Below are 144,179 nucleotides of genomic sequence, written 5' to 3' on the forward strand. Positions count from 1 at the left end.
TGAGTATACGCAGATATTTTAGTGCTGATCCATAATCAGTACTGAAATAGAAAAAAATGTTAATTACATACTGAATGAGAATGTTTTTTCAGGGCTATTGTTAGTGACTGAGGTAATCGGTGGGAAGATGATGCCTCGCATGAAATTTGCCGAGTGGTGAGGTATGAATCGTGGAGACTAACGTTGATGGGACCAGTTGTGGAGCGATGAATTACGTCAGAAGCTGGTGGCAGATGTTTTTGTTGAGCAAGATGTGCTACTGATAGCTGGATCATATCTGGTAAGGCAAGTAGTTATTAGGTAGTTTAAGTTCGGCATGGTAATAATTGAATACGATACCCTACTTAAATAGTTAATATTGGTTATTTGAAGTTTAAAAGATTAAAGTGGACGAGCACATACTATTAACAACTTCAATCTTAATACATAATTTTGTATGTGGTGATAGGGCGGGGCAACCCACAGATAATGTGTCAAACCAGTTGAGTATCGAGTTGGGATATATGCGTTTAAGAGTTGCATTTTAAATGAGGTACATCAGAGAAAATAGTTTACCGAAGGGAAGTAGACGTGTCAAAGGTATGGTATAGGGATGATTGAATGATTTATATTGGTAGCATCCAGTAACTGTTGCCTTGTTGCAGGTAATACCGGATAGATTGGCCGGATCCCTGGGCTGTGGAAGAGGACAGAGATGCGTCAACTTCACTGTTCGTGAGTTCCACCTGAGCAGCCGTAGGGTGAAGACGTGTCGTCTGAACACTCCGGCAGTTTGGGGAGGTTGCAGTTTTTTCGCCGGCAGGGGGTGTGGGGGTCTCTTACCCTCCCTGTCCAGTGTTGCCTGCCTGGCTGCGTGCTGACGTGGCCGTTTTGACATGGGGGGGCCTGGCTATGCCTCCTGTGTTGCGGGTAAATTCCGTGGGACTGGAATTCACGTGTAAGGCTGGTTATCCGGCCGTTGAGTTGTGTGTGACATGCTTCGTGTCCCGGTGGAAGCTGTGTATGGCGTTGAGCTTGTTACGGCCCACCGGGTGATTGTCAAGTTCGTGGGGGAAGAGGAGTATCGGGACTTCCTCCGGCGGAACGAGGGGCGTTCATTGCAGTTGCCGGATGGCGCCGGCTCCGTTACGATCTCGGACCGAAGTGGTGCCCTGACATATGTCAGTGTGCACGGTGCGCCCCTGGAGTTCCCTGAAAACCTTCTCCGGCGCTTCTTCGGGAGGTATGGTGTAGTCATCAGTGTGCGGGTGAACAAGCTGTCCTCGGGGAAGTATGCTGGGAAGCAGACGAACGTCCGTACATTAGGTATGCGCCTGCGGTCGGATATCCCATCTTCTGTCCGGCTGCTGGGCTACTACGTTCTGGTATACTATGCCAGGCAGCCCCATACTTGTTTCCGGTGTGGCCAGTTGGGGCATCAGGCTGCCGGGTGCTCTGAGACACCTGCTGCGCCCGTTAACTTATTCCGGGAGGAGGATTTCCCGCCGCTCCCTCAGGGCGTAGATTCCGGAGATGAAGTGGAGCAGGTCCCAGTCGCTGCTGATGCGGCCCCTCCTGCGTCACCCGACGTGCCCCCGGTGCTTGTTGCCCCTCAGCCGAGTGCGTCTGCGTCTTCCTCGACTCCTGCTGCTGTGCCTGGTCCTGCACCCTCGCCAGGTGTTCCGGCTGTGTTGGGTGTTGGGGGTGCTGCGGAGCATCCTGTTGTGTGCGGCCCGGTTCCCCATGTGGTTGAGGCTGCTGAAGTACTGCGACGGGCGTTGGTTCGCCCGGTTCGTGAGGGCCGTGGTTCTGGGTCCGCCTCCGGCTGTGAGGATGTGCGGCCAGTGCCCAAGCGTTCTAGGCGCTCTTCTACTGCTTGGGCTGATATGAAGGACTACGACGCGGGTGGAGCCTCGGGAGATGGTGTGGCGATTCCGGGTGCCTCGTGCTCTACGACGCTGGTGGTGGCTGATGTCCATGTGTCAGCTGTTGACGATGATTGTGCGTCTAATTTACCTCCTGTTCTTTCTCCTGCAGAAGGTTCTCCGCAGTGGGAGGTGGTTGCTCCTACGGGCGTGGATCCTGGTACGAGCCGAGGCATCAAGCTGGTGCTGAAAAAGGATGCCAAGCGTGGGGGGTCCCAGCAGGTGCAACGTTCAGTGGTTGCCGAGGAGCCCTGTGAGGCAGCTGAGGAGGCTCCCAGTGTGCTGCCCATTGCCCGGCCTCTTGGGAAGGAGCCTCTCCCTCTCATCTTGGCCTCCGGAGTGGCGATGGATGCCGACGACCATCCGTTGAATTTTGAAATTGTTGACCGTGTACGTCCTGCTCCGTGGTGCCCTTCTACCATCTGGATTCGTCGGGCTAAGTGTTTTATTGTGGGTGTGCCAGAGTTAATGCCCGATCCTCGTACGCTCAATAGTGACCATGTTTCGGAGGACATTATGTTACTTTGGGAAGCGTACTGTATTCGCTTCCCGGCGGAAGAGTGGCCGGACAAGTATGAGATCTTTTTGTAGTCTGTGTGCTTGCTGTGTGTTTTATTTGTTTTGTTTTCTTGTGTTTTTGGCCCTTCAGGCCGGTGTTTAGTGACTTGTGTTCCTGCCTGATTTTTTATTGTACTTGGCCTCGCCTTTTGTTACGGGGCGTTAATGTATTGATTTTCTGTTGCTTTACCTGTTGCCTCTTGTTGTATGTTTTGTTTTTTGGAGGTGTTGTTTTGTACTGTGATTGCTGGATTGCCATTGTATTCTGTTTTGTGCTTTGATGTATGCTGTATTTTTCATGTTTTTCTTGTGTATGTGTTTTGTTGTGCTCTGCTGTCGGCCCTTCTGGCCGGTGGTCTATTGTTTTCCTTTATGTATTCTGTATTCTTATTGTATTTAATTTGCATGCTCTGCATGTAAAAAAAAATAAAAAAAAAAAAAAAAAAAAACTTCACTGTTCGTGAAGACTTTGCAGTAAGTGTCTGAATCGTGTTTGGTCTAATTGTCGTAGATAGGTGGGTGGGGCTAGGTTGTAAGTTCGGCCACGTTACTAGAGACTAAAGGAGTGTTAATTTTGTCTGGTTTGAATATCGTATTAGGGGCCGAGAGTAGTTATGATAAGTTTGTCAACGATGATGTTAAATTGGTTAAGGTGTAAATATTTAGCGAGTGTCGCATGTTGCAGGTAGAAGTGGGTACAATAACAAAGTAGGAATTAATAGGACTCGTAAACGGTTAATTGAATAGACAGGATGAGTAGGCAATATAAGATGGCATATAAAGACTTGGAAAACCTCATAACGTTGTTCCATTAATTGTTGAACCGTACCTTACATAGGTGTAAAGCAAGTAGTTAATAATGTTGCCACTAAGGCAAGTTTACCGGGAGTAACGCAGTAGTGTATATTGAATTTGGACCCACTCTATAGGTCCATGTAAGAAAATGTACGTGATGAGGATAGGCCGTGGTGGACGGGATTTACTCCCAAATCGATGTAAAAAAAAGAAATGTAAAATAAAGGATGACGGCAGTAGATTGGCGGCATTGAATAGATAAGTGTCGCTGGGTTCTTGAATAGAGTAGTTTGCGGGTAATGGTGTGAAGTTGACAGAGGTGGTTAAATACTCCAGTGGCAGTTTGACCACTACTACAGCCATATCAGGTCTCATCGCGAGTGGTTTAATTGCAAACAATACAGCCTTAGTGTTAAAGTTTTAAGTGTTAGCATTTTGTGATTTAGACAAATTAGTTTGGCTGGAGGATGCAGTTGTTTGTTGACAGTGCTTAAGTCTACTGAATAAGTGTCGATAGGCTTTGGGCTGAGAAATCGCGCGGCGTGTCTTTAAAATGTGTTAGTGCCGCAATCATTGAATGGGCACTTTAAAGTGTTGTGGTTACCAGAGTACATAATTTTACATTTGAGAGGGGTGGGACGCTTGTAAATGTATGGGGTTGCTGTCCTCGTGGAGTGCCGTAGACAAATCTGTCTACGGCGTTTGACGTAGAGCTGCTACTACCAATAACCATTATAGTAGGATTAAAATTTTCCCGCCGCTGGCGGCCAAGAACCGCGCGATTTTCGCCGCTGGCGGCCAAGAACCGCGCGATTTTCGCCGCTGGCGGCCAAGAACCGCGCGATTTTCGCCGCTGGCGGCCAAGAACCGCGCGATTTTCGCCGCTGGCGGCCAAGAACCGCGCGATTTTCGCCGCTGGCGGCCAAGAACCGCGCGATTTTCGCCGCTGGCGGCCAAGAACCGCGCGATTTTCGCCGCTGGCGGCCAAGAACCGCGCGATTTTCGCCGCTGGCGGCCAAGAACCGCGCGATTTTCGCCGCTGGCGGCCAAGAACCGCGCGATTTTCGCCGCTGGCGGCCAAGAACCGCGCGATTTTCGCCGCTGGCGGCCAAGAACCGCGCGATTTTCGCCGCTGGCGGCCAAGAACCGCGCGATTTTCGCCGCTGGCGGCCAAGAACCGCGCGATTTTCGCCGCTGGCGGCCAAGAACCGCGCGATTTTCGCCGCTGGCGGCCAAGAACCGCGCGATTTTCGCCGCTGGCGGCCAAGAACCGCGCGATTTTCGCCGCTGGCGGCCAAGAACCGCGCGATTTTCGCCGCTGGCGGCCAAGAACCGCGCGATTTTCGCCGCTGGCGGCCAAGAACCGCGCGATTTTCGCCGCTGGCGGCCAAGAACCGCGCGATTTTCGCCGCTGGCGGCCAAGAACCGCGCGATTTTCGCCGCTGGCGGCCAAGAACCGCGCGATTTTCGCCGCTGGCGGCCAAGAACCGCGCGATTTTCGCCGCTGGCGGCCAAGAACCGCGCGATTTTCGCCGCTGGCGGCCAAGAACCGCGCGATTTTCGCCGCTGGCGGCCAAGAACCGCGCGATTTTCGCCGCTGGCGGCCAAGAACCGCGCGATTTTCGCCGCTGGCGGCCAAGAACCGCGCGATTTTCGCCGCTGGCGGCCAAGAACCGCGCGATTTTCGCCGCTGGCGGCCAAGAACCGCGCGATTTTCGCCGCTGGCGGCCAAGAACCGCGCGATTTTCGCCGCTGGCGGCCAAGAACCGCGCGATTTTCGCCGCTGGCGGCCAAGAACCGCGCGATTTTCGCCGCTGGCGGCCAAGAACCGCGCGATTTTCGCCGCTGGCGGCCAAGAACCGCGCGATTTTCGCCGCTGGCGGCCAAGAACCGCGCGATTTTCGCCGCTGGCGGCCAAGAACCGCGCGATTTTCGCCGCTGGCGGCCAAGAACCGCGCGATTTTCGCCGCTACCGGCCAAGAACCGCGCGATTTTCGCCGCTACCGGCCAAGAACCGCGCGATTTTCGCCGCTACCGGCCAAGAACCGCGCGATTTTCGCCGCTACCGGCCAAGAACCGCGCGATTTTCGCCGCTACCGGCCAAGAACCGCGCGATTTTCGCCGCTAGCGGCCAAGAACCGCGCGATTTTCGCCGCTAGCGGCCAAAAACCGCGCGATTTTCGCCGCTAGCGGCCAAAAACCGCGCGATTTACGCCGCTAGCGGCCAAAAACCGCGCGATTTTCGCCGCTAGCGGCCAAAAACCGCGCGATTTTCGCCGCTAGCGGCCAAAAACAATGCGATTTTCGCAGCTGGTTGGCAAAAATCGCGATTATCGCCGCTACCGGCCAAAAATTGCGTGATTTTCGCCGCTAGCGGCCAAAAACCGTGCGATTTTCACAGCTGGCGGGCAAAAATCGCGCGATTTAAGCCGCTAGCGGCTAAAAATCGTGCGAATTTCGCCGCTAACGGCCAAAAACCATGCGATTTTTGCAGCTGGCGGGCAAAAATCGCGCGCATTTAGCCCCTACCTGCCAAAAATCGACCGATTTTCGCCGCTAGCGGCCAAAAAAGGGGCTATTTTCCCCGCTAGCGGCCAAAAACCGTGCGATTTTCGCTGCTAGCGGCCAAAAATCGGGCGATTTTCGCCGCTACCGGCCAAAAATAGCGCTATTTTCGCCGCTACCGGCCAAGAACCGCGCGATTTTCGCCGCTGGCGGCCAAGAACCGCGCGATTTTCGCCGCTGGCGGCCAAGAACCGCGCGATTTTCGCCGCTGGCGGCCAAGAACCGCGCGATTTTCGCCGCTGGCGGCCAAGAACCGCGCGATTTTCGCCGCTGGCGGCCAAGAACCGCGCGATTTTCGCCGCTGGCGGCCAAGAACCGCGCGATTTTCGCCGCTGGCGGCCAAGAACCGCGCGATTTTCGCCGCTGGCGGCCAAGAACCGCGCGATTTTCGCCGCTGGCGGCCAAGAACCGCGCGATTTTCGCCGCTGGCGGCCAAGAACCGCGCGATTTTCGCCGCTGGTTGGCAAAAATCGCGCGATTTTCGCCGCTGGTTGGCAAAAATCGCGCGATTTTCGCAGCTGGTTGGCAAAAATCGCGATTATCGCCGCTACCGGCCAAAAATTGCGTGATTTTCGCCGCTGGCGGCCAAAAACCGTGCGATTTTAGCCGCTAGCGGCTAAAAATCGTGCGAATTTCGCCGCTAACGGCCAAAAACCATGCGATTTTTGCAGCTGGCGGGCAAAAATCGCGCGCATTTAGCCCCTACCTGCCAAAAATCGACCGATTTTCGCCGCTAGCGGCCAAAAAAGGGGCTATTTTCCCCGCTAGCGGCCAAAAACCGTGCGATTTTCGCTGCTAGCGGCCAAAAACCGTGCGATTTTCGCTGCTAGCGGCCAAAAATCGGGCGATTTTTGCCGCTACCGGCCAAGAACCGCGCGATTTTCGCCGCTACCGGCCAAGAACCGCGCGATTTTCGCCGCTACCGGCCAAGAACCGCGCGATTTTCGCCGCTACCGGCCAAGAACCGCGCGATTTTCGCCGCTACCGGCCAAGAACCGCGCGATTTTCGCCGCTACCGGCCAAGAACCGCGCGATTTTCGCCGCTACCGGCCAAGAACCGCGCGATTTTCGCCGCTACCGGCCAAGAACCGCGCGATTTTCGCCGCTACCGGCCAAGAACCGCGCGATTTTCGCCGCTACCGGCCAAGAACCGCGCGATTTTCGCCGCTACCGGCCAAGAACCGCGCGATTTTCGCCGCTACCGGCCAAGAACCGCGCGATTTTCGCCGCTACCGGCCAAGAACCGCGCGATTTTCGCCGCTACCGGCCAAGAACCGCGCGATTTTCGCCGCTACCGGCCAAGAACCGCGCGATTTTCGCCGCTACCGGCCAAGAACCGCGCGATTTTCGCCGCTAGCGGCCAAGAACCGCGCGATTTTCGCCGCTAGCGGCCAAAAACCGCGCGATTTTCGCCGCTAGCGGCCAAAAACCGCGCGATTTACGCCGCTAGCGGCCAAAAACCGCGCGATTTTCGCCGCTAGCGGCCAAAAACCGCGCGATTTTCGCCGCTAGCGGCCAAAAACAATGCGATTTTCGCAGCTGGTTGGCAAAAATCGCGATTATCGCCGCTACCGGCCAAAAATTGCGTGATTTTCCCCGCTAGCGGCCAAAAACCGTGCGATTTTCGCTGCTAGCGGCCAAAAATCGGGCGATTTTCGCCGCTACCGGCCAAAAATAGCGCTATTTTCGCCGCTACCGGCCAAAAACCGCGCGATTTTCGCCACTAGCGGCCCAAAACTATGCGGTTTTCGCAGCGGGCAAAAATTGCGATTTTCGCCGCTACCGGCCAAAAATAGCGCGATTTTCGCCAATAGCGGCCAAAAATCGGGCGATTTTTGCCGCTACCGGCCGAAAACCGCGCTATTTTGCGCAAAAATAATGCGATTTTCGCAGCTGGCGGGAAAAAATAGCGTGATTTTCGCCGCTATTGGCCAAAAACCATGCGATTTTCGCAGCTGGCGGGCAAAAATCGCGATTTTCGCCGCTACCGGGCAAAAATAGCGCGATTTTCGCCGCTACCGGGCAAAAATAGCGCGATTTTCGCCGCTAGCTGCCAACAACCATGCGATTTTTGCAGCTGGCTGGCAAAAATAGCGCTATTTTCGCCGCTACCGGCCAAAAACCGCGCTATTTTCGCTGCTAGCGGCCAAAAACTATGCGGTTTTCACAGCTGGCGGGCAAAAATCGCAATTTTCGCCGTTACCGGCCAAAAATAGCGCGATTTTCGCCAATAGCGGCCAAAAACCATGCGATTTTCGCAGCTGGCGGGCAAAAATCGCAATTTTCGCCGTTACCGGCCAAAAATAGCGCGATTTTTGCCGCTAGCGGCCAAAAACCGTGCGATTTTCGCAGCTGGCGGGCAAATATAGCGCTATTTTCGCCGCTAGCGGCCGAAAACCGTGCGATTTTCTCCGCTAGTGGCCAAAAATCCGGCGATTTTTTGCCGCTAACGGCCGAAAACCGCGCTATTTTGCGCAAAAAAATGCAATTTTCGCCGCTACTTTTGGGGCTACCTTCGCTACTTTTTAGCCCAAAATTAGGCTTTTTTCGCTACTTTTTAGCTCAAAATTTCGCTACTTTTTAGTCCAAAATTTCGCTACTTTCGCTTCTATTTTGGCCAAAATTTCGCTACTTTTTAGCCCAAAATTTCGCTACTTTTAGCCCAAAATTGGGCTACTTTTAGCCAAAAATTTCGCTAGTTTCGCTACTTTTTAGCCCAAAATTGGGCTACTTTGTGCCCAAAATTAGTTTTTTTTCGCTACTTTTTAGCCCAAAATTTAGCCTAAAAGTAGCCCAATTTTGGGCTAAAAGTAGCGAAATTTTGGGCTAAAAAGTAGCGAAAGTAGCCCAATTTTTGGGCTGAAAGTAGCCCAATTTTGGGCTAAAAAGTAGCGAAATTTTGGGCTAAAAAGTAGCGAAATTTTGGGCGAAAATAGCCCAATTTTGGGCTAAAAAGTAGCGAAAGTAGCCCAATTTTGGGCTGAAAGTAGCCCAATTTTGGGCTAAAAAGTAGCGAAATTTTGGGCTAAAAAGTAGCGAAAGTAGCCCAATTTTTGGGCTAGAAAGTAGCGAAATTTTGGGCAAAAAAAGTAGCGAAATTTTGGGCGAAAATAGCCCAATTTTGGGCTAAAAAGTAGCGAAAGTAGCCCAATTTTGGGCTGAAAGTAGCCCAATTTTGGGCTAAAAAGTAGCGAAATTTTGGGCTAAAATAGCCCAATTTTGGGCTAAAAAGTAGCGAAATTTTGGGCTAAAAAGTAACGAAAGTAGCCCAATTTTTGGGCTAGAAAGTAGCGAAATTTTGGGCAAAAAGTAGCGAAAATAGCCCAATTTTGGGCTAAAAAGTAACAAAAGTAGCGAAATTTTGGACAAAAAGTAGCGAAAGTAGCCCAATTTTGGGCTAAAAAGTAGCGAAATTTTGGGCAGAAAGTAGCCCAATTTTGGGCTAAAAAGTAGCGAAATTTTGGGCAAAAAGTAGCGAAAATAGCCCAATTTTGGGCTAAAAAGTAACAAAAGTAGCGAAATTTTGGACAAAAAGTAGCGAAAGTAGCCCAATTTTGGGCTAAAAAGTAGCAAAAGTAGCGAAATTTTGGGAAAAAGTAGCGAAAGTAGCCCAATTTTTGGGCTAGAAAGTAGCGAAATTTTGGGCAAAAAGTAGCAAAAATAGCCCAATTTTGGGCTAAAAAGTAGCGAAATTTTGGACAAAAAGTAGCGAAAGTAGCCCAATTTTGGGCTAAAAAGTAGCGAAATTTTGGAAAAAAGTAGCGAAAGTAGCCCAATTTTGGGCTAGAAAGTAGCGAAATTTTGGGCAAAAAGTAGCGAAATTTTGGGAAAAAGTAGCGAAAGTAGCCCAATTTTTGGGCTAGAAAGTAGCGAAATTTTGGGCAAAAAGTAGCAAAAATAGCCCAATTTTGGGCTAAAAGTAGCGAAATTTTGGGCTAAAAAGTAGCGAAAGTAGCCCAATTTTGGGCTGAAAATAGCCCAATTTTGGGCTAAAAAGTAGCGAAATTGTGGGCTAAAAAGTAGCGAAATTTTGGGCAAAAAGTAGCGAAAATAGCCCAATTTTGGGCTAAAAAGTAGCAAAAGTAGCGAAATTTTGGGCTAAAAAGTAGCGAAAGTAGGCTAATTTTGGGCTAAAAAGTAGCGAAATTTTGGGAAAAAGTAGCGAAAGTAGCCCAATTTTTGGGCTAGAAAGTAGCGAAATTTTGGGCAAAAAGTAGCGAAAATAGTCCAATTTTGGGCTAAAAAGTAGCGAAATTTTGGGCAAAAAGTAGCGAAAATAACCCAATTTTGGACTAAAAAGTAGCGAAATTTTGGGCAAAAAGTAGCGAAAGTAGCCCAATTTTGGGCTAAAAAGTAGCGAAATTTTGGGAAAAAGTAGCGAAAGTAGCCCAATTTTAGGCTAAAAAGTAGCGAAATTTTGGGCAAAAGTAGCGAAAGTAGCCCAATTTTGGGCTAAAAAGTAGCAAAAGTAGCGAAATTTTGGACAAAAAGTAGCGAAAATAGCCCAATTTTGGGCTAAAAAGTAGCGAAATTTTGGGCAAAAAGTAGCGAAAATAGCCCAATTTTGGGCTAAAAAGTAGCAAAAGTAGCGAAATTTTGGACAAAAAGTAGCGAAAGTAGCCCAATTTTTCGGCTAGAAAGTAGCGAAATTTTGGGCAAAAAGTAGCGAAAATAGCCCAATTTTGGGCTAAAAAGTAGCGAAATTTTGGGCAAAAAGTAGCGAAAATAGCCCAATTTTGGGCTAAAAAGTAGCGAAATTGGGGGCAAAAAGTAGCGAAAGTAGCTCAATTTTGGGCTAAAAAGTAGCAAAAGTAGCGAAATTTTGGGAAAAAGTAGCGAAAGTATCCCAATTTTGGGCTAAAAAGTAGCGAAATTTTGGGAAAAAGTAGCGAAAGTAGCCCAATTTTGGGCTAAAAAGTAGCGAAATTTTGGGCAAAAGTAGCGAAAATAGCCCAATTTTGGGCTAAAAAGTAGCGAAATTTTGGGCAAAAAGTAGCGAAAGTAGCCCAATTTTGGGCTAAAAAGTAGCAAAAGTAGCGAAATTTTGGGCTAAAAAGTACCGAAAGTAGCCCAATTTTGGGCTAAAAAGTAGCAAAAGTAGCGAAATTTTGGGCTAAAAAGTAGCGAAAGTAGCCCAATTTTGGGCTAAAAAGTAGCAAAATTTTGGGATAAAAAGTAGCGAAAGTAACCCAATTTTGGGCTAAAAAGTAGCAAAATTTTGAGAAAAAAGTAGCGAAAGTAGCCCAATTTTCGGCTAAAAAGTAGCAAAAGTAGCCCAATTTTGGGCTAAAAAGTAGCAAAAGTAGCGAAATTTTGGGCAAAAAGTAGCGAAAATAGCCCAATTTTGGGCTAAAAAGTAGCGAAATTTGGGGCAAAAAGTAGCGAAAGTAGCCCAATTTTGGGCTAAAAAGTAGCAAAAGTAGCGAAATTTGGGGCAAAAAGTAGCGAAAATAGCCCAATTTTGGGCTAAAAAGTAGCGAAATTTGGGGCAAAAAGTAGCGAAAGTAGCCCAATTTTGGGCTAAAAAGTAGCGAAATTTTGGGCAAAAAGTAGCGAAAGTAGCCCAATTTTAGGCTAAAAAGTAGCGAAATTTTGGGCTAAAAAGTAGCAAAAGTAGCGAAATTTTGGGCAAAAAGTAGCGAAAGTAGCCCAATTTTGGGCTAAAAAGTAGCAAAAGTAGCGAAATTTTGGGCAAAAAGTAGCGAAAGTAGCCCAATTTTGGACTAAAAAGTAGCAAAAGTAGCGAAATTTTGGGCAAAAAGTAGCGAAAGTAGCCCAATTTTGGGCTAAAAAGTAGCGAAATTTTGGGAAAAAGTAGCGAAAGTAGCCCAATTTTAGGCTAAAAAGTAGCAAAATTTTGGGCAAAAGTAGCAAAAATAGCCCAATTTTGGGCTAAAAAGTAGCAAAAGTAGCGAAATTTTGGGCAAAAAGTAGCGAAAGTAGCCCAATTTTGGGCTAAAAAGTAGCGAAATTTTGGGCAAAAAGTAGCGAAAGTAGCCCAATTTTGGGCTAAAAAGTAGCAAAAGTAGCGAAATTTTGGGCAAAAAGTAGCGAAAGTAGCCCAATTTTGGACTAAAATGTAGCAAAAGTAGCGAAATTTTGGGCAAAAAGTAGCGAAAGTAGCCCAATTTTGGGCTAAAAAGTAGCGAAATTTTGGGAAAAAGTAGCGAAAGTAGCCCAATTTTTGGGCTAGAAAGTAGCGAAATTTTGGGCAAAAAGTAGCGAAAATAGCCCAATTTTGGTCTAAAAAGTAGCGAAATTTTGGGCAAAAAGTAGCGAAAGTAGCCCAATTTTGGGCTAAAAAGTAGCGAAATTTTGGGCAAAAGTAGCAAAAATAGCCCAATTTTGGGCTAAAAAGTAGCAAAAGTAGCGAAATTTTGGGCAAAAAGTAGCGAAAGTAGCCCAATTTTGGGCTAAAAAGTAGCAAAAGTAGCGAAATTTTGGGCAAAAAGTAGCGAAAGTAGCCCAATTTTGGGCTAAAAAGTAGCAAAAGTAGCGAAATTTTGGGCAAAAAGTAGTGAAAGTAGCCCAATTTTGGACTAAAAAGTAGCAAAAGTAGCGAAATTTTAGGCAAAAAGTAGCGAAAGTAGCCCAATTTTGGGCTAAAAAGTAGCGAAATTTTGGGAAAAAGTAGCGAAAGTAGCCCAATTTTTGGGCTAGAAAGTAGCGAAATTTTGGGCAAAAAGTAGCGAAAATAGCCCAATTTTGGGCTAAAAAGTAGCGAAATTTTGGGCAAAAAGTAGCGAAAATAGCCCAATTTTGGGCTAAAAAGTAGGAAAAGTAGCGAAATTTTGGACAAAAAGTAGCGAAAGTAGCCCAATTTTGGGCTAAAAAGTAGCGAAATTTTGGGCAAAAAGTAGCGAAAATAGCCCAATTTTGGGCTAAAAAGTAGCGAAATTTTGGGCAAAAAGTAGCGAAAATAGCCCAATTTTGGGCTAAAAAGTAGCAAAAGTAGCGAAATTTTGGACAAAAAGTAGCGAAAGTAGCCCAATTTTGGGCTAAAAAGTAGCAAAAGTAGCGAAATTTTGGGAAAAAGTAGCGAAAGTAGCCCAATTTTGGACTAAAAAGTAGCAAAAGTAGCGAAATTTTGGGCAAAAAGTAGCGAAAGTAGCCCAATTTTGGGCTAAAAAGTAGCGAAATTTTGGGAAAAAGTAGCGAAAGTAGCCCAATTTTTGGGCTAGAAAGTAGCGAAATTTTGGGCAAAAAGTAGCGAAAATAGCCCAATTTTGGGCTAAAAAGTAGCGAAATTTTGGGCAAAAAGTAGCGAAAATAGCCCAATTTTGGGCTAAAAAGTAGGAAAAGTAGCGAAATTTTGGACAAAAAGTAGCGAAAGTAGCCCAATTTTGGGCTAAAAAGTAGCGAAATTTTGGGCAAAAAGTAGCGAAAATAGCCCAATTTTGGGCTAAAAAGTAGCGAAATTTTGGGCAAAAAGTAGCGAAAATAGCCCAATTTTGGGCTAAAAAGTAGCAAAAGTAGCGAAATTTTGGACAAAAAGTAGCGAAAGTAGCCCAATTTTGGGCTAAAAAGTAGCAAAAGTAGCGAAATTTTGGGAAAAAGTAGCGAAAGTAGCCCAATTTTGGGGCTAGAAAGTAGCGAAATTTTGGGCAAAAAGTAGCGAAAGTAGCCCAATTTTGGGCTAAAAAGTAGCAAAAGTAGCGAAATTTTGGGCAAAAAGTAGCGAAAGTAGCCCAATTTTGGACTAAAAAGTAGCAAAAGTAGCGAAATTTTAGGCAAAAAGTAGCGAAAGTAGCCCAATTTTGGGCTAAAAAGTAGCGAAATTTTGGGAAAAAGTAGCGAAAGTAGCCCAATTTTTGGGCTAGAAAGTAGCGAAATTTTGGGCAAAAAGTAGCGAAAATAGCCCAATTTTGGGCTAAAAAGTAGCGAAATTTTGGGCAAAAAGTAGCGAAAATAGCCCAATTTTATGCTAAAAAGTAGCAAAAGTAGCGAAATTTTGGACAAAAAGTAGCGAAAGTAGCCCAATTTTGGGCTAAAAAGTAGCAAAAGTAGCGAAATTTTGGGAAAAAGTAGCGAAAGTAGCCCAATTTTGGACTAAAAAGTAGCAAAAGTAGCGAAATTTTGGGCAAAAAGTAGCGAAAATAGTCCAATTTTGGGCTAAAAAGTAGCGAAATTTTGGGCAAAAAGTAGCGAAAATAACCCAATTTTGGACTAAAAAGTAGCGAAATTTTGGGCAAAAAGTAGCGAAAGTAGCCCAATTTTGGGCTCAAAAGTAGCGAAATTTTGGGAAAAAGTAGCGAAAGTAGCCCAATTTTTGGGCTAGAAAGTAGCGAAATTTTGGGCAAAAAGTAGCGAAAATAGTCCAATTTTGGGCTAAAAAGTAGCAAAAGTAGCGAAATTTGGGGCAAAAAGTAGCGAAAGTAGCCCAATTTTGGGCTAAAAAGTAGCGAAATTTTGGGCAAAAAGTAGCGAAAGTAGCCCAATTTTGGGCTAAAAAGTAGCGAAATTTTGGGAAAAAGTAGCGAAAGTAGCCCAATTTTAGGCTAAAAAGTAGCGAAATTTTGGGCAAAAGTAGCGAAAATAGCCCAATTTTGGGCTAAAAAGTAGCAAAAGTAGCGAAATCTTGGGCAAAAAGTAGCGAAAGTAGCCCAATTTTGGGCTAAAAAGTAGCAAAAGTAGCGAAATTTTGGACAAAAAGTAGCGAAAATAGCCCAATTTTGGGCTAAAAAGTAGCGAAATTTTGGGCAAAAAGTAGCGAAAATAGCCCAATTTTGGGCTAAAAAGTAGCAAAAGTAGCGAAATTTTGGACAAAAAGTAGCGAAAGTAGCCCAATTTTTCGGCTAGAAAGTAGCGAAATTTTGGGCAAAAAGTAGCGAAAATAGCCCAATTTTGGGCTAAAAAGTAGCGAAATTTTGGGCAAAAAGTAGCGAAAATAGCCCAATTTTGGGCTAAAAAGTAGCGAAATTGGGGGCAAAAAGTAGCGAAAGTAGCTCAATTTTGGGCTAAAAAGTAGCAAAAGTAGCGAAATTTTGGGAAAAAGTAGCGAAAGTATCCCAATTTTGGGCTAAAAAGTAGCGAAATTTTGGGAAAAAGTAGCGAAAGTAGCCCAATTTTGGGCTAAAAAGTAGCGAAATTTTGGGCAAAAGTAGCGAAAATAGCCCAATTTTGGGCTAAAAAGTAGCGAAATTTTGGGCAAAAAGTAGCGAAAGTAGCCCAATTTTGGGCTAAAAAGTAGCGAAATTTTGGGCTAAAAAGTACCGAAAGTAGCCCAATTTTGGGCTAAAAAGTAGCAAAAGTAGCGAAATTTTGGGCTAAAAAGTAGCGAAAGTAGCCCAATTTTGGGCTAAAAAGTAGCAAAATTTTGGGATAAAAAGTAGCGAAAGTAACCCAATTTTGGGCTAAAAAGTAGCAAAATTTTGAGAAAAAAGTAGCGAAAGTAGCCCAATTTTCGGCTAAAAAGTAGCAAAAGTAGCCCAATTTTGGGCTAAAAAGTAGCAAAAGTAGCGAAATTTTGGGCAAAAAGTAGCGAAAATAGCCCAATTTTGGGCTAAAAAGTAGCGAAATTTGGGGCAAAAAGTAGCGAAAGTAGCCCAATTTTGGGCTAAAAAGTAGCAAAAGTAGCGAAATTTGGGGCAAAAAGTAGCGAAAATAGCCCAATTTTGGGCTAAAAAGTAGCGAAATTTGGGGCAAAAAGTAGCGAAAGTAGCCCAATTTTGGGCTAAAAAGTAGCGAAATTTTGGGCAAAAAGTAGCGAAAGTAGCCCAATTTTAGGCTAAAAAGTAGCGAAATTTTGGGCTAAAAAGTAGCAAAAGTAGCGAAATTTTGGGCAAAAAGTAGCGAAAGTAGCCCAATTTTGGGCTAAAAAGTAGCAAAAGTAGCGAAATTTTGGGCAAAAAGTAGCGAAAGTAGCCCAATTTTAGACTAAAAAGTAGCAAAAGTAGCGAAATTTTGGGCAAAAAGTAGCGAAAGTAGCCCAATTTTGGGCTAAAAAGTAGCGAAATTTTGGGAAAAAGTAGCGAAAGTAGCCCAATTTTAGGCTAAAAAGTAGCGAAATTTTGGGCAAAAGTAGCAAAAATAGCCCAATTTTGGGCTAAAAAGTAGCAAAAGTAGCGAAATTTTGGGCAAAAAGTAGCGAAAGTAGCCCAATTTTGGGCTAAAAAGTAGCGAAATTTTGGGCAAAAAGTAGTGAAAGTAGCCCAATTTTGGACTAAAAAGTAGCAAAAGTAGCGAAATTTTAGGCAAAAAGTAGCGAAAGTAGCCCAATTTTGGGCTAAAAAGTAGCGAAATTTTGGGAAAAAGTAGCGAAAGTAGCCCAGTTTTTGGGCTAGAAAGTAGCGAAATTTTGGGCAAAAAGTAGCGAAAATAGCCCAATTTTGGGCTAAAAAGTAGCGAAATTTTGGGCAAAAAGTAGCGAAAATAGCCCAATTTTGGGCTAAAAAGTAGGAAAAGTAGCGAAATTTTGGACAAAAAGTAGCGAAAGTAGCCCAATTTTGGGCTAAAAAGTAGCGAAATTTTGGGCAAAAAGTAGCGAAAATAGCCCAATTTTGGGCTAAAAAGCAGCGAAATTTTGGGCAAAAAGTAGCGAAAATAGCCCAATTTTGGGCTAAAAAGTAGCAAAAGTAGCGAAATTTTGGACAAAAAGTAGCGAAAGTAGCCCAATTTTGGGCTAAAAAGTAGCAAAAGTAGCGAAATTTTGGGAAAAAGTAGCGAAAGTAGCCCAATTTTGGACTAAAAAGTAGCAAAAGTAGCGAAATTTTGGGCAAAAAGTAGCGAAAGTAGCCCAATTTTGGGCTAAAAAGTAGCGAAATTTTGGGAAAAAGTAGCGAAAGTAGCCCAATTTTTGGGCTAGAAAGTAGCGAAATTTTGGGCAAAAAGTAGCGAAAATAGCCCAATTTTGGGCTAAAAAGTAGCGAAATTTTGGGCAAAAAGTAGCGAAAATAGCCCAATTTTGGGCTAAAAAGTAGGAAAAGTAGCGAAATTTTGGACAAAAAGTAGCGAAAGTAGCCCAATTTTGGGCTAAAAAGTAGCGAAATTTTGGGCAAAAAGTAGCGAAAATAGCCCAATTTTGGGCTAAAAAGTAGCGAAATTTTGGGCAAAAAGTAGCGAAAATAGCCCAATTTTGGGCTAAAAAGTAGCGAAATTTTGGACAAAAAGTAGCGAAAGTAGCCCAATTTTGGGCTAAAAAGTAGCAAAAGTAGCGAAATTTTGGGAAAAAGTAGCGAAAGTAGCCCAATTTTGGGGCTAGAAAGTAGCGAAATTTTGGGCAAAAAGTAGCGAAAGTAGCCCAATTTTGGGCTAAAAAGTAGCAAAAGTAGCGAAATTTTGGGCAAAAAGTAGCGAAAGTAGCCCAATTTTGGACTAAAAAGTAGCAAAAGTAGCGAAATTTTAGGCAAAAAGTAGCGAAAGTAGCCCAATTTTGGGCTAAAAAGTAGCGAAATTTTGGGAAAAAGTAGCGAAAGTAGCCCAATTTTTGGGCTAGAAAGTAGCGAAATTTTGGGCAAAAAGTAGCGAAAATAGCCCAATTTTGGGCTAAAAAGTAGCGAAATTTTGGGCAAAAAGTAGCGAAAATAGCCCAATTTTGGGCTAAAAAGTAGGAAAAGTAGCGAAATTTTGGACAAAAAGTAGCGAAAGTAGCCCAATTTTGGGCTAAAAAGTAGCGAAATTTTGGGCAAAAAGTAGCGAAAATAGCCCAATTTTGGGCTAAAAAGTAGCGAAATTTTGGGCAAAAAGTAGCGAAAATAGCCCAATTTTGGGCTAAAAAGTAGCAAAAGTAGCGAAATTTTGGACAAAAAGTAGCGAAAGTAGCCCAATTTTGGGCTAAAAAGTAGCAAAAGTAGCGAAATTTTGGGGAAAAGTAGCGAAAGTAGCCCAATTTTGGACTAAAAAGTAGCAAAAGTAGCGAAATTTTGGGCAAAAAGTAGCGAAAGTAGCCCAATTTTTGGGCTAGAAAGTAGCGAAATTTTGGGCAAAAAGTAGCGAAAATAGCCCAATTTTGGGCTAAAAAGTAGCGAAATTTTGGGCAAAAAGTAGCGAAAATAGCCCAATTTTGGGCTAGAAAGTAGCGAAATTTTGGGCAAAAAGTAGCGAAAGTAGCCCAATTTTGGGCTAAAAAGTAGCGAAATTTTGGGAAAAAGTAGCGAAAGTAGCCCAATTTTGGGCTAAAAAGTAGCGAAATTTTGGGAAAAAGTAGCGAAAGTAGCCCAATTTTGGGCTAAAAAGTAGCGAAATTTTGGGCAAAAGTAGCGAAAATAGCCCAATTTTGGGCTAAAAAGTAGCAAAAGTAGCGAAATTTTGGGCAAAAAGTAGCGAAAGTAGCCCAATTTTGGGCAAAAAAGTAGCAAAAGTAGCGAAATTTTGAACAAAAAGTAGCGAAAGTAGCCCAATTTTGGGCTCAAAAGTAGCGAAATTTTGGGAAAAAGTAGCGAAAGTAGCCCAATTTTTTGGGCTAAAAAGTAGCGAAATTTTGGGCAAAAAGTAGCGAAAATAGCCCAATTTTGGGCTAAAAAGTAGCGAAATTTTGGGCAAAAAGTATCGAAAATAGCCCAATTTTGGGCTAAAAAGTAGCAAAAGTAGCGAAATTTTGGACAAAAAGTAGCGAAAGTAGCCCAATTTTGGGCTAAAAAGTAGCAAAAGTAGCGAAATTTTGGGAAAAAGTAGCGAAAGTAGCCCAATTTTGGGGCTAGAAAGTAGCGAAATTTTGGGCAAAAAGTAGCGAAAAAAGCCCAATTTTGGGCTAAAAAGTAACGAAATTTTGGGCAAAAAGTAGCGAAAATAGCCCAATTTTGGGCTAAAAAGTAGGAAAAGTAGCGAAATTTTGGGCAAAAAGTAGCGAAAGTAGCCCAATTTTGGGCTAAAAAGTAGCAAAAGTAGCGAAATTTTGGGCAAAAAGTAGCGAAAGTAGCCCAATTTTGGGCTCAAAAGTAGCGAAATTTTGGGAAAAAGTAGCGAAAGTAGCCCAATTTTTGGGCTAGAAAGTAGCGAAATTTTAGGCAAAAAGTAGCGAAAATAGCCCAAAATTGGGCTAAAAAGTAGCGAAAGTAGCCCAATTTTGGGCTAAAAAGTAGCGAAATTTTGGCAAAAAGTAGCGAAAATAGCCCAATTTTGGACTAAAAAGTAGCAAAATTTTGGGCAAAAAGTAGCGAAAGTAGCCCAATTTTGGGCTAAAAAGTAGCGAAATTTTGGGAAAAAGTAGCGAAAGTAGCCCAATTTTTCGGCTAGAAAGTAGCGAAATTTTGGGCAAAAAGTAGCGAAAATAGCCCAATTTTGGGCTAAAAAGTAGCAAAAGTAGCGAAATTTGGGGCAAAAAGTAGCGAAAGTAGCTCAATTTTGGGCTAAAAAGTAGCAAAAGTAGCGAAATTTTGGGCAAAAAGTAGCGAAAGTAGCCCAATTTTGGGCTAAAAAGTAGCGAAATTTTGGGAAAAAGTAGCGAAAGTAGCCCAATTTTGGGCTAAAAAGTAGCGAAATTTTGGGAAAAAGTAGCGAAAGTAGCCCAATTTTAGGCTAAAAAGTAGCGAAATTTTGGGCAAAAGTAGCGAAAATAGCCCAATTTTGGGCTAAAAAGTAGCAAAAGTAGCGAAATTTTGGGCAAAAAGTAGCGAAAGTAGCCCAATTTTGGGCTAAAAAGTAGCAAAAGTAGCGAAATTTTGGGCAAAAAGTAGCGAAAGTAGCCCAATTTTTGGGCTAGAAAGTAGCGAAATTTTGGGCAAAAAGTAGCGAAAATAGCCCAGTTTTGGGCTAAAAAGTAGCAAAAGTAGCGAAATTTTGGACAAAAAGTAGCGAAAGTAGCCCAATTTTGGGCTAAAAAGTAGCAAAAGTAGCGAAATTTTGGGAAAAAGTAGCGAAAGTAGCCCAATTTTTGGGCTAGAAAGTAGCGAAATTTTGGGCAAAAAGTAGCGAAAATAGCCCAATTTTGGGCTAAAAAGTAGCGAAATTTTGGGCAAAAAGTAGCGAAAATAGCCCAATTTTGGGCTAAAAATGTAGCAAAAGTAGCGAAATTTGGGGCAAAAAGTAGCGAAAGTAGCCCAATTTTGGGCTAAAAAGTAGCAAAAGTAGCGAAATTTTGGGAAAAAGTAGCGAAAGTATCCCAATTTTGGGCTAAAAAGTAGCGAAATTTTGGGAAAAAGTAGCGAAAGTAGCCCAATTTTGGGCTAAAAAGTAGCGAAATTTTGGGCAAAAGTAGCGAAAATAGCCCAATTTTGGGCTAAAAAGTAGCAAAAGTAGCGAAATTTTGGGCAAAAAGTAGCGAAAGTAGCCCAATTTTGGGCTAAAAAGTAGCGAAATTTTGGGAAAAAGTAGCGAAAGTAGCCCAATTTTGGGCTAAAAAGTAGCAAAAGTAGCGAAATTTTGGGAAAAAGTAGCGAAAGTAGCCCAATTTTTGGGCTAGAAAGTAGCGAAATTTTGGGCAAAAAGTAGCGAAAATAGCCCAATTTTGGGCTAAAAAGTAGCAAAAGTAGCGAAATTTTGGGCAAAAAGTAGCGAAAATAGCCCAAAATTCGGCTAAAAAGTAGCGAAAGTAGCCCGATTTTGGGCTAAAAAGTAGCGAAATTTTGGGAAAAAGTAGTGAAAGTAGCCCAATTTTTGGGCTAGAAAGTAGCGAAATTTTGGGCAAAAAGTAGCGAAAGTAGCCCAATTTTGGGCTAAAAAGTAGCGAAATTTTGGGAAAAAGTAGCGAAAGTAGCCCAATTTTTGGGATAGAAAGTAGCGAAATTTTGGGCAAAAAGTAGCGAAAATAGCCCAATTTTGGGCTAAAAAGTAGCGAAATTTTGGGCAAAAAGTAGCGAAAATAGCCCAATTTTGGGCTCAAAAGTAGCGAAATTTTGGGCAAAAAGTAGCGAAAGTAGCCCAATTTTGGGCTAAAAAGTAGCGAAATTTTGGGAAAAAGTAGCGAAAGTAGCCCAATTTTGGGCTAAAAAGTAGCGAAATTTTGGGAAAAAGTAGCGAAAGTAGCCCAATTTTGGGCTAAAAAGTAGCGAAATTTTGGGCAAAAGTAGCGAAAATAGCCCAATTTTGGGCTAAAAAGTAGCAAAAGTAGCGAAATTTTGGGCAAAAAGTAGCGAAAGTAGCCCAATTTTTGGCTAAAAAGTAGCAAAAGTAGCGAAATTTTGGGCAAAAAGTAGCCCAATTTTGGGCTAAAAAGTAGCAAAAGTAGCGAAATTTTGGGCTAAAAAGTAGCGAAAGTAGCCCAATTTTGGGCTAAAAAGTAGCGAAGTTTTGGGAAAAAGTAGCGAAAGTAGCCCAATTTTTTGGGCTAGAAAGTAGCGAAATTTTGGGCAAAAGTAGCGAAAATAGCCCAATTTTGGGCTAAAAAGTAGCAAAAGTAGCGAAATTTTGGGCAAAAAGTAGCGAAAGTAGCCCAATTTTGGGCTAAAAAGTAGCGAAATTTTGGGCAAAAAGTAGCGAAAGTAGCCCAATTTTTAGGCTAGAAAGTAGCGAAATTTTGGGCAAAAAGTAGCGAAAATAGCCCAATTTTGGGCTAAAAAGTAGCGAAATTTTGGGCAAAAAGTAGCGAAAATAGCCCAATTTTGGGCTAAAAAGTAGCAAAAGTAGCGAAATTTTGGACAAAAAGTAGCGAAAGTAGCCCAATTTTGGGCTAAAAAGTAGCAAAAGTAGCGAAATTTTGGGAAAAAGTAGCGAAAGTAGCCCAATTTTTGGGCTAGAAAGTAGCGAAATTTTGGGCAAAAAGTAGCGAAAATAGCCCAATTTTGGGCTAAAAAGTAGCGAAATTTTGGGCAAAAAGTAGCGAAAATAGCCCAATTTTGGGCTAAAAATGTAGCAAAAGTAGCGAAATTTGGGGCAAAAAGTAGCGAAAGTAGCCCAATTTTGGGCTAAAAAGTAGCAAAAGTAGCGAAATTTTGGGAAAAAGTAGCGAAAGTATCCCAATTTTGGGCTAAAAAGTAGCGAAATTTTGGGAAAAAGTAGCGAAAGTAGCCCAATTTTGGGCTAAAAAGTAGCGAAATTTTGGGCAAAAGTAGCGAAAATAGCCCAATTTTGGGCTAAAAAGTAGCAAAAGTAGCGAAATTTTGGGCAAAAAGTAGCGAAAGTAGCCCAATTTTGGGCTAAAAAGTAGCAAAAGTACCGAAATTTTGGGCTAAAAAGTACCGAAAGTAGCCCAATTTTTGGCTAAAAAGTAGCAAAAGTAGCGAAATTTTGGGCTAAAAAGTAGCGAAAGTAGCCAAATTTTGGGCTAAAAAGTAGCAAAAGTAGCGAAATTTTGGGCTAAAAAGTAGCGAAAGTAGCCCAATTTTGGGCTAAAAAGTAGTGAAATTTTGGGAAAAAGTAGCGAAAGTAGCCCAATTTTGGGCTAAAAAGTAGCGAAATTTTGGGCAAAAAGTAGCGAAAATAGCCCAATTTTGGGCTAAAAAGTAGCGAAATTTTGGGCAAAAAGTAGCGAAAGTAGCCCAATTTTGGGCTAAAAAGTAGCGAAATTTTGGGCAAAAAGTAGCGAAAGTAGCCCAATTTTGGGCTAAAAAGTAGCAAAAGTAGCGAAATTTTGGGCAAAAAGTAGCGAAAGTAGCCCAATTTTGGGCTAAAAAGTAGCAAAAGTAGCGAAATTTTGGGCAAAAAGTAGCGAAAGTAGCCCAATTTTGGGCTAAAAAGTAGCGAAATTTTGGGCAAAAGTAGCGAAAATAGCCCAATTTTGGGCTAAAAAGTAGCAAAAGTAGCCCAATTTTGGGCTAAAAAGTAGCAAAGTAGTGAAATTTGGGGAAAAAGTAGCGAAAGTAGCCCAATTTTGGGCTAAAAAGTAGCGAAATTTTGGGAAAAAGTAGCGAAAGTAGCCCAATTTTTGGGCTAGAAAGTAGCGAAATTTTGGGCAAAAAGTAGCGAAAATAGCCCAATTTTGGGCTAAAAAGTAGCAAAAGTAGCGAAATTTTGGGCAAAAAGTAGCGAAAATAGCCCAATTTTGGGCTAAAAAGTAGCGAAATTTTGGGAAAAAGTAGCGAAAGTAGCCCAATTTTGGGCTAAAAAGTAGCGAAATTTTGGGAAAAAGTAGCGAAAGTAGCCCAATTTTGGGCTAAATAGCGAAATTTTGGGCAAAAGTAGCGAAAATAGCCCAATTTTGGGCTAAAAAGTAGCAAAAGTAGCGAAATTTTGGGCAAAAAGTAGCGAAAGTAGCCCAATTTTGGGCTAAAAAGTAGCAAAAGTAGCGAAATTTTGGGCAAAAAGTAGCGAAAGTAGCCCAATTTGGGCTAAAAAGTAGCGAAATTTTGGGAAAAAGTAGCGAAAGTAGCCCAATTTTTGGGCTAGAAAGTAGCGAAATTTTGGGCAAAAAGTAGCGAAAATAGCCCAATTTTGGGCTAAAAAGTAGCAAAAGTACGAAATTTTGGGCAAAAAGTAGCGAAAGTAGCCCAATTTTGGGCTAAAAAGTAGCGAAATTTTGGGAAAAAGTAGCGAAAGTAGCCCAATTTTGGGCTAAAAAGTAGCGAAATTTTGGGAAAAAGTAGCGAAAGTAGCCCAATTTTGGGGCTAGAAAGTAGCGAAATTTTGGGCAAAAAGTAGCGAAAGTAGCCCAATTTTAGGCTAAAAAGTAGCGAAATTTTGGGCAAAAGTAGCGAAAATAGCCCAATTTTGGGCTAAAAAGTAGCAAAAGTAGCGAAATTTTGGGCAAAAAGTAGCGAAAGTAGCCCAATTTTGGGCTAAAAAGTAGCAAAAGTAGCGAAATTTTGGGCAAAAAGTAGCGAAAGTAGCCCAATTTTGGGCTAAAAAGTAGCAAAAGTAGCGAAATTTTGGGCAAAAAGTAGCGAAAGTAGCCCAATTTTGGGCTAAAAAGTAGCGAAATTTTGGGAAAAAGTAGCGAAAGTAGCCCAATTTTAGGCTAAAAAGTAGCGAAATTTTGGGCAAAAGTAGCGAAAATAGCCCAATTTTGGGCTAAAAAGTAGCAAAAGTAGCCCAATTTTGGGCTAAAAAGTAGCAAAGTAGTGAAATTTGGGGAAAAAGTAGCGAAAGTAGCCCAATTTTGGGCTAAAAAGTAGCGAAATTTTGGGAAAAAGTAGCGAAAGTAGCCCAATTTTTGGGCTAGAAAGTAGCGAAATTTTGGGCAAAAAGTAGCGAAAATAGCCCAATTTTGGGCTAAAAAGTAGCAAAAGTAGCGAAATTTTGGGCAAAAAGTAGCGAAAATAGCCCAATTTTGGGCTAAAAAGTAGCGAAATTTTGGGAAAAAGTAGCGAAAGTAGCCCAATTTTGGGCTAAAAAGTAGCGAAATTTTGGGAAAAAGTAGCCCAATTTTGGGCTAAAAAGTAGCGAAATTTTGGGCAAAAGTAGCGAAAATAGCCCAATTTTGGGCTAAAAAGTAGCAAAAGTAGCGAAATTTTGGGCAAAAAGTAGCGAAAGTAGCCCAATTTTGGGCTAAAAAGTAGCGAAATTTTGGGCAAAAAGTAGCGAAAGTAGCCCAGTTTTGGGCTAAAAAGTAGCGAAATTTTGGGAAAAAGTAGCGAAAGTAGCCCAATTTTTGGGCTAGAAAGTAGCGAAATTTTGGGCAAAAAGTAGCGAAAATAGCCCAATTTTGGGCTAAAAAGTAGCAAAAGTACGAAATTTTGGGCAAAAAGTAGCGAAAGTAGCCCAATTTTGGGCTAAAAAGTAGCGAAATTTTGGGAAAAAGTAGCGAAAGTAGCCCAATTTTGGGCTAAAAAGTAGCGAAATTTTGGGAAAAAGTAGCGAAAGTAGCCCAATTTTGGGGCTAGAAAGTAGCGAAATTTTGGGCAAAAAGTAGTGAAAGTAGCCCAATTTTAGGCTAAAAAGTAGCGAAATTTTGGGCAAAAGTAGCGAAAATAGCCCAATTTTGGGCTAAAAAGTAGCAAAAGTAGCGAAATTTTGGGCAAAAAGTAGCGAAAGTAGCCCAATTTTGGGCTAAAAAGTAGCAAAAGTAGCGAAATTTTGGGCAAAAAGTAGCGAAAGTAGCCCAATTTTGGGCTAAAAAGTAGCGAAATTTTGGGAAAAAGTAGCGAAAGTAGCCCAATTTTGGGCTAAAAAGTAGCGAAATTTTGGGAAAAAGTAGCGAAAGTAGCCCAATTTTAGGCTAAAAAGTAGCGAAATTTTTGGCAAAAGTAGCGAAAATAGCCCAATTTTGGGCTAAAAAGTAGCAAAAGTAGCGAAATTTTGGGCAAAAAGTAGCGAAAGTAGCCCAATTTTGGGCTAAAAAGTAGCGAAATTTTGGGCAAAAAGTAGCGAAAGTAGCCCAATTTTGGGCTAAAAAGTAGCGAAATTTTGGGCAAAAAGTAGCGAAAGTAGCCCAATTTTGGGCTAAAAAGTAGCGAAATTTTGGGAAAAAGTAGCGAAAGTAGCCCAATTTTTGGGCTAGAAAGTAGCGAAATTTTGGGCAAAAAGTAGCGAAAGTAGCCCAATTTTGGGCTAAAAAGTAGCAAAAGTAGCGAAATTTTGGGCTAAAAAGTAGCCCAATTTTGGGCTGAAAGTAGCGAAATTTTGGGTTAAAAAAGCGAGAGTAACGAAATTTTGGGCTAAAAAGTAGCAAAAGTAGCCCAATTTTGGGCAAAAAGTAGCGAAAGTAGCCCAATTTTGGCCTAAAAAGTAGCGAAAGTAGCGAAATTTTGGGCTAAAAAGTAGCGAAATTTTGGGCTAAAAAAGTAGCAAAAGTAGCCCAATTTTAGAGAAAAAGAAGCGAAAGTAACGAAATTTTGGGATAAAAAGTAGCGAAAGTAGCGAAATTTTGGCTCAAAAGTAGCCAAATTTTGGCCAAAAAGTAGCGAAAGTAGCCCATTTTTGGGCAAAAAGTAGCGAAAGTAGCCCAATTTTGGGCTAAAAAGTAGCGAAAATAGCCCAATTTTGGGCTAAAAAGTAGCGAAAGTAGCCCAATTTTGGGCTAAAAAGTAGCGAAAATAGCCCAATTTTGGGCTAAAAAGTAGCGAAATTTTGGGCTAAAAAGTTGCGAAATTTTGGGCTAAAAGTAGCGAAAGTAGCGAAATTTTGGCCTAAAAAGTAGCGAAAGTAGCCCAATTTTGGCTAAAAAGTAGCGAAAGTAGCCCAATTTTGGCTAAAAAGTAGCGAAAGTAGCCCAATTTTGGGCTAAAAGTAGCGAAATTTTGGGCTAAAAAGTAGCGAAATTTTGGGCTAAAAGTAGCGAAAGTAGCGAAATTTTGGCCTAAAAAGTAGCGAAAGTAGCCCAATTTTGGCTAAAAAGTAGCGAAAGTAGCCCAATTTTGGCTAAAAAGTAGGGAAAGTAGCCCAATTTTGGGCTAAAAGTAGCGAAATTTTGCGCAAAAAGTAGCGAAAGTAGCCCAATTTTTGGCTAAAAAGTAGCGAAAGTAGCAAATTTTCGGGCTAAAAGTAGCGATATTTGGGGCTAAAAAGTAGCAAAAGTAGCGAAATTTTGGGCAAAAAGTAGCGAAAGTAGCCCAATTTTGAGCTAAAAGTAGCGAAAGTAGCCCAATTTTGGGCTAAAAGTAGCGAAATTTTGGGCTAAAAAGTAGCGAAATTTTGGGCTAAAAGTAGCGAAATTTTGGGGTAAAAAGTAGCGAAATTTTTGGCTAAAAAGTAGCGAAATTTTGGGGTAAAAAGTAGCGAAATTTTTGGCTAAAAAGTAGCGAAAGTAGCCCAATTTTGGGCTAAAAAGTAGCGAAATTTTGGGCAAAAAGTAGCGAACGTAGCCCAATTATGGGCAAAAAGTAGCGAAATTTTGGGCTAAAAAGTAGCGAAAGTAGCTTAATTTTGGGCAAAAAGTAGCAAAATTTTAGGCAAAAGTAGCGAAAGTAGCGAAATTTTGGCCAAAAAGTAGCGAAAGTAGCCCAATTTTGGCCTAAAAAGTAGCGAAAGTAGCGAAATTTTGGGCTAAAAAGTAGCGAAATTTTGGGCTAAAAGTAGCGAAATTTTGGGTTAAAAAGTAGCGAAATTTTGGGCTAAAAGTAGCGAAATTTTGGGCTAAAAAGTAGAGAAATTTGGGGCTAAAAGTAGCGAAATTTTGGGCTAAAAAGTAGCGAAAGTAGCTAAATTTTGGGCTAAAAGTAGCAAAAGTAGCCCAATTTTGGGCTAAAAAGTAGCGAAATTTTGAGCTAAAAAGTAGCGAAATTTTGGGCTAAAAGTAGCGAAAGTAGCCCAATTTTGGGCTAAAAAGTAGCGAAATTTTGGGCTAAAAGTAGCGAAAGTAGCCCAATTTTGGGCTAAAAAGTAGCGAAATTTTGGGCTAAAAGTAGCGAAAGTAGCCCAATTTTGGGCTAAATAGTGAAAGTAGCGAAATTTAGGCTAAAAAGTAGCGAAAGTATCGAAATTTTGGGCTAAATAGTGAAAGTAGCGAAATTTAGGCTAAAAAGTAGCGAAAGTAGCGAAATTTTGGGCTAAAAAGTAGCGAAAGTATCGAAATTTTGGGCAAAAAAAGTAGCGAAAGTAGCGAAATTTTGGGGTGAAAGTAGCCCAATTTTGGGCTAAAAAGTAGCAAAAGTAGCCCAATTTTGGGCTAAAAAGTAGCAAAATTTTGGGCTAAAAGTAGCCCAATTTTGGGCTAAAAAGTAGCGAAATTTTGGGCTAAAAGTAGCGAAAGTTGCCCAATTTTGGGCTAAAAAGTAGCAAAATTTTGGGCTAAAAAGTAGCAAAAGTTGCCCAATTTTGGGCTAAAAAGTAGCAAAATTTTGGGCTAAAAAGTAGCAAAATTTTGGGCTAAAAAGAAGCGAAATTTTGGGCTAAAAGTAGCCCAATTTCGGGCTAAAAAGTAGCGAAATTTTGGGCTGAAAGTAGCCCAATTTTGGGCTAAAAAGTAGCGAAATATTGGACTAAAAAGTAGCGAAATTTTGGGCTAAAAGTAGCAAAAGTAGCCCAATTTCAGGCTAAAAAGTAGCGAAATTTTGGGCTAAAAAGCAGCGAAATTTTGGGCTAAAAGTAGCGAAAGTAGCCCAATTTTGGCCTAAAAAGTAGCGAAATTTTGGGCTAAAAAGTAGCGAAATTTTGGGCTAAAGTAGCCCAATTTCGGGCTAAAAAGTAGCAAAATTTTGGGCTAAAAGTAGCGAAAGTAGCCCAATTTTGGGCTAAAAAGTAGCAAAATTTTGGGCTAAAAGTAGCGAAAGTAGCCCAATTTTGGGGTAAAAAGTAGCAAAATTTTGGGCTAAAAGTAGCGAAAGTAGCCCAATTTCGGGCTAAAAAGTAGCGAAATTTTGGGCTAAAAAGTAGCGAAATTTTGGGCTAAAAGTAGCGAAAGTAGCCCAATTTTGGGCTAAAAAGTAGCGAAATATTGGGCTAGAAAGTAGCGAAATTTTGGGCTAAAAGTAGCGAAAGTAGCCCAATTTCGGGCTAAAAAGTAGCGAATATTTGGGCTAAAAAGTAGCGAAATTTTGGGCTTTGGGAAAAAGCTTTATCTTTTGCTACCCAGTCTCCCAATCTTTATGTACCCAATCTGAACAGCTTTACCATTGTGATCATTGCTGTCTTATATGTGCTGTCAATCTCCTGTATGGTGTCTATTAATCTTGTTTTAATTTACTAATCAAGCTGTCAATGTAATCAATCAGAGCTTTAATATAACAATGTGCTTTAATATACTTACTAAGCTCTCTCATCCAATTTTTCTCTTGCAATGTATCTTTATCATTTATCAATTCTGATAGAAATTACCTACTTAAAATTATCTGCTAGATTAAGGACCTGCCCGAAACGCTGCGCGTACTAGTGGCTTTACAAGAATCTAAATACTGTACTACCCAATGTACCTTCTTGTATATATATAAATACATAGCGAACTATATATAGCACACTATACATAGCTACCGATACATACCACACTCACACTACCCATAGTTACCTAACTATACACAGCACACTACCCATACCTACCTACCTATACACATCACACTACCCATAGCTACCTACCTATACACAACATTACAGTACACTTTGTCAAGGTAACGATTAATAATGGAACCGCGAAAATGAATTGTGACCATCCACTTAGGCAGTCGCGGATTGAACACCTACCTGCATGAACATACACACCTGCATGGACGGTACAGCACCGGTCTACCCCCCAGAGACGGCACCACTCACGTGCCAGGTAAGTCCACTACGGGCTCTCCATAGCCCGTCCGACTTGCCCCGCTCCTCTGCCAGGTAAGTTACCGCCTCACCATAGCCCGTGCTACTTGGAACCTGTTCCGAGTAACTGATTCTATAACAACAGCCGGTCTACCGGCGCTCTACCCTCCAAAGTGATTGAACGAACCACATATTTTAAAGCTTTCAGTGTCGTCAAGGATGCACTTTAGACATCCTGCCCAATATGCTCAAGAATCTGTACACAAGTCTATTGACAATCTAGAGGGGGGACCAAGGAGCCCAACCTCAACAAACGTATCTAGCAGAGTACAAATTCGTGAGGCCTGACCTGCTCACCCACAGTGTAGGTCCTGTGGAAGACTGCCGCCTTCCAAGAACGACAAGCAAGTATTTAACCAGGCAACTTCAATGTAATTGAAGTTTAACCAGAAACCCCAAAGCCTCTGCAGTTCAGCCTCATGTTTTCTGCGGACCTGTGCAACTTTTTACAATTTGCCGGCTTCTACACCTAGTAAATAATAATTAAAATAAGGCACCAAGCCTGGAAGGCTATGTAGCAACATCAAACGTCCGGAATAGTCAGAGGGCGCGAAATATCAGCAAGGATGCCAATAACAGACCACAAGCGCCACTTTTCGAACTAATGGGTCATTCTATAGCCTTTTTTTTTTTTTCCAAAGGGATACGTTAACTCGGTAGTATGGCTGTCGTATCGAGGGACTACACACCTCGTACTGTCAAGTCTTACGAAGTGTTTACCAACACTACTTACCAACCACAATGCCATATGCTTCAATGCCATTTCTAAATGCAAGATACGACAAAGGCGTTGCATGCAAATCAGTCTCATTTGGAACTCTAGTCTTGGGTATATTCATTTTTTTTGCCCCCGAACGCGGTTAGTTTATTGTCCATCCCATACTCATCCTTTGAGCGGTACCGCAAAAATTCATTACACAGCGAACAACAGGTTTTTATCAGACCTCATCTTAGATTATTACATCAACTATTTCATCTATCATTCACAATTTATATTTACAATATTAGCTAGTTACAGAGTGTTCCATTTCACGACCTATATATTTACACAAAGTCATACATTATTACGTCTTATCCTTAATACACAGTTGTTTGAGGAACGGACATACTATACCCAATAAGAACATAAGAACAAAGGTAACTGCAGAAGGCCTATTGGCCCATACGAGGCAGCTCCTATTCTATAACCACCCAATCCCACTCATATACTTGTCCAACCCGCGCTTGAAACAATCGAGGGACACCACGTTACGCGCCAATTGGTTCCACAAATCAACAACCCTGTTACTGAACCAGTTTTTACCCAAGTCTTTCCTAAATCTAAACTTATCCAATTTATACCCATTGTTTCGTGTTCTGTCTTGTCTTGATATTTTTAATACCCTATTAATATCCCCCCTGTTATGTCCATTCATCCACTTGTAAACCTCTATCATGTCACCCCTAACTCTTCACCTTTCCAGTGAATGCAACTTAAGCTTGGTTAATCTTTCTTCATATGAAATATTTATAATTTGCGGATTTAACTTTTAGTCATCCTACGTTGGACACGTTCAAGTGAATTTATATCCATTCTATAATACGGCGACCAAAACTGACCTGCATAATCTAAATGGGGCCTAACCAGAGCAAGATATAGCTTAAGAACCACACCAGGTGTCTTGTTACTAACGCTTCGATTAATAAATCCTAGTGTCCTATTCGCCTTATTACAAACATTCATGCATTGATCCTTTTGTTTTAAATTCTTACTAATCATAACTCCCAGATCCCTTTCGCAATCTGACTTCGCAATCTCAACACCATTTACCTCGTATCTTGTAACTCTATCATCATTACCTAGCCTCAGAACTTTACATTTATCAGCATTAAACTGCATTTGCCAATCATTTGACCATTTCAAAACCCTATCTAGATCAACTTGAAGTGATAGTGAGTCCTCCTCCGAATTAATTTCCCTACCGATTTTCGTATCATCGGCAAATTTGCAAATCTTGCTACTCAAACCTGAATCTAAATCATTTATATATATTTTAAACAACAGAGGTCCCAGGACAGAGCCCTGAGATACTCCACTAACATTATCCCACTCTGACTTAACCCCATTTATACTAACTCTCTGTTTCCTTTGGAATAGCCATGCCCTAATCCAACTTAATATAGCACCCCCAATACCATGAGCTTCGATTTTCTTAGTCTTTCATGTGGCACTGTATCAAAAGCTTTGCTAAAGTCAAGGTACACAACATCACAATCCTTACCACTATCAACTGCCTCAACTATGCTGGAATAAAAAGTTAGCACATTTGTTAAGCATGAACGGCCATTTGTAAAACCATGTTGCGACTCATTTATTAATTTATGTTTTTCAAGATGGAGACATTGTATTTGCAATTATTGATTCAAATAACTTCCCCACAATAGACGTTACGCTAATTGGCCAATAGTTTGACGCAAGTCATCTATCTCCTTTCTTAAAAATTGGTACCACATTACCTACCTTCCATGACTCTGGCACTCTGCCAGAGTCAGAGTCAAATAACCCCAGTTGTGGGTTCACTTGCCATTTTATGCAAAAAATGGGACCTGGGAGTCGACCCCAACCAACCTATGACCATCTCCAAGCAACTACCACTCACCTTGTAAGGTTTGTGAGGCTAACCCAAAGTTGAGGCTTTCAACCACAAATGCATACTCTTATATGACTTTCTTGCATGATGGTATGATACTTGTAAAACCTGGTATAAATTTACATTAAGAGATTGATAGTTTTGCTAAAGCTCTGGACATAGTTTAATTTGCATTTAATCCATCTAAAGTTATAATTGACTCGTTAAAAGCATATACTGTACTGTACTTTAGTTAACTTATACATGTATCCTGATTTTAGTGTTTAATAGATGGAATCCTTGTGAAGCAGACAGATTCTATTTGTTTTTGTTTTTTTAAAGTATAATTTTGTATGTGTACCTAGCTGCACATTCAAACATGCCACAATCATACATTTTAAAAACTTATTCAAAGACTGTAACATTAACTTGAAATATTTTTAAACTAATTATAGGTACTGTACAGTATATTAAATAGGTTTAACAAATAGTATCACTTATGAATACAGTACATATATTAAGTTGTGGTTAAGTTGTTCATTCATATATATTAAGTTGTGGCATATTAAGTTATTGTATTCACCATACAATACTATATTTGCATATTGATCATACATGAATAATCTGTACATAAGTTGTACTGTAATTCTCAAATGTTTTAGACTCGTGTTCCCGGTAAAATGTTTTTCCTCATGCAATTTCAGTTTTCGACTCCTCACAGTAAATACATGGAATGTCTATTACCTTTCTTCAGTTAATATTTGAGAGAGAGAGACTGCATTAAAGAAAAATGTAGCCACTGTCAATAGTATATATAAATAGACAGGAATTATTAGCATAAACTTTATACACATAATATTCATAAAGTAACATTAAACATAATATAAACGGTGAAGATTTATTTGTAATGCTGCAAAATACAGTAATGTATCAAAGTATATCATGTTATTTACACTTGAGGTCTGTGTAGGTTCCCATACAATTATTTTCCTATTTCTTTATGTACTGTACAATATTATATGATGGGTAATTAATATAATAACATCTCATTTTACAATTCAATATGTATAAAAATCTTATTAATATTTTAACAACATTTCCATATCCTGTACAGTACTACAAATTGATTAGCAATATCACCACAAGTGTCACCTTCGGCAGTCAGTCTTCAAGTCCCAGGCACGGTGAAACATTTTGGTGTGTTGCCGTGAACCAGGTGCTTATGCCACCGAGCACTAAACCAGTACACTCTACGTAGAACTTAGTTGACTGGTGTTTGTCTCATCCTGCAACCCGGTCTCCCACTTTCGCATAGTCAATATTGACTTATTAAATACGTGCATAAGTGACATACACTGTACTAGTTTACCTTGAAAAGCTTCATAGAAAACACAAACCTTACCTAACCTTCTTAGTATGTTAAGATAAGCATCTAATTGATTCGTAATTACAATTATTACTTAACCTATACCTATAATAGGTTCAGTAATAATTGTAATTACGAATAATACGATGCTTATCTTAACATACTAAGAGGGTTAGGTAAGGTTGGTGTTTTCTATGAAGCTTTTCAAGGTAAACTAGTATGTTTAGTATGTCACATATGCACGTATTTAATAAGTCAATATTGACTGTAGGAAAGTGAGAGAACAGGTTGCATCCTGAGAAGACAGGGACTTCATTAACCCTAAGATAACCCCTTTTGACACGCATATTCCCCATTTCTCTCCAGTACAATACTTAACAAACAGCTAATGCAACAAAAATGATATAGAACATTTAAGAAATTATAAAGTATTAACAATGTGTCATATTTACAAGTAATGAGCATTAATTTGTACGATCTGGTTCAAAACACAAGAAAGTCAACTTAACTACATTACATAACAACCACCACCATAGCACTTGCTTGGCCTGCAGCTGTGAGCTGCCACTCTGGTATCTGGCCATTGCAAATAATTACTGTACATCACTTTTAAGATATTATTGAAGGATCTACATTATTCAGTTGTTCATAAAAATCTGCTGTAAAAATACTCTTATAAAATGTATATACTGTATATATATATTCAGGTCTTTATATAATAATTTTTTGTACATGCTTTTATACAGCAATATAACTGTGTATCTTTTAAGATATCCTGAGTAAACAGAGTACAATATTGTACAATATTATAGTGTAAAAGGAAATTTAAAAAGGAATGTGTTCACTTGTTATGAGATGACGACTTGCCTTCACAAAAATGATCATACTGTTGTGATACATACAAACAATACTAATGTAAAATTAACATACTGAGCTTCAGCTAATTAAATTTCTAAATATCATAAAATAATTCATGTCATACCTGCAGCACATTATTTTCAATGATATTTGCCGTTTTTAAATTGAATGGGGTGGGAAGAAGCTGCTGATAAGAGAGCAGCGTACGAATGTGTATTAGTAATTTTTTACAATGCCAGTATTGACATCACATTCATTCACCACCACAAAATACCATATATTCCTTTAGATACCAATGTCATGACTTCTCGTATAATTAATGTCCTTTATAATCATTGTACTGTATCTCACTTGGGTCTCATTAATGATTCCTTCACTCTCAATGCTCATTAAATCTTTCATTATGCTTATTAAGTACTGTATTTCATATACTGTACTGTACTGTTCTTTAAAACCCAACATACTTTTTCTGTTCTGTAAAGTACCAGCCATTTTTCACAATGGCTGGTAAAGCAAGCTTAGTCCTCACATTTATTTTCCCCATGAGGGACCCAGTAGGACAGAAATGGTTTGGCACATATCCTATCACCTAATGCCCCTGTCCACCTAGCAATAAATAGATGCCCAGGAATTAGTCAGCTTGTTGTGGGGTTGCATCCTGGGGAGGGGACCTCGATATAAGCCCAACATGTGATGGATGTGCAGACGAGGAGTCACAATAACGTGGCTGAAATATGTTGACCAAACCACACACTAGAAAGTGAAGGGACGACGACGTTTCGGTCCGTCCTGGACCATTCTCAAGTCGATTGTGAGAATCTTGACTTGAGAATGGTTCAGGAAGGACTGAAATGTCATTGTCCCTTCACTTTCTAGTGTGTGGTTTGCTCAACATGTGATGTACAGTATGTATAATCTGCCTGCCTGTCCCCCTGACACAATGAATTATTATTTCCTTCCATTATTCTTTTACGGTACTTAACAAAAGAAAATGTTTACAAAATTCTCTCAAAACTAGTTACACCCATCCAGTCATTCATATGTTAAACTCAAAGCCTCTAGCATATAGTATTTAAGGTAAAAACTCACTTTACAGACAGACGACCTTCACCTGCCAATGAAATCATTCATGAGGAAGGATTAAATCTGAATTGCCTCCCAATAAGGGCATATTTGTTACTAATATACACCCATAATTAAGTGCTACTTGCTGCATTTATTCATATATTAAGTGCCCCTTTCAATCATTGCAATTTTTCCTGTCAATTTAAATATGACCCTTTCACACACACATGTTTTATGCTACTTCGTTGCATAGTTGCTGATTAACCATCATACTCTTAGGCATTCTCAGATTTGTGTCAATACAAATGATGATTTGAGTTCATTTGTAAATTATCAAAACCAGCAGTATTAATTCTATTAATAGATTTCTCAGGCAGTGTCAAATGGCTTCCAACAATTGTTACATCACAGACACTAGCTAGTAATAGTGAAAATGGGACAGAAGACAAAGGGGTTGCATTTTCATTATTGTCACTTATTCAAAGGATATATTTAAAAAGTTTATATAGGTATAGGTAAGAAATCTTCTAATTTTTTTACTATATTATATTAAATGTGGTTGATTTCTGTATTTAATGTGACACGGTGCTTTTGTGTTCGGGCATGACTAACTTCATTCAGAGGAATTCAAAAGAATTCTTCCGATTCAAAAGAAACAGAGGGTCAGCATACATCCAGAGTTGAATGTAATGAAACGCCTCTTTCTGGTGGGTCCAGTGATAGCCCATCCTCATTAAGAGCCAAATGTTCATTCCATGCAAGGGCCAAACCCCATTTATGAATTAAACACAATTTACACATGACTCACAACTGATGACGTCTGAACATTTCTTGAACGTTGCTGAAGAACTCTTCAAATTGTAACCGTAAATGCCTCGCCCATATTCAGTACTATAAGTACAAATAAATGCCAACAGAACCTAAACACATAACTTGTGCCTAAATATGCATAATATGCTAATACAGGATATAATAATATTAAATTATATTTGAGAAAATTGATATTTTGAATGAGCAAAATGTTAAAATGCATTTTTGGGGTGCATTTTAATGCATTTTTAATGCATGAATGCATTTTTGGGGTGGGCTGCTGGATGGAGTGAACATACTCTGAAGACGGGCTGCCCTCAGGGGCTTCCAAACCTACTCCGAGTGGGGAAACTATCATAAATGAAGTGATACTGACTGTGCATTGGCACATAACAAATTTGCTGATGACACTAAAACAGGGGCAAGAAATAACTCAGACAAGATCTCAAAAGTTTTACAAGAAAACTTAAGACTATATAAATCTTAAAAAGAGTGGCATATGCTGCTCACTACTGACAAATGTAGATTTTACCAGAGCTTATAGAAATAATGTTACCAACATCAGCCAAAATGCTGACAGTACCAAATCTGAATGTGAAAACAATCTGGATCTTAAGCCATGAAATCAATACCGTATTTAAACGTTTGAAATAAAATAAATACAATACTGGGATTCATATCTGGAAACATTAATAAGCCATTTAATATTTATTTTTGCATTATCATGTTGTTTTTAAGCCCATTTCGATTACAGTTTATTTTTGGATGGCACACTAAAGAAAGAGCATAACTCGCCTAAAATGTAAACAGACAAGAATAACAAGTTATATATTCACATGATTATGTGAATTAGGAGCTCCTATACAACAAGATTGGGAAACTGATTTTATATTCTCAATAAAGGCCAAGGATAAGAAGTGGGGAGGATGGGGGAGACATGATTTACGTAAATAATATCAACATAACATAATGGATACGTGTAGATTATACATATACAAATGAGTGTAGATATAAATAAGAGTTCCCTCTCATGGACCCATATGTCATCTGCAGTTTCCTCCCCAAGAGAAGTAGACGTTAACTCTATATCAACCACGCTACTGAACAGTCACAATAAGGAAAAATTCCAAAAGCATCTAATGAGATGTTATAATATACGTTTACTGTGGTTGATAATTTATATGGCTGGAGCGTGGATAACTTGATTCCTCTGTGCCTGAGTGGCACTCCAGCGAAGGCTTAAAGTTCCAGTTGGGCAAAACTTAGGCGTTTCTGGAATCCTTCCTTGTTGTGGCTGTTCAGTGGCGACGCCAAGAGATACCTTCTTCCACTCTTGGGGTTGGTGGTTTGAGGCTCCCAGGGCCAAAGTAAATAAAATGTTACTATCCATGTGTACTGCGGTTAACAATAAACATGGATAACAGATTTACAGTATCTATATGCTTTGGAATTTTATTAACACTGACATTGAGGTCTGCTAGTGGTACCCCCTAAAGCAAACAGATGTGTGTGCCAGCAGTTTACTGTTCACAAATGCTTATAAATCATTTTAGGTATTTGTTCAGCTGTTTATTTTATCTTCGCATATAAATATTTGCAAATTATTGGTCTATTGTGTAAAACCAAAAATAATAATAAAAATATGCATGACACTTACCATTTCAGTACTCACCACTCTTAGAAGTAGACTAGGTTGAAGGGGACAAGTAGACTAATGTAGCACTTGTATCTTTATAATAATGTTACGTTTATTCAGCTATTATTTTTTTAGCAATGACTTAATTTTGCTCCTTGATGGGATATACACAATATCAATTAAGCTGTAGCACAAAATATTACTAAGATTTCTAGAGAAGTCACTACAAACTCCTAACCTACTCCTGACGTATGTGATTTGAACGGACCATCACATTAAAATGTATATTTCCTGTCTATCCTCTTGTAATGCACATTACAGCATTGGAGCATAATTTTATTGGATAAAAATATATTGTCATTGAAATGTGAGTGGTGTTAGTTTGTGCTAATGCAGTAGTTGAAGAGTTTATTGAATACATGTTCATTTGCAAATGAAATATTGCAATTAAATTTTATTTCAAAGCTGCTGTGATAGTGAACAAATCCACAAGGGTCGTGATGAGGATTCGAACCTGCGTCCGGGAGCATCCCAGACACTGCCTTAATCGATTACGGCAGTCTCTGGGATGCTACCAGACGCAGGTTCGAATCCTCGTCACGGCCCTTGTGGATTTGTTCATTTGATGCATCACGTTAGTGTGATCTCTGTGTGTGCTGCTGTGATAGTTTTAATCCTGTAACACCCAGCAGTATAATAATAGCTACTTACACTAGCCATTTAATAATACATTTGAACTTATTTTGTATTGGGAATTGTACAAAGGTATAATAAACTGCAATTTAATGACGATATTAATCTTCAATATTAAATGGCCATTAAATATTCCAATTACGCTTTTATGAGCAAGAGCTGTGTACACATTTCGGCGTTACATTGAGCGAGCATCAGCAGTGGCTTCAGGAACTTGCACAGTCATGCCGTTCAGTTTTTTGGTCAAGCACACCTGACAACCCAAACGTGACCTGAAACAAGAAAATAAACAGATATACATAGTTACAAGATAGGCAGACATAGCATAATAACCTGACACACACTATATATTGTACATGTTATCTTTTGAAAGAAATCAGTACTGTACTGTAGTCTGCAATATTTAACAGAACATCACTATGGAATGATGCACTCACTCAAAACAAAGAAATGCACAAAGTTAATAATTTTTAATTTGCAGACGTGATGGAAAAAAAGCAACAATTTATACATTCTTCTTACTTTGACTTACTCCTATTCATCCTTTGTTTACAACTTTTCTTCTTGTCCTACATATTTTTGTGTACAATCATCATTCCTATCACCTGTGTTTCCTTTCTTTCCCACCACTGACCTGCCGTCTGCAAACTGCGAATGTTGTAAACCATATTCTTCCCGACAGTACTTCATCATAATACAGTCCTACTGTATGTCATTTATCATGCTCCACATTTGATATTTATTTTGCATGTTCAATTTCCCCATTTTTCTTATTGAAACCTATTATTATTATTGTAGCTCAGAACATATTGATCGTGTGAGTTGTAGCTTAGGGATATACTGATCTGGAGGGTTGTAGATCAGAACATATTGATCAGGTGGGGGGTGTAGATCAAGACATGTTCTGATCTATAATCCACCAGATCAACATGTTTGGATCTACAATCAACCTGATCAATATGTTCTTGCTGAAAAGAACAGAGTAACCTAGTAATGTTCTACATACTTCTTCAGGAAGCAAGAAGCTGTATCATGAATGTTACTCTGCCAACCCTCTCCACGCTCAACACAATTACAAACAAACACTAGTACACAGTATTTGGTTTAAAACAAAAATCAATTGCAATGATAATTTTCTATTTTTCAAGTTGAATACAAGGAATATTCACAAAGTAATTTGTACAAATAGAAAGTTAGCAAATGTAGTACAGTACATTAATTACATAACATACAGCATTATTAAAAATGTAAATTTCTTACATTATGAAGAATAAACCACATTTGAAAGGGGGAGGGGATTTCTAAAATATTTTCAACCCTCTTGGGGATTTTCTCAAATAGCAGATAGGGAAGGAAGAGAGTGTAGAGTGGTCATGTACTCCCCGTATCGTGAGAACCAGAAGTCAGGAAGGAGAGGGTGAAAGAGCAGCCCGATCAAAGGGGAAGCCCGGGCCAGACAATCCCACAAAGACACTGAGAGGAACACAAGATTAAGAGATAAGGCAAAAAGGGAGGCAGGAAGGAAGAAACAGTACAGGTATGCCAAGGAAAAACTTGGTTTATAACAACACAAGGGAAGAAATTTAAAGGTTATCCCTGTAAAAAGCCCATTTATACTTTTATATAGAAAACACTGTATTTACCATTCTTGGTACACTGAAACGTATTTCTCTCCATTCTAGACTGTCATAGGTGCAAGCAGTCAAAATACTTAAATTAATTTTACCTCACAGCTATTCCACAAGATTTTTCAATTTGTGAGAAAACCCATATACATTTCATGGTTGGTTTTTAAATTTCAAAAGTGCATTAAAGTATCTGCCAGAGCCTACACTCAAGACTTAATATAGGAACATAAGAGGACCTATTGGCTCATACGAGGCAACTCGTATTTACATCCACCCAAACTCATTCATATACAGTACAATATACAGTATGTCTAACCTATGAAATAATCAAGCAACTCCACATGATATGTTGAAGTTGTGCAATTTTAATACACTAATTCTTAAAGTATTAAATTTGTTACAGTCATGTGATGCAAACTAATGTAGAGAGAAACATAATATACACGGTAGACACCAGTTATGGCAACTTATTCTTCAATCAAGAATCCTCTTGTGATACAGATAATCATGATTTGATACAGATAATCATGATTTGATATAGATAAACATGATTTTGTTTTTATTTCAGATTCACATCCAATCTTATACATATGTACACTAAGCAGTAATGCTGCAAGGTATACCAAGCACCTCTTAGTTCGTGGTTTTTTACTTCATATTTCGAGTTTTGGGCCTTGTGCCGTTCTAAAATATGGAGACCTTTTCAAATCTTTGTACTACCACCAACAATTTAAACTCACTATTCACACTACAGATATTAAATTGTCATTACTTTAAACTAATGTACCAATATGAGGATAGGTAAGATTAGATCTACATTAACTATTCTTAACTTTAATTCATTATTAACTGGTTTGGGAAAAACACTTAACAATATAATAAATACTAGAGTATATTAATAGGTGCCTAATATACACAAATTAGCATTTATAAATATTTACACTGAAATACATAAAATATACAGTATGGACATTATACTTAGAATATAACAGATAATTACAGTTATGTAAAAAGATAATTTTGAGACCAAACAATATTTAGTTTACTGTATACATACATTAAATGTTACCCAAGTACCTGTATGTTGGTTTCTTTAGAAAATGTTGGTAACACACTAGAATGATGTGGTAATATTGACAAGTATCTGCAGTCACGTGACAAAGTGAGAGTGCGTGCCTCACACACACACACACACACACACACACACACACACACACACACACACACACACACACACACACACACACACACACACACACACACACACACACACTATACTGTACTCATCCATATGGCAGTGATATTTGCTAACATAGTAAATAGCTATCAATAACTAGGGCATTCTTATTGAATAAAAAATATCTTCTGCAGTACACAAAATTCCTGAGGAAATTGTTGTAGTGTTTTCTAAGTCATCCTTTTTTTTCTAAGTTTCAAGAATTCTTTTTTAAATATCATGTGGTAGTACTGTATTATATATGAATCTATATTTAAAACCACATTTCCCACTAACCCGCAAGCTGGTAGGTGCATTCTTCTCCAAGCACTCCTATCCTTAGACGATGCTCTATACTGAACCTTCACAATATTTTTGTTTGGCCCTTATACTTCTTGGTTTATGCCATACATATAACACATTTTGGCAACCTGTGGTCATCAATTTCCTTTACATGCCCAAACTATGAATAGCACTTCATATTTAATTTTGTTTTCTAAAAATCACCTTTCCATATATGTACAGTATCTCTTACGCTCGCATTTCTCACAATGTCGGCTAATATCACTCAACAGTCGTCTTCAAAAAACATATTTCACCAATTTGTGCTTTTCTTGGTAATCTTAATATATTCATGGAAGACCTTAATTAAGGTCTTAACTAAGACCTCCCGTGAATATTGATGAAAGATATTCCCTTAATTAACAGACTTAACCATACTTCCAAATTCACACCCTGACCCAACATCACAATATGGCACCTACAAATAAAAATATTTGTGATGGATTTATAGATAGAGCTAGTACATACAATGCCTAAACCCACTATTACGCAAAGCGTTTCGGGCAGGTGTTTACCTGCTCTCTATCTTCCCAGATCTCCCAGATTATATGCCATCCCATCCTCCAGCCTCATTACAACTGTTTGTTAAAGGCTCAAAATTCTGTACTCTCTCCACCCATCTAAATTTCAGTCTCCCAGGAGCCGGTCGGCCGAGCGGACAGCAAGCTGGACTTGTGATCCTGTGGTCCTGGGTTTGATCCCAGGCGCTGCCGAGAAACAATGGGCAGAGTTTCTTCCACCCTATGCCCCTGTTACCTAGCAGTAAAATAGGTACCCGAGTGCTAATCAGCTGTCACGGGCTGCTTCCTGGGAGTGGAGGCCTGGTCGAGGACCGGGCCGCGGGGACACTAAAAAAGCCCCAAAATCATCTCAAGATAACCTCAAGATAGATAACCTCCCATCTTCCTAAACCATCACCTTTTCTCAAATTTGCACTAATCTTTAACTTCTTGCTAAGTTTCTATTGTTTAATTGATATAGTTTTCACAATAACTTGCAATTCCTCTACTGATTTATCCTTTTCAGCCAACTTATCAACATCTAACGATCTGCCTTCCATTTAAAAAAGATTAAGACATTCCACAGAACATCTCTTAACTCTGTTATACTGAATATGTAAATGATCAAGATTAAAGCTTCCAAAAGTGATTGCTCTAACACTATTAAGCTACAAAGATGCTACACAAGGTTCACATTACTGAATCATCGGGGCTAGCATATTACATACAAATTTTCAAGTGGTTTGATGTACAAAAATTGGTATATACAGTACTACAACATACATCTATTATGATTTGAATTATCTGCAGATGAAGCAGCCAAACACTCCAAAAGTGTACCAACATATAGCTACATCTATGTATAAACTAATATACATACTATTACCAAACATATTTTCTTGGGTTCAACACATTCAGATCTGCAGCCGATTCCAAATGGTCTGCATGAAACTCAAAGATACTACAGTATATTCAAATTCTACAGTGCAGTACATTATATAATTCAACACTGTAAACACTATACTGTACTTGGTTAGGGACCACTGCTACCTTGTGATGGTAAACTCATTATGATCGTGGGGCTTGCCTTACCAGCATCCAATGTACAGTAACCCCAGATTACTGATAAAGTATTAAATAGCATTGCAAAGTACTCTGAGCACTCAAACTGCTCACTAGTTCTACAGAACAAAAATAAATTAAAATTCCCCTAAAACTAATCCAGCATCCTACTACAGTATTGTGGTTATTTGCACTTATAAATTATACTAACTGTTTAAGGAAATGTAGTACATTGTAGTACAAATTTTGCTTCTGTACATAATATTTTGCCCATATGTGTACTATAATACTTTACAAGCTTGTATGCAAACAACCCAAGAAACATTAAATGAAAATGTTTTAACAGTTGTCAATGTCACACCTGCTTACCCTACCTAAAGAATGAGCGTTTCCTTTGTAAAAAGTAGTAAGCATCTCTATATCCCATGACATACAAGTCCTCTAAGACCTCTGCTGGTGGGGGTAACAAAGAGTGAATAAGTCTCGCTACATTGGCAAATGTTACAGCCATATGCTCATTACCAATCTTTACATACAGGGGTTCCTTTGAAGGATTTCTTGGACAAATATCAGCCAAGCTTTCAAATGGGCTTATGGTAATAGTTGGCTGCTGTACCACAGGAAGATTATTAGTGAAGCATCCATCTATGAATTTAGTTCCACGAAAGAGTGGAAATTTATGACCAGAAAACAGAGGGATAAAGCAGGAACATACAAGACATTGGATGAGTTCCTCTCTTGACTCCCAGTTGGATACCAATATATTTTCTTTACTGGTAACCTTGGTGAGGGATACAGTCAGTCTCCCACTGGCCCTAATATGAGCATCAGGAGGTAAAGCTTCTAATCCCACTCTTAAGTAGTCTTCAATACTGAAGTTAGGGCTAAAGGGGCCCATTGTCCATTTCTGAGCTTCAGCTGCTGTTTCGAAAAAGCCTGACTTGATTCTCTCTACTGGCACATTGCATACCAAAGAAGCTGCCAGAAGAGCACCAGCTGATGCCCCAGCCATATTTGCCTTTTTAAAAAGTTCTGGCCAATGGTGATCCAGGCATTCAATAGCACCAATTTCGTAAATGCCCAAGAAGCCGGCACCAGACAGCGACACGCAAGCTACCCTAAAATATACCAATAGCCTTAAATTTAAGAGATTTTTGTTTTATTTTTGCTTTCAGTGCTTTAACTATTTGTCAATAGTTATTTACAATGCTGTATGCCATAAAAAAAAATAACATTTGACTGTCTACATTATTTGAATAATGCTAGAGCCAGTAAAAAACCAAAAGCAAATTATTATAAATAAATAAATAAATTCAATATGCAACAACAATCAAGAAACACTGATGTGAGTGTGCAGGAAAAACCACATTGAAAAATGAAAGAAAAACTAATGTTTTCAGGAATTAAGCTGGCCTTCTTTAGCAGTTAGGCTAGTCTAACTGCTGAAGGCAGCCAGTTTAATGATTTTAACACATTAGTTTTAATTAAATTTTTCAATGTGATACTGTATTCCTGCACACTTAGATCAGTGTTTCATGATTGTTGTTGCATATAAATAGATATATATTATATATATACCAGTACATGTATATTGTATATAGATACACTGTAATATTCTTGTGTACATGCATTTTAACATTATTTACTCTTACATAGGAATAGTGATCTGGAAGCTAAACAAAATAAAACTTCGGATTTTAAATTTAACCGTTTGCAAAGCATTGAATGAACACATTTAAAGCTGCATGACAACGCCCCATCAATGGAAAAAGTGAGGAAATATACAGACACTGTTGACTGCTTGAGCAAATGTTACATGCAATCCACAATCAAGAATTTAAAACAAACTTACAAAGTCATCATATAGCATTCATCTCTGTTTGCACTTCCTATTAATCCTAAGAAACTGAAAAGCATCTTCATATCCATAATGATAATAATGATTTAATATATATGGAGGTGGTGGCATCAGAGTTCTATACAGACGTAGTACATTAGCATATGAGATATTCATACCATAGTTTGCCCACTTTAACTGACCCAATCCTTCATTTTCTTTAGGAGATATATCTGCACATCCACTGTACGGACTAACGGTAACAGTATTGGGACCCAATTCTGGTTGCTTGTTGGTGTAGCCACCATCCATGTATTTTACACCATGTAATATGGGAGGGTACAGTCCAGAGAAACCCAAAATGAAACAGGAACAACGCAGAGTCTGAATGAGATCTTCTCGCGACTCCCACTCAGAAAATATCACATTAGTCATGTCATGCACCCGAGTTACCGACACATAAAGTCTTCCACTTGCTTTGATATGAGCATCTGGTGGTAATGCATCTAGTCCTGCACTCAAATAATTTTCAAATTTAAATCCGGGAGTAAAGACACCCATTTTCCACTTCCTGGCCTCGATCGCAGTGCGGAGAAATCCATCTCTGACACCATTAAGAGGTACATCACAAACAATTGATGCTCCAAGCAAAGCACCTGCTGAGGCTCCAGCTATGGTAGCACTGTCTAAGAATCTTGGAGAATGTCGTTTCAGACAGTCCAGTGCTCCCATTATGTACACTCCTAAGAATCCACATCCCGACAGCGATACACATCGATTCCTAAAATACGATGTATTTTGTACCAATTGTGTAAAAATGTATAAACAACTGAACTTATTTTGTTGTAACAAATTAACCAAGATAATTGAACTGCCTGAAACTGAATGTATTTAAGTCACTTAAAAGCAATCATGACATGTATATCTGGGTTGGCTTATCTCCAGATATAGATAGGGCGGTGGAGAGTATAAGAGGGAAATAATGAGCATATTGTCTAACAGGTACAAACGGGTGTAATGAGCACGGGCAGGTGTAATGAGCACGGGCAGGTGTAATGAGCACGGGCAGGTGTAATGAGCACAGGCAGGTGTAATAAGCAACAGGCAGGTGTAATAAGCAACAGGCAGGTGTAATAAGCAACAGGCAGGTGTAATGAGCAGCGGGCAGGTGTAATAAGCAGCAGGCAGGTGTAATAAGCAGCAGGCAGGTGTAATAAGCAACAGGCAGGTGTAATAAGCAACAAGCAGGTGTAATAAGCATAGCAAATGTAGTGTGTGTGTCCATAATTTTGGTTGTGGTGGATTTTGTTCTTGTTATTTCAGTTGTGGCTGTTGTAGTGATGGCTGTAGTTATCTACAGCTATGGTTAACCACTGCACTGCTCTGCATTAAAATATGACACCCATGGGTGGTGTGCCAAAAAAGTTTAAAAAAAAAAAAAAATATTTTCTCTTTTTATACTGTATTGTTAAAGTGCGGTCTCTGATCACGGGAAACTAAAAAAAAAATTGTGAGACATACTTTAGCCGCAATGGAGCTGGGAAGTTGAGCATATGGGCGCTAAGCGATGGAGCGCTCAAGGTAGGCCCCACCACCCCATGGGGCGACAGTTGCCGCAAAAATAATGTTTCACAATTATTTTGAAGTTTCTTATTCGTTCCTTCTCTGGTTTTTTGTTGTAATATTATTCAAAAGTGTGTAACTTGTGGAATTTACATAGTTCAATGTGTGGAACATCGCTATGCTCAAAATTATGGGGCTCATATGTGTGGCCTGTATATTATATTCTACAATCAATTAAACAGTGTTTTGCTGTTATTACACTATATATACACACATTGTATATACCTATCTACACATGTGTTCACCATGACAAACCACTAAGTTGGTACAGTGAGCCCAAAACAACAAGAGTGGCTGTGACACAGCAGCCCGCAGACTGCTGGCTGGCTGGCTGACTCTCCTTCAAACTCCCCCTCCCCCCTCTTCACCAACTTCACCAACATTTCATCTCCCACCATACTGTTATTGTTTTTATTACACTATTTACACATGTTATATATATAAGTATTTACATGCTTTATTAAACATAACTGTACAATTAAACTGGTAAGTCCAAACAGCATAGTGGCCACTGCATGACAAGTCACACAGCAGATGACAGCCTCCCTCACTCCCCCCCTCATATAAATGGCTCCCAACATAAGCCTTTTTCCGTTATTACACTCTATACACACATTATATATAAGTACAGTATCTACATTTGTGTTCACCATAGCGAACCACTAAGCTGGTATGTGGTTCCAGACAATAACATGTTGCCACACACCACCCAGCAGCCGACACCACCTCTTCTTCCCTCCCTCACAAACAATACTCCTCCCACCGGTAATTCTCACCACAATCCTGCTAATATCAGAATCCTGGTCACTAAATCATGTAAATTAATTATTTTCTACACGTTTATTTTGTAAAGGAACATGTGAAATCATTTGAAGAATTTTATATAGACAAAATAATTGCAGTGTGCTTTGGCTAGCACTGTGAACATCTTGAACAGCATTTATTCACTGATATCTGAACATCATACACAGTTTTTAACAGAGTTTCAGCCCTTGGATCTTGCATCTTGAGTTTCAATCGAGTGGTGTGTGTAGGTTCTCGACCTATTGGGCTCTGTCATGTGTACATTAGAAAATGTGTGTGTAGAGTCTGACTCCTCCACCTCATTACTTGTTACATTTAATTTATTCACTACTTGGATACTTAGGTTCTTTCTAATGTGTTAGTGACTATTTTTGGGTATTTAATTTCCACCTGTTTCCACTTATTCTTATGCCACCCATGCCCTATTTCCTTCCCTGTCAATTCCCATATAAACTGGATGTGGTTATCATGTATCTTTTGACTTTACTTTTTTCCAGTAACATGTTTAATTCTTTCCTAAAGTCTTTTCTTTTAACTCGTAATTCTCAGATCTGGTAATGATCTTGGTGGAATATCTCTAAAATTTCTCTACGTATGTTTTGCGTTTAATGAGATAAAGACCGTGTTGGCACAGAATATGACAGAATTTGTTGACCATACGGTAGGTAGAGTTCTCAATAACTACAAAAGATTTTCAAATACACTTATGTTGGCCAAATCTACATATGCAGCTGATGTGTCTGTGTGCTCCAGAAGATGGATTTCATGTGATATGAACCCTCCCCCCCACAAGTTTTTTTTTCCCCCTCCACCCAATTACAGGAGTGTTTCTTCTCTCATTTGTTATCTTGTGTTTAGTCTCCTATTTACAGCACCTGGCTTCATTACTCTGCACGTGATGGAGTTTAACTCTAGTAACTATTTGTTGGGCCATATTTTAATCCTTACACTTCATACATCAGCCTCAGATGTTCAATCCATGGTGTGCATACATCCCGAGAACCTTTCAGGTATCCCATAACATTTGAAACTTCCACAGGTGCATAGGGTTCCCACTCTGGTAGTATAGTATTTACACGAATGTCACTTACATATGATGAAATTACTGTAATGTCTAACTAGATGCATATGAGCCTGTAAAAAACTTTGATGATTCTAATAGTAACCCAGCTAGGGTCACTATTCATCATTCACTACACCTAAATTACATGACATGACTTTTGTTGCATTTTCCTATGTTCAGGGAATGGATTTTTATTAACACTTTCGCGCTCTCCGCAAAGGTCACTCAGCCAACCGAATGTGCGCGCTGCGTTTTTATCGCTTAAGCGTAAAAACAAAAATGTGTATACTCTTTTTACTCTTCTGACCTTAGTTCTCATGCTACGTATTTCATTTTGATACCAACGTGTTCGCAATAAAATTCTCTAGAAGAACATCAGTAAAATAAGTCACGAAACATATAGGGATACCAGCACCAAATAAATAACTACGTAGATGACTCGCCGTGAGCGCCCATCAGCAACAAAATGTTTTTACTCTTGGGATTGTAATCACCTCCACACTTGTTCTACAGCGTTAATTTTGGTATAAATGGACTCGCAATGAAATTCCCAACACGGTGATATGAATATAAGCGTAGAATAATGATGCAGCCCGCCCGCAAGAGTGTGGGAAGTGGTGAAATTGTTACCCGGTATCGGTGACGGGACGACGCACGGCGCTTTGAAAGTTTATACTTATTTCACTCTCATGACATTAATTTTCTATGTACGTCATTCATTTTTATGTCAATGTGTTCGCAATAGAATGTTCTATGTGCCCATAGGTAAAAAATTTCAACAAAGCGTAAGTTAGAATAGCGACAAATATAAAACAACGCTGGAACATATCAGTGAGCGTCAAACACACACGAAATATTTTTACTTTTGTTATGTTTGTCAAGTTTATACTTGTTGCACACAGTTATTTTTGGTTGTATATTGATCGGAATAAAATTCCCTAAACAGACATATGCATATAATACATGATATGGGGGAAGAATTACCAGTATAAACGGCTAAAGTCACCCACCTGCAACCCGTTTGGGACAAAATACCATTTGATCAAAGTTATCCACACCTTTCATGAACTTATTGTACCATGCAGCCTAGTGGTGAGAAAGAGAGCCTCATAGCGCGCAGTTTGAAACAAACCCAAAGTAAATCGGATACAGTGGAACCTCTATTAACGAGTTTAATCCGTTCTGGCACCGAGCTCGTTACCTGGAAAACTCGTCTTTGGAAACAAATTTCCCCATTTAAAATAAAGGAAATAAATTTAATCCGTTCCACTCCCAAAAACATCCATACTTGTATGACTTTTTTTTATGTAAATATAATATTGCACATGTAAATATAAATGTTTTGTTGTAGTGTTTTAATATTTACTTTACCTTATGAAGAGTAGTTGCTGGCTTGAGGGAGACGATGGAGAGGTGGGAAGGAGGAGAGGGATTATGGTGTGGAAGGAGAATCCACCTCTGAGTCAGGCGGACTCTCTCTTCTTGGGAATTTCACCCAAATTTCCTTTCAAATGTCACACAAGGATGCGTTAGACCAGCACCAAATAAAAAAACTGCGATGATTACACTCGTTGTGTCAACAATATAATAGTCTTACCACGAAGATACAATACAATGCCGTTTTCTCAAATAGGCAATGTGGTTATTAAAGAAAACGGAAATTTCATGGCAAACATGTATACAATCCCCAAGTCGATCGGATAAGAATTGGATTTTATAGAAATATTTGCTCAAATGACGCTTGAGCGCGGTGTTTGGGTGCATTCAAGAGAAAAAAAGTGTGTTACGTTCAAGCGACATATACCTGCGAAAGTGATAACACTTTCATAAAGTGTTATCACAGTGATAAATTAATTAAACATTTTCACACACCGGGTTGTCACTGCTTTATCAGGGCAGCTTTTCCAAGAATGCGTTCACCTTTTCAAACATTCCAAACACTTCCCTGATCTCAGTGGAAGAGGCAGCATCCTCCCTTACCTCCTCATTCCCTTACTAATGGTGTAAATTGTTGATGAGGACCTGCCATACTTCCTTGTGAGATCAATCACACAGACACCACACAAATGCTTTGCTATAATTCCCTTCTTTAAATCCACAGTAATTGTGTCTTTCTTCTTCTTGACAACACTATCTTTAGCAAGCAGCTTCTTTGGAGACATCGTGTGTTACAAATTGTAGTCGCAAAACCACTAAAAACCCAAAGAAAAGCTCAAATAAATCCAGAGGGATGCTTGTCGTGTGAGATACAACAACAACACTAGCGTCGGAGGCGTCTGAGAATTTGCGAGAACCCGCGAGACGCTAGGAAGCGCCATGTGGTTTCACTCGTTAATAGAGGCGAGCTCGTCAATAGAGACAAATTTGCTGCGAGTGGCTTGCTCGTTACTGGAAAAACTCGTTAATAGAGCCACTCGTTAATAGAGGTTCCACTGTAATTGAATTTTATACAAATATTTTAAAAGTAGACATAACTTTATGTCCACTATGCGTTTACGTTAGACGAAACCGAACGCGCCGGCGCGTCCAGATAGCGCGAAAGTGTTAACACTTTCGCGCTAACACAGTTTTTAACACTGCAAAACTTTTTTTTTGTGCATACAGATAGTGCCTCGGGTAACTTGAACAGTTCAGTGGTCAAATTTGTATGTCATCCTGCAGTGTTTTGCAGCATTCAATGTATTAATCTTCATAATTTTTGTCATCAACAATGAGAGAGAGTATTCACTTATAAGACAGTACTGACTTTTGTGGGACTCTGCTGGTACCCTCATGTCTCTCTCCTCACTGTGACACTGTCTTTTTCTTATATGCCTTCCTTATCCTCCAGAGCACCTTTGTCACTTCTTTGTTTCTTCAACTTGTAACTACACTTAGGTAATTACAGGATGAGAGCTATGCTTGTGGTGTCCCGTCTTCCCAGCACTCTGTCCTATTAACGTTTTGAAACTACTGACGGTTTTGGCCTCCTCCACCTTCTCACTTGGCTTGTTCCAACCGTCTACCACTCTGTTTGTGAAAGTGGATTTTCTTGTACAGTATTTCTTTGACAGCTTTGTTTAGTTATTTTAAATCTATGATATTTTGTTCTTGAAGTTCCAGGTTTCAGAAATTCTTCCCTATCAATTTTGTCGATTACAGTTACAGTACTATTTTGTACGTAATGATCATATCTCGTTTTTTTTCTATCTTCTAGTTTTTGCATATTTAATGCCTCTATCCTCTCCCTGTAGCTCTTGTCTTTCAGTTGTAGGAGTCATTTAGTTGCATGTCTTTGTACCTTTTTCCAGTTTTTTGATGTGCTTCTGAAGATATGGGCACCATACAGCTGCTGCATATTCCAGCTTTGGTCTCAAAAAGGTCATGAACAATTTCTTTAGCATTTCACCATCCATGTACAATATTTAAAAGCAATTCTGAAATTGGAAAATGTAGCATAGGCTCCTCGCACAATGTTCTTTATGTGGTCCTCAGATGACAGTGTTCTATTTAGAACCACCCCTAGATATTTCTTTATCAGAATTTGTTAAAGCTTTTTCACATATTTTGTAGTTTGTGTGGTCTATTTTCTCCTATTCCACTTTCTATAACATGGCATTTATTCACATTAAATTCCATTTGCCAAGTGGTGCTCCATACACTTATTTTTGGCCAGGTCTTCTGAATAGCATGACAATTGTCTAAGTTATTTTACCTCAATAAACTTATTTCAATTTCAATTCTCTAAGTTTCTTATCTTCCCTAGTATCATAGTATCATCAACAAACATGTTCATATAATTGTGTATTCATTCTCATAGACTGTTTATGTAGACAATAAACATTACCAGTGCAAGAACTGAACCCTGTGGTACTCCACTCATGACATTTCTCCAGTTTGATACATTCCCTCTGATTACTTCCCTCATTCTTCTGTCAAATTTTTTTTTTTTACACTAGTGTCACATTGGACACTGTACAGAGAGCTTTCTGACAGTCCAAAAGAATGCAGTTTTCTGATGCATTCTTTTCTGATCTGTCAACTGGTCAAAGAATATTACTGTATCACGTTTATGAAGTACTGTACTGTAGTGTAGTATTTGTCATCCCTGGCCTCCTGGCATTGCATAATAAGGGCCATTTTCTCTATATATTCTACTCCAGACATTGCAGTGGTGGTTGTAGTGGTCATATTGCTTGCAGCACTAGTTTTCTTTGTAGTACTGTAGTGGTTATGTAGTTTTCTAATGTTTATAGTGGTGGTTATTGTGGGTGGTGGGGGCAAAAACATGAGAGATCAAAAAGCAAATTCAAATATTGGTGGAGGGGAAAGGGGGGGCTAAGAGGAAAGGTATACTGAACATCTATATATATTGTATGATGCAACAGCAATCTTGAAAACACCGATTTGGAAAAACTACATTGAAAAATAAGAGATTGCAGAACACATTTTTGCCCAGTCTAGGCCTTCCTCAGAGCAAGATAGAATATGAGTAACTACCACTCATATTCGAGTAGCTAATGTGGATTAGCTACTCGTATTCTATCTTGTTCTGAGGAAGGCCTACACTGGCTGAAAATGCATTCAGCAATCTCTTATTTTTCAATGTGGTTTTTCCACATATTGTATGATATTATAGTACCGTACTGTATACAGAAAAACACAAAATTGAAAGTAGAATTTACTGGCGAAGACATTCTACCAATAAGGTACACAGGGTTTGCTGCTTATACAGAAACTAAATCCAGGATTGAATGTAATGAAATGCCTATGGTGGATATTCTCAGTGGCTCCCTAAGCTAAATGCCTGGTTTCTGCCACACCAAGCCCTTGAAAGTAATAAATGCCTGAACCAGACAGAAGTTTGTCCATTCAATAGAGATGATGGGAGTCTAAATCATTCTAAATCAACCTAAGCAATAAGGAAAAACTACCAGAAAGGTGAAATAGCACATTGGCAACCCTGTCAATTAGGTACACACACATTAGCTCATTGCTACAGATAAATTGTACCTAATCACCACCTGATGGAAACCCTAGCAGCTTCCATCTGGTGGTGATCCTAGCAGCTAGCTCACCACCTCAAAACATGAGCAGCCCAAGGAATAAACCTCCCCCCCCCCCCCAAGTCCTGTGAAGTGAAGAACAGGAACAGTGAGCCACTGAGGGGGACCCCCCCCCCTTTCAATAGGAGGATGTGTTTACCTATCAGGGACTTTGTGGGGAAGGGAGATCTAGCTCTTCATTAGCTCCACCTCCTAGCTGTTTATATACCAGGCATGCTAATTCTCTCTCTCTCTACATTAATGTTTTCATCATATTTTTAAAGTTGTGGATGGAACTTGCTTCAACAACCTCTTCTCCCAATACATTCCACGTGCTGACCCCCCGTACAGGGAATGAGAGCTTCCTAACACCTCTTTGAATCAATTTCAGGTCCAGCTTCTTCTGATGTCCCCTCATCCTATCTCTCTTTAAATTTAAATATGCCTCCTTTATCCACTTTATTCCAATCCCATCAAGATCTTATATGTAGTTATCATATTCCTTTTGTTTGTTCTCTTCTCCTAAGGTTGTGAGGGTGAGTTTTCTTGACCCATCCCCATACCCGAGGCCTCTCAATTCCGGTACTAATCTAGTTTCAAATCTCTGATCTTTCTCATACAGTATTTCTGTTTATGCTTCACAAGGTATGGTTCCATGCTAGAGTTGCATACTCAAGTGCAACTCCAGCTGCATATTCAAGGCTTGCGTAGGCAGTGTATGTACATGAAAGCCTCCTTATTCAGATTCTTAAATGATGTTCTTATGTTTGCCACCTTTCTATATGCTGCTGATGTTATTCTGTTCACATGAACCTTTTGTGTTGGGATTATGTCTACACCCAGGTCTTTTTCTCTTCGTTTCTTGTAATTGCCTTTCCTAATGGTATAATTAAGTACAGGTCTCTTAGCTCCCTTACCCATTTCATTATACTTGTTTGGATTGAATTTCAGCAGCTATTCATCTGCCCACTCCTAAAGTTTGTCAAGGACTTACTTCATGACAATACCTTACAGTACTTTAGTTCTTACTTTCCTCATTAATTTGTTACCATCTGCAAATGTCAACATGTATGAGCTCATTTCCTTAGCGAGGTCATTTACATAAATTAAAGAGAGCAATGGTATTAGGAAACAGTCCTGTGGAATGCCACTTTCCACTCCTCTCCAGCCTGATGTATCCTCTCTATGACCCTTTGTTTCCTGTCCAGCAAATACTCCCATACCCAGTCCAGTGCCTCTCCTGTTATCTCTGCTTGTCTCTCCATCTTTTGAAAGCACAAAAATCCAAGTAAAACATCTTTACCTCTAGTGGTTCAGGTGTCGTGGCCCAGAGAAGATGTGTTTTTCGGTAGAAATGAGGTATGCTACTATATGGGAATTTGTCAATTTATTTTCATTATTTCTCTATCCATTTAGTTTTTCATGCTAACAAGTTGTATTGATGTCATCAATACAATTCATTCTGGTCAAAGTATGACATATACCATTTTTTTATTATTTTTGTTTTCTTTCCCATGATCTGCAAACACATTTTCCCAATATTAAGTGAAACAAAATTGGGAATAATTTTTTTTCCCGCACCACCGACATATAAAATAAATTTTTTGGGCAGCTCAGTGGTTAAAGAATTCCGATAAAGAGAGATCTAGGGGTGGTTCAACCGTTTTGAATTTTTCTTATACCAACAACTGAAAATATTTCATGTATATTTACACACAAAATTACATAAACAATCTGCAAAAGGTGAATATGCTCTCCACTACCCCCCCATGGTATGGGTATGAGGTGAATAACAAATCAACGAAGTCCAAAGCAAGGGTTACTTAGTACAGTACGTAGTTCATTTCAGTTTAATTTCCATTTATTTCAGTTTTTAAGTCTATTAGAATATATTCTAATTTTACAAATTTACTTTATCTTCTGTACTTGATTCACATATATTTTGTATAAAATTTATAAAGTACTGTTTAAGACACTAGTGCTCTCTAGGGTGAAATATTGTTGCGCAATAACAGCCCCATTCAAAGCTGGAGATATTGCTGACCTTAAGAGCATGGAAAGATCTTTTACTGCTATAATCCACTCAATAAAACATCTAAATCATTCGGAGCATTTAAAAATGTAAAATCTGTATTACCTAGAGTGTAGGCTGTAGAGATTATATTTTATTAAATATATATATTATATAACAATTTACATGTGGGAAAATACCAGGAGGACTAGTTCCAAATTTGCACACAGAAATAACACATGAGACCAGAAGGCATGGCAGGATGTACAAAACAGCCCTGGTGAAAAGGAAGAGGTGCAACAGGCATGCTGAGAGAGAACTCAATCAACATTAGAGGCTCAAGATTTTTCAGCACTCTCCCTCTACACACATGGGGTATAACTGGCTGTCCTCTGCAGTGTTTAAAAGAGAACGTGATAAACTCCTTTAACAGATACCTGATCAACCAGAGTGTGACTCGTACGTCAGGCTGCCACATCAAACAGCCTGACTGACCAGACCAGCAACCAGGAGGCTTGGTCAACGACCAGGTCGCAGAGACGTTGATCCTCGGAATCTTTGACAGGTATAATGTACGGTATAGGCATAAACACACAGTATTTCAGCTAATTATCTGGTAGCTGGAAGATCTCTTTACTGTATCTAGAGGGCAACATCAACTGCACTGCTAGCCATACTAGCAGTGCTTATGTCTAGCTTGCACTAGGAACTGATGTCAGGTGATAATAATGAGTACTATAAAATGGCATCTTTCTGTGGTGAGAGGACTGTGTACACCGACAATCCTCTATAAAGCCTCTCTTCTAAACAATGGAGAAAGGACCAAGTGTGCTCCATCTTCTAGGAATATGCCAAGTTACCCTTTTTGAAACAATTTGGACCCTTCGTAGCATAAGTTTGACGAACAAAATGCCAACAATCCAAATCAATCAAAACAATGATGATTAAAAGGCACAAAGTTCTGTCCTATTTATCTTTATTAATGATATGCATAATGACCATATTCTAAATGAATGAAATACAACAAGAGTACATAGACATACTAGCAAGCAAAACATAACATATCCACTACTGCTGGCCAATAATGAATGTGTAAATCATGCTGTGAAAACTAAACACTTGGACTGTAATGTGCTTCCTACAAAAAATATGTACAGTATTCAAGAAGAAAATTACTAAATTTTAGGATAAATTTTCTTTCACACTGCTTCTCTAGCACCTCCATGCTTTTTATCAAATATGTAATCATTCCTTTCACACAAAATATACAAATTTCAATACCAAAATTCTTTTATTTTATGGAATAAAATATAGTGAACTTATTCCGTTGTACAGTACTGTATATGACAGAATTATTGTATCATATGAGGACTATTATATTGCGTCTCATAATACTGTACACTGTTAACACTTTCGCGTTCCACAGACTTAATAAGTCGTCACTCTTTTTTCTACTGAATGTGTTCCAGTGACGCATTTTAGCGTCACTCGATATAAAAATTTGTAAAAAAAAAAGTTTCTATGCGATCTTCAATTTTTTTTTTTAGAAATGAGCGCCATTGTTTTCCCACAATCCTCCGTAGGCCGCATGGGATTCTGGGTCACGCCATGCGGTCGGCCTAGTCCTTTGTTTACGTCTCTCGTGACCGGACTACCGCGCTCCCGCGTCCAGAACCTGTGCCACTCTCTGCCCTGTGTAGCAGTGTTTATTCGTTCCTGTCTCCTTACAACGCATTATTACTTGCAAACATGGATCGTGGTAAAGGACAGAGCACCTCTACCCCCAAGAAGGATAGTGAAATGACCAAGGAAGATAAGTTGAGTGAGCTGTACAAAAGGTTCAGCAATGTGAAGCTTACCCCTAGTAAAATTCCTGATTTGTTGGATCGTTTGTCAGATGTGGAGGCAGATGCTGAAGGGGAAGAGCGTCAGAGTGATTTCAGTAGTGATAATGAGGGGACAGCGTCGTCTGATGAGTTTGATTCATCATCGAGTGAGGAGAGTAGCGAGGGGATTGAGGATGAGTCAGCGGATGTGGGCCGCCCCAAGGCACCTGTAAGGAGGCGTGCAGGACGTCTTCAACAGCCTAATCCCGATGCTGCCTGGTCAACTGACAATACACCACCTATTGTAGGCAGTTTCAGTGCCACACCAGGCATAACTGTCCCAGTGCCAATTACCCCCCTGCAATTTATTCAATTATTTCTGACCCGTGCCCTAATTGAGTTCATCACAGTGGAAACTAACAGGTATGCCAGGCAGTTTATTCAGAATGCTTCCAGGCGCACTATGAGGTTGTGGAAGGAGGTATCTGCGAAGGAAATGGCAAGGTATTTGGCTTTATCAATCTTGATGGGTATTGCACGACTCCCAACAATGCGCATGTACTGGCAAACAAGCCGGTTGTGGCATATGAGGACCTTCAATGTGTTCATGACTGCAAAACGATTCCAACATATTGCCCAGTTTTTTCATACTTATAACCAGTTTGCAATTCCACCCAACAACAAGAACCGCATGATAAAACTCAGCACCATCATTACCTATTTGACCAACAAATTTGGCTCTTACTACGTCCCCAATCAAGCACTCAGTTTGGATGAAGGTACAATGTCGTGGCGTGGTCGTCTATCCTTCAAGGTTTACAACCCCAATAAGCCTGATAAGTATGGGGTAAAGTTGTACATGCTTGCTGAGGCAGGGACTGGTTATATTATTGATTTCGAGGTTTATTCTGGAGTGGGCAAGACAACAGTTGAGACAGTGATGGGCCTTATGCGACCCTTGTTGAACAAAGGTTATCATCTTTATATGGACAATTATTATAACTCTGTCCATCTCACAGAATTGCTAAGGGAAAATGGGGTGTACACTTGTGGAACACTCAGATTGCAGCGTGGTGCCCCTAAAGAGCTGCAAAAACTTGCCAAAGGTAAATTCGCTGTTGATCAGACTATTTTCAGGCGCAAGGATAACACTTTTGTTATCCTTTGGAAAGACAAGAGAGTGGTGTCAGTGATCACAAACTGCCATAATGCTGACACACAGGAAGTACAGAGAAGGAAGAGAGTGAAGAAACGTGACGGAACATCATCTGTTCAGATTGTAACTGTAAACAAACCAACAGCCATTTGCGACTACAACAACAACATGAAGGGAGTTGATCACTTCGACCAAATGGTCAAATATTACAGGTTCACCAGGAAGTCGCATAAGTGGACTAAGAAGATCACATTTTACTTCCTTCAGATGGCTTTACACAATGCCTATGTGTTGTACAAGATGTACACAACTGATGCCAAGAAACTGACCCTACTCCAGTTTCATGAAGTAGCAATATGGGCCCTGTTGGGGTGGGACATGGATGAGTGGCCTGCTACTGAAAGCCCTCTCCCACATGCTGATGATTACCAGGATCCTTCTCATGATTTGGCAACACCTGGCCCATCTGGAGCGAGGCGTCCTTTATTTCATCGTCTTCCACGCCAACCACATGCCTCATCCTCATCAGACACTGAACCTGAAACTGAAACGCCTGCACCTCAAGCTGAAGCTACTCCTCCACCTGTGAAAAACCCCCGCATTGTTGATTCAGAGGACAGGCTAAACAGGAAGTTGACTCATGCATTAGTGAAAATTGCTAAACGGAAACGGTGCCGAGTTTGTATCAAGTCGGGAATTAGAAAAGACTGTATGTATCAGTGCAGGACATGTGGAGTTGCTCTATGTGCCACACCATGCTACTCAAAATATCACCGCAAGAGGATATTTTGGAAAGCAAAGAAATAACTCCTCTGCAAGCTTCCACTCCACCTAACGTAACATCTGTTGAGCAACTTCAGGGACATTTTCCTGAAGCCGGTGGAGTGGATAATCAAATGCTCAACTTGTTGACCTTCCTTCATCACATCGTGGGTAAGTACACATAATTTATATTACACATTTTGAGGTTATTACTTCTTCATACTTTGCTGTGGGTAGCTCTATATATATTCCAGTTCTTAGTGCTCAGATTGGTATGTCTACATAGTGCATCTTCTTGCGAGTATTTTGACACCAAAATGAACAATGTAGCACAAAAACTTCCATTGGAACAATATTTTTGTTTGTCGGGTGTATTGGGTGTACCGGGCGTGGAAACGGGTGTTTGGGCGGGTGAGGCATCGACGTGTTTGGGGGTGTTTGGGGGTGAGGCGCGCACGTGTAACCCACTTTTATGCATATGTCTGTGTAGGCAATTTTATTGCGATCACCGTGATACCAAACAAAACCATATGCAACAAGTTTTGACTTGATAAACACAATCAGAGTAGCAACATATAGGGAGAGTTTAGCGGAGTTTTGCGTGAGCGCGAAACAAAGCACGCAGTTCTTTGGTTGCTGGTCGCCTAATGTTAGCTTTGGTGAAATGTTATACATATGTTCTTATAGTACATTTCATTAGCTACACAGTGATACCAAAAAAAAACACGTACATCGAAAATGAGGGACACAGACATGAGGAGAGTATAAACTTTTCAGTTGTGGTTGAGCGCATGTGCAGCTGGGCGCGCTCCGGCGGGTAACCCTAAGCCAACTTCCCACATTCCTGTGGGTGGGGCGACACCATTATTTATTGTGTATATTTATATGTCCGTGTAGGGAATTTTATTGCGGTCACAATGATACCAAAATAAACCACGAATAATAATTCTGGGGTTCGCAAACATAAAAACATCGTAAACATTGATGCCCGGTTTTACGCTCACAGCTAACGACCGCCACAGTTTGTTATTCGGTGTGGTTCTCATGTTGTCTTTGGTGACATTTTATATATATATTCCTCTAGAGCATTCTCTCGCGAACACAATGATACCAAATTTAAATACATGCCGCCAAAATTAAGCTCCCCACCCCGAAAAGATTATAAACATTTTAGTGCTGACGCGCAGTACGCCGACACGAACGGCCCACTTAGGGCTTACCGTCAGCCTATTCCCAGGGAGCGCGAAAGTGTTAAAAGGCTCCATAGTTTCAACAAGTAAAACTAGTTAACTCAGCAGTTCTGAAAGTGATAAGTTTAATCTTATCTTCTATTGCCTAACTTTTTGACTGCAATACTCTAATACCATATCTAGCTGTAATTAAAAATCTGCAATACCTTTCTATAAAATTAATTTATTTTAAAGGCATCTCATAATTAAAACCTTGAATAATTATATGTAGGAAAACAGGTGCACTATGTTTAAAAAAAAAATATACATTGGACAACAATATTTTACAAATCAAAACCCACAACTAAACAGTTACAATTTCATAATTCATGTGCATACAGAATGAAAAAAAACTAACAACGATAAGCGTAGATGAAATGCACCTTTCTGATCCGGGCACTTCGTCACTTCTTTAGGCACAAAGAAGTGCCTAAAGTGCACTTTCTCGGGAATATTGTAAACGGAAGCCAGTGCCAGTATGACTTTCCATCACCTGACACAGTGGGCATCTTTTCTAAAAGTTGCTAAGTTATACCAGGATGAAAGGAGACACTAGAAATCTCAAAGCATTTTACCCACACCATGTTTTAAGTAGAGCTGCATACAGGAAAGAAACTTTAAATCAGCAACAAGATGCTGTGCAAAGTAAGGGAACTAGATGTGGAGCTACCAAGAAGCTGTCCCAAGAAAGGATAAGAGAACACAGAGCACAGAAGATAATCAGAAGAATCCCCTCAAAAACCACACAGAAGACAAGGAAACCTTCCAATCAAGCACTAGGAACCTGCAAAAGCCATCTTGACTTCACCACAGAAAACAAGACTGACTACCACGGGTGAGAGGGAACATGATACGAGGTACCACAAACAGGAATTGGAACAAGAACCAAAGAAAATAATACTGGATAAAGTTCCAAATCACAGGTCTCATTCTCTGTCATATGAAAGTTAAGTGAGAAGACCGTGCAGGCCAAAACCATCAGTACTTAGTTTCAAAGCATCATATGACAAAGAGAATTGGGAAGATAGGACACCACAAGCATAGCTCTCATCCTGTAACTACACCTGGATAATTACACACACAGAATTATCTAGAAGTCAATATTACAATGAACCTGTTTCCTGAAGCCCACATCAAAAGGCAGGTATGATTACTACGGGCAAAATTCTCAGGGAAATTAATCGGGTAAGAAAGACAAACTAAATAATTATTAGCACAGGTGACAGTCGCACAAAGGGGGACAGGTGGTAACCGAGTCACCTGAGCCACCGAGACAAAGAATTTTGAATATCAGAATAGTTAAATAGAATTCACTAGACAGTGATGTGGTGGAGGCAGACTCCATACACGGTTTCAAATGTAGGTATGATAGAGCCCAATAGGCTCAGAAACCTGTCCGCCAGCTGACTGACAGTTCAGGGTGGGATCAAAGAACCAAAATTCATCCCCTGCAAGCACAATTAGACAGGTACTTGAATTGTGAATACTTGATCCTGGATGATTACCCAAGATCATCCAGATTTAACATTAAAATTCCACTGTTTATGTACGCATGAGTTAATACACATAATCAATGTTTCATACAATGAAAGTAAGCCAAGTTAAATGTGAATTGGTCCTTGGCCTAGTAAAATATCCATGAACAGTCATGATTCATGTGAGGAAGTCTGGGTGTTGGAACCTTAAGGTGTAAATAGTGCTGCCACCTGGTGGTGAAGATGCAGGTTACCAGGAGGGAGGAAATTATCGAGGGAAAGTGCCAAGCCATTACGACTATATAGCACTTGAAAGGGATCAGGATGAGGATTTGGGATGGGACGGGGTGAAGGAACCACTTTGATGGTCGGGAACTGAACACTGACCTGCACGAACGTGAGACCAACATATGTCCATTCCATACCTTTTATGGAATACACATCTGTTGGCCATTCTGGGTTTGAATGAATACCCCCTAACACCTTATATAACAATTCCCTGTACATAGCATTGGTGCCAGAATGTCATCCTGTCTGATTCATGATCCTAGTCAACAAACACAGTGGCTCTTACCTCAGGAGGAAACAGAATGCAATAGCTCAATAATAGTGAAATACTGTAATATCTTAAATCATCCAGATCTCTGGGTATAACAGATGGAATTCAGTTCTAAACGATTTTAAAAATCAGAAGACCATTGCTAAGTCGAATACTGTACAACAAACACTATTTCCATTGGTCCTTTCTCTTCCAACAAAAAAAATTATATAAAATAAAAATATTAGAAAAGCATATTCAATTTGCAATGCACACTTACGTATCTGTGAGTCCATAGGCAAGATCTAGCATATCCAGTTCTTCATCAGTACATGGCTCTTCTATTAAATCAAAGTCCTCCTTTTTGAAGATCAGATGACATGTAGAACAAGCCAGAGTACCCTCACAAGCACCTGCAGTGTATTAAACAATTATTTAGAAATCATGTTTTTCACATATCCTATTCCCAGATTATTTTCATTCATTCCAAACAACACACGACAAAAAGAATTACATCTTGCTAAAAATATTGAATGAAAAACATTTTTCTAATGCCTTTTGTATATTCCAAAAGTCCTTCCTATCTTTAAAACTTTGTCGAGAGCCAAACTGTATTATAATGCTACACTAAGCTGCCATTTCTTTTGCTCCCAAGTGCCTATAATCATAATAACCTTGGCAAGTTTATTTTAAAAAACATAATCTTCTCTTACACACGTTTTACATTCTGCATAGAGTGCCCTGTTGTCTATGGGCTATGCACTTGGCTTTCTGCCACCTGGTGGCAGATGCATCATGGTTTGGATGTCTACCCTGTGGCAATGATGGTTTACCAAGTTGCCTCTGGGCACCTAATTTTCTCCAAGCTCCCCTTGATGCATAGAGATGGCCAGATTCTGCTTCTGGCTTCCTGTGAGCAAGTTTGAAGCTTAGAAGCCTGGTGCATGGCTATACTGTACCAGCAATTATACCAGGAATGGCTATACCAGCAATTAGCTTGGGGAGCTACTGAGGGCCCACTATAAAATACATTCAACATTTGACTTTTGTAAAAATACATAAAGAATTATCATTTACAACTTCTTTATGATCTTATGTTATCAGAAAGTAACAGTCTTACTGACTATACCCAGAATATGATATTACTACAAGTTATTCAATGAATATCAAGGACATCTCCGATAAGTCTCACATCCACACAGATTAAAGTTATCTTATCTGCTTCAAACTGATTCTCTAAGGCTCACTAAATAATGTATCTACACCAGAAAAATAAATTTATAGTTTGAAAGGATGCAAAGTTTATAGAACCTTTCCTAAACTTCTTTCAAAGTCTTGTTTTAATAACATTATATCTACTGTATAGCACTGTACAGTATGTATAAAACATGAATAATGTATCCTTCATCTATTCATAAAATATCATGGGTAAGTTTAATTATATTGTACTAACCGACACTAGTATACCTAAAGTTTTGTGTCTTGCTGACAAGCAAACTAAGACAAGTATTGCTTGTAACAAATATTGCTCCCTAAGCTCAAGATCTGCCTAGTCATACGACCAAATATCATCTGCAGCCAGACAAGATATACCAGCACTAGCACTAGAGAAAGGAATTATCAGGGGAAAGTGTCAAGCCATTACTACTATATATCACTTGGAAGGGGTCAGGATAAGGATTTGGGTTGGGAGATGGGGGGGGGAGGGGGGTGGAAGGAATGGTGCCCAACAACTTTGACGGCCGGGGATTGAACACCGACCTATATGAAGTGAGACTGGCGCTCTACCATCCACCCCAAGTGGTTGGCCACCAGCACCAGCAAGCCCTTTTCAAAATGTGCTTTCTGGATGGTAATTAACAAAAAGGTCAAAAAAATAACAATCTTTTCAGCCCGGCCCCAAGGCCAGGCTTCACTTGTTAGAGCTTATCTTGAGGTTATCTTGAGATGATTTCGGGGCTTTAGTGTCCCCGCGGCCCGGTCCTCGACCAGGCCTCCACCCCCAGGAAGCAGCCCGTGACAGCTGACTAACACCTAGGTACCTATTTACTGCTAGGTAACAGGGGCACAGGGTGAAAGAAACTCTGCCCATTGTTTCTCGCCGGCGCCCGGGATCGAACCCGGGACCACAGGATCACAAGTCCAGCGTGCTGTCCGCTCGGCCGACCGGCTCCCTGTTTATTCCAACAGGGAGTTGGTCCCTGTTTATTCCAACAGGGAGTTGGTCCCTGTTGGTCGACAAGCTTGGTCCAACAGGCCCACACATTCAGCACTTCTTGGAGAAAACTAGATAGTTTTCTCTTGAAGATCTCCATGGTTATTCCGGCAATATTTCTTATACTCACTGGGAGGATGTTGAACAACCGTGGACCTCTGATGTTTATAATGTTAGATTGTGCTTATGGCACCCCATGGGATTGTCTCCCAGAAATTCTGAGCAGTATGTTTTAAGTGTAGAAGACATTTATAAATTCTAGAGGATGTATTTTATGAAAATGATGTATGATGTAGCGGTAGCTCGAAACAACAATGAAACCCACACAGTGTAGCAAGGCATGCAGTTCATGCACTCAAGATCATTTAGTAAGAGTACTGTATCTGTCACGAGAGAGCAGAATAAACAGGGAAAACTTGAAGAAAATATTAACAATCCTAATTAGAGTCCAGGCAGACTTTAACAGAGCTTGAGAAAGGACATGTTAATACATGGTAAAGGATGACTAGACACGTTGATGCAGACATCTTACTGGAGTGGCATTTCCAGCCAATATGATGCAATTGTATTAAGCTTAGACATCAACTTCACGTCCTTAACAATTTTAGTCCTGCTGGCCAAACGCTAGAGAGTGCTGTATCACTGCGTAGCTACCTCTTATCGACACTGAGATGATGTCGAAAGAGAGTGAATACAACATTCTCTCACCTGCCTTTTGTAAGGAAAGCCAAAGAAATATCTTAATAAAAATAAACCTACAAAAATAGCCATGAAGCCAAGTGTGGGTTTTAATAATGCCAACAGCTGATCTAGTAAGAAGAGAGTGTAGGGAGTGATGACTAATATTTTTAAATTATTAGGGGAAAGTGCCAAGCCATTACAACTTTATAGCACTTGGAAGGGGTCAGGATAAGGATTTGGGACGGGACGGGGGAAAGATGAAGACTAAACCACACACCAGAAGATGAGGAGACGGTGACGTTTCGGTCCGTCCTGGACCATTATCAAGTCGATTAATCTTCAGCCACGTTTTTGTGACTCATCGTCTGTGTAGGGAGTGATACTATAGGATACAGTACTGCAATAAGGTAATTGCTGTAGCTATTTCTTAACATTAATGTACCTTTAAATAACATGTTTCACAACTATTTCATTTCAGCTCTATTTTTTGTATAAAGTACAGTTTTTGCATAGACCAAGTCAGACTCTGGAATATCTAAATGATAATTAGTGTGAACATCAATGGGTACATGATACAGTATCCTTGTAGAAAGTATTTCAAGCCTTTGTTAGCATTGCAGTAGTTATAGTTTTGTATAAGTAAAGAGCACATATGATTCTTGCTAGGTGATATTAGGTCTGAGGTAGTTAGTGGTGTTTGAACCCCTTGCACTGATACCATATGTCAGATATGGATAGAGGAATGAGATACTGTAGTTTGAGAAGGGCTGATTGAGGGACTTATTATGTTTAGTTAGGGCAATATGCTGTATGCAAATTTTATTTATTATTGCGAGTGCCATCACCTGCTTACACAGCATAACTACAAGTGCTAACTCAACAATTTGCATAGTACTCACCATAGCCTTCAAGGTCCAAGTCATTATTTACAGCAATGTCCAGAAGATTGTCGCCTTCCTTCCCTTTCACAGTGAATTTTGTCCCATCTACTTTCTGGTATGATACCTCGTACCTGGTGCAGTTTTAAAAGCAGCCATTATTATTATTATTATTATTATTATTATTTATAAGGCAATTTCAACTTCAAATACAGTACATACTGTATATTTTTTTAGGTTTAGTAAAATCCATTTCTTTTTTTCCTTTTTGTTTTTAGTGAATTTGCGAATGATGGAGTTAATGAGTAAAAGAGTATGTGCATGAGTGAAAATGTGCTTATCTATTAGTATGTATGAGAGTGCCATTTAAATTTTGGGTCCTACCTCATAAGAAACTTTCAATTTCTTAGTTTTGTTTGGCATATGTGCTCTTTTAAGTTTCAAATGGAGATTACTGCCACCAACACTTTTCCAGTGTATTAAACTTGTGTGGATTATACAAGAGTGAATGAGCAAATACTCGTCTAAACTTGCTAGAAAAATTCAGCTCTAGTTCCTCAGCAATAGTGAATGTGAGTGTGGGATGGACATGAAGCATCATGTATCCTCTGAAAATCTAGTGAATTTTCAGTGTGGCTGTAGAATAAAGTTTCAGCCTTTTCCACCACTGGCTGTCTAATGCATCGAGTCTCATTTTCCATCTGCAGTATGCATAGTCTAACCAAAGTCTTTCTCATCCCTATTAATTATGTCTCTAGCATTGCTATACTCTTGTTCTATTGATTATTTTGGTATTTTGCCACTGGAGACAGGAAGGCTGTAGGTTTAACAAGGTTTCCCTAGCAAACAATGAAGCTGTTTGCATATTAACTTAACCAGTTTCTGAATACACACACAACTTTGCTAGGGCCAGATTTTTTTTAACATTTGTTTTTGTACCATATAATTCATCTGCTGGTACTTGGTGTATTTAAGCTTCAGTACTTTGGTCCTGCCTCTGAACTTAGGTAATTATGCCTAAGTGTAATTACCCAAGTGTACTTACAGGATGAGAGCTACTCTCACGGAGTCCTATCTTTCCAGCACTGTCATATAATACTTTAAACTACAGTACTGACAGTTTTGGCCTCCACCACTTTTTCACTCTGTCTACCACTACAGTATTTATGAAAGTGAATTTTCTCATATTTTTTCGGCAGGTTTGTTTAGTTATTTTAAATATATGACCTCTTGTTCTTGAAGTTCAGCAGTCCCCGTGGTGTAGTGGTTAAGACACTCGCCTGGTGTTTCACGAGTGCTTTGTCCTGGGTTCGTATCCTGGCCGTTGAGGATTTACTGGGTGTCAATCATTAACTGTAGCCTCTGTTTACCCAACAGTAAAATGGGTACCTGGTTGTTAAACGATTTGGCAGGGTCATATTCCAGGGAACATAGGATTAAGGACTTGCCCGAAATGCTATGCATGCTAGTGGCTGTACAAGAATGTAAGAACTCTTGTATATTTAAATAAAATAAAATGTTCCAGGTCTCAGGAAGTCTTCCCCTATCAATTTTGTCAATTCCCATTACTAATTTGTACTTAGTGATCATATTGCCTCTTTTCTTCTATCTTCTAGTTTTGGTATATTTAATGCCTCTAACCTTTCCTTGTAGCTCTTGTCTTTCAGTTCCAGGAGACATTTAGTTGTATGTCTGCACCTTTTCATATTTGTTGATGTGCTTCTAAAGACATGGGCCCCATGCAAAAACTGCATATTCCAGCTTTGGTCATAAAGGTTGTAATTTTTTTTTTTTTAGTACACTATCCATGTACTGTATAGTATTTAAAAGCTATTCTGAAATTGGAAAGCGTAGCATAGGCTCCTTGCACAATGTTTTTTATGTGATCCTTAGGCAATATTTTTCTATCTAGAATCACCCCTAGATCTCTTTCTTTATCAGAATTTTTTGAAGATTTTTCACATATTTTGTACGTTGAGGGGTCTATTTTCTCCTATTCCACTTTCCATAACATGGCATTTATTCACATTAAATTTAATTTGCCAAGTAGTGCTCCATACACTTATTTTTGGCCAGGTCTTCATGAAGGGCATGACAATTGTCTAAGTTTCTTATCTTCCCTAGTATTATAGCATCAACAAACATGTTCATATAATTGTGTATTCCTTCTGATAGGTTGTTTACATAGACAATGAACATTATGTACCTACAGTGTGTATGACTGTGTGTCTGTATGTAATTACCTAAGTGTAATTACAGGATGAGATGTGGTGTCCCATCTTCCCAGCACTTGTACTGTGTTGTGTGTGTGTGTGTGTGTGTGTATCTGCGTGTCTTTTGACTGAATTGTCAGTCTTTGAGTATGTGTTACATGACACTGTATTCATTGGTTTAGCGGTGGGCTTATAAAGGCCTAAGAATTGCAATTATTATTATATAATATTACCACAATAGCCAACATACCATTCATCACGTATACATTTATACAACCATTAATACTTCACTATGTAGGACCGAGAACAGGGGATGCTTTTTCACCCACAGAATTAGCCCATGGAACTGCCTACCCGCCGAAGCCGTAACTACCAAAACTCTGCTGAATTTCAAAATATAACTGCAAAAGATCATCATGGCAAATGGGGAGGGGGAAGGACATTCGACAAGCTGCCGGCTTCCTGTACTCGCCGAGGCTACTAAAGTTAGTGGGTCTCGGGTAAACAATATAAGGCATCACAATTTACACGAACAACACATCGAAATCACAATACCGTGATGCATCAAATGAACAAATCAACAAGGGCTGTGACGAGGATTCGAACCTGCGTCCTCTGATTTCTGGCTGCAATTCTTATGCCATGTCATAGCTCAGTCGATTAAGCCAGCGTCTGGGATGCTCTCGGACGAAAGTTCGAATCCTCGTCACGGCTCTTGTGGATTTGTTCATTTTACACAAGCAACAGTAGGCAGGGATCCAAAGAGGCGCACCAATCGAGCCATTCACCCTTCTGCAGGTATTTCCTGACGTCACTGATGAATGTCAGTGTTGCTTAAGCACAGTATAAGACCAGAAACACAAGGCTCAAAACTCTCACCATTCTTTCTTGGCCTGAGCGAGGCCCGGTGAATATGATAGGTGACGTACAGGCACGGCCAACGCCGCCCCTCTCAGCTTGCCATGGAGCCCCAGGAGCCTGGCGGTCCTGGTCACCAGCAGGAGAGACGAGGGTGCAGCAGCCATGGTGGTGAGGGCGAGAGTTGTGCTGAGTAAGGGTGATGAGACGCAGGGTGGGCAGCAACAGTAAGGGTGAGGGATGAGGCAACCTCCCCCGTATCCCCCCCCTGCCTTCTTGGATCTGTAATATGAAGCGCTCGTTATCCCTCTCAACTTGTTCTAATCTCTTATTGCCAAGTGATGTCTATGATATATTCTTGTGTTGTGCAGGTTTTTATTGTCGTTTGTTGCGATATCTTGTTAAATTTGTCATGTTCTGGCGTGTTTAATTTGTCGTGGGGATTCTGTTGGAGGTTTTTATTTATTGGTAATTTCGTATTCTGCAGTGGTGTTAGGGAATCGGACCAAAACTGTTTAGCCTTGAATTATTAAGCAAGAATTATTTGTGCATTGTAAAAATTTATTTTTTATTTATTTAATTATACAAGAACGTTCATTGGGTTTATGAGAGTACATATCATTGATATTTTTACATTCTTGCAAAGGCAGTAAAACAAAGCCACTGAGTATTAATATACAAATATATCCTTATATATATTTTTAAAAGTGAAGAATTTGAAGCAAATATTACCCACGTGACTGAACTTTACCTGAAAATTGTATTGCTTCCGTAGCCTCGGCTCACTAGAGATAAACACGGCCGATCGAAGATGTCAACAAATACTGAGAAAGTGAGTTAAAAATGGATAAATTACCACGTGCAGCGTATGTATGTAAGCAGACAGTTAACTGGTAAATCTTTCGGAACAAGCTGCAGAAGTTTTCAGTCTCTTGCTAATTGGTTATCATTAGTTTGAGGTGTTTATTGAGCAGGGATCGTGTAGTTCCCTCCTATGTGAGAGGTGCTCCATTGAATGTTAATTGCTTCTCTGATCTTAACACTGATTGTTTGGACATTACTTTTCCGTCCAGCACACGGGCCTTCTACTTAATTTGTGTATATATGAGCTAAATAATGTTGCCCTGTTGTTGCAGAATGTTTTTCTTGCAAGCCTAACTGGCATTTTATTAATTTTATGTTAATTATGAAGAAACCATTAACAAGGCTGCACGGAATTAGCTTGATTTTGAAAGGACTTTCTAGCTTCAATCCATTATTGATATCTTTCCAATTACATTCGCTTGCTGTTGTCCTAAAGACCTCACATTTAAAAAATTTTTATGTTTCTCAAAAATGTTGGGATTTCTTTTAATGTTTAGAAGGTATTGCAGATGATCTATGTTACCTCAGCTCTTAAGTGCCTCATTCTTACTTGCCTTAAGTACCACTGTCAAAGCTAGGAAAACTGTTCACATCCTAGATAGTTTTCTTCATGAAGTGCCTGACCAACCCGGCTGTGGTGGATATATGGGCCTGCGGGCTGCTCAGAGCAACAGCCTGTTACACTAAGCTCTCACAAGTCAAGCCTGGCCTTGGGTCAGGCTTGAGGAGTAGGAGAACTCCCAGAACCCCATAAAGCTATTATCAAGCTTATGAATAAATCCACAAGGGCCGTGACGAGGATTCAAACCTGCGTCCAAGAGCATCCCAGATGCTGCCTTAATCGACTGAATCCTCGTCACGGCCTTTGTGGATTTGTTCATTTGATGCATCACGCAATTGTGATTTCTGTGTGTTACCAAGCTTACCTGACATTCTTAAATGATTAGTCTCCTAACTCAGAGTTCTATCTCTACTCCTTATCCTGCCACCTCCATGGCTGCTGCTTTCTGAAGGTTGTGAGTTGTGTACATGAGTATGACCTCATGGGCTTAAGGCTAACAAAACTATAATGGGTAAAAATTTTCCCATGCAATGATTACACTAGAGACCTTTTGCAGAACAAGCAACATTCTCATTAATAAATATTAATACTGTATTATATAGTTTGAAAGAGCAAAAAGTTAACTTTCAATAGAATTGTGTAACTAGAGCCCATCTAACCCAATCTAACTAAAGGGTTGTGATTGCAATGGATATAGACTATAAAATCATATTCCAACATAAATTATCAATGGTGGTTATTGATGTAAATGAGTTTACCCACTCTGCGCAACAAAAGAGCATCTTACAGATACAGTAGTGTCTGTTGCTAATTTATTAATATTTACAGAGAAATTTCACTTGCATATATTGTAGATAGGGGGATGCTGGATAGTATCATGAGTAGGATAGACTTCTACATAAATGAGTTTGGTTTGTTATAAATTGAAGCTGCCTTTCCCAGATCAATTGACCTTTCCCATATTCCTATGTTCTTACGATATTACTATATTACTACTGTATGTATATTGATTTATAGGTGACCGAATTACGTGAAAGAGGAAATGAGTGTGTTCGTGCTGGCAATTATGCAGAGGCCATAATACATTATTCACATGCCATCAAGATTGAAAGTTCCTCTCCGCAGCTCTACAGTAATCGTTCCTATGCCTTCCTCAAACTTCAGCAGTACTACCATGCACTTGAAGATGCCAATGAAGCTATTCGACTTGATCCTGGGTGGGCAAAGGTTTGTAACTTTCAGATATGGTAGATTTGCTGTCAAAATTTTGGTGACAAAAAATTCTAAATTTTTTATTTATTTATCAATCAATTAAACCGAGCCAAATTACACTGTCATCCACAAGAACACGTTGAAATATACAATATACTGCTCTGGCTAAAATACAAACATGAAGATTGTAAGCTGCAGTGGTCCTATTAGTCAATAATTTCCGTGTTTCACCTTCACCTCATCCCCAGCTATATATTTGGAAGCACAAAAACTTGTAACCTTCACGACCAAAGTTCACATTCGCTCCAAATATCTACCACCTTTGGGCTACTCATGCCTGTGACACCTCTTGGATGTCTTAATCTTCATCAATCAATCGGTCACCTGAGAGAGCCATGCTCTCTTAACCAGGCCTCCTGTCAGGGAGGCCTGTGTATGAGATTGAGTTACTCTTTTACCATATAATTTTATTTTAAACAGTACTGTACCAACATGTGATCAAACCAACCTCCAGACATTCCTTTCAATGGTTTCTTACCATATCCAGAAAAAAAAATAGGTTTTTTAACATACAGTATGTACTTCTCTTAAAAGCACATAGACACTTTTCAACAATTTCATCATTTATATGGAACCATGTATGTTTTATGTATGATATATCTTTATTTAAAATATACATTAGTGATACTGTACAGTACATAACTACAGTACAGTATCTTTTATTTCATACAATAAAACTTAATTTACAGCCATTGACATTTATTCCTGGAATCAAAGTCCCCGTGGCCCAATCTTTGATCAGGCCTCCTGGTTGGTGGTCTGGTCAACCAGGCTTCATTATTATTAATAATAAATATGAAACAACTGTAATTCTTGAACAAACTAGAACAACTTTTGTTTAGATATCTTAATCCATATTTCTTTCATTTTACAGGGATATTTTCGTCGGGGAGAGGTTGAGTTTGCTACTAGTCACTTTGCGCAGGCATTGGAGTCTTACCGTCGTGCTTCCCAGTTGCAGAACGACCCTACCTTACTGGAGTGTGTGTTGCGAGCTAACAGAGAAATGACTCGCCAACAAAAGGTAAGAAAGGGAACATACAACGGAATTCAAACAGCAATAGACCTGTTTGCCAAATTATCAGTCCCCGTGGCGCAGTGGTAAAACTCGTCTGGTGCTTCGTGAGCGGTTTGGCCTGGGTTCGTATCCTGGCCTGGGAGGATTGACTAAATGCCAATCCTTAACTGTAGCCACTGTTCATCCAGCAGTGAATGGGTACCTGGTGGTTAAACGAAGTGGCAGGTCATATTGCGGGAAAAATTACGATTAAGGACCTGCCTGAAATGCAATGCGTGCTAGTGGCTTTAGAAGAATGACGTAAGAACTCTTGTAAGTATATATAAATAAAAAAAAAAGATGCAAACTGAATTTATTTATACAGGATTATTAACTAGTTTTGGCAAACAGAATAACAGTTTTAACACTTTTGCTGGCCCAGCGGGTGACCTTCCGCACACCGCAAGGTCGGCCGAGCATTGCCCGTGAGCACACACCCTCACTCCAATGTTTACACTCTTCTTCAGCTTTCTCACTTCAATTTTCATACTATGTCATTCAATTTGGTATCAAATTTTTCACAATAGAATGCTAAACAGGGATATTTACATATACCTGAGAACATACTGTATAAGTCTCACTTATCTATACTTTCTACAAACACTCAATAACTTTCCCTCATATGTATTTCATTTAATGCTTTTGTCATGGATTGGATCTGTTCTTTATCAGTATCCATCTGAAAGTCAATTTGCAGTGTTTATAAAGCTGGTAACAACAAATACAGTACCTGAGATAAAATAACCGGAATGAGGAACTTTACGAGTTGAGAGGAGGCCGTGGCTGTCACGAGCGAGGTCAGGAGAACAGTGAGCCTCCAGCGTGAGTGGGCGCCCACACGGCAGGGGCCAGGATGCCACTGAGTCTACAGAGAATGGGCAGACGTTGGCGTGCATTTTAAAACAAGTCCCATAGTATTCAGACGATAAATGAAATTTTTACAAATGTTTAAATTAATGATGCCATTTGCATCATCATGCACTCTCCAAATTTTGGTTCTGTGATGGAATATGTGTGATTGGTCAGCGAAAGTGTTAACACTTCCAGACCTAAGGATGTGCTCTAGGCTACCCAAATGTCAGGGGTTACCTACTTGTGAAGTCAGTACATTTTGGCTTTATGAGGCCACCAAAACTATAAAACCAAAAATGTTCTGAGCTTCAGCATCTATTGCTGATTCATTGGTGCAATATTTTGACTTTAATAAAGCCAAAGTATACATTTTCTGAGGGGAGCCCTTACGGCTCCCTGGAGCTATCGGGCTAATATGTGATACATTAGACCAGGGCTTTAGTCAATGGAGTTCTGCCTACCAGGGACCACGAGCCAGAACCTGGTCCCCTCAGAGAGGCATAGGGAGCAATGGCCCTGGAAAAATTCCTCTGTGGTTGGGGGTTTACACTATCTGCCATCGACCAGCCTGATCAACCAGGCTGTGATTCATACGTCAGGCTGCGAGCAGTCATTTCATACAGCCTGGTTGACCAGTCCAGCAATAAGGAGGCCTGGTCGATGACCGGGCCACAGGGACGCTAAGCCCCGGAAAAACTCCAAGGTAAGGTAAAGGTAAGGTAGGCACCCAGAAAGGTAGGCGTAACAAAACAGACCCCCCCACTAGGTAAGCAATGTTCAAACGAAAGCCGAACAGAGAGGTAGAACTCCCTCAATTCCCAAGGAAACAAGCAAACATCACACCACCCTGTACTTTATACATTTTTGGCCTATACCAGGGATTGTTTTTTTCTCTTCATTTTATAAATCTTTGAATGCCTTTAATTAATGAAAAATGTATTATAGAAAGACAAACATTTGAGTTAGGTTGTAATTGATTGTAATTTTACAGGTAGATCAGCAGACGCCGTGGGTAGGTGCAGGCATTGGACTAATCCTGGGAGTGCTGGTGGTGGTAGGAGATGCAATCATTGCCAAGGAAGCAATCCTCACAGTAAGGTTTCTATATATGCTTGTGTAACTTTTTCACTTTTTTTTTTACATGCGTATTCTTTTGAAATGTAATTTTTTATTACAGTATTGTACAGTATTGAAGACCTAACATCATTACCAAATTTGCCAAGAACCTTTTCATTTTCATTTTGTGATCTCTCAGAAGGCAATTTTCTGAAGAAGAACCTGAGTGTATGAATATGTATTTTTATATTATTTTGTTTACTAAAGGCTGAAAATTGATGTAGAACAGTTAGAATAGAAAGAGATAGGTCAAAACAAAAAGAATACCTGTGCTGGGAAGTAAAAAGTATTATTTGAACATGCTGTCTTTGAAGAATTAGAGTATAGTGCTGAACTTTCTATTGGGCACAGAACAATTGTGCTCACCTAGTTGTGCTTGCGGGGGTTGAGCTTTGTCTCTTTGGTCCCGCTTGTCAACTGCCAATCAGCTGGTGTACAGTTTCCTGAACCTATTGGGCTCTATCAAATCTACATTTGAAACTGTGTATGGAGTCAGCCTCCACCACATTGCTTCTTAATGCATTCCATTTGTTAACTACTCTGACACTGAAGAAATTCTTTCTATTGTCTCATTTGGGTACCAAGTTTCGACTTGTGTCCCCTTGTTCATGTTCCACCCATGCTAAATAGTTTGTCTTTGCCCACACTGTCTATTTCCCTGAGAATTTTGTAGGTGGTTATCAAGTCTTCCCTTACTCTTCTGTCTTTCAGGGACGTGAGGTTTAGCTCCCTTAGCCTTTCCTTGTAGCTCAGACCTCTCAGTTCTGGGACTAGTCTGGTGGCATACCTCTGAATTTTCTCTAACTTTGTCTTGTGTTTAGCTAGGAATTGCCTCGAGGATTGGTCTGACAGAAGTGGTGTACAAGGTCCTGAATGATTCCTTACACAAGTTTCTAAAGGCAGTTCTTATGTTGGACAATCTAGCATATGCCGTTGATGATATCCTTTTGATGTGGGCTTCTGGGGACAGGTTTGGTGTGATATCAACCCCCAGATCTTTCTCTCTATTTGACTTGTGCAGGATTTCACCTTCCAAGTGGTACCTTGTGTTCAGCCTCCTGCTCCCTTTGCCTAATTTCATTACTTTACACTTTCCTGAGTTGAACCTTAGTACCCATTTTCTAGACCATTCATCCAATTTGTCCAGGTCGTCCTGTTATCTCTGTCTATCTTCATCAGTCTTGATTCTTCTCATAATTTTTTCATCATCAAGAAATATTGAGAGGAATGAGTCTATACCCTCTGGAAGATCGTTTACATATACTGATTAGAAACAGGATGGGTCCAAGTACAGTGCCTTGTGGGACTTTGCTGATAACATCTTGCCACTCTGATGTCTTCCCCTCCTCACAGTTACTCACTGTTTCCCTTATCCACTGGAGCACCTTACCTTTTACTCCTTCATGTTGCTCCAACTTTTGTAACAGCTTTTTATGTGGGTAGTGTCAATGGCTTTTTGACAGTCCAAGAAAATGCAGTCTGCCCACCCTTCTCTTTCTTGACTGATTTTTGTTGCTTGGTCATAGAATTCTGTTAAGCCTATGAGGTATAATTTACCATCTCTGAACTCACGTTGGTGGTGTGTTACAAAGCTATTTCCCTCCAGATGTTCTACGAGACTTTTCCTCACGATCTTTTCCATCACCTTGCATGTATGCAAGTTAGGGAAACTGGCCTGTAGTTCAGTGCCTCTTGCCTGTCACCCTCTTTGTATGCTGTATAGAGACTACATTAGCTGTCTTCCAGCTTTCCGGTAGGTCTCCTGTTTTCAGTGACCTGTTATACACCACAGAGATTGCACACTTAGTGCTTCTGCACCCTCTTTTAGTATCCATGGTGAGATTCTGTCACGACCAATGGCCTTCATTCAGCTCCAATAGATTCCTTTTGACCTCATCACTGGTGAGCTCAAATTCCTCCACTGCAGAGGCAGTGGCAAACCAAATTTTGGTTTGCTGCTGCCTCATTTAGTGCAGGGGCTTCTCCTTGTTCTATTGTGAAGACCTGGAATTTCTTGTTGAGTTCTACGCCCACCTCCTTGTCATTCTCTGTGTATCTGTTCTCCCTTTTTCTCAGTTTCCTCACTTGTTCCTTCCCTTTTGTTTTCCTCCTGATGTGGCTGTGCAGCAGTTTTGGTTGGGTCTTGGCTTTACTCGCGATGTCATTTTCATACTGTCTCTCTGCTCCTCTCCTGGCCCTAAGGTACTTGTTCCTGTGTGGGCATCTGAGTTTAGCTGATAAATGACTGGCCCCTCCAGATTGAAGACCATGGTCATATAATCAACTTAGAAGGAATAGATCATATCGTAGCCTTGACACTAAATTAGGACATCTTGTAAAGGCTCTTGTGGCATCAGATATTTTTTCTTTACATTATTATATATTATTTTGATATAGAACTGACCAACACATTGCATGACTAATTTTACTTGACAACTAACAGGTTCTTTTAAAATGTTCTGTCATATTCTATATAAAATATTCTTTAATATTCTACATACTGTATATATTCCATGTCGAATTTAGATTCTATGTAGAATCTATATAGAATTACAGTATAATATTCATATATAAATTCCAAAATATTCTACATATAAAATATTTTTTTAAAATATACATTTAGTTGTAGAGTACAAAGTTGTGACTTTATTTGTAGAGAATGTTTTACCAACTACAAATAAAGGTGACACATTTTAGTGTTTCTCAACTGAATCTAGCTTTTCGAGTGAAGCCTGTGTATGGTAACAGTTTTAAGAGGCAGTGTGCATACTGAACCACAAATCTTTTCTTTCTTCTTCCAGCACCCTGTCCTCCAGTCAGTCGTCACTATCGTGTTTTCACTCCTAGGCTTGGGCCTTGGCTTTGGCTACAGAATGTATATTCAAAATCAACGCAAGTCATTATTAGAGCCGCCACTTGACTTTTTAGGTAAGCACCAGCAGATTTCCAAAGTTATTATGAGTGCTGTGACTAACACTGAAGGCAGTAAGGACCTCTGACAATTATGGGTAACAGAGATGAAATAATGAACTATATTACTTATTTATTTTTGTTGTTATTTATATTACCTGAATAGAACCACTGCAGGTGGCAATAAAACTGTTCTAGAAATTCCGAACAGAGAAGCTGGTCAAAGTGAGCCTTAGAATATAGAGGCAAGGTGAAGGGGATTCAGAAATAGAGCAACATAGCAGTGGTAAATAAACAACCAAGGGGGAAAATTACCTGACCACCACCACAGACAGTAATGACAACTCGCAGAGCACAACAAAAATGCTGAAGCCATTTAATGATAATGATATGAGGTTCAAATTTTGCTAAGCAGGAGGATCACCATTTGCATTCCATACAAATGGGAATGCAACAGTCTTAACAACTCCACACACAAATATCTGTAGAGAACCTGTGTAGCTCGAACTGTTGATCTGCTGATAGAGATGAAGAGCCGGTAATGGTTCAGGTGGGAGGAATACAAAACCAGGTCTGGAAATCAGTCCTAAGATATTCCAGGCCATTGACGTGCAGGTGCTAGTGGGTGCAGGGATGGAAGTTGGAAGCTCTGTATTTCCTTTCTCTTTCACAGGTATACATAACTTTTCCAAGCCTCCAAGGTGTTTGTGATTTCTCTTTTCTCTGGGTGAAAGGACCCTTCTTTAACTCACAGGAATTACAAGGGCATATCTGCAAAACCTTCTTTTTCACCTTCTTGTGGCACAGGGTTTCCTTTGGCTTCTCAGTAAGACTCGAGGAATGACCCTTCCTCTGTAGTAGTAGTAGTAGTAGCTCTATATGAGGCATTTAGTAACAAAATGAACTCATGTCCTTTTGACCCTACTTAGGTTTAGGTCACCTCACACAGAAGATCAGTCAACTGTGATTTTTGAGCAGGCCCAGGCTCTCCTCCAGTCTATGTGTTTGGAATTTCTGTACAAGTAGTAGTTTGAACTCCACCTGTGTAAGGGACAAGTGGCAGAAATCCAGATTCAGCTTCTCCAGGTGTCCTCTTGACACCAGTATCCGATGGCATGGCAATTACTAGTCACCTGGCCCTCAACCAATTCTTTTCTTTTTCTCTCTGATAACTGTAAGGGCATTCTTTATCTGACTTGAAGGAGAGGATGTTCTTGCTGAATACAAAATAGGCCAGCATTAATGCATCCCCTCAAGTTAGGTTTCATGCCTTAACATTTGTTTTTTATCTTTACATTTGTCTAAGTTTTTAAATTCTTCCTTCTGGTGCTCTGTTGGAATCTGTCTACTTTCTCAGCAGAAGTTTAGCTTTCTTGGCACCAGAGAGGTTAGGGTTTTGTCCTTTAAGGATTTAAGGTCCTTTAAGGATTTAAGGTCCTTTAAGGATTTAAAGGACCATTTTTTTTCTTGTGCTCTCTATAGGTAACAGAGTTAGCAAGTTTCATTCCTTGCTTTGGGGATTCATTTTATTTGGTAAGGAACACTCATTCATGGGTCTCTTATCCCAACATGGGTTTCCTTGCAAAAGATAGCACTTCATCCTTTCACCGGGGTACTATTGTCACTCAGTCTTGGCTCTTGCATCACACTTTTGTTTTGTCTATGTCATTGAGCCTCGGCATTAGTTATCAGTTTTGCATCTATTGTGGAGATTGGTCAAGTTTTGCCAACTTTAAGGTATATAAATTCTGGAAATTTGCCACCTTTGCTTCCATCTTCTTGTCAGGCAATTTAGAACTCCGGGTTTTTTGGTGGATCATCTGCACCTTCACTGAATTGAACCTTCCAAAGATTCCTCACTTGGGTCTCCAGCATGTGGCCCCAGGCGCACTTTGCTCCCTCTCACTGAGTCTTGTCAATGTTGGTTGTGCTGGTGTCATCGTCTCCTGTTCATTTGTTTGGATCGTGTGCACTTCACCTTCATCTTCCCTCAGTCATTATTCTCTGACCCAGATGAGTTTCTCCATTTAGCATGTTTTCTTCTTTGCTTATACAAAATATTTAATATGGAAGAAGCTGAATGTGATAGCTCAGAAATAAGACTTTGGCTTAATGTGCAAGACTTCCTTTGTAGCAAAATCATTCTGCTGCTCTTGTTCCCTCACATTTTTTCCCTCGTCTCCTGTGTGCAGAATTACTTTTTAAAGTTGAGTAGCACATGGGTGGACAATATGGGTCAAGTAGTCAGCAAAATGCTCATTTGACTGTTAGTGGTGGTGGTGCCAAAATATTGTTTAGAATGATTGTTGCTTGTACTCTTGCCAGGCATTCTGGGGCAAGACTGATTACTCTCCATTAACTCCCTAGCATATATTTGACTTTGCAGATATGCTTTAAAATTCCTGCAATATTTTGTATGAACTTCTCTAATTGTGCTTGCAGTGGTTGAACTTCAGCTCCTTGATTCCATTGTGCCCTGGACACAATCAATCTGGACACAATTTCATTGTGTTTAGGATGTCCACAATTTCCATTGTGTCCTGGACATAATTCCATTGTGTCCTGGACACAATGGAATCTTTAAATACCAGCTGAATGGTTTTGCTCAAAAAATGCTTTTTCATATTAACTCAAAATCTAATTTTCACCTAGTCCTTTGATGTGTAAAATATTAATTGAACTTTGCTCTAGGTGTGGATGATGGTGATGCTAGAAATGGAGTTAGTGGAGCAAGAGAGAAAGCTGGTGATGGAGGTGGTGATGGGGAAGAGCGCCGCCACCACCCTCGATACAACAAAGCGCAGGCCCGCCACCGCTACAAGAAGGGCAAGTCGTAGAGAATCGCCCAGCCAGTAATAGATCCTGTCATATTTATATGTAGGCAAATGTGATTTTTTAAATTGTTTGTTAAAGGTCATGTGTGTTTTTTCATTGGTGAAAACTTGTTCATCTCCACTATGTCATGCTCTCAGATAGAGCTAAGGATTTACTTCAGGAAACAGTAAAATGTAAAATGACATTACAGTTCTGTACTTTGCTAAAGTTTGTTATAGCCGTTAGTTGTACAAATGTTAATACTTTTGCGATCCAGTGACACTAAAACATGTCATTCACACTCCGACAGTAAACGTTGCAATGAAGCTAAAACGAGTCATCTAATTGCTATTCACAAAACATTCATATATTCATTGCTGTCATGCATAATCTATTATATATTTATACACTTTTTTCATCTGTCCTCTAGAGTATTCATTTGCGAACATTTTGATATAAAATTTATAGTTATAACACAACAAATAACTGAGAAAAGGTGAAATGATTGTAAACATTTTTATGCATTGCTGAGCAGGACCCAGACAGTGCCCTATGTTTACAGTCGGCAATGTGTGGAGAAGAACATAAATTATTATAAATACGCTATTGTTTTTGCATCTATACTCCAGATGCGAAATATTTGCGAAGATTTTGATACCAAATTTATAGCTATAAACCGACAAATAATTGAGAAAATGTGAAATGGTGGTTATAAAACTTCCCATCACTGAGCAGCCCGTGAGCAATGTGGTGGGAGGGCCAGAATGTTTATGCTCGGGAACATGTGGATAGGTCACATCGCCGAAGTGTTAATGAGCAGTCAACAATTTTTAATGTGGTGCTTTGAAATTTTCTTTGCTTAGATGAAAATGAAGGGCTATGTGATATTAGACCATTTTAAAGTTTGCTCTGCCTCACATAAAGGTGATAAAAGCAAAATATGATTATGATACATTTTCAGATGCCACGACTGCCATTAAGCAGAGACCTTATGGCTGGTTGTGGTATCGTAACTTAATAAAGAACTTGGGTTCCTATGCTGTAGTCACTGCTGTATGTAGATTTTTGTTGTTCTTGTTCACTGTTTCCTACAAATTGGTAGATAACAAATTTATATATTTAGGTAGAATATTGCCCTAGCACTTAATACATCATGTCAAACTTTATTATTGCTTACATTCATATTTTAATAGTATGTATTGATATAATCAGAGACCGAGTGATATGAGGAGACATTACATAAGATTGTCTATAAATGGGATTTGAAGTTAAAGGTGCAGCTGCAGCTCATTAAGCTAGTTTTGATAATTTCTGCTTTATATTTTTTTATGTAACTGGCTGATTAAGTTAGGTAACAATGGCCACCTTTTTAAGAGGTCCTTCTGAAGGAACCTCTTCTATTGGGTATTTAGATTACATAATTTAGTTGTTTTGTATTTACCAGCAAAAATGCTGACAAAGGAACTATTTCAAAGAATCAACTCCTTTAGTATAGCTTTAAAGAGGTGCTTCTGAGGTTATTTTGAGATGATTTCGGGGCTTAGCGTCCCCGCGGCTCAGTCCTCGACCAGGCCTCCCTTCTGTTACCCCCCAGGAAGCAGCCTGTAGCAGCTGTCTAACTCCCAGTTAGACAGCTAGGTAACAGGCCTAGGTTTACTGCTAGGTAACAGGGGCATCAGGGTGAAAGAAACTCTGCCCATTTGTTTCCGCCTCCACCAGGGATCAAACCCGGAACCTCAGGACTACGAATCCAAAGCGCTGTCCACTCGGCTGTCAGGTACCTCTTTTGCATATTTAAATTACGTAATTCAATTGTTTTATACCGACCAGCAAAAATGCTGACTTCGGAACTATATTGCAAAGAATCCTCTCCTTTAGTATAGATTTTCCTTTTCCGTGATATTTTCTTGACAGATGTTTCTCAAAGATTATAACTTCAATGCTTGTTTTGACAGGCAACAAAAATATTTTATTTTATTATATACAGTATATATTTAAGAGTAAATTATAATTATGGTTATTCTGAAAACCACAGTAGTAGTATGGTTTGGAAAACCCTGTTGGGCACTTGTTGAGGTCTCCCATAGCGAAGGGTGAGGCTGTATCCATGCAGCCACCCACCCATCCAGTTACTTGCCAGAGTCAGTGGTGCATAAGTTGACTGACCGAGGGCAGTGAACATCATCCATGTTGCCTGGTCTGTAGACCTTATTGTTTACGAAATATCAGTCATATTTCATATAAGATTCATTAAGACTGAGATTCCATTTTTGAATGACTGGCACATTTTCTTATAACTATAATATTTTTATAAGATCTTTTCTTAAGACTGTGGACAAATACGAGATCAACAGAGATTCGTGAAACAAAGAGAATCGCTGCAACGTAACTGTGGGATAACAAGATGCCGTGCCATCTGTTGTGTTGTATTTATACTGTATACTTTGCTTATTTATGACTGCCATTTTCTTTTTATGTTGATCAAACACTGTATTGGTGAAAGTAAACAGAAAATGGAATTGTTCAATTACTGGGATACTTCATTGTATGTATTTTTGCTGCCCCAGCTTCTTCAGCCAAAGAAAGATATTCATTATACAAAAAAAACATTTAATTTGGACTAAAATTTATTAAATATTCATATTTAATTGCATGTGAATTGAGTTTTTGTTGTTACTTGCAGTGTTCTGCTTTTTAATAAGGGTAATCTTTCACATGCAAATGATAGTACAATTAAGGAAGCATTGTGGCAGCTGGATTAACAGTGTTTACTAGTGACCATTGTGACAGCTAAAGAGTATGGCCTAGTGACCACTGTGACAGCTAAAGAGTATGGCCTAGTGACCACTGTGACAGCTAAAGAGTATGGCCTAGTGACCATTGTGACAGCTAAAGAGTATGGCCTAGTGACCACTGTGACAGCTAAAGAGTATGGCCTAGTAACCATTGTGACAGAGTATGGCCTAGTGACCACTGTGACAGCTAGAGAGTATGGCCTAGTGACCACTGTGACAGCTAGAGAGTATGGCCTAGTGACCACTGTGACAGCTAAAGAGTATGGCCTAGTGACCATTGTGACAGCTAGAGAGTATGGCCTAGTGACCACTGTGACAGCTAAAGAGTATGGCCTAGTGACCACTGTGACAGCTAAAGAGTATGGCCTAGTGACCACTGTGACAGCTAAAGAGTATGGCCTAGTGACCACTGTGACAGCTAAAGAGTATGGCCTAGTGACCATTGTAAAAACTAGTTTAATATTGATGACTAGTAACCACTGTGGTTAGCTAGTTTAACTAGACAAGTGACCACCATGGTACCTAGTTTAACAGTGTTGACTAGTCACTACTGTAACAGCTAGTTTAACAGTGTTGACTAGTGACCACTGTGACAGCTAGTTTAATCATATTAACTAATGACCACTGTGACAGCTAGTTTAACCATATTAACTAGTGACCACTGTGACAGCTAGTTTAACCATATTGACTAGTGACCACTGCGACAGCTAGTTTAACCATATTGACTAGTGACCACTGCGACAGCTAGTTTAACCATATTGACTAGTGACCACTGCGACAGCTAGTTTAACCATATTGACTAGTGACCACTGCGACAGCTAGTTTAACCATATTGACTAGTGACCACTGTGACAGCTAGTTTTACCATATTGACTAGTGACCACTGCAACAGCTAGTTTAACCATATTGACTAGTGACCACTGTGACAGCTAGTTTAACCATATTAACTAGTGACCACTGTGACAGCTAGTTTAACCATATTGACTAGTGACCACTGCGACAGCTAGTTTAACCATATTGACTAGTGACCACTGCGACAGCTAGTTTAACCATATTGACTAGTGACCACTGCGACAGCTAGTTTAACCATATTGACTAGTGACCACTGCGACAGCTAGTTTAACCATATTGACTAGTGACCACTGCGACAGCTAGTTTAACCATATTGACTAGTGACCACTGTGACAGCTAGTTTAACCATATTAACTAGTGACCACTGTGACAGCTATTTTAACCATATTGACTAGTGACCACTGTGACAGCTAGTTTAACCATATTAACTAGTGACCACTGTGACAGCTAGTTTAACCATATTAACTAGTGACCACTGTGACAGCTAGTTTAACCATATTAACTAGTGACTACTGCGACAGCTAGTTTAACAGTGTTGACTAGTGACCACTGCGGCAGCTAGTTTAACCATATTGATTAGTGACTACTGCGACAGCTAGTTTAACAGTGTTGACTAGTGACCACTGCGGCAGCTAGTTTAACCATATTGACTAGTGACCACTGTGACAGCTAGTTTAACCATATTGACTAGTGACCACTGCGACAGCTAGTTTAGCCTCAGGTAGCATTTTCACTTTTCTATCTGTATGGAGTTTTCAAAACCAAATTAAGTCTATAATTTATGCTGAACATTTGTTTAAATTTTTTGGACTGTAGGCCTACATATAACTTTATATGGAAGACTAGATTTGAGGTAGGTTAAATAACACCCTGAAGGAAATCTTGAAATGTCTGCATTAATACTATATATACTGTTCTAAAGTTTTAGAAACCATGGGTTGTATTCATTCCGATGAAGGCTCTCGGCTACTAAAGAGCATCGGGTGAGATTTTAGGAGCGCTACTCAGCTTAGTGTAATCTAGAAGTGAAGTACAGTAGCAGTATATATTAATACAATCTAGCAGCTATTTTTGTCATTTGTATTGTGATGGGCTGCAGCACAGACCATGGGTGAAGGCTAGCTACAGGTTTACAATTCCGAGTAATGTATCATGATAGAAACTGAACACCGGTTATCTGGCACGGAATGTGATGCAACAAATGTACAAGACATTGGTGCAATGTACAATATTGTTGGTATGTTAATTACTTTCAGGAAATGACATGTTAATTAATGGGTAATAAATACTAAATAATATTGTAATACTGTAAACTCTCTTTTATTGGTGATTGAAAGTAATGCATTGAATATTAGAAAATTGCACCATATTGTGGGTGTTCCAGGATGTTGGTATTGAGATGAGAGGAAGGTAGGGGGAAGAGGTCATGCTCAGTCATTATCATTGCTTTAACATAGAATTCCTTGTTTCATTAAATGCTAAACTGTCATCCCTCTAATTCCTTGCAATTTATGTCCATTGGCCTTTTACACGATTATCAATTTACAACCCTTGAATTTTATTTATGTCCTTACTTTATACAAATGTGCTAAATGAAATGAAAATATAAGTAATAAAAAACTGGATTTGATGAAGCTAACATGGCTAAATTGATTGTGTTACGTGGTGTCCATATGACTTGCTTCACCTTAAATATCAACGAAAAGAATTTATAAGACAACAGGAAAATCTGTTGGTGATCCATAAGGAGCTGGAGCATGAGAAGAGAAAACCTTCCCCAGATGTGTCTGGATAAATATTTTCAAATGGGGGAAAGAAAACACCACAAAAGATCTCGGACACCTAACCATCAACAATGCTTACAAGGAGTCCAGGGGGAAAAGAAAGTAAAATAGAGAGAGATCCCTTTCCAAAGCAGGTGAAAAGTCAGACAGTCCTGCCTCTTTGCTTCAGGAACTATATAAGTAGCACTCACCCCACACTAAGCCCTTAACACACTGCTGCTGTGTCTAGTAAGCACGAATGTATTATACTAATTCTGTATTTTACCATGTTTAGATATTTTTGGATATTATTTGAACTTTTTATCTTTTCTGAGCAATGCCATCCTGACTATATACCATTGATTATTCTGCAGAAATAAGTTTCTACTTATGTCCTTTCAATTAAGTTCCCTGATTTCCAGGATTTAATCCTAGATGTAAGTCGAGGAAATACCGTATTGGTTATTCTTGTTTTGCTATTAACTTAACTTTCATTACTGTATTTATTGTCAGTGTAATATAATCATGCATGTTATTTTCTCCATTATTGGTCTCATAGCCTTCCTTGTTTCTCTCTTTATTTAACCAGACAGGAAGTTTGCATCTTGCCATTCAAGTTTCAGAATTTCCCAGTGGGCACAATATCCAATAGAGATGTTGATTTGAAGCTGAATCAATGTTATCAGTGTTGACGATGTTGATTTGGCATTAAAATGGCATTGCTCTTGGATATTGTGCCCACTAGGTAGTTGTGGATACTTCCTATCTTCAATATATGTTTGGCGCTTTTTTCTTTTTTATCAGAATTTATAATGTACAGTATTACTATGATCATTATCCTCAAAATTGACATATCATTTAATGACAGATGAGACTTACAAGTTGTCTGTATTTATATTCATGTCGACAACATGTTCTCTGCATTATTATCGTGCACACTTCACCCTGATGGCTGCGTCTTCTAACCGCAGAGTCTGTACCATTTCAGCGTTGACCCAGAATGAATTTACTGTATTAGCATTCCCTGTTGGATCTTTGGGGTTCATTCTTGAGATTATTTGTGCATTTTGCTATCTTGAACAAATCTGTAATTAATAACTGTTGTTTGATTGACTGGGCTAACATGTAAATAATAAGTTATGTTTTCTTGTAACCCAACTTGTACCAGCGATGAGACAAGATTGGTAACCATTACTTGTTATTGTATTCACAAGACTTCTCCCTCTAAAGATAGAGATTTCATTACACGCACCCATTGATGACACCCCGCTAATGTCAACTTAATAATGTCACTGGATTAATCCATCACTGCTGTACTGTATATCTCTACATGCATAGATAGATCCAGGGACCAGATTCACGAAGCAGTTATGCAAGCACTTACGAACCTGTACATCTTTTCTCAATCTTTGGCGGCTTTGTTTACAATTATTAAACAATTAATGAGCTCTGAAGCACCATGAGGCTGTTTATAACAATAACAATGGTTGATTGTGAAGGTTTCGTGCTTGTAAACTGTTTAATAAATGTAACCAAAGCCGTTAAAGATTGAGGAAAGATGTACACGTTCGTAAGTACTTGCGTAACTGCTTCGTGAATCTGGCCCCAGACTTTTACATACTGTATGTTGTATGAAAGTGTAAGATTAGTTTGTAAAAATTGCCATTTTAGGTGTATTTATAAACTTTTAAACAATTTACTGTAGTGTCAATGTAAATACAGCAATTTTAAGTGCCAGAACTTTAAAAGGCACCTATGCAATAAATGTCACATAAAACAGCATTAATACTCAACAAGGTACTTTGAGTGTCAAGCTTCTACAGTTTAAAGAATGAAAGTTTATTTAAAAATTATTGTACTTTGGAGATTAATGTGCATTAATCTACTTGACATTAATGGGTCAAGTAGAGTAGTGTAATATTGTACTCCGGGGAGTGATGAGGTTGTCAAGTAGAGTACTGTAATACTGTACTCTGGGGAGTGATGAGGTTGTCAAGTAGAGTACTGTAATACTGTACTCTATCTTTTTGTTGATGAGCAATATTTAATTTAAGCGGCAAAAACTAGCATTTATAATTCAGAATTGTGTCCATGCAATCAGTTTTAAGTGTGCAAGATCTTTATTTATAGTTGAAAGCAATTCATTCTTTCAGGATTCTTTCAGAAAGTTCATTCTTTCAGGCTGAGCAAGACTATCATCACATTTAGCAAAAATCAGTGCTCGTGTGTTTAACTGTGACTAAATTTAAACATCTGAGAATTATAATATGTTGCAGTAATTGTAACTTCTGTTTTAGGATAATAGGAGACTTTGTGAGTGCCTTTTTATTTTCACCTTATACTGGGCACTCAGTAGCTATGTGGGAGGGAAACCTTCTAAATGGATCCCATCAGAATGGGTTCATATCTTAAGGGACAACACATTTAATTTCAGTACCACAGTAATTTTGATAATATGTAGCACAATTTCTACTGTTCCCTGACCAGTGGTGTAGTATTTAAACAACAGCACCGAAGTCAAATTTTTCCCCGTTATTCAGGGTTAAAACTTAATGTAATTGAGGTCAAAACCTAGTTTTTATTCTTAAGATTCGTTTATCGTATTACAGTATAGTTAATCTCTTTGCATAGGTGAAGATTTTATAGTTCAATTCATAGTGTTGTACGGGTACAAGTTGCAGACAGGCAATTTATCACCGCTTATCTATAGTCTTGATCCATTTGAAGCTTTAATAAGGTTTTTTTTTTTTTGCATTACTGTTATAATGATTTGACTACCCCCTGTAGACTATGCTGTGCTTATTGTGTATTGTTCATATGGGTAAGGTTAGACGTAAACCAGGCAAAACTGAAGGGTGTAAAAATTTTTACAAGTCTTAAAGGTAGGTGGATTTTGAAGTGAAATGAAGGCGAGGCTGGTTGGATCCACAGCGTGGTGTTAGGTAATGAGCCGTTTTCATACTTGTACAACTCTTATCATTTATGGATGCTCAAGCTAACACTATTTCTTCCACTTACTGAGGGACGAGATAAGCTTGCTGTATATCCAGGCTATTTGATTAGGTTGGGGTAAGATTATTTTAATTGTTTTTTCCCAAATGAGTCCAGTTACACTTGGGACATTTCTTATGTACAGTATCCAGAATGAATCTGGATACACCATTCTGCAGCTGTTTTATTTATTTAAATTACAAATGAAAATCTGAGTAATATGGGATGAAGTGTGCTGTGTTCTTTGGTTTCCACTATGGTATACGTGGAGTCAGTCACTACTAAAAGGAACCACTATATCAGCATAAACTATACAGTACAGTTAAGGACTGGGTTTTATATGGTTTCTTGAAGTATGTATTCCTTACTTATTACCGAGTCTGCTTACTGATATTTGTACAGTGATGTGGAAAGTGATACGATTTTGTTTATAGTTCTTGTGATACTTGAGTTATATATACATTCTGTATTTTTTGCTTAAAAATACTGAAGGTTTTAATTAGAAACCATTAGATTTTAATTGTGTTTCTTGCTGTGGTTGTGATACTGGCAGAATGCTCAGTCACCAAAGCGTTGACATATTTCCACAAGGCCACTGATCATATTTTTCTCGTTACTAATATTCCTACCACGTGTGTGTTCTAGTGCCCTCCGAGACAGATTTAATATATATATACTATAGGGCTAAAATTCAATATTTCAATCTTATTTAAATTTGTGTATCAATTTTTATATTAAAACATTTCCAAGACTTTTTCTTATTAGATCACCCAAGTGAGTTATACAATGACCGTATGTTCTCTACTTTAAGCTTTATGGATGAGTAGTCATATATTTTTAGCTACACTAAAAATTTTTTTAGCTTTTGAACAGAATGCCGAATTATTTATTTTCTTGTCCCCGAGAAAGAAATGGACGTTGGAAATGTGTTCTCACGTGAAATTGATGCCAATGCCACTGCGGTGACTCACAGATGTAGATGACATTGTGTCCTGGATTGGGCTTTTAACTCTTGGGTCCTACATGAATCCCCAAATTTAGTGGCAGTTTAGAGAAGAAAAAACTGAACTTTCATGTTTAATTCAAGGAGGTTTCTTGGTTTTCTGGCTCATAATGGCCAATGGTAATATTTTGACCTCTAATTATTCTCAACTTCTCTTCACACTAAATGTAAATATATAAAATGAATGCTTTTATGAATGATAAAAGCTTTGTGTATGCCATGTAATATTTGTTGCAAGTACTTTATGGTACTCGCCATAAATATTCCAAAGCAGACGAGATTTCTAAAATAGAGGGAATAGAGAGAACCTATCCGGGGCGCAGAGACGCGATATAACACCTAATTATTGAGTCCGTCTCAAAGCTCTCAAAATGTACTGTCTGGAAAGGAGACGAGACAGGTATCGCATAATAAATACATGGAAGTTAATGCAAGGCCAGGTCCCAAATTTGCACAGTAAAATACATTGGAGCAAACGATATTACAGAAATTACAGAACCAGTGAAGAGGTGTCAGGGAGCCGGTCGGCCGAGCGGACAGCACGCTGGACTTGTGATCCTGTGGTCCTGGGTTCGATCCCAGGCGCCGGCGAGAAACAATGGGCAGAGTTTCTTTCACCCTATGCCCCTGTTACCTAGCAGTAAAATAGGTACCTGGGTGTTAGTCAGCTGTCATGGGCTGCTTCCTGGGGGGTGGAGGCCTGGTCGAGGGGACACTAAAAAGCCCCGAAATCATCTCAAGAAGATAACCGTCATATCAGAGAACACTGCATAAACATCCGAGGTCCTCGACTATTCAATATCCTCCCAACAAACCTAAATATTGCCGGAACAAAAGTGGACGTGTTCAAGAAACGATCGGACAACTTCCTGTAAGAACTGTTGGACCAAGCGGGTTGCAGGGAAATAGGTAGGGCCTGCAGGCCACTCTGTTCTCGACATCCTCATAATGCATCTAAAAATTTGTTACTGGAGACTACTGATCATATGACCTTGTATGACTATCCTGTGCAATGGCAATTTTAGCATCATGAAGCTTGACACTATGTAACCCTTTATATAGTCATACAGCAGCTGCATAAATGCAGATATACCCAAATATGTTAATAAAATAAATCCAAGCTTATTAGACCACGTTATCAAGTCAAGCAAGCCTAGCCCCCAGGACAGGTTTGAGGAGTAAAGGAACTCTCAGAGCCGACTTCGTGTATACTAAAGGTACAATCCAGGTATAAACTATATGATGAATTATAGTAATTTGCATAACTTTGAAATTACGAAGAAAATGTAGCATAAATGGTATTATAAGACAATTATCAATATAGAAATGAGTTGTATGTCATCACTCGATTCAGGCGCTTGCCATAATCCAACTCTGAACACCCAGGACATACAACAGCGGCCTCAGAAATAAATTGCTTGTGATCAAACTGTCTATCAAACAAATTGCTTTAATAATAGCAGAACCTATAGCTCTCTGCCAGTGTTAAACAACTATATTTTAGACAATTGCCTGTGGATGGCAGAGGACCCCATACCCATCCTGTTGGTAGCAGTGGAGGAGGTTGTTTATTCTGCACCCAATACTCATCCAGCAAGAGGTAGTTTATTGTGCACGCCCCCATACTCATCCTGTACGTGTTGGTGCAAAAATGATTACAGACGGCACTAAAGGTCTTAATCTGACTAGTGCATGTTGTTTAACATTAATAAAATGTATATGAATACCTTATTTTTCCTCTGTTGATAAATGTTGATAAATTCCCCTTTCTCACTAAGGAATCGTAGCCTAATGTTCAACTTCAAAACTAATATCACAATCTTCATTTTCTCAAGAGTTCTTATGGCTGTGACAAGGTATCTCTACTCGGGCTATGTTGCAAATTAAAAACAAATATTAAATTATGCATTTTGTAAAAATTATATATTTAGTTGATTACGCTACACCTCTGCCTGCTTAAGTGCCTGACAGAATGCTTAGAGAGCTTGTCAAAAAATACAAAACGACGCAAGGAGGCAAAGCAATCACACTAACGTGACTGCATCATTGGCATGCTAACGTGACTGCATCAATGTCACACTAACGTGACTGCATCATTGGCATGCTAACGTGACTGCATCAATGTCACACTAACGTGACTGCATCATTGGCATGCTAACGTGACTGCATCAATGTCACACTAACGTGACTGCATCATTGGAATGCTAACGTGACTGCATCATTGGCATGCTAACGTGACTGCATCAATGTCACACTAACGTGACTGCATCATTGGAATGCTAACGTGACTGCATCAATGTCACACTAACGTGACTGCATCATTGGCATGCTAACGTGACTGCATCAATGTCACACTAACGTGACTGCATCATTGGAATGCTAACGTGACTGCATCAATGTCACACTAACGTGACTGCATCAATGTCACACTAACGTGACTGCATCATTGGCATGCTAACGTGACTGCATCAATGTCACACTAACGTGACTGCATCATTGGCATGCTAACGTGACTGCATCAATGTCACACTAACGTGACTGCATCATTGGCATGCTAACGTGACTGCATCAATGTCACACTAACGTGACTGCATCATTGGCATGCTAACGTGACTGCATCATTGGCATGCTAACGTGACTGCATCATTGGCATGCTAACGTGACTGCATCAATGTCACGCTAACGTGACTGCATCAATGTCACGCTAACGTGACTGGCATCAATGTCACGCCAACGTGACTGGCATCAATGTCACGCCAACGTGACTGGCATCAATGTCACGCCAACGTGACTGGCATCAATGTCACACCAACGTGACTGGCATCAATGTCACACCAACGTGACTGGCATCAATGTCACACCAACGTGACTGGCATCAATGTCACACCAACGTGACTGGCATCAGTGTCACACCAACGTGACTGGCATCAGTGTCACACCAACGTGACTGGCATCAGTGTCACACCAACGTGACTGGCATCAGTGTCACACCAACGTGACTGGCATCAGTGTCACACCAACGTGACTGGCATCAGTGTCACACCAACGTGACTGGCATCAGTGTCACACCAACGTGACTGGCATCAGTGTCACACCAACGTGACTGGCATCAGTGTCACACCAACGTGACTGGCATCAGTGTCACACCAACGTGACTGGCATCAGTGTCACACCAACGTGACTGGCATCAGTGTCACACCAACGTGACTGGCATCAGTGTCACACCAACGTGACTGGCATCAGTGTCACACCAACGTGACTGGCATCAGTGTCACACCAACGTGACTGGCATCAGTGTCACACCAACGTGACTGGCATCAGTGTCACACCAACGTGACTGGCATCAGTGTCACACCAACGTGACTGGCATCAGTGTCACACCAACGTGACTGCATCAATGTCACACCAACGTGACTGGCATCAGTGTCACACCAACGTGACTGGCATCAGTGTCACACCAACGTGACTGGCATCAGTGTCACACCAACGTGACTGCATCAATGTCACACCAACGTGACTGCATCAATGTCACACCAACGTGACTGGCATCAATGTCACACCAACGTGACTGGCATCACGTTGCATCAACGTGACTGGCATCAGTGTCACACCAACGTGACTGGCATCAGTGTCACACCAACGTGACTGGCATCAATGTCACACCAACGTGACTGGCATCACGTTGCATCAACGTGATGGACGTCTTCTCACGTTGGCCTCCGAAGGCACGATAAAACTTATGAATTAACCAACGAATATCCTTCAAACTATGAGTGAACTTAATTCACAAGAGTCTACACGCCAGAATGAACACCCGTCGTAATTAATGACAGCCAGAGCCAATACTAGATGCACAATACTGAATATAAAAACGTGTTAACTTACTCGACGAAGCCCCCGACCTGGCGACGAAGCCCCCGACCTGGCGCCCCGCCCTCCACCTTCCTACTGACCCGAACCACCACCACCTCCCGCTCCTCCCTTACACAACTACCAACACTATACGAATCAACGTAATTAACTCACACCCCAACACAAATTCTTCCAACACTGCAAAATGGGCTGAAACTAATGTATTAAAACTGGGAATGTATTATATTTAATAGTCACTGGTTAAAGAACAACCATTTTATCGACAATTAGATGGACTGGTAAACACAATCGAGGTTGGTAGACGTGTCGCCCTTGCCACTAGCCTCGCTGGCCACATCAAATTTACCTGAATTTACCCGAGGGCGACTAATTCTAGTGGCCTCAAGATAACAAGATAGCCTCGAAGAGGACAGGAAGCCGGCGGCTTGTAAAAGGTACCCCCCACTCCCCCCCATTTGCCCTGATGAGCTTTACCAGTTGGATTTTAAAATTGAACAGTTTTCTCATATATAAATATAATTCATAATAATAAAAATAATTCACTGTGTCGGGGACAGGAGGCCAGAGTGTATTCATACACGTTAGGCTTATATCGAGGCCTCTTTTTTTTTTTTGGTGGCAAATTCCTGAATCTGGGGTGATGTACAAAATGGGGGGTAGAAATAGCCTAAGCTACTCTATCCCTTTGAGATGTATTTCTTGTTTATCTCAATAAACATACTTGATGTACAGCTCATTCTCATATTACCATTTATGTTTTATTTATATTTGTTATGCTCTACTGTCCTTTCCAATTCATTGTTATGCAAACTGCTATAATATTCATGTTAGGCTGTATTGTATGCTATGTATATGTCAAATGCGTCCCTACACTCAAATTGTAGCGTGCATATGTTTATCAACTTGACGAAAAAATAAAAATCACTGATGTATACTTGTTAAGACCCTAACTGTAACGATTTGTATAAATTTGTGCCAAATATTTCAGCATATCATGGGAATGAGGTTCGGATATGGGCACTACCACATTCCATAATTCACATACCGTTTTTATCCGTCCCTTATAACCCCGCCCGGGCGAGTAGTGCGTAGAAGCCAGTAACATTTACGAGTTTGGGACCACGGCTATGTTACCACTTCTATGCTGTGTATTTATGTATTTATGTACATAGGTTAGATCAGCATTTTTACAGACACTACAATTACCTTCTGCGGTTGATTGTTCAATAAATCACTGAACTATATGTTTAAGCCCTATCCATGTAGGACAGTAGAAAATGTATATATGCTGGTGAGCATTGCCAGTGTATGGTCACGTCTGGTAGAAATCAATAATACTAATATTAAAAAATAGCTCTTTCATGCAGTACACTTCACAGGCAAACATATCCCCATACACCCACATACGATTGTATACTATTAGATGATCTCATAGCTAGCTTTTGAGCTTTGCATAGCTTGTGAGGTTTACATAGCTTTGTAAACTTCACTTAGAGTAGAGTAGTAGCGTGTTGTTGGGTATACCTAAGTTTGTTAAATACAAACAAATGTGTTAACTGTTTAAATTATGTTTTATTCCCGTTCTATAGTCATTATAAATATTATATTAAGAAAATGTTACGTTTCTTTGTGAAAATCTAAGAAATTTGGGCAATTTTGGTTAATTTTGTAATCATTTTTGTTGTCAAATTTCGTTATAAAATATGAGTATTGCTAAGGAAAATTATGATTATTCATGTTCTATATTTAATAGAAATATTATAGTAACAAAAAATGTCATATTTTAAATTTATTTCCGTAATTTTAAAAATATTTGGGTAGTTTTGGGTAATTATACTTTTCTATTTTCGGTCATACTTCGTTAAGCAATAAGCTTTCTAATAAAAAAATATATATTTATTCACGTTTTACAGTCATTACCAAATATTAGCATAAAGTTAACTCTTAGTGTACATACACCGAGAGCGGAGTGCACCTGTCCTTAACTTGGTACATTGCCCATGTGCGAAAAAACCTTAAAAAGAGATTATTTAAGGTTGCCTAGTCGATCCTCGCCCCTTAATCGTGGTAAGTACTTACCAATCAGAATTTACCTATCAGTGACGACCAAGGAAAAAAATGAGGTCTATCTCTTTTAATTATACAACCCCCCCCCCCCCATCCGTATAGCCTTGTTGCAAATGTTGCAATAGAATTTAACTACCTTATTGTAACGTTTGAATTGTTAAAGTGTGGATGGAAGTAGTGATATTATTACAAGACGTACCGTTCATGCCGGCGAGGCACCCAGACTAGTTGTGGTTGGTATAAGCAAGGTAGTGGTGGGCACTGAGCAGGCAGTGATGGTGAACACATAGTTGGCAATGGGTGAGGTTCAGTAGCACAACCGGGCCCGCACGACCCGGACGTTCGTTGTAGACGCTCCTCCCTGTGCACGGCTTACATGTCTCAATATCTCCACGGACTCGACTTGTACGCACGATTGGAAATGCTGAAGCAGAGACACCAAACACTAAAGTGGATGTTAACGTCAAGTTCAAGGGAACTCTGAAGTTGAAATACTAGCCACTGCTAAAGTACATATATAATAAATCATTAATTATTTTATATACTCGGATTTGGACTTATAGTGCGACGTGCTGTCCGTGATACGTTATCTGTGATAATTACTGATAGTTTATAAGGCTATTTTTTTACATACAGTATATATATATATTTGAGTGCGAGACACTTGTATTAGAAATTGTGACCAGGATGTTGCTGGACTTTGAGCCGGTGTGGGCAACCAACCACCAATGGGAGGTAAGATATATATTGTTTTCTTTTGAGCCTTAATTAGAAGCACATTAACTAGTATATTTTCACTTCAATTGTACGTTTATCTAATTGGAATTGGTGTTGTTAAAGTTGAAAACTCTTTATGAAACTGCTATTTAGTTGTCAGTGACCGTCTCCTTTTGAAGGCGATTCTTTAGCTGTTGGAGCTCATAGGTGTTCAGGCAAATAGTAACTATGTGAATATCTATTGTTCATTTCACAATATTTACAGTTTCGCCTATCATGATGATGATCTCTATTTCCCAAGCATTATGGGCAGCCTATTCGCGGTCTGCGCTATTCGGTTTTAGTTCTGTGTCTGTACCCGATGACATCTCTGTAGACCTTCCATATTGTAGGTTTAAGGGCTATTCATGCCCGTGCCACTCTCTCAATCAATCCATATACCTGACAATTAAATGTCACCTCAACACACTGTATACATTTACTGAACAAAAATTCTTCCACCTACGGGCTATTCATGCCATCTCTTGGGTGGCTTAATTTTCATCAATCAATCCATATAGTACACAGGGATGTGTTGGAAAGATGTGCACGTTCCCGCTAAAATGCTTCCATCCTCGTTTTATCATAGTTCTTTAAGTGTAGTAGACGGGTGCTGGTCGCGATTAATTTTATTAGCCTTTTCATAATCTGACTAGCGAGAGCAGTTAATTAACATTTTACCCCATAATCAAAGGTTCTGGAGTAAATGCACGGAAGTGATTAAGTAATCTTTGTGCAGGCGAGGAGTCACAATAACGTGGCTGAACTATGTTGACCAGACGACACACTAGAAGGTGAAGAGACGACGACGTTTCGGTCCGTCCTGGACCATTCTCAAGTCGATTGAATGGTCCAGGACGGACCGAAACGTCGTCGTCCCTTCACCTTCTAGTGTGTGGTCTGGTCAACAAGTAATCTTTTGATTTGAATGCCACCAGTGGCTGTTAGTTTGTGTGTGCACCCTATGAACAAGTCTTGTGAACGATAGCGCAAAAGGACTAGAGCACAAAAGATCTTAATCAGATCCCGGTGGCTGTTTGAAATTAACTTTTATAGCTGCACACCTTGTAATGATATTAACGGACTGTGTGTGATAATTTTCCTACAATGCGTAGTAATATAATATAGATATTTTGTTCTACAAAATATCTATATTACTACAATGTGTAGTAATATTTAAAATAATGTTAAATATTTGATATTACAAGGTAATATAAATTGTCTATACAGATATTTTCATCGCCTATGTATTTCTTTATGTACTACAAGCGAAATCTGAAAACTGCAAGAATTTCAGATATTTCGATCTTTACAATAACATTATTTGCCATTTCATGAAGCTTAAATTTCGATTCAAGTGGCTGTTAATTCCATCCAAAATCGTTAGTTCCACCGCGAAATACTGTAGTCAAATTGCTAAAATTTGTATTATCGTTACCACGTATAATTCTATTATAGGATTGATTTTAATTCTTTCTAGTACGTGATAGCCTATCAGTGGCGTTGTATATATTAAATTTCAGAACGTCATTTTAGATATTCTAATATTTGACCGTATTGAGGACTGTACCCTACCCCAGTTCTGAGCGCTTTAGAGTCCATCACTATATTGTTGGTGCATTTAGTTTTTAATTTTAAATTATAAGGGACTGAAATATCAGGGTTTTGCGAAAGGAGAAAAGATGACACTAATCCCGTTATCAGGAATTCATTTCTTCTAGAGGCATTGGTACCTAAATAAATTGTACAAATCTTACGACCTTGAGTAGTACATCGTATTTCGTATTACCTGTCCTCTATAGTAGTACATCGCATATAGACCTATAAAACTCCCAACGGCCAAAATATGATGCACTATAAATCATAGTGAGTCGCAAAATTGACGGGCTCTATGCTCTATGACGGGTTTTATGCTCCTGGGTCCTCGGTTGGGTTTGATTGGGACAATTTAATACATCATTTTTGTGACATTTGAACTAATTGGGAGAATGGGCGGCATAAAATATTGGAATTTTTGTTATACACAAGCGGCCACAGGAGAATAAGTCTTGGGTCATTTTTTTTAGGGATGTGCCACACAATATATATAAAACACATTTTATCTCCTTTCAGGATACGTTAGGCCAGGTCAGGTAAGACAGCGCTGACGTAAGGGGTATATGCTTTTTTTTCAAGTCTTAGACCCTACAATGAGGTTTCCCCTCCCAGTTTTTTCCCTGGAACGCGACCTACTATGCGGTTTACATCCAGGTTCCCAATTACTGCTGGGTGAACAGGGGTGAACCAGTTAAGTTCTGGATCCCAGTCCAGACCTAGGTTACACTTAACACGTTGAAAACACAATTAGCCTTTTATATGAAACGGATATTTTCTCTAAATGAATGTCACTCACTTTTATTAGTGAAAAGCATTTTCATGCGTTTAGATTAGTGATAGTTTAATTTTTCACATCTTGCATGCCCATAAGTAGGTTCTGGAAAATAGTTGCAAAGACGGCAGTTGCAATTTATTGCAAAATATTGCGTATATATAATGCTATTAGCTTGTTAACAGGTGTTAACTCTGTTCCCAGCAGGATAGCGGGAGTCAATCACAGTCGACGGAAGAAGACAAAACTCCCTCCTACCTGACTTCCCTGACATCAGACGACGAGCCAACACGTTACGACCCAGTCCCACCAGAAGTCACGCCCTGTGAACTGGGCTTAAGGTCGTCCCAACAGGTATACACGACCTATATTAATGTATATAATGTTTTGTATACAGTATTCTCTTTCCTGTTGTATGTATACCAGATAGGGTACTCGGCAGAGCCAGTTTATCCGGTTCCCTGGTATACCCCCCTCCCCCCCCCCCCACACACACACACTTTCAAGTGTAGATATGATAGAGCCCAGTAGGCTCGGGAACCTTAACACCAGTAGATTGACAGTTGAGAGGCGGGACCAAAGAACGGCAAGCACAACTAGGTGAGTACACACACACTTACACACACATACACTTATACACACACTCAGGGGCCTGGTAGCCTGGTGGATAGCGCACATGATTCGTAATTCTGTGGCGCGGGTTCGATTCCCGCACCAGGCAGAAGCAAATGGGCAAAGTTTCTTTCACCCTGAATGCCCCTGCTACCTAGCAGTAAATAGGTTCCTGGGAATTAGTCAGCAGTCACGGGCTGCTTCCTGGGGTGTGTGGTGTGGGAAAAAAAGTAGTGGAGAGGCGGGCCGAAAGAGCAGAGCTCAACCCCCGCAAACACAACTAGGTGAATACTCACTCACTCTCCCCGTCTCTTAACACACGCCTTCTCCCCCCATGCTATAACAATCTTTACACATCTATATTCAACCCGGCCCCCCCATCCCACCACACCCACCCACACCGTCACAGTCTCCTACTCACGCCCCTTTCAGATGGCCCCCTAACACGCACTTCCCATATCCCCACAACAAACACTTGTCTCCTCCCAGCGAACACGCGGTTCTTCTCCCTAATCACTCCCTCCCAATCTTCTCCCAACACACATGCACCCCTACTCCTCTCTGATCAGTTTACTATCACTACACCGTCCCCCCCCCCTCCTCCCCACGCCCTTCCCCCATAAATGTAACCAAAAGGTTGGGTACAGAATACACCTCTCACCTGAACATATTTGAAAATCATTAATTTCATTTTTTATACTCGGTGCTAAAGTCTACGGACTCGATGTGAAACGTTTAGTGCACACTCCATGAAGGAGGGGCGTTGGGTTGTTGTTTTTAGATTCAGCTACTTAGAACAACAGTTCCAAAAGTAGCATGGGCTATGGTGAGCCCGTAGTGGACTTACCTGGCACAGGAACGGGGCTGTAACGGGCGTTGGGACTGTACCCACTCTTTATTGGGGGAATTGGAACTATCCCTACAACACATCCGTTAACATAATCATTATTCCTGTGAAGTTTAGTGAGGTTAACCCCATGCGGCTGGCCTTCAATCACACACACATTCATTCCAGCGATAATTTTGTGCAGTACATGTATTTAATTTGAATTGGTGCATGGTTAGTTAGAAACTTGTGCTATAAACTTTATTATTTTTGCAGCGTGCAACATCAGGCTTCGGCGAGTTAGTGGATACCAGTGAAGCAGTGAAGAGTGACTGTGGGTCCTCGAGCATGCGCGGTGCTGACCCCTTGCACCGAACTGCATCTCGCTTCAGGTAACGCTGCCTTATTTAAACTAATGTTGCCATATTTATATTGCATGTTAAAGTATAGATCTAAAAATTAACAGACAACTGATGAAGCTTCATCAAATAAATTATTGGAGGGAGGTATTGTGCTAGATAAATTTACCACATTGGTCTAAGTCCTCGGCTCACAATCGAAGAACCCGGTTCATTCCCCGGGCAGGACAAACTGCTGGGCATGTGTACTTGTACCCGATACCTCTGTTCACCTAGTAGTGAAACAGGAATCCATGAGTAAACCGGTCGTTGTGGGTTGTATCCTGGAGGTCAGATTAGTTGGCTGATGGGGACCTCAAAGGGACCTCATCCTGTCCCCGATAAAGGTAATGATATAAAGAGGAATTGAGGGATCAGGGTTATAAATACCATGCAGGCGATGAGTCACAATAACGTGGCTAAAGTAAGTTGACTAGACCAGACACTAGAAGGTGAAGGGACGACGACGTTCCGGTCCGTCCTGGACCATTCTCAAGTCGATTGTGACAATCGACTTGAGAATGGTCCAGGACGGACCGGAACGTCGTCGTCCCTTCACCTTCTAGTGTGTAGTCTGGTCAACTTATAAATAGCATTTTGCATAGATGAGAAATTGATAATTCCAAAGGGCAATTGGGGTAGACACACACATAGTCCCCCCCCTCCAAGATAGATTCTTTTACTTCTATATTGTTATGGAAGGCAAGATATTTGGCTAAGAGGCCTGAACGGTGGTACATCATTTTATCTAGAGCACTAAACTTGCACAATATTGACTTGTTCAAAGTGTTTAATATAAACAATGGAAAAACACATTCTTAAAAATAGAAATGAAATGGGGAGGGTAAAACTAATAATACTTTGGATTACCCACAGCCGCCTTCACGAAGAAAGTGAAATAGAAGGCAGCTTGCAAAGCAGTGACGAGGATGACACTAGTCTTTCATCCCATGCATCTGAAGCTTTCATTGATATCGGCTTACAACCAGGGCAAGATGACAACCCCTCACCTGGCCAACATGAAGTCAAGATGCTCATCAAAAAGATACATTCCATCAAGAAAAAAATAAGGCGCTATGAAGAAGAATTTGAGGCTACCCACGGATACCGCCCTTCACACAGCGAGAAAATGAAGCACAGAAAAACTAAGAAATACATGAGTGAACTTAGCATGGCCAGTATAGAGCTCAAACGTTAGTATTTTACTTAAATGTCTAGTTCTTGTCATCTTAAGCGATTATTTTTGGAAAGACTGGAATAATACATTTCTTATTCATCACTACATCATTATAAAAATTCTACTTCTATTTTCAGAAATGAAAGATGATGTTGATGGTTTGATGTTTGTACCCATTGTGTTTCCATTATCACTTCTCCGGTGTCAAGAGTCGACCAACCCAAGTGTAAGATCCAATGGAACCGGGTCCCGTACTGCAGTCACCTTAAAACATGTCGAAGACAGATTACGAGAAAAGCGGTCGGCTTTAGGCCGGCCAGCTGAATTACAGGACATGAGTTCTGTGGAAATGCAGGAAGAAAAAACAGCCCTACAAAAGGCCCTTCTTTATTATGAGTCAATTCATGGACGACCCACGAGTCGGGAGGACAGAGACTTGGCGAGGCCACTCTATGACCGTTATCGCCAAGTTAAGAGGATTGTCATGAGAGCATATGTAAGTATCCTAATTAATTGTGTGTATATAATATGTACTTTGATATATAAAAAATTAAGGATAATTTGATGATAGATTAATTTATTGAATTTGTATTTTGCAGAGAACAAGTGAAAATCTTGCAGAATTGCCTCCAATTATTGAACATGTGGCTATGGATTTCACATTAGCCTCACCTCAACATCGCAGTTCCTTACAAGGAGATGAAATAGAAAAACTAATACCAACAGCACCCACAACCCCTCCAGGCCTTGAATCTCCACCCATGTTTGATCCTTCACGAACTGCAACCACTCGGAAGGATGACCCAAAGGATGACCCAAAGGATGGGCAGCAGACAGTTGCACTCGGTGACCTCCATGCTCTACCCCTAAGTGAACTGAGAGAAAGAAAGAAGGAAGCACGTGAAGAAAAGAAGAAATTAAGACGGTCACTCCGAGAATATGAAGAGCAATTTGAGAGAGAAATGGGCCGTAAAGTGCATAAAGAAGACAGAGGGCCCATGGAACAGATGTATTTTGATTACAAGCACACTAAGGCAAAGCTGAGGCTCCTTGCGGCTCTTCTATCAAAACATGAACCCCTGAAGTTCTCAAGGTTTGGCTAAAGTTTAATCACCCTGTTAAGTCTCACACAGAGCTTAAAAGTATTTATAGGAAAACCAAATGATGCCCTTTAATATGTAACTGATTGTGTGACTGTATTGTGTAAGATTGGTAGGCACCTCAGTTGAAGTGAACTTGTACTGTTCTGGTGTGTGGGTAATGCAGGAGCTGAAATGTTATCAAAATTACCAATAAGGTTGAGTTGAAGGATCTATAATGGGTTACAATTTGAATGGTTTATTGGGGCACATTGTGCCCAATTGGCACAGTATGAAAGAGCAATGCTTATTAGACAAGAGTCAACATCATTAACGGTGAATAAGTTGTTGATTCAATGTCGAACCAACACATGTTTATTTTAAGATGTTGTTCCCACTGGGTACATACATTGGCCAAAAATGATGTAAATAATGTAATTATGAGATGCATGTATTAAATATGATCTTTTCAGTTTGATCAGGTTAGTGAATTGCAACAAGTTTGTGCACTTTGACATTTTCAGGATGAAAAGATGCTGTTCAATGAGAGATTTGTCTGGTTCATTTAGACTCAAATATACAAAGGCTTTCAAATACAGAATACTTGAACCATATATATTCCTTGTGCTACGCATTAAGGAGCATTACTGAGTACTGAGCGTGTATGGAGTTAGTAGTTCGTTAAATGCTGTGAAACGTTTTTTACTGTATATACTTAGCAGTATGTGTGTGTAAGAATTAATGGTGATGAGTGGTTTGTTATTGTTGTGGGTGTACTTCAGGGTTTTGTGATGTCACCTTAGTTATAAAATCTATACATGGGTGTAGTTATGAGGGATGCTAAATTAAAAATATTAGAGAGGTGTTAACTTAGTGATGGAACAGGTTTAAGCAATGAAAGTATGTCAAATTTGGTGAATGCTGATGATATATATTAATCTTCATATATATCAATCTCTTTAGCAGATTGAGAGAGCTATGTAGATTTAAATTAGTTATCGTGTATGGAAGACAAAGTGAATGTGGCCGAGAGAAAAGGAAATTGTGTGAAATATATGTGAATGGTAAAGTGCCAATGGTGGTAGATCAGTTTGATGTATGATTGCTAATGGGTTGGTGGTGGTGGGCTAAAGGCCTATCAACTGGGAAAGGGTGATAAAGGCCACCACAATGACTGACACCAGAAAGTCTACTTTAGTCCTGAACATAGTTTAGGACCAAAGTAAACTGTGTATACTCAAAGCAGGTTACACAATCGGTGTATATTTGGTATCATATGGATTGCCAATTGATTAGTTTATTTTCCACCACCTATATGGCCAGTTACATTGTTAACCATCATGTATAATACTCATATTTTTATTTATACAAAATATTACACACACTCGCCTATATATTTAAAAAACACTAATCACATGGAGTAAGTTATTGACCAATTAACCACATAGAGCAGTGACTTGATTAATGCATCTATAATGGTTCTTCAGTTATAATGCTAATCAATATCTACAGATTATTCATTTTAGTTTGTCGTCCTTAGAATGGTATAGTTATTTCTGTATAGTTACCGAGCTCTCGCTCACAGGTGATTGAAGTGTGTTTAAATTAAAATTTTCTTATATATTGCATATGTTTTACATATTAAATTTTGGGTACCAGTAGTGTTTCAGTATTCAGTAAATATTTACAGTATTCAACCTCTCAACCTAGAGGGTCTGGAATTGTCGAGTATGGGGCATTCAAAAAATATAATGTCCAAGAGAAAGTACGTGTTCACTTGATTTGGTCTTGGTCTATTAAGGCTACCACAGTAGTTTACTAACCACCGGAGGGTTATTATAATCCTGAATGTAGTTCAGAATGCTGGTAAACCTTAGTACACACACACAGGTGGGGTACCCCTCTGTGTACCCCACCTACACAATATAAGCAATGGATAGGAAAAACAAGATGGGAATAGCTGTAACCTGAGGTCAGTATGGAGTAGTGGGCATCCATCAGTCTCGGGAGACTATAGAGTTGTGCTGTGGTTGTCAGTCTGGAGTGGCCTCTCCAGGGCACAAATCCAGGGTAGGTTGATATGGGGAGAAGCTGTCACCTAAGCAGGTCTTCCCTCTCCACGGTGCTGAAAGTCTCCAATGGAAAGGCAAACACCAATAAGATTGGTTCCAGTGCTATCGCAGGAACTGTCAGAACGAACTGCCCTAGGGGCTCCAGCTCAGGAGATGGAGCTCCTAGGGAGTAATAGTTTCCAATTTCTCATACTGTACATGGTTACAAGATGGTGTGTGGACAAATTCAGTTAAAGTAGGAATGGACAATCTGAGAAACGTGTCATGGTGTGGAGAACAGGGTATGGAATAGAAGTCAGAAATGTGGCGTGCAAAGTTAGTAAATTGCAAAATAAAGATCACAATGAGATGGTTTGGGCATGTTGAATGAATGAATGAATGTAGACTAGTGGAGTTGTATTCAAACTAATTAGATTATATGAGAAGACGGTCTAAGGCGTGAGAATAACACAGGACATGGTACCGGACAAATTTGGCTGGAAGCAGTTTGCAAGGTGTAAATATATTTGTAATATTAACAATTCATGAAGCACGCAAGTACACCTGGTCCTATAAAGCAGTGGGTTGCCACAGTGGATGACTGCTGGAGTGTGCAGCCCGACCTTGCATACAAAGACCCCAAGCTTGTTAATCTAGCTGCCAAACCCCCTGTTTATGAAAAGTGGTTTACGCAAAACTTACAACTGATGTTCTGTAAGCACTTCCAGAACAAGTGCTTCACTCAAGTCCTCTGTTAAAACCACAATTCTATAAATGCTTCACCCACGTACAGTTCTTCAAATACAAATAATCTCCAACAAAACCTTAACACCTAACCTAACCTATGCCTAGCTATACATAGAATTTTTATGTATAATAATAATAGTAGTAGTAGTAGGCACCTATCAGTAGTAGGTATCCATCAAAAATGTATAATAATAATAATAATTTATATGAGAACAAACCAATGTTAAAATTGATGAATGCGTCTGGGAGGACGGCTGCTGCTATAAACAGCCTAGTGTGAGGGCGGGTTGGAGTGTTGTAGTGCTTATCGGTGATGCTAAATATAGTACTGTACTCTATTGTAAATATAGTAAATGGACAAATATACTGTATATATATATATATATATATATATATATATATATATAACAAATATATACTGTATATGATATGAATTATAATTTGGCCCTGGAGCCCAGCACTAAATAGTTCTTATTCAGAGCTTTTTTTTTTTACCCCAAATTATAATAATTTTTTTTTCCACCCTGTGCTTATCCTGTTTCCCCACTTGTTGGTTAGGGGAGTTATAAGTAATGATAATATATGCATTAAGGTATCTATTTTCTAAACAGTGATGTTTTGTCTTTTTGAAGTCTAAAATTTCTGCTTTCTGAAGAATTGCCCATAACAAACTGTGTAGTAACTCATTAAAATATACAAAAGACATGCAGTAATATTCAGGTGATTAAAATGGTCTGGACTTGTCTGCATTGATGCTTCCAAATATATTTTATCCATATAATTGCTGAACTGTGCTAAGTGTAAGGTACCTGAATTTAGCATTAAGGTACAGTAGCTGTTTAGACCATGGGGCATGAAATCTTTGAATTTTTTTATGTATGTATGTTTTGACAACTATACCCCTTGCCCTTTGTTTGAGACGTGTATAAGTTGTTGCAGACGATGAGTCACAATATCGTGGTTGAAGAAATGAAGACTAAACCACACACCAGAAGATGAGATGACGACGTTTCGGCATGTCCTGGATCACTATGAAATTAATTGTGTTGATATCAAGAAGACGGAAATGTCGTAGTCTCCTCATCTTCTGGTGTGTTGTTTGGTCATCAATAAATTGTTTAAGGGCATGCAGGACAGTGAAGAGCTCTCCTTGTGGTCTATTACACACAATGTATTCACTTGGCAGTTATACACTTGTTTTGTGAATTTCTGTTTCCAGATATATTTTTCATGCTCTATCTCTAGCACTTGTCTCTTTTAATACCAAAACTTATAAATCATCAGATACCTGATGCTGTTCTCAAAATTTATATATTTATTTATAAACTACAGTATAACATTATGACTGTTTATCAGACCATTTATGTACTCTATAAAATTTACAATAAATATTTTCTTATGCCATACTGTTTACTTATGCCACACCTGTATAGTAGGTAACCATAGTACTGTATTATTTTGCACTGTTCCGAATCGATGTCATGTCTCTGTATACACCATCTGTGTTTGTTGCATTATGAATATGATCAAAATGGTTAGATCGCTGATTCCAAGATGAATCTTTTTCCAACTTCCTTAAGTTCTTCACTGAGGAAGTTTAAAAATTAATGCTCACAAGCTCACTGTACAGATTCAAATGGCCTGACACGTCACTGAAGGACATGTGTTGCTGAACCTCTCTCTCCAACATTTATGGAGGTAGTAGAGCTCCATAGTGTTGTTGTTGTTTTAGATTTAGCTACTCGGAACTAAATGTCCATGTAGCACGGGCTATGGTGAGTCCGAAAAAATTGGCTGGGTGTACATTATATACACACAATAGGGTGAGGAGAAATGAAGTGGTACATAGTCCTAAGAGTAAGCTAGTTGTTGATAGTTGGTACCGTGTGTTTGACATGTAGTACCAAGATGTTAGATGAAAATGCATTCTTATTATAAACTAACTTTTAAATATGGTAATGAAAAAGATTATGTAGTAAAAAGATAGGACCTACCTTCATAGTCACTGAATCATCAGACTGCATGCATTGTGGGCATTAGTCTTCACAACAGCGTGAGGATTTATGAAATTTTCTTTGTAAAGGGGTAGGAAGATGTATCCCACACACACACACACACACAACTGGAGTTAGACTCCTCCCCCTGTGGCGGAGTTGTATCACATCCCATGTGCGGTTGGGAGTGAGAATGTTAGTTGATGGAATTTGCTGTCACAAGCCCCTGGAATCTAAATATGTACATTTCACTTGCAAGAAATTTTATAAAGCGAGTACCAGGTAGTAAGTACAGGTACTAAGGTGGGAAAGCATAATTGGTTTATATAGTAGGGGGGGCATTTTGGGCGTAATCCCTGAACCTAAAAGTTCTCATAATCCATCCCATCGTTTTCTTGCTGACGTTCATGTATTTGCTTGGTTGTGTTCGCTAAACGTTAGGTCGTCAGACATTCTTCCCAGGTATTTTACAGGTTTTTTTCCCTTATGAGTTCATCTGATGGTGCCTTGCACCCTGTATTTAGTTTAAGATGTTCATTTATACCATACTCAATTATCTGGAATTTATCACCGTTAAACATCACATTATTTGTCGTTGTCCCTGAACCAATTATGTGCCTCTGTAACTCTTTCCACCACCACCCACGGGATGGGTATGGGGGTGCATAATAAAGGAATTGAATTGCCCAATCAAAGACTATTGATATCGGTTTGTAGTTTAATATCTAATACAGAAGTAATTTTCGTGCTGATTTTGGTATCGTCTGCAAAGGATGATACTTGTATTTTTGTCTACTGTATATCTGAGAAGAGTAAATTTTACCATTCACCGTTTGCCATACGAGACCAATTATGTTACCACTTCCTTTGCAAGCTATATGTTTTCAGAGGGTGTTGGCGAGCGGGCCCAAGCCTTACAATAAACTAGCCGACGGTGCTGGTGGAAGCGCAGCTGTCAGGCCAATTTAATTATAGAAGTGATTCATATTTTTGAGTGGGTGGGTTATTATAAAGCATTATAAACACGCAGTATGTAATTATAAATGTGACTAAGCTGAATATAACATTAGTTTATAATCATTTGCGTAGCCTGTGGTATAAAGAAATAAATAGCTCTGAGAATAGAATGGAAAAAAAATAGTTTATTAAAGAATAAACACTAGCTCTGTCGATAGTGCTTCGACTTCACACGTATGGGGGTCCACGGTTAGTCTCATAGAGCCCAGGTGAATGGAAAGAATAAAAGGGTTTCCTAGATTCTTTATACGGTGTTGTATGCAAGAAAGTGTTTACAATTCATATGGTGGTGTGGAAGTATGGTAGTGCATACTACTATATCAGATGTATAATGTCAGCCACCCGGCCGGCGAGATCATGGGACGCAACACAGGCTGTGTGCCTAAGCTTATTAATAATGCAATAAAAACATATCTATTGACATCATTGAAATGATATATTTTGGCCTAGGAAATGCTATACAAATAGTAGTTCCTGTTAACTTACTAATAGTACCACCATATTTGTTTTAGATAATTATTCGTATTAATATAATTTTTTTTGTATTATTATAATAAGACTGGAATTAGAGTAGTTTTAACTATTTTTGACAAGCGTAGATACTCGGCAATGTGCTGATGCCCTATTCTACGTGAGGAATTATAGATAATAGAGAGCTAGTTATAAGTTCATTAATATCATCTCGCAGGATGGTTAGTTATATGCAGTTAAAAAATGGAATGAGAGTCTATAGTGAATTAGCCCGCACTTGCAAACTTTGGGTTGAGTATGAAATTGTTTTCAAATATTAGTGAGTGAATGGATAGTTACAAAGATCAAAGTATCTTGTGCCATTTGGTATAAAATCGTTGCCAACTGAACATTCACTAATGTACTGTACTGTTGAAGAGTGTGTCCTAGCTCTTGTTAACAATAGATAGTGCTCACTAGAGTTAACAATAGAAGTGCTCACTAGAGTTAACAATAGAAGTGCTCACTGTTTGGGGGGGGGGGGAGTGCATTTCAGTGCTCACCTGCCACTGAAATTGGCTGATCCCAGCCAATTTCAGGCAATTACGTTTCAGTGATAGACATAGTTCATCTGACAGTTCCCTTACGACTTTGGATTGAATTCCATCAACACTTAGGGCTTTTGAGTCTTCTAGTTTGTGCTCTTTCTGACTGTATCGTGCGTTATGGGTTATATGCAGAGTGCTGCCCTTTTAACATCTATTATAACTTGGTTAGTCTCATCATTTAAGGGTCGTACTCATTGTTTTTTTTGGTTTTACTTCTTATGTACATCATCACACGGTTAAAGCCCCGCTCCTGTGCCAGGTAAGTACACTACGGGCTCACCATTGACCGTGCTACTTGGAACTTTTTGTTCCAAGTTGCTGAATGTAAAAAAAATAATTCTTACATAGGCACTGAAAGACACTGGATCTTCCTTTGTTTTGGCTGAATTGAAGGTCCTGTTGTATATTTCATAATCTGTTGTTCTTTGAGGACTGATACCTGTTCTTTGAGGACTGATACCTGCCCCAGAGGTTGCTCTTGTTTATTAGAGCTCTTTTTCACTGCTTGTCATCCATCTAGTTGTCTTTCTTTTCTTGCTTGGTACATATTTATGAACCAATTCGGTGATCTTTTTCAAGTTATTCCATGATTCTTCCATGCCATGTTCTCCATTAACTCCAGGTGGTGTTTTGCAATTCCTCACTCTTGAGGGTAGTTTAGACATTCATCCTGAATCTTTACAAGGGTTTCTATAATTGTAATATATCTTAAGATATTGTGATGACAAGAAGGGGCGTGTATTTCCCCAACCTGTATTTGATCGATCATGTACGCTTCTGACGTTAGCACAAGATCTAGAATGCTGTTATCCCGGGTAGGCTCTGAGACATGCTACAATAAAAAGGAGTCTCGTACCAGATCCCAGAAATTTTTCTCCTTCAACTTGATGTTAGATTCATCCAAACTATTGTCTCGTGATTAAAGTTTCCCGTTTTAGGGGCTTGGGTTTCTGTTGCTGCATTGACTACATAGTGCAGATCATTACCTTCCTCTGCTGTTGCTGTGTCTGCTCTGTAGCATACCGTTAGCATACCACTGTTAATTTGCTACCATTTTGAGTCAGTATGTTGCACCATACCGATTCTGAGGATCCCTTGGTGTTTAATTCCTCATTGCCGGTTGCATTCAAGTCCTCTTTACATTACACCACCTGCACTTCTTATTCTATCCTTTCTGAAAGGTGGATGGTATCCTGGAAGATGGAATGTCCCTTCAATCATGTCTTCTCATCCCCATGTTTCACCGATGACAATGATATTAGGATTCTTAGCCTAAATAAATTGAATTTATTTACTAGGCTTCTGGCGTTAGTATAGAAGCAATTCAAATTTAAATTCAAATTTTATATACGTTTACGGCTGGTCGTGTGGTACATGTCACTTCACGATATACATGCTTAGATCATGTACTTCCGTTGACGCCACCTTCCCACCTATAAAATTAGTTTATTTCCTGATAAAATTGTTATGGCTTGGGGCTTTTCTCTGATAATTTCCTTATCTCCTGATAAAATTACTTTATTTCCACGTTCTACATTCAGCACCAACATATTATAGTAAGTAAATGTGTTATACAGAATTTCTTCTTTACGTAATTCTCTGAAGTTTTGGGTAATTCTATGAACTGCACTGTACCCATGTAGAACAAATACACCCGTGTTCAGTGGAGGTAAAGCAATGGCCAAACCAATCCTAAGGGCCTGAAAGTCAATGGATGGTTTTTGGCCGGAAGCGGCGAAAATCGCGCGGTTTTTGGCAGGTAGCGGCGAAATTCGCGCGATTTTTTGCCCGCCAGCTGCGAAAATCGCATGGTTTTTGGCTGCTAGCGGCGAAAATCGCGCGGTTTTTGGCAGGTAGCGGCGAAATTCGCGTGATTTTTGCCCGCCAGCTGCGAAAATCTCATGGTTTCTGGCCGCTAGCGTCGAAAATACCGCGGTTTTCGGCCGTTAGCATAAAAAATCGCCCGATTTTTGGCCACTATCGGCGAAAATCGCACGGTTTTTGGCCGCTAGCGGCGAAATTTGCACGATTTTTGGCCGCTAGCGGCGAAAATCGGTCGATTTTTGTCAGGTAGCGGCGAAATTCGCGCGATTTTTGCCCGCCAGCTGCAAAAATCGCATGGTTTCTGGCCGCTAGCGTCGAAAATAGCGCGGTTTTTGGCCGTTAGCGGCAAAAATCGGCCGATTCTTGGCGGCCAGCTGCGAAAATCGCACGGTTTTTTGCCGCTAGCGGCAAAAACCGCGCGATTTTCGCTGCTAGCGGCCAAAAACCGTGCGATTTTCGCCGCTACCGGCCAAAAATCCACGTTCATCCACGTTTCGGTAAGTGCAATAATATATTTTTTTCTGTACAGACAAGAGCATTTAACTCGTTTACTTTGTGTCCTAGACTTCTACTGTTAGTGTAATATACCCTAAGTGATTTGTTATTTTGAGGCCCTTCTCTTTCCCTGATCATTTTGCCAATTTGTTTCTCCAACAAACACATACTTTTATTACCTCCTTCCTCCCTATCAATTCCCATAGCACTATCTACTAACAGTTTAAACCCAAACAAATGCCTGTAACCACTGGTTCCAATGAGTTTGCAACAACAACAACCCCAGCCCTCGATAGATGCACCCCATCACGAGCATACATTTCACTTCTTCCATAGAAGTGTTCCCAGTTGTCTATGAAAGATAATGCGTTTGTTTTGCAATATCTTTCCAGCCGGCAATTGACACAAAGTGCCCTCGAAAACCATTCATTCCCAACGCTCTTTCTTGGAAGAATGCCATATATCATCGGGATTCTTCCCTTGCTCCTAACTAATTCTATGGCTTTGTTAAATTTCTGTATCAGTACACATTGAAGCGATGTGTCACCACCGCACCAAACCTAGCTGGCAAACTCTGAACACAGTTCCTGCTCCGGGAAATCCACCGGCACACCGTGCATACTCACAAAACGCATACTCACAAAAGTCAGCGGGCCCCATGGATCCGTCCCCCGCACAGTCACAGCAGAAGCAGGTAGCGTAAACGACTCGTCAGTGTAGCGGCGTACAAAATCCAGGTAGCCGGCTGACGTGGCAAATTTCAACGCCACACGCATATACGTAAGTTTTTCTAGGCCTAGAAGATCGGCGACCTTCACATCCAAAACATCCAGTAACGCGACTAATACGAGAAGGCAATCCACAGGAGCTGAGAAAGCAATCCCCACAGTATATACACGGCGAATCGGCCTACTCCCAGCCGCCGCCATGCCGCCAGCTAACACGCCGGTCAGCGGCCGCACCACGCCCTCGCAGCGGCCAACAACTACTGGTTTGATTGTTGCCGTGGAAGGCGGCTAGTTTATTGTGCACCCCATACTCATCCTGTGAGCGGTAGCGCAAAAGCATTACAGAGGGCACAAAAGGTCTTTATCAGACCTCATCTTAGATTATTACATAAACAATTTCTTCAGTCCTTCACACCTTATAGGTACAATGTCAGCTAGTTACAGAGAAAGTGCTATCAACTACTGGGAACGCGAGACGTGGCGACGACTGCCCCCTCCAGTGGCGAGTCCTGAACTCCACGGTACTCTACCTTGTACTGTAGTGTACTGTACGGTACTGTACTGTTCTCTATTGTACTGTACAGTACTGTGCCCTTGACTGTACTGTATCGTACGGTACTGTACTGTATTGTAATGTATACAGTACAGTATACTGTATTGTAATGTATACAGTACAGTATACTGTAGTGTATCGTACCGAATGGAACTGTACTGTATGGTACTGTACTATGCTGTACTGTGTTGTACTGTACATACAGCTTGAATAAGTAATCTTATTATTTAATAATTATAATAATACTTATTATTAAATAAGTATTCGAAAATCATCATTTGTGAGTGTAATGTAAAACATTAAATGTATTTATTTATATACAAGAAGGTACATTGGGTTTGTGAGAATACATAGCATAGTACAGTAATTACACTCTTGTAAAGCCACTAGTACGCGCAGCGTTTCGGGCAGGTCCTTAATCTAACATAATTTTAAGTAGGTAAATTGTATCCAAATTAATAATTTCTCATCCATTTGGTACATGTATGTTTCTCATACTTTGGGTATACATTTGAGTTTATATATTTCAGTTTCAAAAAATAACTCATGAATTACTAAGGTATCCAATTACGTCGAGCCGACCAATGACAGTACAGCTTGCGACAATGTGACGTCAACTGAAAATGAGAAACGTGATTGGCTATTGAGTCCACCTGCTCATTGAGGCGCAACGGAACGTTGAAATTGGATAGGGCTGAAGACCCTGCAAGAATATGCCATTATCTCCTTAAATAAGCTTAGGATCTTGACTTCCATTGAAATTGTTTCAATGTTCTGGTAGGATCTCTCCCACTAAATCATTAGCAGCAGTACACAAGAATAAGAATGCAGACAGCACTGTCTACATTGCCTGGTGCAATGTAGTCTTTTAGTCACTCAATCCACTGTCAGTCAATCAGTGAGTCAGTCAATCCACCGAGTCTTAACTGGTAGTATTGCTTGGCTCCACTGAAATTTTCAAGGTAGAAGCTTAACTTTCATGGATATTGCTTTCAGGAATTTGGTACACAATTGGATTGTTGAAAAAAGGGTGCACATGTAATGACAGGCACCTTGTGAGACGGTACAAAGCATTGATAGCATTCAAGACCCCTAATATTTCTTCTCATCCTCCTCAGGTCATTCAGTTTTCTATTAGAGGATTACAGGAATGGCATGTCGTCGGTGCCATAACTCAGGGCAGTTGGGGTCATTTTAATCCCTAGTAACTACCATGAAGATTTTTTCAACCGTTTTGCAGCTGGTCATAATATTGCCTATTGTGAGAGCAAGAGACAAAAACCCAAGTATCCCTTCTAGTTATATATAACTAGAAAGGATTAGAACTTCCCTTATACAGTAGTTTTATATATAACTATAAGAGAAGTTATAGATATATAGTCAACAGACGGTTATATGTATAACTATTGTATAAGGGAAGTTTTAATCCTTTCTATTTATATCTAACTAGAAGGGATACTTCGGTTTGTCTCTTGCTCTCACAATAGGCAATATTATGACCAGCTGCAAAACGGTTGAAAACATCTTCATTGTGGTTACTAGGGATTAAAATGAGATGCCCTCCTTACTTAAAAAGAGGAGGGCATTAGGGCTGACCCCCAACTCGCCTATGACAGTCCACTACCATACATTAGTTACCCTGTAAAGTTGAGTGAAGTGATCGCCAAGCAATTTACCTCCAACCTCGGACACATTCTATTTTAATTAGATAATACATTACCCGCACTAGAGTATCAAGGAATTAGCTTAGTCTTAACTTTTTATTACATTGTCTTAAGGGAAATAGAAAAATTCAAGTTGCTCATTTGACTTTATTGTGTGGTTAATCCATATAAAACGAGTGATTTACTTATCTTCATTTGGACCTCTGTAACAATCACGTACACTGTATCCAGCATCACATACACCAGACACTGCAAATATTTTTATCAAGAGCTGCTTTTACATAACCGCCACTTCAGTGACAGAGAAAAATTCATCCCTCTGCATGGATGACAAATTGGTTTACCGTTGTCTTTATTAGAGGATTTCGTCATTTTCTTGTAAAACATGTTCGAAATTGCTTTTACCGTCACATTTTCATTGTATGGAAAATAGCATACTAGTTGGTTAAAGAATATGAAACTTTTGTAAATAAACATCCAAAATAAGCATCTCTCAAGCCAACTTTTACATTCATCAGCTAAGTTTTAGTTATACAAATCAATTTGGGTCTTGCCATCTTGATACAGTTAACTGCTGTAGTCCAGATAGGAACTTTGAAATACAGTAAAACCTCGATAAAACCGATAAACACTGCTATAGGAAACATGCATTATATGGATTAAATGTTTAAGTCACTGGCAATTAGAGAACTTTCCATGTGACCTTCCTTAAGTCTTTCAAACTGGTATAAATCAGAATTGCCCAAAAGGAACACTGGATTATTGAGGCTTTGCTGTAATGGCAGCAAAGCCATTTCTGAATTACACAAAAGACTAACAAATCAACAATTTTCTGGATAAAGCCTTAAAACTATACTGGTTTCCAATTTCTAATCCTAACAATTTAAATACAATGAATTATTTATCACCTTAGCAATATGAGACTGCAAAGGAATTTGTCATTTTTTTTTTTGCACTATTGCTTAGTCTATTTTCAAGTGAGTATGATGAAACAAATATACTAGGTACCAAGGAAATGATATATCCAGATGTCAAGTTCACTGCAAGTATATTTAGATTAATAAAAGGACTAGACATTAAAATAAATAAGATCATTAACCATCTGTTCATGAAGCTGCACATTTCTAAATGTCATATATTAAGACGAATATACACTAGTAATTAAACCTTTAAATACAAAAAATTACTGCAATTATTCTTTACTGCAGATAAAGAATAGTGATTAACCTTATTCACAACTTTATGGGATATAAGTACACAAAGTAAGTGTGTATGCCAGTGGCATCCCTTGCAAGTGGAAACTTGTAAATTTTTAAGGCCTTAAAAATAAATAACATTCATGCTCGAGTTCAAAATATTACAAAAGCCTGAAGTTTAACATCTTTTTGCTGGTCAGTTATGATAATCGATTAGGACTAGTGGAACACACTAGCTACAGAACATTTCTAAGTAAACAAAAATATGGTTCAACCATTGGAAAAATGAGGCTCACAGGGCAAAACAAATTTTTCTTTGCTCTGAGCAAACTACAGTCAGTAAATCCTTTTATGTACGGGAAGTAATAGTTTCTAGTAACTGTCTGCCGTAAATATTCTAACAGGTACAAGACCACATTATAATCTAAGGTCATTAATATACATAACCATATATATATATATGATATTAATACTATTCATCTAACTATTCATATCAAAGTAACAACAGGCAGTCTGAAGCTGTAATGAACTACAGAGGCAAGAACACTCAGATTATGTGTCACCAGTGGTAAAATTTGTATATTCTACTTGTGAATGCAAACACTATTCACTACAGTCTGTTATAAAAGTTCACTCTGAATTTGAAAGTGAATGCACTTGCATTTTTATCATAACAGCAGTTAATATTAAACTGCATGGAATTTCAGATTTAATTACCTTGCAAAGCAAAGAGTTTCAGCGTACAATAAGCTTATGGCTATATTCATTGACAGTTTGCCATGGCTGCTCCTAGCTATGTATTAGTGAAGTTCAGCTGCTTGCAAAGTAAACTAATAATTGCATATATGCAATTGCATTCACAAGAAATTGGGTTCTCAAACAATGTACTCGAAAAAAGATATGCAGAGTTCTGACAACAATGTTCAAATGCATCTTAGCTAACAGATGGCAAATACTTGTGTGCAGTACATCTAAATACATTGAATATGCAGCACACAAACTGCCCCCAAGTGTGTTGGGAATGAGGCAGCATTGTGGGGATCAAGTCACAGGAATGATGACACATACAAAATAGGCTACACATTTCCTACAAGTGGCTAGGCAATATGTAGGTTTGCCTATAACATGCGCACACACTTTTAAATGCATACCACAGGAATCTTGGGTGAAGATATACACAAATATTGGTCAGGTGGCCCAACAAATCTTCCTGGGGATATATTGTAGAAGTTATGTAAGTCTGCTTATTACCGGTACGTCAGCGATATAAAATCCAAAAAAAAAACAAGTATAACTGTGAACACATCATTGTGTATAATAGACCACTAGGAGAGTTCTTAACTATCCTGCATGCCTTTGTCATTTTTTTGAGGAAGGCAAATTACACAGTTTGTTAAAGGCATTTCTTAAGCAAACAACAATACACTTTTATAGATGTCTCAAACAAAGGGCAAGGATATACAGTAGTTGTCAAAACATATATTTATATATATATACTTAAGAAAATTCAAAGATGTCATGCCCCAGGGTCCAAACAGCTACTGTACCTTAATGCTAAATTCAGGTACCTTACACTTAGCACAGTTCAGCAATTATATGGATAAAGTATATTTGGAAGCTTCAATGCATTAGAGTCCAGAGCATCCTTAAAAAAAATTAATAGGAATGATGCAACAGCAGCATCTGAAGTTCCCAAACCAAAAGTGCTCCGAATATATAAAAATAACCATGACAAGATAACATTCTTTTTTTATAGGTATTTGTGAGGCCTTATTTAATCTACAGTTAGCATTATATTCAAAACTATAGATTCTTTAGCTAACAACCATATTGGCAACTTCGACAACTTATCACAGTTCATGCATTACCCGCGCATGTCAGAACAACAATGCACAAAACATGGACTGGGATGCCTCCCTTCTTACACACAATGCAATCACGTCATCAGCTGCACTTCAAAATACGGAATCTGTATAGAATAAACTCTGGCTGCAATTTTTTAATCTTATCAAAACAAGCCAACCCAGTTACAACAGCATTGAAAGCTTACAGTGCATTGACAAGCACATTACAAATACTTGCTTTCCAAAAATAAGCTTCGAGACGGTTGTCTTTACAGTGTAGCTTAAAGTCGATCAAACCTTGAGGGGTTCATGCTTTGATAGGAGAGCTTCTAGGAGCCTTAACTTTGCTTTAGCATGTTTGTAATCCAAGTATGTCTGTTCCATGGGCCCTCTATCTTCTTTTTGCACTTTACGGCCCAATTCTCTCTCAAATTTCTCTTCATATTCTCGGAGTGACCGTCTTAATTTCTTCTTTTCTTCACGTGCTTCCTTCTTTCTTTCTCTCAGTTCACTTAGGGGTAGAGCATGGAGGTCACCGAGTGCAACTGTCTGCTGCCCATCCTTTGGGTCATCCTTTGGGTCATCCTTCCGAGTGGTTGCAGTTCGTGAAGGATCAAACATGGGTGGAGATTCAAACCCTGGAGGGGTTGTGGGTGCTGTTTGTATTAGTTTTTCTATTTCATCTCCTTGTAAGGAACTGCGATGTTGAGGTGAGGCTAATGTGAAATCCATAGCCACATGTTCAATAATTGGAGGCAATTCTGCAAGATTTTCCTTCGTTCTCTGCAAAATACAAAATTCAATAAATATAAATATATTTTTATTCAACAGATGCATATGCATCAGGATAAAATTACACTTTGTAATAATGTAACACAGGGGGGGTGGACTATAGTAGACCACAGTAGTAGACACTATAAGATAAAGTACAATATAGTAGACAAGTTTATACATTACATACAGAAATGTTTGAATACTTACAGATGAGGATCTCATGACAATCCTCTTAACTTGGCGATAACGGTCATAGAGTGGCCTCGCCAAGTCTCTGTCCTCCCGACTCGTGGGTCGTCCGTGAATTGATTCATAATAAAGAAGGGCCTTTTGTAGGGCTGTTTTTTCTTCTTGCATTTCCATGCAACTCATGTTATTTAATTCAGCTGGGCGGCCTAAAGCCGACCGCTTTTCTCGTAATCTGTCTTCAACATGTTTTAAGGTGCTTGCAGTACCGGACCCGGTTCCATTGGATCTTGCACCTGGGTTGGTCGACTCTTGACACCGGAGAAGTGATAATGGAAACACAGTTGGTACAGACATCAAACCAGCAACATCATCTTTCATTTCTGAAAATAGATATGGTAATAATAATTAATGCTTCGTTTAAATTAATAAGATTTGAACTTTGTCTTTATATAAAGTTCATTTTTAAAGATGACAAAAATAGCAAACATTATACTGTACATACACTGAGCAATGTACATACGTTTAAGCTCTTTGCGGGCCTTGCTGAGTTCGCTCATGTATTTCTTAATTTCCTTGTGCTTCATTTTCTCGCTGTGTGAAGGGCGGTATCCAAAGGCAGCTTCAAATTCTTCTTCATAGCGCTTAATTTTTTTCTTGATAGAATTTATATTTTTCATAAGAATTTTGACTGCACTTTGGCCGGGAGGCGGGATGTCATTTCGCCCTGGTGGTGCCCCAGTATCAATGAAGGCTTGAGATGCCCGGGGCGATACCACTGTGTCGTCCTCATCACTGCGATACCAGCTGCTCTGTATTGCACTATCTTCATCATCGAAGCGGCTGTGGATAGTCGAATGTACAGAACATAAATGTTTAGATTTCTTAATCGAAAAAAACAGCAAATAGACTACTGCTTTATAGTTTTCACTAATTCATCAATGCTGTAGTTATTTAGCTATATTAATGAGCAACATAAATTCCTGAGCCTATTATGTGTTGTTTTACCCTCCCACTGCTCCTCACAGGATGGGAGAGTATGAAAAAGAAGTAACTTACAATATTTCCAGGGAATTTAATCGTCAGTTTCCAGTCAAATTTAAGATACTGTATTTGTCCCAGCAATATAAATAATATGGCAACATTAGGTTAAATATGGCGGTGTTACCTGTAGCGAGGCGCAGTTCGGTGCCAGGGGTCAGCGTGGGCAGCACCGCGCATGCTCCATGACCCACGGTCACTCGTCACTGGTTCACTGGCATCCACTAACTCACTGAAGCCCGATGTTGCACGCTGCAAGAACAAAATATATATGGTTTATAGCTGAAGATGCACCAATTCAAGTATTATTATGCATAATGTACAAATTATATAAATACAATAGTAAAGAGAATACTGTATATAAAACACTTGTACATTAATATAGGTCGTGTATACCTGTTGGGACGACCTTAAGCCCAGTTCACAGGGCGTGACTTCTGGTGGGACTGGGTCGTAACGTGTTGGCTCGTCGTCTGATGTCAGGGAAGTCAGGTAGGAGGGAGTTTTGTCTTCTTCCGTCGACTGTGATTGACTCCCGCTATCCTGCTGGGAACAAAGTTAACACCTGTTAATACACTAGGTCTAGGTACATATAATTTGTATACGTACAAATTTCTATAAGTAATTTCTATACGTAATTTCGTAAAAATACGTAAAATAAATTGAATTACTATAAGCAATTTCTATAAGTACATATAAACTATATGCTGTAGTTTCAGTGGTGTCCATTACATTGTTTCATAAAATATATTCCAACAAGTTTTATTGAGAATAAATAAGTATATAAAACGAGATAGGAAATTAATCAACATGCACCAAGCTTGGGAAAATTATCATCATTATTTGTTACAAATTGCAGCACTTTTCCCCTGTTATAAGACTGAACACATCTACCATGGGTCCATTTCACTTCATTCCTTATTAGATAGCATGCGATAAATTTAAGGAGTATAATAAATAGTTTCTCTCCCATGCTATCACAGGTTATGAACACTGTACGGATGTCGGATGTTAGTGCCTGTATAGCCACTGTTACGTGTTGATATATCAGGCTGAGTAATGTAATATTTGACAAAATGATTACCCAAGTTGTAGCCATTTAAAATTGTTATTAATTAATAAATGTATGTTTACTTTTAACAAATTTAAAAAATTTAATTCAGAAAATGGATTATATGTATTAGTTACAAGAAAATTCCAACATATTTTTCAGGCAAAAGATAATACTAATAGCCTAACACTGCTATAATAATACAAATATAAAAAAAAAGAGATGGAACAGTTTGATGCTAAATAGAATATATTTAAAATAATCTCGAGCAGAATATTAGAAAGGTGCCTAAAACTTGAAAGACAACCCACTAACACTGAAAGTTTTGTGGCAATATTTGTGTGCTAAGGCAAGATTAAGAAGGGAGGAGTGTAGTGTGGCGTCTGAGGCACATCTTACCTCCCACTGGCAGCTTATCGCCCACACTGGCTCTAAGTCCAGCAACATCTTGATCCACAAGTTGCTGTATACCCGTCCACCACACGCACAAATATATAAAAAAATATATATAATCTTATCAATTCTATCACAGAAAATATCACAGATAACGTATCACACTGGGTGGATCAGCCAATGTCTACACGGAACGTGGCTTTAGATTTCACTTGTACTTCTTGTAATAATCTTTATATATCATGTTCAGTATCTTGGCTTTAGAATTACCAGCCTGGCGTATCACTAGGAGCCCGCAGAGTATACAATATGGGCACGTGGAAACCACTGTGGGAAGAGCGTTTGAGAACACGTCCGTATCATACGGGCGGCGGTGAGCTACTGAACGTAGAGCGAGCCTCCTCCCGGAGCAACAGTCGCTTACGTCACCGCCGCTGCCCACATTCCGGGAGCCAGTTTAGCTTCGCCTCGGGGATGTTCCTCGCTATCATCTACCAACCTCCACCCGTTCCACATCACACTTCTGACCTTTAAATCTAATGCCGCCCAGACAGCTATTAAATACTGCGGGTGTGGAGCGTGTTTCTATTGTGTCAAGCGGTGGGGACATGCTGGTGGTTGTAGAAACAAAGCTGGCAGTGCATCAGGGTCGCCCAGCCATCACTTCTGCCAACTTGTAGACCCCGCTATCTGCCAGCTCTACCCACCTTGGGCATACTAACTAACATACTTTGTATACCCACCCGGAAAGAATAACAAATCTTAGCATTATCACCCAGCTCAGATTAGGTTTTGCGTACCTCTATTACAAATAACTGATACTAACGTCACAAGATACCCTCCCGCACATGTCTACGATTAAATATTAGAACAATTTATGCCTCATATCTGCTGCGATACCCTGCTGATGTCTAATACATAATTTTATTTTCTGATATGTTTTTGGTTTTAATAATATGTACATTTAGACCAAATCTATTTAATTTGTATAAAGACAGCAGATCAATGGATTACTTACTGGCAAGACATTAAGTAATCCTGTAATACACTGGTTCTGAATTTAGTGAGAGCCTCACTAGCGGATGCATGGGGTAGGAGGGAAGTACTGGTGTAAGAGAGTGAGAGGGCGTCATTGGTGTTTTTTCTGGCAAAAACGTTGACAAATACGTTTAAGCGAGGAGGAAAACGGAATGCTGGAGTAACAGTGACTAACGACACGTCATAACATTGCATCACTGCGCCCTGAACCTTCCAGCAAGAAATCAGTCCTAAACCCGAGACCCGATTTGTAGTGGCCGTTCATTATATATTTAAGGCTGCGAAATTAGCATCATAAACCCAGTCACATTTAGATGCGTGTACGTGTCTCAAGAATGCCAACGAATGCTCCTAGGCTACGTGGGCCCCTCCTCGCAGTGGTACTGTAGTCAGTCAGCACTGTGGGAGGGAGGGAGGGAGGGGAGGACCGCTGCAGCAGTAAACTCAAGGCCAATAAGTGACGCACACCAAGCCTCCCACTATCTCCCCCCCCCCCCCGCCTTCAACACAGCCACCAGCTAACACCTGTGCAATACATCCTCCCAACACGTGTGTGTTAAATCCCCACACAGCGGCCACTCCTCCCTCCCTCTCCATTCCCGCCAGTTTATTTGGTTTCTCTGATAATTTGTAAAGCAGAATCAATCATCCTTTGTTATAACTTTGTCTACTATATCTACTTCACACGACACCCACTGCTTGGAAGTGTTCGTGTCTACACTGTTGACCTAACCTATTACTGAATGTGTACAAGTATGAAGGCGTGAAGCAGTTTGCCTTTGACACGGCTGCTACTCTATACTGTTATAGTTTATATGGGAAGGGACGGGAACTATCACGAGAAAGCGCCAAGCCATTACGATTGTAAAGCACTTGGAAGGAATCAGGGAAAAGGATTTGGGATGGTATGGAGGTGGGGGGGAGGGTGGAAGGATTGGTGACCAAGCACTAGGACGGTCGGGGGATTGAACGCCGACCTGCATAAAGGGAGACTGTCGCTCTACCGTCCATCCCCAAGTGATGATGCTCGTACCTACTTCAACCTAACAATATTGTACTGAACAACCACAACACGGAAACTACGGGGGATGACGGGAGGGGGTAAGTGGAGTGAGAGGCATGGAGTATCTTGGATGGAGGCCGGGGGGGGGGGTTGCCTATGGTATGAGGCGGAAGGTGTTGTTGGGGGGGGGGGTAACAGGGCTGAGGCATGGGGGGGGGTTGTGACATGAGCGGGAAGGGGGGGGGAAGCATCGAGGGGGTTATAAGGGGTAGAGGAACATGGGAGGGAGGAGGTGGTGGGGAGGAAGGGGAACATGGGAGGGAGGTGGTGGTGGGGGAGGAAGGGGAACATGGGAGGGAGGTGGTGGTGGGGAGGAAGGGGAACATGGGAGGGAGGTGGTGGTGGGGGAGGAAGGGGAACATGGGAGGGAGGTGGTGGGGAGGAAGGGGAACATGGGAGGGGGAGGTGGTGGGGAGGAAGGGGAACATGGGAGGGGGAGGTGGTGGGGAGGAAGGGGAACATGGGAGGGAGGTGGTGGGGAGGAAGGGGAACATGGGAGGGAGGTGGTGGTGGGGGAGGAAGGGGAACATGGGAGGGAGGTGGTGGTGGGGAGGAAGGGGAACATGGGAGGGAGGTGGTGGTGGGGGAGGAAGGGGAACATGGGAGGGAGGTGGTGGTGGGGAGGAAGGGGAACATGGGAGGGAGGTGGTGGTGGGGAGGAAGGGGAACATGGGAGGGAGGTGGTGGTGGGGAGGAAGGGGAACATGGGAGGGAGGAGGTGGTGGGGAGGAAGAGGAACATGGGAGGGAGGAGGTGGTGGGGAGGAAGGGGAACATGAGAGAGGGAGGTGGTGGGGAGGAAGGGGAACATGAGAGAGGGAGGTGGTGGGGAGGAAGGGGAACATGAGAGAGGGAGGTGGTGGGGAGGAAGGGGAACATGAGAGAGGGAGGTGGTGGGGAGGAAGGGGAACATGAGAGAGGGAGGTGGTGGGGAGGAAGGGGACGGAAACTTGCAGTAATTGTCTTACTCTATCACAGCGTAGAATTACAACCGCAACATTGTCACGTTGCAACATTCCTGCTGGATAACTATCCACGGCATAAGTAAGTAATTATCAAAAGAAGATGCCAAGCCGGAAAGAGTCTCATGAAGCGCATTTAAAGACTATGACTAAAGTATCGCAATGATTACCAAATAGACTGCCGGGGTGACTGATTGATGATGAAGATTAAGCCACTCAAGAGGGGGCACGGGCATGAATAGCCCGTAATGCGTACGAGGTGAGGACAGGAGAATAAAAAGGTGGGGAAGGAGGAGTTGACTCTGTGGGAGAGAAAGTGCCAGGGCGCAACCCAGCTGCTTGTCGACCGGTCAGCAGTTGGAAGGGAAAGTACTCTCAATGGATGTTTCAACGCATACATCATTATCATCATCAAGCTTATTGTTGCAATGATTAGTGGATGTGAGGTGCTAGCGAACCTGGAATGTTATCATGCGAGGTGCTAGCGAAGCCGGAATGATATCATGCGAGGTGCTAGCGAAGCCGGAATGATATCATGCGAGGTGCTAGCCTACCCGGAATGTTATGCGAGGTGCTAGCGAACCCGGAATGCTATTATGCGAAGCATTAACCTTGTTATGTGCAAATAAATCACCCTAGTAGTGTCCACAGTTCAATAACATACATATTTGACTTAAAATCCTCCAATATGAAATCCTGCCTCAGTCTTTCATATAAAAAGTGCAATTCTTAACTTTAATTGAATGGGGAGAATCAAGGGAGTAATGCAAATACTAAGTGTTCTAATGTAAAGGCAGTAGAAGTCTTCTTTTTTCCAGGAATATTCCTGCGCGGGCCCCTAGGCCTCTACCTGGCCCACTGGGCGCATCCGATCCCACGATCATCGTCGCTCCTAAATCAACACAACATAACTGGCCCACTAAGTAAGGGACCCTTCGGCAACTTCCACCACACCTCCTAAAGTAACCAACATTTAGCGTCGTTTTCAGAGGTGTGTCAACTTCCGGTGGTGAGCAACGTGCTGACACCGGCACACCGTATCTCACACGATCTAACATGAAAGCCCGTTACTTACACGCACTGCTTGGTCATTCAAAATATTTGTCCACAATTATCTAATGAGGAAAACTGGGTGGCGAGAGGTGAAGGGCACTGGTGGAGAGGTAAGTTGCGGAAGGGAAGGTGGGGTGAGGACTGATGACCGCTGGTATATAATCTAGTCCCAGGCAAGCAACACCTTTCTTGGGTGGCTTAATCTTCAGCAAGCATTCAAGCAACAGTTATAGCCCCGCTCCTGTGCCAGGTAAGTCCACTACGGGCTCACCATAGCCCGTGCTACTTGGAATTTTTGTTCCGAGTAGCTGAATCTAAAACAAGCAACACTTCTTGGACATTCTGTGGGCATGACTGCTTTTGATACTTTGTTGGGAACCATTAAGACTGAGTACGACTGATAATTCCCGTTCTTGAGGACAGTAAGTCTGTATTTAGGTTTACTGAGGTTACCCTAGCTAAACCTAGGTAAACTATTGACCTTCCTCAGGATGCAACCCACAATAGTTGTCCAACTCCCGGGTATCTATTTACTGTAAGGTGAACAGAGACATCGGGTGAAAGGAAACGTGTCGAACCATGCGTGTGTTCCACCCGGGGATCAAATCCGGATCCTCGATTGTGAGCGGGCGGACGCGTACCACTGGTGAAGCTTGAGGTTGGTGGGCCTCGGGGAGGCCGGAGTATTGAGGGTAGCGTGCCCATCCCAGGGTTGTGTAAACAACACGAACGCTGCTCCAGATCCAAGGTTACCAACACTCGAGTCTAGTCCTCAAGGAAATATTTGCTTATTTTCTGCCGCTCTCCGATGAGCTTGTCTTGACAGTTCCCAAGGAAGCACGTCTATCTTCGCCCCCTCAATAATGTCACTCTCCAAGGCGCTTGTATCTCTCAAGTTTCAAACCTTCCAAGGACACCACCAATTACTCCTTCCCAAGCCTTCGAGAAAACGCAGCATAAGATGATTTGTGATAAAGACATCACCTTACATACTACTAACCAAGTTAATTTAGTGTTGTGTGCGACCAAGCTCAAGGTTAACATCCGCTACCACTTGAGATTAATATAGACGACTGAACAGGTTGCGGCCAGCATTGGCGCATCAACTTGACCTGTCGCTCTCGAACCTGTTCCTCCTCCTTCAACACACACTCAAAAAAAAAAACTTGCAATGTATTTTAAGTAATTGCTTCAGGTAAATCTTTTGAACAGGTTATTTGATTCACTGTTACTGTCAAGAACTCTAACACAAACAAACACACATACAGTCTCTCCCCCCCCCCCACACACACACAAACACGTGATTTGTGCCAGGGGGGCCTCGCGGCTGAGTGGAAATCGCTCTGGGGTTGTAGTCCTAAGGGCCCGGGATCGATTCTTGGCAGAGGCAGAAACAAATGGGCAGTTTCTTTCACCCTGATGCACCTGTTCGCCTAGCAGTAAATAGGTACTTGGGAGTTAGTCAGCTGTCACAGGCTGCTTCCCGGGGTGTGTGTGGAAAAAAAAGTAGTTAGTAAACAGTTGATTGACAGTTGAGAGGCGGGCCGAAAGAGCAGAGCTCAACCCCCGCAAACACAACTAGGTGAATACACACACACACACACACACACACACACACACACACACACACACACACACACACACACACACACACACACACACACACACACACACACAGTGCGACAGCTTTAAGAACTACACTATCCAAGGTACAAGATGGTACCAAGGCAATATATTATCCCTCCCCCCCCCATATCCCCCGACGTATAAATATTAACAGCCTAGGCACACACGTCTTGGCAAGAGGACGCAACACCTTCCCCAAGTCGTCAGTTCCCCCATGTGCTACTGGGCGTGTACACGGGCACTACATGGTATACTGGGCGTGTACACGGGCACTACATGGTATACTGGGCGTGTACACGGGCACTACATGGTATACTGGACGTGTACACGGGCACTACACGGTATACTGCGAGTGTACACGGGCACTACACGGTATACTGGGTGTGTACACGGGCACTACACGGTATACTGCGAGTGTACACGGGCACTGTATGGTATACTGGGTGTGTACACGGGCACTACATGATATACTGGGCGTGTACACGGGTACTACACGGTAACAAGTTCGAGCCTTTATTATTTAAACTAATGTTCCTCCAGTACGACGGTCTCGCTTCTTGTAGGCCGCTGTTCGATTCCCGATGTTCCAAGTTGTTGGGCGCCATTCCTTCCCCCCGTCCTATCCCAACTCCTTGTCCTCATATCCCTACTAAGTGCTCTATAGTCGTACTGGATTCTCAGTTACAGCCCCGCTCCTGTGCCAGGTAAGTCCACTACGGGCTCAGCATAGCCCGTGCTACTTGGCCCGCTCCTGTGCCAGGTAAGTCCACTATGGGCTCACCATAGCCCGTGCTACTTGGCCCGCTCCTGTGCCAGGTAAGTCCACTATGGGCTCACCATAGCCCGTGCTACTTGGCCCGCTCCTGTGCCAGGTTAGTTACGGGGTCACCATAGCCCGTGCTACTTGGAACTTGTTCCGAGTAGCTGAATCTATAACAACAAACAGTGCATTCTCAGTTACAGCCCCGCTCCTGTGCCAGGTAAGTCCACTACGGGCTCACCAAAGCCCGTGCTACTTTGGAACTTTTGTTCTAAGTAGCTGAATCTAAAACAACAACAGTGCCTTCTGAAAATTAGCTTCCCTCCATCACCACTGGCACTAAAAAGACCCAGTCAGCACTACCTGCTAAACTAGTCTTCCCCCTTATTACTAAACTAGCTCGTCCCTTACCGCCAAACTAGCCCCTCACTACTCGCGGTGAACTTCAAGTGAACTAAAAGTCACACACCTGCCAGAGTGTGTGAGTGGAAGTTAACCACGCCCAAAGTTAACTTGGCTAAGTTGCGTCATGCCAGGTTCCGCCGGGCCACCTGACACGCTTCCCACATGCCCGGATTACTGACTGCTGAGGCACGCCGGTATTTTCTCTCGTCGTATGGTCGACCACCACCACCACCCACCTGCCTTACCACCACCCACCTGCCCCACCAACACCCACTTGACTCGCCCACCTCCCCACGCTAGGTATACCACGCTCTGCACATTCTTCGTGCTGGTACTTGGAAGAATAGCAGTGTCAATTGTAGCAGTATTAGCAAAATTAATAAGAACCAGTAGTAGTAAAAGCAGCAGTAATAATAGCAGCAATAGCAATAATAATCCTCCCAGAGTTCTTTCAGTAATTATAAACTTGAGAATGGAGCGGCTGCATCACGGAAATAGAACAAGGATAGAGAAGCAGAGTGAGAGATAGCGAGCTCTCCACACAACACCTCACGGCTGATTTTGTACATTTTATCATGCCTTCTGTGACCTTTGTAACCTCTTCGATAGCGTGACTAATTATAACTGGTGTTGTTCTGGCTCGCGTTAGATTGAGCTTTCCCCGTATTTCCATATATAAAACAAGGCCGCGGTAGTCTTGTTTTTTTTCCTTAAAAGTCCTGTCCACAACACCCTGTCTAGTAGTCAATCAGTCTTGTCCAAGGTGGCGTTCAGTCCCAATACATACCGTCTCCCTCGCTTCGGGTCACGCCAGTTTGGCACCGTCTTGGGGTGCGTGAATCACCGCTTCCCAATAATACCGCGTGACGCCGAGGGCTCCACCTGAGGCTCCGCACGAATTCCTTCACGCATTTGACAATTTATAGTTGTTCTTCGACACTCAAAGCTTTGTAGGATTCTGATGACTTAACAAAAGTTTTCTTAGTTACAGAAATTGTCGTTGGTGTGGCTGTGTCAGAGTGAGTGAGTGAGTGAGTGAGTGAGTGAGTGAGTGAGTGAGTGAGTGAGTGAGTGAGTGAGTGAGTGAGTGAGTGAGTGAGTGAGTGAGTGAGTGAGTGAGTGTGTGTGTGTGTGTGTGTGTTTGTGTGTTTGTTTTGTGTATCTCTCTCCCTCTGGCCTTGTCAGTGTCTTTCTATATCTCTGTATATCTCTGAGAGCCTGTACACCACAACTCCCACACCGCCTACCACACGCACACAATTGGCCAGTTATGGTCCCCCGCTGAAGTCACAAACTCTGATCTTCAACCCAAAAGCAGCAGCTCTTCTCTTGGCCTTGGTTGTTGTACAGCAGACGAGAACGACTGCCCCTCATCCTCGCCACAAGCACATACCAACCATCCCCTGCCACAACACACAGGTACATTCCGCACCTCTGATTCACCTTCAGCTAACCTGCCAATTACCAAGAAGCGGAAATTACTGTGCCAGTGGAAGCGTCCTTTACATACTGCTGACACAACGACTGGGGAACACAACAACTATTACGATTTCTAATGAAAGACATTTGTACAGAATTCAAGTGAATCGGAATAGAAATCTTGCACACAAATACATGTACCCAAAACAAAAACAGCGAGGCAAGACCCTGGACCAGAAAGACAAAGCGGCTCTCGAGCTGGTAGTGCCATCATGGGTGCCACCATGGGTGCCACCATGGGTGCCACCATGGCACGTACACCTCGCAAATCACAAAGATAACATGAGGGAGAAAGGCGCCACGAAAGTGATGCCAGAACATGAGAGAAGGAGACCAAAGAGGAGAAGGAGGTGAGGGAAGTCTGGACTAGTGTGAGGGAACACTGGGATGGCATAGTTGGAACTAAAAGTCACAGACGAACTCGAGGTGCATAAAGTACTCCTTGAGTACACAATGAAGCAAAATGAGCTTGGACAAGGCGGCTGTGGTGACCTACACCATACACAGCTTTACATACAAATATATATACATAAGAGGTTCAGGAGCCATTGCACCAGACGACAGACAGCTGAAAGTCAGTCCAAGGGCTAGAGTTGATAACCAGTTAACAAACAGCTAAAATATGTGCACACATGTACACCCTATGAGTGGGACGCGAACGGCGTGAGACACTTTAACTATGCGAGCGAGCCATAGGTAAATTTAGACCTACTGATTCATGAGTATATATCCCAGTACCCAGATGGTTCAGGAAATAGTGAAGTAATCGAAGGTTGACTGGCGAGACCAGGAGCTGAAGCTCAAACCTACCAAAGAACAAAGCCAGATGCTTAAGTGAGGAGGGTGACCGAGTACAAGGGGAAGGAGGGGAAGAGGAGAGAAGAGGGCAGAGTGGAGGGGAAGAGGAGAGGAGTAGAGGGTGGAGGGACAGAAGAGCAGAGGGTGGAGGGACAGAAGAGAGGGTGGAGGGGAGATGAAGTGAGGGAGTGTGTGTGGGAGGGTAGGAAGGAGAGCGGGTAAGGGAAGGGGATAGGGTACAAGGGAGTCACAACAGGTGGACCCGACATGTGCGCCAGGCCCCGGGGGGTGATCAGCTGGCTCCCACAACACTCCTTCGGCGCTCGCGCCCACGCCAACACACACACACACACACACACACACACACACGAAAACAATGAGCATCTGGAAAAAATGGCAGCGCTCTGTTCCGTTTACCAGGCTGCGGTGCTGCCCGTTTTGTACCAGCGCTATGACACCTGTCCCTCATGCCACGCGCCCTGTACCGCGCCCGTGGTACACGCCCTGTACCGCGCCCGTGGTACACGCCCTGCACCGCGCCCGTGGTACACGCCCTGCACCGCGCCCGTGGTACAAGAGGAATGCATGTTGCACTCCCTTTTCCGCAAGTTGTACCAATAATAAATATATGCAAGATGAAGCAGGTAAGAAGGTGTTGCCCAAGTACGTAGGAGACGAGCTGGAGAAGGTGAGGAGGAAGGTGAAGATGAGGACTGGCTGCTTGTACCTTCGGGCTGTGGCTGTGGTGTCGTTTCTTGGTCCTGCGGCGGTTGCGGCGAGACAACTGCGGCATGGCCCTCTGGAACGACCTCTCGCTGAGGCGTCGCTCCTCGTGCGAGTCGTCGAGGTCGTCGGGGAGAACATTGTAGATGTCGCTCTCGCCGCCCGTGTCCCAGTAGTCATGGGCGGACACGCAGCTGCTCCCGGGGCTCTGTACCGACACATCACCCTCGTCTCAGTTCTCAGTATCCACACTCCACTTGAGTGCTCAGTACCAACAGTACTGAGCACTGGTAACTACTCTACCATCACTACAGCACTATTATAACACTACTTTTACAGATATCAGGTATTAATAGATAAGAGGCAGGGCCTTACTACCAATAAGCACTGATGGTAAATCCATCCCAGATCTCCCAAAACCATTAACTAACACACGGGTGGCATACCCAAACATTAATTACACACCATGACAAATCCCAGTTAAAAGGTCATTTTACTGCTATAATGCATTAAGGAATACGAGTATAAAATTACAGATTAAAGATATCAGGATACTTCCGTTATCTGTTTCTTAAAAGACAAAAATACTGACTGGACACTTCTAGAGACAAAAATATAAATGTTATAGAAAAATGTGTGCGAGAGGGTGAGGAGTGAGATGTTGTCAAGAGCATAAAGTGGACTAGACACTTCTGAAAACGCACCATAGCCCCGCTCTTGTGCCAGGTAAGTCCACTACGGGCTCACCATTGTCCGTGCCACTTGCCCCGCTCCTGTACCAGGTAAGTTACGGGCTCACCATAGCCCGTGCTACTTGGAACTTGTTCCGAGTAGCTAAATCTGAAACAACAACTGAAAACGCCCAGAGCGAGGTTGAGGCACTTCGGGGAAGAGGGCCCGTGGAGGTAGACATCACATACAGGGCTCTCAAAGATAAAAATGTCGAAATGTATTTTCAACCTTCCTGAACAAGACCAAAACGTTTCGAGAAGGACCGTCACCTGGCTTGAGCTGGTGAACTGGAAGAGATCCAAACCGTCGAAAATAAACTTGCCTCGTGGTGTGAAGGAGTTGTAATAGGGGGGGACAAGGGAAGAAGTTATCAACTGAACAGCAGATGAAACATGTCGTTTACCAGTGATAAATTCCAGGTACTAAGGTGTGGTAAAAATGAAGACTTTAAACAAAATACAAGGCACAAGACACAATCAAATCTGCCCATTGTAGCAAAGCAACATGTAAATGATCTGGGAATAATGATGTCTGACGACCTAACGTTTAGGAAGCATTACCAAGAAAATATATAGTCAGCTAGAAAAATTATTAGATGGATTACAAGAACCTTCAAATCCAGGAATCCCATCACAATGTTTATATGTTCAAATCACTGGCGCTGCCCCGCGTTGAGTACTGCTCGATAGTCACTTCCTCCTTCAAAGCAGGGAAAAACTGCTGAATTAGAGGGAGTCCAGAGAACATACGGCACGCACAGGACAGAGGCAGAGGAAGGCTATATCTCTGATATAGCTATATAAAGGCCTTTATATAGCCTTTATATGGAAGGCTATATAAAGCACCTCAATTATTGGTATCGTCTCAAAGCTTTCAAAATGTATTACTCGCTAGGACACGAGAGGGGTACCAAATTATATATACATGAAAAAGACTGGAGTGCCAGGCCCCTCCCAGAACAACACACTGGAGTGAACGATATGGAAGGAAATGCAAAATAGAGCCAGTGAAAGTAGAGGTACCACTGGTACAACCAGAGAACACTGAACACTTAACATTGGCGGTCCAGTTGTTCAATATCCTCCCAGCAAGTATAATAAATATTGCCGGAACAAAATTGGAAGCTTTAAGAAAAAGCTGAATAGTTTCCTGCAAAACGTGCCGGACCAACCGGACTGTAGTGAAAAACTACCGGCCGCTCCAAGCAACAGCATATTGGACAAAGCTCTCTCAAGTCAAGCCTGGCCCCGGGCCGGACTAGGAGAGAACTACTCCCAGAACGTCCACCAGGGACAAGGGGGTGATGGGTAAGAAAAGCATAGTGTTGTTATATATGGGGGGCGGGGTTACATATAAGTATGGTGAATGGCTCGTGTACGAGAATAAAGATTAAGCAATAATATTATCAACAATATTAGTGTAAAGACTAAACCACACATCAGAAGATGAGACGACGACGTTTCAGTCCGTCTTGAACCATTATCAAATAGATTGTGAATCGACTTGTATATAAAGTGGCAAATATTAGTGGTGGAAGCAGCAGAAGCAGAAATATTTATAAATCCGTAGGAACCGTGATGAGGGTTCGAACTTATGCGTGGGTTCGACACGCACACGCCCTAGTCAACTAGGCCACGACATGGTCAAAATGATTGTAACTGTTGCAATCCTTTTGATCATGTCGTGGTTTAGTTGATTAGGACGTGTGCCTGGGAACACCCAGGCATAGGTTCGAACCCTCATCACGGCTCCTACTGATTTTCTCGTTCACACATCACGTTAGTGTAATTACTCTGAGTGATATTAGTAATAGCTTTAGTAGTATAATTAATTATTTGTAATTACTGCATTTAGCATTAGTAAAATCAGCCAATTTATTGTTGTAACAGTAATAATATTAAGAGCAGTAAATAGTAGCATCAGAGTGTTTAGTGAGCAGGGAGCACTGATGATGACTGGCGAGTACACAAGTATGACCAAGGTGGTAAGTGTGGCCGTCTGTACCTGTGTAGTGTGGTCCTCGTCAACTGTGGAGAGGAGATCATCGTCATCGTCCTCGGGGGACACCAAAGAGTCAGAGGGGCTCTCCAAGAAGTCCTGCAACATAAAAGCATCAGTTAGCTCAACAACCACAACAGCCGCACTAAACCAACTGTAACAATCACATTACACTTCCTGCAACACCCACACCACACCATTCCGGAAACTTGTTTCTCCCAGCAAATTTCTTGCTGGTTATTATAAAAAAACATACACTCTCTTATAGTATACTTTATATATCTGTTTGTCCAAAGTAGGAAGTCAGAGGCTTGGGGCTAGCCTCACTCAAATTGGCAGGATTGGGGGGGGGAGGGATGATTTGGGGCACAGGATGGACATAGGCTGGTCAGGGTAGGACTAGGTTAAAAGCTTTGAGAAATAACAGCCTGTAGCCCTACCCCCTACCAGCCTGTAGCCCTACCCCCTACCAGCCTGTAGCCCTACCCCCTACCAGCCTGTAGCCCTATCCCCTACAAGCCTGTAGCCCTATCCCCTATCAGCCTGTAGCCCTACCCCCTATCAGCCTGTAGCCCTACCCCCTACATGTGATTTTCATGAAGTCTGAAAATAAATCATGAAATGAAAACAGAGATGTGAGAAACAGTTTACCACAAAGGTTTTCACGTGTCACTGAAGTAGGAAGATAATTACAGTGATGAAGACAAGACAGATGGAGAGTCCAGTGTCAGCAGTGGTGGTGCAGTGGCGAAGCAAGTGTATATATTTTGGATAGCAGCAGCTGCCACATTATAGCAAAAGTACTGTTATAAATGGTGGCAGCAGTGGGATCTACTACATGTACACACACTTGGGTTGATGGTGGGACAAAACTGACGAGGGTGTGAAGTGATTCAACCCTGGTTCCCAAACTGCCACTCTCATATAAGGAGCTTCACTACACCCACAATTTTACTTGCATACACATGTATTTACTCCCATACATAGGGCAATAGGTCTACTGGCCTATGCGAAGCAACTTTACAATTTAAACTCATCCTCTCATACTCGTGTATTTCCGATTTAGCCAATTATTTTAAAATTTAAAATTTATAATATTGTTTTGAGCTTTGTCATATTATGATGTTTGTTGCACACTATTTCCATCTCTTTAATACACTTCATTAATGTCCTGGTATACTATTATCGGTGAAAGGAAGCCTGTTTGTCTGCGTGGTCACCCATTCATATACTGACCAGACTGTTTACTCTCATCTAGCGACGAGTACATCATCCACTGAAGGACTTCTATGCTCCACTGTTCCTACACCTTTCTACACCTGGTAAGGAAGTTTCCTTAGTCACTCTTAGTAAATGCACGATATTAACTTCCCATCCAACAGCAAGAGATCAAATCTGGTTTGTATTTATAACTCTTCAACCTTAGCGTTATACATATTGATGTATAAGAAATACATCTTAGCAGCGTATTGTCCGTGTTTGGAACATGTGTGGGGGTTTTCTTGATTAAAGATCCTCTAACAGTCCTGCTCGGCAATGTCTTCACTGTTTAAACCTGTAATTAATATCTGGTAGCACTTGTTTCACAAGCTGAGAGCCCTACATTAGTCATCTCAATTATATTACCTGTTTTCAATATCAATTTGATACCAGGTCTATTTTAGCGTCTTCAGCACATTTACGTGTTCCTGTTTACACCAGCATCTGATCAATTATGTTTACTTGTAAAAGATCCATTGACAGCCCTAGGCACTGATCTTGTTAGTATTCTCCTCTATGCTAACTCCCGTTGGTAGGAATCAAACTAGGGCTCTCTCTCAAATGATCTCCCTCATTTCAACAAAAGCTTAAACGTATTCCAGAAAAAGGAGAGGCCCTGGACAAGCTCAAAAGTTTACAATACAAATATGAATGAGAGACAACAGAGGTGGGGTGTAGCAGTGCATTTCTCAAGTCACATTCAAGCCGCTTGCCTTGGCAGAGGAAAGATACCATAGGACCTTGGTATGTAAACAGCGGTTGGTACGTGGTGGACGTGTGTAGATCACTCGGTAACAGACCACAAAAACAACAAGCTAGAGCTGTATCCACACAGGATGTGTAGGGCCGGATAACACCTGGCATCTGGCTACAAATACTACAGCGGCTACTACTATAAATAGCCCGGATGGCTAGCTGCCTGCCTGGCTCCCGGCAGCCTTCTAGAGTCCAACTGCCCTTCACCCCCCCCCCTCACACCTGCTTAATGTTTATCTTCATCTGGATATTGTCCATAAACAACATTCCTAAATGTGACTAAACGAGAATAAGAACTGGGGAAGGGCAGGAACTGCCGAGGCGTGCGGGCCAGCCAGCAAACCTGTACATTAGACCCAAGGAAGAGTAAACTGTTATCACCATCCATCCCCAAGAATTTTTGTTGGCATTAACCAGGCCAACACTTTCTGTAACAAAATGAGGCGGGAGCCTACTCCCGACCAACTACCAGACTACCCTCGCTCGCCCACAAATCGCAACGTGCAGTTACCTTAAATTATATGAGGGATTACAGAGGTTTACATTAAGATACAGCTGTAATACTATCACCGAACCTCGCACGCTGCCTCGTCAATACAGAGGAATGCAATTTATTATCTTACACAATCACACTTTGGATGTGTTATGGACCAGGAGAGTGGTTGCAAAGCTCAGGCATCTGGCTACAAATACTACACAGGTGACACTGGCAGACCCAAAGTGTCTTGTGACGGGACATCTCAATAATGCTGTGTATGAGATCATGACTGTTCCTGCTCACAGAATTTACACACAGTCTCAGAATTTAGGAAATTCATCACCTGCCACAGGTAACGCTAAGCCAACCTGATCCTGGCAACCACTATCACCCGCACTATGTATTTGTCACATGAAGACAAATAACTTTGTAAAAATACCAGTGCTTTACAGCCTTTTAGTGCCATTTCTCCACGAAACTTGAATATTTCGAATAACATAGTTTCAGCAATAGACAGGAGTGTCTGGGTCTAATTAAATCTTTATTCCATGTTGATTTAGCTGTGCGTCATTGTGATGAGTTATATTTGTTGGGTGGTATCTGGACCCTCCGCGTTATACTGAACTAGGGCAAGGGAGAAGGGGAGAGAATAAGAATACTGCGTAGTTTCCCATTCGCGCGCGGACGCCGCTCTACAGTGGTGCCTACGTGAGACTCATCACTACCTACTGGGTAACCCGACCCAACCTGAAATGCGCCCTACTCTGAACTCTGAATTCTCACGCTCTTTCGCCCCATTCCCCCCTCTCACACACCCCCTCTACTAGCTTTCCCCCCTCCCACACACCCCCTGTACTAGCTTCCCCCTCCCACACACCCCCTGTACTAGCTTCCCCCTCCCACACACCCCCTGTACTAGCTTTCCCCCTCCCATACACCCCTTCTACTAGCTTTCCCCCCTCCCACACACCCCCTGTACTAGCTTCCCCCTCTCACACACCCCCTGTACTAGCTTTCCCCCCTCCCACACACCCCCTGTACTAGCTTCCCCCTCCCATACACCCCCTGTACTAGCTTCCCCCTCCCACACACCCCCTGTACTAGCTTCCCCCTCCCACACACCCCCTGTACTAGCTTCTCCCTCCCACACACCCCTGTACTAGCTTCCCCCTCCCACACACCCCCTGTACTAGCTTCCCCCTCCCACACACCCCCTGTACTAGCTTTCCCCCTCCCATACACCCCCTCTACTAGCTTTCCCCCTCCCATACACCCCCTCTACTAGCTTTCCCCCTCCCATACACCCCCTCTACTAGCTTTCCCCCCTCCCACACACCACCTCTACTATTATTCCCCCCTCCCACACACCCTCTATCCGCATTCCCTCCCTCCCCTCTCTATATATGTTGCCTCTTGCGAGAGGCCAATGATGTCACTGGTAAGGTTCAGATCATTTATTATGCACCCCATACCCACCCCGTGGGCGGTAGTGGAAAAGGTTACAGAGGCACATAATGGGCTCGGGAACTGAACCCCACAATTCAGAGTGCAAGTTAAAGTCTACATAAGCTAGTGACACAGTTTAGGGAATTACATGAATAATAAGTTCCTGAGTAAGGGGTTCCTGAGGAATGAGCTAATTAGTGTGGCCTCCCAGGTCATAGGTCATAGAGGGCAACATTTTAGGGCGCCGTAATGCCAACCACTGCAACATTACAACCACATCCTCCCTCCCCTCACGCCAACCACCAACATAATCACGGTACTACCGCCTGCCCCCCATTATATCACGTCTAGCTAATCATAATCTTCCCGGCCTCTTACGGGGCTATTTCATGCCCGTGCCGCCTCTTGGGTGGCTTAATCTTTATCAATTTATCAAATAATCTTCCTTCTGTCTCGGTGCGACCCCTTAAAAGCCCAGGAGGGGAGCAGAGCAGTTACCGTGGCCCAGTATTACCCATGATGCACCTCCTCCTCCTAGTCCCAGCACACACACACACACACACACACACACACACACACACACACACACACACACACACACACACACACACACACACAATGTCCAGGGATGCATAAGATATATATGTTAAAAAAAAAACACGGGAAAATGATAAAATACAAATGAAGAGTGAGGAGGAGGAGGAGGAGAAGAGCTGTAACAGGCAAGTAACAGATCTGTTGTACGCGGATGTATTAAGACTTAATGGGGGCAAGTGGCGCCATCCTTCCCTGCCACCTGGGCACGCTGTATACCCGAGGGCAGATTGAAATTGACAAGGGTGAGAGGGAGGGAGACAGAAACAGACTGACAGTTCTGGGGAGAGCACGAGACAATAAAGCGGCTGTTTACTAACAACTGTTGCAGCGAAAAACAAAGGTATAGCACCACTGTTGGAACCTTCGGGGGATTGAACGCCGACCTGCATGAAGCGAGGCCACCGTCGTGCCAACCAGTCCAACCCATACACTAATCTGCGACAGACCGCCAGCCCATGCCAGCAGCGCCATCTAGCCTCTGAGTATGTGTAGTCTTACAAGAAATAGCTCAGAATTGCCAGGGGGGGTTTAAATACACCCAGACACACACCTAGCATTTCCCGCACTCCCAAGACCTTCTCCACAGCCTAAACTGTTTGGTTCACTGGCGGTGATAGCGACTATGAAGATGATTTAATACGGACGACACGATTATAGGAACATATTTATCAAGATATTAATGCTGGTCGCTGCTGCTTAAGTTACAATGCTAGTGACTCCCCCTCTATGCTAGTGGTGCAGTGCTGGGGGGGGGAGGGGAGGGCGAAGAGGAAGAGCGTTTGGGTCACTTCGTACAAGAACGGGCACGAAATACTTTCCACGTGCCCTCAATATGAAGTGAAACCCAGCATGATGCTCATTTAACCCAGGCTACGCGCGTTCCTGGGGGCATTACGGGCTCACCATAGCCCGTGCTACATGGACACTTCGTCCTGAGTAGCTAAATCTTTAACAACAACAACAACAACAAGCGTTCCTGGGCACTACCTGACCGTAGGGTGCCACGTGCAAGACCAGTGCCGTATTAAGCCACCCCTGGCACAGTTCCACCACCACCAGTGTCACAACTAGCAGCAGGCCAGTCGAGCCTGGCCTCGGGCCGGGCTTGGGGAGTAGAAGAACTCCCAGAACCCCATCAACCAGGTATCAACCAGGGTGACTGTCACCAGGGCAACACCGGTGGTGGCACTCATCACCAACCCAAGGTGCCAGTGCTATTAACACTTAAAAATACCAGCCAATAGCCTGAGTTGCAGTAACATGGCAACGACCCCCTCCAAGTGGCGTGAGTGGGGGACTAGGGAGGTGGAGTGATCTCCAGGCCTAGTTAGGACTAGGCCTGGCGCTGTCAAGTGCACGCGCACACATCCACGAAGTGGAAAAGGTGGTGAGAGATCACGGAAGGGGAATTGAAGAGGAGAGTAATAGAGGAAGAGGAGAGAGAGAGACTGGTGGTGGTCACTACGATATCACTAGAAGTAACCTATCCGGAGAGTCCGGGTGATCTTGTGTGCGGCTCAACATCGTCCACTCAAGTCACGTACACACACGTGTGTGTGTGTGTGTGTGTGGGGGGGGGGGGGGGGGGGGAGATGGATGTCGCAGAAAAGAGGTCAAGTAATTTAGGCGTCAGAGGTGGTCAGGGCAGAGCCTCCCTCAAGGCCCTGCTAGTGGCAGCCTTCTGGGAAGACCTTCCACCACGCCCCGGCCACAAGGTTCCCTCGAGGGAGGGTAGAAATAGCCTAAGCTACGCTATCCCTTTTGAGATGTATTTTATTGACTCCTTAAACGTACTTGAATGAATTGAAAAACAGATCCCCTCTACCAGACCCAGAGAGGACTACTGCTATCACCTGGTTCAAATCGTTACAATTCCGGTTGGACAAAAGAGGTGTACAAAAGTGTAAATTGAAAAAGCATTTTTTAGACAATTTGAAAAACTATTTAGCCCTCAATTTGAGTTGTGACTAGAGTTGTGTAAGTAATGACAACAGTTGTAGTGAAAGTGAGTGGTAGGCTTAGTTATAACAACAATAATGACAACAGGTGTGTTATTAACAACAATAATGACAACAGGTGTGTTATTAACAACAGTAATGACAACAGGTGTGTTATTAACAACAATAATGACAACAGGTGTGTTATTAACAACAGTAATGACAACAGGTGTGTTATTAACAACAGTAATGACAACAGGTGTGTTATTAACAACAATAATGACAACAGTTGTAGTGAAAGTGAGTGGTAGGCTTAGTTATAACAACAATAATGACAACAGGTGTGTTATTAACAACAATAATGACAACAGGTGTGTTATTAACAACATTAATGACAACAGTTGTAGTGAAAGTGAGTGGTAGGCTTAGTTATAACAACAATAATGACAACAGGTGTGTTATTAACAACAATAATGACAACAGGTGTGTTATTAACAACAATAATGACAACAGGTGTGTTATTAACAACAATAATGACTACAGGTGTGTTATTAACAACAATAATGACAACAGGTGTGTTATTAACAACAGTAATGACAACAGGTGTGTTATTAACAACAGTAATGACAACAGTTGTAGTGAAAGTGAGTGGTAGGCTTAGTTATAACAACAATAATGACAACAGGTGTGTTATTAACAACAATAATGACAACAGGTGTGTTATTAACAACAATAATGACAACAGGTGTGTTATTAACAACAGTAATGACAACAGGTGTGTTATTAACAACAGTAATGACAACAGGTGTGTTATTAACAACAGTAGCCATAATAATAACAAAATTGTAATTGAAATCGATATTTATATTTAAAAACTTTTAGTTAATGTTTAAGTGTGTGTGTGTGTGTGTGTGTGTGTGTGTGTGTGTGTGTGTGTGTGTGTGTGTGTGTGTGTGTGTGTGTGTGTGTGTGGGGGGGGGGGGGGGGGGGGGTGTATTTACAAATACAAAATATTTAATTCATAAAATGATTATTCATTTATAAGATGATTTGCTTAACTCTATGAGATAGTCATTTATTAAAGAACATCAACTCTCAGACAATCACCATAGTAATGGGAAGATGCTCACTGTAGAGCCAAGATGACAACTGACCTTTGCGTATGTCGGCACCTTTGATCTGATGCTGGTAAGGTCCCCAACAACCTCCTTGTTGGACCTGCAAAAGGGAGAAAAAACGAAGATGAATATAATTACTAACACATTCACGAAGGGAAAGTGAACACAGCTCAAGAAGTACAAACTACGGACCTGTTTGATTTCAAACATGCAAGAGTTGAGCATTAACAGTAATTTTATATGTCAAATTACGAAACCCGTACATCTTTTCCTCAATCGTAGCGGCTTACTATGTTATTTATTAAAGAGTTTACGAACTCCGAACCTCGGAATGGTTTCCAAGCTCGTAAAACTGCTGAATAAACTCAGCCGCTAGGATCAAGAAAAGATGTACATGTTTCGTAAGTGCAAGCTTGACGAATTCTGCTCCCTGGTGTTTGGGCTGAGAGGGCTACAGGCAGCTTGGGGAGTAAGATAAGAGAGGCACTGAGGAGACCCGTCACTGGCCTGACACAGTGCCACTGGTGGGTGCTGAGGAGGGGGGGGGGGGAGGGGGGCATGCAAGGCTGTGAAGGGGTGTAGCACCGGACGCCAGGGTCAAGCAACACCAGGATAACAACACTGAGAAGCACCAGAAGATAACACGACATTTAGGCAGCACAGAAGGATATCACAGCACCTAGGAAGCACAGAAGGATAACACAGCATCTAGGAAGCACATAACACCTAGGAAGCACAGAAGGATATTACAAAACCTAGAAATCACAGGAGGATATCAACACCTAGGAAGCACAAGAGGATATTACAACACCTAGGAAGCACACAGAAGAATATCACAACACCTAGGAAGCACAGAATATCACAACACTTAGGAAGCACACCGAAGGATATCACAAGACCTAGGAAGCACACAGAAGGATATCACAAGACCTAGGAAGCACACAGAAGGATATCACAAGACCTAGGAAGCACACAGAAGGATATCACAAGACCTAGGAAGCACACAGAAGGATATCACAAGACCTAGGAAGCACACAGAAGGATATCACAAGACCTAGGAAGCACACAGAAGGATATCACAAGACCTAGGAAGCACACAGAAGGATATCACAAGACCTAGGAAGCACACAGAAGGATATCACAAGACCTAGGAAGCACACAGAAGGATATCACAAGACCTAGGAAGCACACAGAAGGATATCACAACACCTAGGAAGCACACAGAAGGATATCACAACACCTAGCAAGCACACAGAAGGATATCACAACACCTAGCAAGCACACAGAAGGATATCACAACACCTAGCAAGCACACAGAAGGATATCACAACACCTAGCAAGCACACAGAAGGATATCACAACACCTAGCAAGCACACAGAAGGATATCACAACACCTAGGAAGCACACCACATATACAACCCATCCTCCTGATTAGATAACAGTTAAATTACCGACGTGGACTACCATACACATATTAACGTTATGGACAATTAGAAAGTACAATTTGGTACTATGGAATTTGAACCAATCGGAAAAGGTTTCGTATTTATGTTGCTAATATAACCTAACCATCTTAGGCCTAATACACGCTATCCAAGGCCTAATATAGTACATATATGTGCTATATTAGGCCTAAGAATATTTTTTATATTTTTATATATATTTTTTATTTATTTATATTTTTATATTGTTTTTATATAGCTTTAGTTTTCCCGGATGATTATAAAGTGAAGGTATCAAATTGTACTGTTTAACTGTCCATTACGTCACTGTCTAACTGTCCATTACGTCACTGTCTAACTGTCCATTACGTCACTGTCTAACTGTCCATTACGTCACTGTCTAACTGTCCATTACGTCACTGTCTATTACGTCACTGTCTAACTGTCCATTACGTCACTGTCTAACTGTCCATTACGTCAATATATGGCTTGTATGACTGTGCCACGCTCTGGCTCAGTGACACCCTTCTCCTGTCCTTACAGGTATTTTTGGACAGTCCTAAGACAAGCACGGGAACACGACTCGGTCAACACCCTCACCACCTCCCTTCACAACACCCCCACCCATCACTTGCCAGCTACCCCACCAACACCCCCACCACCACTCCCCACCCATCACACTTGCCAGCTACACCACCACCACTCCCCACCCATCACACTTGCCAGCTACCCCACCAACACCCCCACCACTCCCCACCCATCACACTTGCCAGCTACCCCACCAACACCCCCACCAACACCCCCGCCAGCTACCCCACCAACACCCCCGCCAGCTACCCCACCAACACCCCCACCAACACCCCCGCCAGCTACCCCACCAACACCCCCGCCAGCTACCCCACCAACACCCCCACCAACACCCCCGCCAGCTACCCCACCAACACCCCCGCCAGCTACCCCACCAGGTTCACAACTAAATATTAACAATAACTCCGGAGCTCCCGACCAATCAGCTTCAAGGCAGATACCTGAGAGGACTCCTGACGTCAATAGCCACTCACGTCACATGGTATATACACTACTCTGTTTGACTACTCCCAAGCTT

General features: G+C 40.8%; 5 protein-coding genes across 16 annotated transcripts in view; 3 read left to right on the forward strand and 2 right to left on the reverse strand.

The window, feature by feature from the left end:
* The window catches only part of LOC123772307 (uncharacterized), a 200,397-nt gene extending 196,867 nt beyond the window's left edge, over window positions 1–3,530 (forward strand). For 2 of the 3 annotated variants that reach the window (XM_069311479.1, XM_069311478.1), the window contains exons 2-3: window positions 93–280; window positions 645–3,530. In XM_069311479.1, the coding sequence (XP_069167580.1) occupies window positions 975–2,495 (1,521 nt within the window). In that variant the 5' untranslated portion in view covers window positions 93–280; window positions 645–974 and the 3' untranslated portion in view covers window positions 2,496–3,530. Of the gene's footprint in view, window positions 281–644 lie in introns of all 3 variants that reach the window. The other variant, XM_069311480.1, reaches the window with a different exon arrangement.
* A 35,429-nt stretch (window positions 3,531–38,959) lies between these two features.
* Window positions 38,960–93,564, reverse strand: LOC123772155 (patatin-like phospholipase domain-containing protein 4). Of its 2 annotated transcripts, XM_069311065.1 has the most exons (5): window positions 93,517–93,564; window positions 68,802–69,062; window positions 65,731–65,843; window positions 62,216–62,348; window positions 38,960–43,705 (listed from the first exon to the last, which is right to left on the reverse strand). In XM_069311065.1, exons 2-5 carry the CDS (start codon window positions 68,945–68,947, stop codon window positions 42,958–42,960), a joined length of 1,140 nt encoding a protein of 379 aa, XP_069167166.1. In that variant the 5' UTR covers window positions 68,948–69,062; window positions 93,517–93,564; the 3' UTR covers window positions 38,960–42,957. The 2 variants fall into 2 exon arrangements, with proteins under 2 accessions (XP_069167166.1, XP_069167165.1); XM_069311064.1 differs by lacking the exons at window positions 38,960–43,705; window positions 93,517–93,564 and adding an exon at window positions 44,183–45,205.
* Window positions 69,487–89,379, forward strand: LOC123772270 (small glutamine-rich tetratricopeptide repeat-containing protein beta). The gene is made up of 6 exons (XM_045765356.2): window positions 69,487–69,612; window positions 71,224–71,433; window positions 72,353–72,502; window positions 74,379–74,480; window positions 77,305–77,431; window positions 80,105–89,379. Exons 1-6 carry the CDS (start codon window positions 69,592–69,594, stop codon window positions 80,248–80,250), a joined length of 756 nt encoding a protein of 251 aa, XP_045621312.2. The 5' UTR covers window positions 69,487–69,591; the 3' UTR covers window positions 80,251–89,379.
* Window positions 93,565–95,839: 2,275 nt separating the features above from the next.
* LOC123772159 (protein FAM13A-like) lies at window positions 95,840–106,987 on the forward strand. Of its 2 annotated transcripts, none has more exons than XM_045765185.2 (6): window positions 95,840–96,306; window positions 98,900–99,049; window positions 100,410–100,525; window positions 101,408–101,724; window positions 101,846–102,204; window positions 102,308–106,987. In XM_045765185.2, exons 1-6 carry the CDS (start codon window positions 96,259–96,261, stop codon window positions 102,809–102,811), a joined length of 1,494 nt encoding a protein of 497 aa, XP_045621141.2. In that variant the 5' UTR covers window positions 95,840–96,258; the 3' UTR covers window positions 102,812–106,987. The 2 variants fall into 2 exon arrangements, with proteins under 2 accessions (XP_045621141.2, XP_045621142.2); XM_045765186.2 differs by having other exon boundaries at window positions 95,841–96,306; window positions 98,903–99,049.
* Window positions 106,988–115,050: 8,063 nt separating this feature from the next.
* LOC123752869 (protein FAM13A) overlaps window positions 115,051–144,179 on the reverse strand; it is a 421,243-nt gene continuing 392,114 nt past the window's right edge. For 4 of the 8 annotated variants that reach the window (XM_069311068.1, XM_069311073.1, XM_069311066.1 and 1 more), the window contains 8 exons: window positions 141,668–141,731; window positions 134,046–134,138; window positions 131,314–131,517; window positions 120,356–120,505; window positions 120,087–120,211; window positions 119,442–119,761; window positions 118,940–119,301; window positions 115,051–118,741 (listed from right to left, as the gene is read on the reverse strand). In XM_069311068.1, coding sequence (XP_069167169.1) covers window positions 118,250–118,741; window positions 118,940–119,301; window positions 119,442–119,761; window positions 120,087–120,211; window positions 120,356–120,505; window positions 131,314–131,517; window positions 134,046–134,138; window positions 141,668–141,731 — 1,810 coding nt within the window. In that variant the 3' untranslated portion in view covers window positions 115,051–118,249. The remainder of the gene's footprint in view (window positions 118,742–118,939; window positions 119,302–119,441; window positions 119,762–120,086; window positions 120,212–120,355; window positions 120,506–131,313; window positions 131,518–134,045; window positions 134,139–141,667; window positions 141,732–144,179) is intronic. The other 4 variants (XM_069311074.1, XM_069311070.1, XM_069311072.1 and 1 more) reach the window with 3 other exon arrangements.

The sequence above is a fragment of the Procambarus clarkii genome, chromosome 69, assembly GCF_040958095.1.
Source record: "Procambarus clarkii isolate CNS0578487 chromosome 69, FALCON_Pclarkii_2.0, whole genome shotgun sequence".
Taxonomy (NCBI): Eukaryota; Metazoa; Arthropoda; class Malacostraca; order Decapoda; family Cambaridae; genus Procambarus; species Procambarus clarkii.

What these genes read in the sequence shown, in the direction of transcription:
- LOC123772155 (XM_069311065.1), bottom strand. Translation starts at nt 68,947, where the DNA reads ATGGCTGCTGCACCCTCGTCTCTCCTGCTGGTGACCAGGACCGCCAGG. An exon ending in GCTCAGGCCAAGAAAGAATG is followed by an intron (nt 65,844 to 68,801) that starts GTGAGAGTTTTG and finishes AAACTGCACCAG; the next exon opens with GTACGAGGTATCATACCAGA. An exon ending in CTTGGACCTTGAAGGCTATG is followed by an intron (nt 62,349 to 65,730) that starts GTGAGTACTATG and finishes AATACACTGCAG; the next exon opens with GTGCTTGTGAGGGTACTCTG.
- LOC123772270 (XM_045765356.2), top strand. Translation starts at nt 69,592, where the DNA reads ATGTCAACAAATACTGAGAAA. An exon ending in AAATGACTCGCCAACAAAAG is followed by an intron (nt 72,503 to 74,378) that starts GTAAGAAAGGGA and finishes GTAATTTTACAG; the next exon opens with GTAGATCAGCAGACGCCGTG. An exon ending in CCAAGGAAGCAATCCTCACA is followed by an intron (nt 74,481 to 77,304) that starts GTAAGGTTTCTA and finishes TTCTTCTTCCAG; the next exon opens with CACCCTGTCCTCCAGTCAGT.
- LOC123772159 (XM_045765185.2), top strand. Translation starts at nt 96,259, where the DNA reads ATGTTGCTGGACTTTGAGCCGGTGTGGGCAACCAACCACCAATGGGAG. An exon ending in GGCCAGTATAGAGCTCAAAC is followed by an intron (nt 101,725 to 101,845) that starts GTTAGTATTTTA and finishes TTCTATTTTCAG; the next exon opens with AAATGAAAGATGATGTTGAT. An exon ending in GGATTGTCATGAGAGCATAT is followed by an intron (nt 102,205 to 102,307) that starts GTAAGTATCCTA and finishes TGTATTTTGCAG; the next exon opens with AGAACAAGTGAAAATCTTGC.